This window comes from Mastigoproctus giganteus, chromosome 6 (assembly GCF_048544385.1).
Source record: "Mastigoproctus giganteus isolate SK-2022 chromosome 6, ASM4854438v1, whole genome shotgun sequence".
NCBI lineage: Eukaryota > Metazoa > Arthropoda > Arachnida > Uropygi > Thelyphonidae > Mastigoproctus > Mastigoproctus giganteus.
Genome location: NC_143580.1, coordinates 66,278,589 through 66,393,794, shown reverse-complemented (window position 1 = coordinate 66,393,794; position 115,206 = coordinate 66,278,589). Strand labels below are relative to the sequence as shown.

The following is a 115,206-nucleotide window of genomic DNA, read 5'->3' as shown; positions in this document are numbered from 1 at the left end:
ATCAAATCTGAATTTGTCAATTTCTACAACATGTACTCTATGAACCTTGCTATTGATACTGAAAGGGCTTATTTTGTAGCACTGCTACAGTTGTAAGTATGCATAATTACCCAGCACACAACTGTTTCAGGGCACTGCTGCAAACTCCAAAACCTCAGGCTGTCTCCAGACTTCATGGAATATTTGTAAGTGCTCTTCATGTCCATCGGAACAAAATGTAGCAAGATTTGTCACTCCATAGAATGCTTTGATATTTTTCATGGACTTTAGGAATGGCTTTACTCTGGTTTGGCATAAGCTGTGATGATTGTTTGTTGGAGAGTTGCCTTGCTGTGGAGCTCATAATAATTTTGAGCTCCACTGAGGGAATGGGGCAGTGCAGGGAAACTTTCCCTGTGCTGCCCTATACCCTCGATTTGGGAGTCAGTTCTATTGCTTTGCCTTACCAGTTCTTGAAAATCAATATTGAAAATGCCATATAACGATTTTTGTTCTATTTTTAATATCAAACCAGCTTTCCTGTTTAACAGGACTTTCTCTCAACATTAAAAGTAAGTAATTCAATTTTCGTTTCTGGTACAGGAAATTTGTCAAATTTTAATTTTAGTCATTAGTGAGTAGTGAAATTTTGGGATAGAATTTGTAATAACTGGATAGTTTTCATAACAAGTTAGGAAGAAAGTCATTTTGACTGCAAGCACTGGTTGGACTTGCAGGAATTGGCTCACTCCAACTGGGAGACTTAAGCTCACAGTCATGGATTTTTCATAGCTAGACTTGGACAACTGTCACTGAAAATACACTTGTATCTATTTGGGATACAGATTTTAGCCATCTCATGCTTGACTATGTTGCATACCTTGATTTCAGGCAACTTATGCAGTGCAACCATCCAGCCTTTTCACTCTGATCAAGACAAAGGTCTCCAGTGCCTTCTTACAGATCACTTCAAACTGTTAAACATGTCTGAGCAGTGAATGATGCTTGATATGTTGTCCAAGTTCTGTGACTGAGGAGTTGGTTGTTGGCATATATTGCACACTTGTTTAATTGGATTTAAGTCTGGTAATTGTACTGTCCACGGCAGTTGGAAATTTAATTTAAAAGATTCCTTCATTACGATGTGCAGTGTCATGCGCGAAAAATCTGCCAACCATACTGAAAATGTTGCACGGAGTCGAGAATTTACGGTACCTACCCTATCAAAAACATGAGGGTAAGAATGTTTGATCGTTATTCAGTTTCTATTAAGTATCCCTTTCTGTGATGTTGGAAGGATGGTACCACATTCCTAGTCTCCAGATCAGATAGGACAAACCCATTTGTCAGGGCTCCAAGTCATGTTTTTGGCACATGTTTTGACTGGCTCTGATGGTTTGGGTTTAATTAATGGGATACAAACCACTGCATAGAGTCCACTTGAACTGAGTTTTGATGCAGTCTGGTAAAATGATTTCACCTGTGGCTGCAGCAACCTCAACAGACAAGATTGCATGACCAAGCCAACATGCTACCTTTGCCTGTGACTGCCCAACTTCAAGTCATTAAACGGCCTGCCACCTTGAGTACTGGAGATGCTATCCCACTGAGCAAGCCAAAAAACGAAAATAAATGTGGTTGCAACCCATTTTTATATGCATGATGTGTGGCTCTAAGGTGGTAGCTCGGTTTCTATTGGATACTGAAAATTTGCATGCCAGAATGCCTATCATGAAATATTTGCCTTGGCAAAACACTTCACGAAATAATCAAACCATTTTGGATCTGCTTAGGGTGCTATGCTATCTTAGTACTTCATATTTGCTTGTTCCATAAGTACAAGAAAATACATTTGTGTTAGGATAAATGCTAAAAGTATAAAATAAGTACATATACACTTGTGTGTATACTGTGATGCTAGAAGCAGTAAATGAATATGAAGTATTGGTTAAGCCAGAGAGACATCACAGATGAAAAATTTGAGGAGAGCTGCTAAGCTTCTTGTACCTACAAGTGATATACAGATTAGACCTGAGGGAATATCAGATGAATTGATGCAACTAGTGGCAGAGAAGAAAAATTGTGCAGGCCTCAAAGGAAGGTCTCAAATTGGCATGGACTGCCAATTAGTTCTGAATGTTTTCAGATGGCAGCATAATGTAGTTTGTCACTTTGATTGTAGTGCCATAACCTACTAGTTTATGTACTTAAAATGGCATCGACTTACCAGGAATATGTTACATGTTTTCTGCATCTCACTGAAAAAACACATTGAAATCCATCAAGTGTGTCGTGTAGGCCTTAATGGGTTGGAAAAATAGTTTACGGCTGGGTAAGTATGTTTTGTGAAAGGGGTACTACGAGAATGAAAGTCGTTAAACTAGTCGTTTGCAGGCCAACATCTGCAAAGTTGAGGAAATGGTTTTGTGTGCCAGATCAACAAGGGATGAATTTGCAACAGCTATGGCCATTTCTGTTGAATCCATGAAGATCTCAATGTCAAGATGGCTGAGACGGGCTCCACTCTTCAATCCAGAAGTGAAATGACAGTCTGCCCAATGGAGGCACACTTTGGAACCACTGCTCAAAAAGTTCACTGTTGCTGCAAGTGCAGAGAAAATGGTGGTTGCAATTTTCTGGGATATTGATGGAATAATCCTTACACATTGCCTAGCCAATGGCACTACAGTAACAGGAAGCTTATGAAGATGTTCCGAATAAAGTTCCTCCCAGAATTTCAACCCCCCCTGTCAACTATACAATCATTTGTTTCCATCAGGACAATGCACATTTCCCTACCCATTGATAGGAAAATGTGCAAAAAAATTTTTTTTAAAAAATAGAGGTTACCCCCCCCCCCCCAATACTCACCTGACCTTGCACTTAATAACTTTTGTTTGTATCCAACTCATGGCAGAGATATATCCTCTATCTCTGTATTGTGTACTTTTATGACACATAAATTTGGAGATCTTATAGTTGAATGCACTTCTGGAGATACAAAAATCTACATAGGTATCAACTAACAATAAAATCAAAGGCAGATTAGTAGAAGTATCTGACAGAAAAGGAAAGTAGCAAGGGCTTCTTAACTAACCTAAATACTAGAAGGGAATTGGTCCACTTGATATAACTTGTTAACTAACAAAGTGAATAGATATTTTGCAACAAATTCATGGATGAAGAATTTTTTAGGGATGGGATGTCAAAAGTATACAACTGACAGTAAAGGGGAGGCGATATTATTGAAGCTAAACGAAATAAATCACCTGGAGTGCATACGCTTTATCCAATTATACGAGGAATCGTTTACTTTGCAGACTGGTGTAAGATCTTATCATAATTACTGTGTTGGTATCCACAGAAATCTGGATTTTTCCTCAAAATACTATCCCTTGAACTTTACACACTTTCTCCACAGGCGTACACATTTCTTGTAAACCATTTTTCGAAAGATTGCCTGTACAATATTAGAATGGTGCCTGGCATTGTCTCGCTGTTCAATCTACGTTCGACATGATACTTGCTTCAAAACGATTGTCAGTGACATGCGACTAAAAAACCTCTTCACGCAACACTACCTCAAGTACCGTAATGCGCACACTGTTCAGCAGCGATCAAGGAGAGCGCCTCTAGTGGCAGTTATGGAAAGTTTGCTCGGTAAACAATTTTGCAGCAGTCCGCGAATTAAATGATCACCTATCGTATTCAAGGAGGGAACCAAACCCGTGGTCATAATTATAAGAGCAGCTTTGGCAGGGGCTTTCCTAGGGTATGTGGGGCCAATTAAAATTTGACGCTTCCCTGAAACATGTTTCAGATTTCCAGACGCCCCTTGAGCATTGGCGCTCGCGTGCAGTGCACCCTTTTCACCCTCGGGACGGCTCCTGACCTTTGGATTCAGGAAGACGTTTCTGCTGCCCGGAGACGTACGAACCATCATTAATTCGCAAAGGAAATTAGAGTGAAATGAGTAATTAGCCTTGTTCCAGGAGTCACTACTTAAAGAAGTAATGCAGAACAATCTGGAGAGGAAGAAATTTATACAGCAGTCACAATGGATTTGTCAAGGGGAAATGTTATTTGACCAATCTGTATACTATGATGCAGCAACAAAAATTGGATGCAAAAAATAATTCTGACAGTACGTACTTTAAAGCTTATTTGTTAGTGCAGTTACCTAGGGTTGCGTGCTGCGCCCATGGAACCTTGAAATTTAATTTATTGCAAATTTCATACAAGGTTGTAAGAAACTTTCAATAAATTAAATGAACTGGAATATTAGTTGTCTGAGTAGTTAACGCTGATAGCTTCGATTAATTGAACGGTCAGCTAGATAGTTGTAACATGGAGGGAAATACATAGGATATTTTTAATTAATTTTTATAAATTAAATTTTTTTTTCGAAAATGCTGCAAAAAGCCTGGCTTAGTTGCATTTCAATATATTCGCTAACGTCACTTTGAAAATCTAGAATTCTAAAGAAGAGCAATTAAGAAAGCATTTAGCAGATGTCTCTGAAAAGTCTTCCTTTTAAAATTGAGTCAAATCTGTGACAATGCTAAACAAGCATAAAAGATTTCGTATGAGGATAAATGTGTTCAATTTCTAATAACGATCACTGGCTTTATATCGCCAAGAACAAAAAATTGACTTCCCTCCGTATATCTCCTATGGAATGTAATCTAAGTTGTAGAATGTATTAATATTAAAAATTGAGCCACAGCAAAAACGTATTAAAAATAATACGTTATTTTTGTTCGTGTTATGTAAAAATACGTTCGCCAACGTATTTTTACATAACATTAAACGTAATTTTAACTGCGACTTGTCATTTGCTTTCCGTTTTTGCTCTGTGGCACCAATTTTTAATATGAATCCAGAGCACAAGCCTTTTTGCTTATGTGTAAATATGTTGCCAACAAGCTTTTATTGCTATGTCCTCTGTTGAACTAGAAGAATAAAGTTTTTATTGAAACTTCCGTGTATTGTACTTTCTTTAGAGCGATTCAACATTCAGAACATGAACATTAAACTTAATACTCGAAAGTGGAACGCTTAATTAATGTCTTCTGCTACCGGCAGAACAAATCATTTAAGTAAAAGTTAATTATTCAAGAACGGTGAGATACTCCAACTTCCAAGAACACTATAAACAAAAGCAAAGACAAATTACTTAAAATACACAAACTCGAATACTCTTGCGTTGCCTGCAATTATACCGCTTATTTTCCTTCTATAATCCAGACCCTCGTAAAGACGTTCGTTGTGTTCTCTCGACAATCAGCGTCTACTGCATTACGTCACAAATCATGTTTACATTGCGTGGATAATTTGGAATAGTAACTTTTTTTTTAAAAGAGGAATGGTTCATATGCATAAACAGCATCGCGTTCGATTCACAGCAAACAAAATTCGATACCATTCTTTCAATTATCACTCAAGGAAACAAATTCAATAAATTTGTTTAACAACTTAAGAATACGAATATTTTGTAATCGCTAAACAAAATGCAAATTTTTTGAATAAGTTTTAGTCACTAACATTTGGAAGGTTAAGTCAGTTTACAACTGTGTAGAGAACTACAATTTAAAATAACCTAACTTTTAGCAGCAAACATTTACTTCCTAATAGGCATCAGCAACAGTAATGTGCTGAACTCTGCATAAGTGGTTAATGCCGCTGCGCTGACTGCTACTTGAAAAGATAAGCATTGAAATTAGTCTTAAACGTTAATCGTCTTTTGTAAACGCATATGTCCGTACTTTTTACGGACATATGCGTTTAAATAAAAAAAAAAAATACAGGGATCGAAACAACAATTACATTAGGGTCACTCGGAAGGTTATTCATATACCCGTGTGTATTGTGCGATATGCCTGTTTTGCTGGATGAAAAACCCAAGTTGATCATCAATGCATGCGAGAACAGCGTTCCTGAAAATCCTCGCATAAACGAAATCACAATTTCTTAAATAGGAAAAATTCAACTGCATTCCCGCCCCAAAACGGAAGTGTTCCCAGTCCATTTTCAACACAGTTCAAGAATACACTTAAGAACAGTCATATGTCCAAGAATACACAAGCAATTGCAAGTTCTGATAAGCTGTTTGGTAGTTACAAGGTCATAAGTAATTTGCTGTTAGTGTGAAACTTTTAGTGAGTTGCTTAATGAAAGATTCAAAGACAGGACTATTTTTTTTATTTGATACTGTTCGAAGTGCTATCTCTATAGCACTGTGAGAGAAATGTTAAAAGTTTACAGAAATGTGTTTGTAGAAAACTAAGTTGCACAGTCCCATTAAAGAAGGCCAAAAATCTGGCCACAACGACTTATAAGGTGGCTTCTGAGAGTACTTCTACGAATGGATTCATAGATGGCAGAAGTGTGTAGATTTCGAAAAGGAGAGATTTGAGCGAAGAAGATTAAAATTAAGGTGGGTCTGTCCCGATAATTAAATGATAGACCTGCATATTTACCTGAAAATAGTATTTACCGACGTGTACCTATGCGTTTATTTTATACGTGTGAGAAGTTTCCTGTATGTACACGAGATACATGTGCGAGGGATTCTTCGTTATCTTTGTGTATTCTAAATCAATCCTTAAATTTACACGGTGATAAACTTTAATATAGCAAACCACCTTAATGGACTCCCTGAATTAAAGTTACATCAGATGATCAACAAAATAACTGAGACAATTTGTCTGCATATGAACAGTTTTAACGAAAGACTCAATCTTACGGATCAATGCAGTCAACTGGCACGCGTATCTAAACTTATGTATATAAATTGGGATAAAAACTTCCTTTTGTTTCAAAATTGTACGGTCGTTAAAATAGTAAGGAGAACTGATAACGGATTGCCGAAGCGTCACCTTTTTAACTCAAGGTTTCCATACATAAACATCTGTATGGTCTATATAATGTCAAAATTATTTTTTCATCCAATTCCTCTTGTTACTGCCTTATAGTACCCAATCAGATCGGTCGATTGTCCCTTGACATTCATTTTGTGATTGCGGTATAACTATACTTCTGTCCAGATTGACTGTATTACTTTAATGAGTGACTCAATTATTTTCCCTCAAACAGAAATCACGTTAACAGGTCTGTAATTACTCATATTATCCTTTGATCCTCTTTGTGAATTGAGGATACATTTGCTCATATCCAGTATACAGGGGCCTTCCCTTAATCCAAAGATGCTCTCATAATTATGGCTAACGATTTGTTTTCCTACCTTAACATAATTTGATAGATCCCATCCATTCCAGGTGCCCTGTTTAAGTTTAGCTTCAATAATTTCTCCTCCACTCCTCTCAGTTACCACAAAATCATTTAGCTAACTGATAGAGACTGAAAAACATGTGCTTGGATTCATCAACAATCAAAGGTCTGTGACATCATTGAAAGAACAAAGTGCTTAAAATGAAAATGGGCGAGTCACATATCAAGACGAACTGACGATAGTTGGACCAAACAAATTTTGGAATGGATTACCACATGACTGTATTTGCTGGTGTACAACAGAAAGCACAAGACTGCAGTTGCTGGAAACTTCTTGTTGAGGAGGTCTCCATCCTGCAGTGGATCGACAAGAACTGATGAAGACGATTCTATTCTCAAAATGTTTAAAATTTGTTCCATGAGTTGTTAATACCATGAGCAGTGATTGTTAATACTTGTACTTTCTATAAGCAGCAAAATAAAATTTATAAAAAAAATGCAACATTTACTTTGGTAAATGTCATCATTTTTCAGAAATTAAAAAAAAAAAAAATTGAAAAAGCTGATCTAATATATTTTTTATTCATCATTATTTTAGATTATAACTATCAGTCACAGAGAACTAGGTTTACTCCTGGTGATCGGTTATGGGAAGGTGGTAGTCCATACCAGTGGAGAAACCCAAATCAGTTTTTAACTGACAAAAAAAGTAACTCTCAGCTTTAATAACACCTTAGCTGCAAACGTTGGCAAGAACAGGTTTGCTTCATTAGCCCAGCAGGATTTACTACGTAAAGATAGCAGTACAAATGTGTAAGTTAGTAAATTGCAAGTAATTTTTAATTAATAAGCTATTCATTTCATAAAAAGTTCACATTAAATCTTTACAGATATTCATGCGAGGATTTAAATTTTTTGCACAGTATTCTAAATAAAAATTGAAATTTGAGATGTATTAAAAATTCAATTACTGTTTTAGTTAATTCTGCTGGGTAATTTGTTTCGTTTTTATTGATATTTTGATTCTGATATTTATTTTTTTTTTTCAAGTGCAGAGAATAGTAATGAGCACGTGTTTCTGAAAGCCTAAACATTGATAAATATTTTATACACTGGTGTTCAAAATTTAAGGACCAGTCAGGTTTTCACTTGTAGCTTCTCATAGTAGTGGCCTGGATATGGGAAAAGCATACCAAAGGAACCTCGTGAGGTACAGAAATGATGAAGGATACAACGCCGACACCACAACGGAAACAAAACGGTACAGACGGACTTTATTCAAAAATGGCAACGTAGCACTGGCTGCCATGATACAGATGCATCACTGCCAAAGATGGAACAAAGGGAAAAGGTGGTCCTCAGTAGGAGATATGGCCACCCATAATGTCGATGCAGGTTTTGTTGCACCGCCTGTTCATATTTAGAACAATGTTGTTGATAAATTCTTTCTGTAACGTCATCCATTCCTCTGTCAGCGCCATCTTCAGCTGGTGAACCTTTTCTGGCGGGCGTGAATGTGCCGCTAAGCGTCTCCCCCAGAGCGTACCATATGTGTTCGATGGGATTTAGACCGATGGAACGGGCAGGCCAATCCATACGAACAATGTCCTCACTTTCCAAAAGCATATCAACAGCTGCAGTGTGATACGGTGTGGCGTTATTATTATTATTAGCCATATGGTGCAAGGAAGCCTGAGGCTTATGCTGCACCAGCCAAAAAAAATTCCAAAATTTCCCTGACAGAGAGAGAGAGCGAGTAAGAGTGTCAAAAGTAGAAAGGAATCACCAAGAAAGAGAAAAATGATGATATCCAGCTCAGGACCCTGGGTGTGCCAAGCCCATACTCACCAGATGTGAGTCCCAGGGGTAAATCATCCATAAACACGAACTCGGGTCCAAGGGCACCTCGGAACAGATGTACATGGGGAAGGATTACCTCAATACAGTATCGTGCACCGGTTACAGTACCGCCTTCCAGTATCTGGAGTTGTGTATGTCCATCCAAGATAACGCCTACCCAGACGAGAACACCTCAACCGCCATATCGATTCCTTTCAGCGATGTTTGCGGGGTGATACCGTCAGCCAACCTCTTGCCAGATTAGCTGACGTCCAGAATCGCTGCTGAGACTGAATCTACTCTCATCAGTAAAGAGTACCTTAAGTAAAGATTTTTTGGTTGTAACCTTCAGAAATAGTGTTGGTCTTTAAGCTTTACACACCAGTGTAATTAATAACAGGTAATATTAGATGCCATAAATAATATAAAATAAAAGTATATATTATTGAAAATTCAGTAATGATATTTACATGGCTACAAGTCAATATATAGGATGCTTCAATTAAAAGGCACTGGGGTTTATTTTTAGGCTGTTTTTATCTAGATCATTTTTGTTATTTGCACTGACGTTTTTGAATTTGTTGTTGAAATTGGAGTAAGTGCTATCAGGACCATATTTCATAAGTAAAATGAAAAAATATAATTCAATAATGTCATTCCGATGATTCATTTTTAGATACAGATTTCCAAGATAAATTTTTCTTTAACTTTTTTCTGTTAATAAGTATTATGAAAATAATTTCAAATTTATAGATCATTATTGTTATTATTATTATTAGCCATATGGTGTAAGGAAGCTTGAGGCTTATGCTGCACCAGCCAAAAAAAAAAATCCCCGGGTTATCCTGAGAGAGAGAGAGAGAGAGAGAGAGAGAGAGAGAGAGAGAGAGAGAGAGAGAGAGAGAGAGAGAGAAGCGAATCACCAAGAAAGATAAGAATGATGATATCCAGGACCCTTGGTATGCCAAGCCCAAACTCACTAGATGTGAGCCCCCTGGGTTATTTATAGAAATCTTTGAATTTCTTGAAAAACACAAATTAAATTTAAGGACCATTTTCGTAGTGAGGCCTCGGAATGAATAGTACCTATGGCCTACAAACATCAAAAGATGGCCTAGAGTATTACCATCATAGTTTAAGATTTCTAAATTTTTCCCAATTAACCATTTTTTTTTTTTTTTCCCTCAGCAGAAAAGTTGTTCTCTACCCTTGGTTTAGTCTGTAAACATCATTGATGAACTTCTGAAACTAATGTAAACTGATTTTATTTGAAAGGACAAAAATATAACAATAGATGTGTGATGTTTTCTCTTCGTTAAGCTGTGTGAATTACCTATCTGTATAAAGTAATTTGTTGTTTCCGCATGCTACAAATGTTTTATTCTTAATATTTTTTCCATCAAATAAAATTGGTTTACATTCATTTCAGAGTTCACTGAGTACATTTTTAGATGAAACTAAGGATGGGAGAATAACTTTTTCACTGAAAAAAAAAAGTAGTTAATGAGACAAAATTTAATTTTAGAAATCTTAAAATCGAAATAGTACAAATGTGCTCTGCGTAAAAACATGTGAGTGACTATTATATTTATGGACATGAATTTCGAATTCTGTTGCTAGTTTAGAAAATAATTTATATGCTTCCTGGTATCTTTTTTAGAATTTGTCTATTGGTTACACCCAATAAAAATTATTCTTTTTTGCAAATATCTGTCTTTGTGATTCTTTAGTACTATAGAGAAAAATAATCTTTTAAGTGCTTAATCTTAAATTTTACCTTGGAATAGATTTTACACATCAAGTATATACAGAGGCTTGAGAAAATAACACTATCATTGCAGATAAACTGGATAAGACTTCAAACAAATACACAGCTTAATTTTTCAGCATTTCAAAAACAGGTTTATTTGGAAGAAAAGCTTTAAGAATACAGATAATTTTATTTTCATGTCTGAACAACAGATGGAAACAGCAAGGAATTTTTATCTTTCAGAAAAAAAAAAAGTTTTTTCAACAATATGAACCGATTTTGAAATCGGTTCATATTGTTGGGACCTGCCTCCTCCTGGGTACCGTCACCGAAAATGTCGTTCAAACCCTATTCCATTACTACTCGCCTGACCTCAAAATGAACACGTGTGATGTTTTGGAACGGGAAGTGAGGCGTATGAATGTGTCACCATCATCCGTTCCGACACTGTGGAAAGCCTTTCAGGCAACATGAATTCAGATGCTTACAGACGTCTTCAGACATTTAGTGGAGTCAATGCTAAGGCAAATAGCGGCTGTTATATATGCCAAAGATGGTTCAACGTGGTATTAGGTAGGTGGTCATGATCACTGAGCGTATTTTATCTTTTATGTTTGTTTTGTTCGTTTGTTATTTGGTTTTTTAGGAGCATTAGCAACTAAGGCCATATTTCTCCGGAATATGCGGTGGTCATTCCCTGACCTTTCCGTATCCTCCGTATTTGGTGGTGACGGGCTCGAACCCCGGTCTAATCAAGACGCGTGTGATACGCACTGCTGCTCCTTCCCACCTGGCTACGGAGGCGGCTTTATCTTATAAGGGGGTTTTTCTGCCCATTGTTTCATACGCAGCGGGGGCCTGGTTTCACCGGGCCACGAACATTAAAACGAAAGTAAAATTAGTTTCAATCCAAAGATCAATGCTGCTAAGCCTCCCATCGGGTTTGCCGCATAGTCTCCACGGCTGCGTTACATGTATTGGCTGGCACCCTACTATTGGACTCCATATTATCTTTAGGGAGTTATCCTACAGAATCAAGAAACGCATCTCAATAGCAGGAGTAGAGATCAACTTAAACACAGAAGTTAAACAAGAAAAAACACGCTGTTATAATGAAATGGTAAAATTGTGTCAGACCAGATGGGACACTTCGCCAGTGGGCGCTGTAACCAGGTTTTTCCTTCCACAGGTAATTTTCACTACACTACAGCCAAAGCAACCAATAAGTGGTTCTCCCCAACCCTCCAGTCCTCTTTCATTCTCACTGGGCATAGATCACTAAATAGCAAATTGCACCAGCTAGGACTCCTTGACACAGACCACTGTCACTGCGGATAGGAGGAAAATTGGAGGCATGTTCTCCTCAACTGTGCCCTCTACCAAGAGCAAAGAAACAACCTAGAGAGGGAAATCCCCACCTACAACGAGGAACAACTACACCAATTAATAGACACTCCAAAACAACTGAAGGTATTCCAGGTATTTGATGCAGAAGTAGTTGAGAAGAGGAAGACTTATGCTAACCATTTAAACTACCAGACCCCAGGGACTTTAACTGCCGACTAATGCAAACCAACTAATAGAATCCTCATACTGTTGGACGTGCTACATTTAGTGACTAAAAGACTTTTCCATTCCTTTATTTATTTATTTTCTTTTTGCACTCTACCCTGGCTCCGGAACCACCCTACAGAGCCTGGACAGCAATAGTACCCTACTGCTATTCTTTCCTCTTTCTCTCCGGCGGAGGGTATGGTACCCTCATGTGTGATGGAAACAACTTTTTCACTTTTTTTTTTTTTTTTTTTTAACATTGTTGCTGGCACCCTGGTCATCACTCCTTTTGCTTCCCGGGGTGGGGGGTGCGGGATAAAAATTTTTTTATTTAACTTAATTAATTTATTTATTACTATTATTTATTATTATTATTTATTTTTTTGTGTTTTGCACTGGGCTGGGGCTCCCCAGGGCAGACCAGCAAACCCCCCACCTCTCCCTCCCTCTCTCTTTCATTTATTATTATTTTATTATTATTTTTTTTCTCTCTCTAACAATTATCCTGGATTGGGGTTTCCCTGGGCTGGGGGAGACCTCCTCTCTTCTCCTTCCCCCTCTTTACTTTGCACTTATTTTCTTTTCCCTAGGTATTTTCGTGCCCCGGGCAAAAAGCTTTTTCGGCTCCTCCTTTACTAAGGACATACATATATATATATATTTTTTTTTCATGATTTGTAAAATTTTGTCGTTCCTTAAAGAATTTCGCCCAGGTGCAAGTCCTGCTAGCCCGTCCCTTAATCCGGCACTGTCCCCAGGGAGGAGGGCGAGCAGATAGTAGGGTAGGCCTGCCCATGGCTACGGATGAGTACCTGGAAGCGGTTGTCCAGCCAACAAATATTTTTTTTGTTCTATCACTTTCTCCCATGCGGGAAGAAAAAAATTTTTTCTTTTTTCTTTTACCGTCCTCTTGCACTATCCCGTTCAACCGGCACGGGACTCCGATCCTGTGCGGGATGAAGGTTTTTTTTTTTAACTACATGATACACACTGGCCTTACCTTGACAGTCTGTAAAAACTGAACAGAGCAAAGAGGCGGAGATGAACTTTTGTTCTAGGAGCCACCATTACAAAAACACAAATACACCTTTTATAAGAAAAAAAATTACATTTATGGTCTTTAAATGAAAAATGAAATTTGCTATATTTTTTCATAGGCACAATTATTTTGTTTCTCCTGAACCTCATTGGCAGGTCCTGTTGAATATGACTAATAATTAGGAGTGGAATTATCTGGTGTTTCTTTTTTTTAAATAAACGTGTTTTGATTTCCTATAGTTAACGGTTTCTTATATGTATAAAATATAAGTGAACCCGGATTAAGGTTTTTGCATTCTTAAAGTTGACTGTTAATTTTATTTGAACCAAAAATAAAATTACAGTTCTTATTGTCCACTATTTTATGAAATAATATTAGCTTGGCTAATTCTGGGATGTCTTAGAAGAGAAAGGGCAGTGAGAACTACATCTACCTGGCGTTTATAGATGAGTGTCGGAAATCCCCGGATATTTCTTTTTCAGAGTGCGTTTTTACGATTTTGTATTCTGCAGAAAATTCGTTTTGTCCGATTTTCATCCCATAAAATCTGATCATCTAGTACACACAGGTGTCCCTGCCAATAATATATACAAAAAAAAAAAAAAAAAAAATTACATTTTTACAACATAAATACCATGTTTGCTTTAAAAAGTAAAATAAATGTAATTATTATTATATAAAAAAGGTGGTAATCCTCAACCAATTATGAAAACAAATACAAGGCGTTTATATAGCTTGTGTAAATTGGCAGACCGCCAAAGAATTTTCAAGTAATCTTAACCTAAATGAATAATTAATTTTTTGCATAAAATTACGCTATTTTTGCATTTTTTTCCAAGTTCCCTTGATCTGATATGTGACATTTATCATACGTTATATTAAATGCAACTTTCTTCTTATTCTCTAATAAAAGGAAATAAAATGTCGAAAAGGATCCGGATGTCGACGAGTTACAATTTTGCTAATATGAACCGTGTAGAAAATTATTACTATTATTATTACTAGCCATACAGTGCAAGGAAGCCTGAGGCTTATTCTGCACCAGATAAAAAAAAAAAAAAAAAAAAATGAGAGAGAAAGAGAGAGAGAAGTACAAGGGATTCGATGTTGTTTGTTTTTTAGGAGCATTAGCAACTAAGGCCATATTGCTCCGTGAACATGCGGTGGTCATTCCTGACCTTTCCGCATCCTCCGTATTTGGTGGTGACGGGCTCGAACCCCGGTCTAATCAAGAAGCGTGTGCTACTCACTGCTGCTCCTTCCCACCTGGCTACGGAGGCGCCTCGAAGTACAAGGGAATCACCAAGAAAGAGAAGAATGATGGTATCCAGCTCAGAACCCTGGGTGGGCCAAACCCATACTCACCAGATGTGAGCTCCTGGGGTTAAATTAATTGGTTACTTCGATATGAATGGTACTGATGAATGCGTCACTGATAGGGTAGAAGGTGAACTAATTTCCACCTTGTGTTCTTGCGAAGTTGATTTACCAAGGTACGGCGGCACATTTGCACCAGAGTTCCAAGGCATCGGAACAACGCAATTACGGCGGTCCCGGACACCTGCCGTTTGATTTAGGGTGTCTAGATATGGGTCAGGGTTCCCAGACTACCAAAATTCGACATTGTTTTCATCTTTTACACGAGGAAGATTTTTTACGTTGATGCTATGCTTTAAGGTAGCACAGTGGTCATATCACAGAAAGGTTATATTAGTTGAATTATTATTATATATATATTTTTTATCATTGTGTCCTCATTCCACCACCACATGACAAATTCGCTATTCGAATTGTGCTGAGCGATATTTGAACGACGAACAGGTTCACTGCCTTGAAAGCTTCCACATTTTTGATTTTACATCGGTCGTCTCCAAATAATTTTATTGTTAACAGTGGTTATACTCACATCCTCCCACAATGAATAGAAACATTCTTCTCTTTCTTGGTGATTCCCTTCTACTTCTCTCTCTCTCTCTTAGGGTAACTCGGAATTTTTTTTTTTTGGCTGGTGCATAACCCTCAGGCTTCCTTGCACCATATAGCTAATAATAATAATAATTAAAGGCTTGAGTTAGAATCCGATCAATGACGCAAGTAATTTTTGTGAATTTTTTCGCAGCATAGTCGAGTTAGTCAGTCTCAAGTGAGGTTCGTACGGTTTTTGAAGTGAAACTTCTTTAGGCGCCCCCCAGGCAGTTTTCACATGGGACTAACTTGCGTCCTGAATTGACAAAAATCGCAACGAAAATGCGACACGACACGAAATGTAATACGTAGCAGCTACGCATGACGCAATCAGCCATACAGCACGGCGACAGTGTAACTCGCATGCGTGTCGCTTTTACGTTTTAAATCCCTATAACTCAGGTTCTAGTAGTCCGATTTTAAAAACCAAAATATTACCCCCAGCGGCTCACATCTGGTGAATATTGGCTTGGCACAACCAGGGTCCTGAGTTGGATATCATCATTCTTCTCTTTCTTGATGATTCCTTTTGATTCTCTCTCTCTCTGTATCTCTTTCAGGGTAACTCGAGAATTTTTTTTCGACTGGTGCAGCGTAAGCCTCCGGCTTCCTTGCACCATGTGGCTAATAATAATAATAATAATAATTTTTCTTTGTCATTCTCTACCGTATTTCATAAATTTCGACGGAAAAAAATTTATAATTCAACACGCCAAAGCCTGATAGTGAACATTGTAAGGCGTATTAGAGCATGCAGGGCCGTACAAATGGGGATGTATTGGATGCGCCGAACCAGGGCCCCCGATTTAGGGGGCCGAATCGAGGGAGCCATCAAAGTCTCAAATTAAATAACAGAGGCCACTTATCCCCTTTTGCATCCGGGTCCTCGAGTATCTTTGCACGGCCCTGAGAGCCCGTATATGCGACCACCGAAGTCACTTCCATTGAGTGTAAATTAGAGATCTGTAAACTTCGTAATAAACTTGTAAAACAATTGTAAAATATTAAACCACTGTAACATTGAAATAATAAACTTTTCAAAAGATTCTAAAGAAGTTTCACTTAGCTTCCGCTATGCGTGTTCGGCACACAATTTTTTTTTCTCCCGTAAGCTTGTGTTTCGTCCAGCAAACCGATAGAGAGCATCGACAATTTCAGACAAAATACACTCGGTGATCACTGAATTATGACCACCTACCTAATACTTCGTAGGTCTTCCTTTTGCCCTCAGTACAGCAGCTATCCGATGTGGCATTGATTCAACAAGATGTCGGAAGCCTTAGGGAGGTATAGCCAACTAAGCTGTGTGTAATGCGATCAGCAATGCAGGTATGGAGGCGATTGGTGTATCCAGACGCCTGATATGCCTTTCCATATTGTCCCATAAGTGCTCTATGGGATTGATATCAGAAGAGTTCGGAGACTAATCGATATGCTGGAAATCAGAATTGTGTTCCTCAAACCATTCTTGCACAAGTGCCTGATGGCTCTGCGCATTGTCATCTTGGAAGACACCATCGCCATTCGGGAAAAAGTGTAACATAGCGGGGTGTATACAGTCAGCAAGCAGTTGACGATAGCGGCGACCACTGATACGTTGTTCCACATGCACCAGTGGTCCAAGTTGCTGCCTGTGAGACAGGCCTCACACCATTCAACCGCCTACACTGGCCTGCACTTTTGATACCATGCATGATGGATGAAGAGCCTCATGTTGATGACGCCATATCCGTACACGACCATCCACTGTGTGGAGTAAATAACGTGACTTATTCGACCAGCACACCTTATTCCAGTCTTCTAACGTCCAACTTGCATGCTCTTTGCACCAGGCGAGTCTTTTACGCCGATGAACCTTGGTTAGGAGAGGATGCCGTAGAGGTTGTCTGCTGGTATAGCCCATGCGTGCGACGCCTGGTCATACCAGATAGTGTTCCGGGTTGGCCCATATTGTATCGGGTAGTTAACTTTTCAACAGTGCTGTGCCTGTACGAGTCGTCTGACCCGGCGCTCACCTCTAACATCAACCTTTCGCTGACCTTTGCAGTTTTGCCGTCGGGTCGTTGTTTGACCATTTTGACGCCCGTCTTGGTACAGTTTAACTACGGCGGCTCTCGAACACCCCACCAGTTCAGCCGTTTGGGAAATCGAGGCACCAGCTCGTCAAGCACCCACAATCTGTCGTTTATGAAAGTCCGATAAATCCTTTATTTTACCCATCACGCTCGGAATTTTACTACGTGCTGAACCACTAACACCTTATCTATGCTACATAGGTCGACTAACTCCGCACTCTCGTACGTCACGTGGTCAACGAGTCGCATTCAGTTTTCATAGGGGTTGTCATAATTCAGTGATCACTTAGTCTATATTAACGTGTCATTGCCTTATCTCCCACGTGATCTACAGAAGTGGAAACAGTAATTGTGTTATTTTGTTTGAGGAGACCTTACTGAACTGCTTATACGTGAAAAAAAAAAAACAAAAAAACGGTTGATTGTAAAATTTTTGTTTACATATATAAAAATGCGTTATCTCGAATCCGCGGATGGAAAGGGATTCCTATTCTTGATTACTAAATACCATTTCAATCCATGGATTAAAGCCATAATGTTCATGAGTGCCCGAAACAGAATGGTTGTTTTAATCTCGTTACTACAGTAATTTCCATTATACGTTATACAATTCCATTATACAGTATAATGAAATTTCATTATACCTTATAAATTCATTTATACAATCTTTCCATTATACGTTAATACCTCTTCTTTATCTTCGTCTTCTTCCCACGTTTATATGGGGTCTCAGCATCATTTTCTTTTGTTTTGGCATAGTTTTTTACGGTCGGATGCCCTTCCTGACGCCAACCCTCACCATTTTATCCGGGTTTGGGACCGGCACCTATTGAGGCTGGCTTCCGTTAATATCTCATACTCCAAATTTACTTTTTTTTTTACTCCAAATGCATACAGAGAAATCCTGAGTAGAGGGCGTTTTGAGCATTCTATTGTAGTTTCAGTTTTGGAATTGTGACAGCTTACTAGTAGTGTGTACTTATTTTAGTTACTCGATGAATTGTTATGCTGATGCTGTGGTTTACTTTTTAAAAAATCGCATTTTACTTATTTGAACTATACTTAGAAGTTAAGGTTAAAATGGCAGTCTGCAGATATTTTTTACAGGGAAACTGTCGCTTCGGCGAGAGATGCTGGTACGACCATCCCGAACCTGATAGACAATTTCGAAACGTCCAACAAAATAGTAAGTTTTAAAAACTTACTATTTTGACAGATGAGTATCACCCATCTGTTGAACTGCTACCGCAGATATGAGCACTTCTCGAATTATGTGCAAAATTTCGGAGATATTCCGTAGCCTTTCAAGGAAGGAACAGTAAAATAATAATAAAAAAAAACAAAGGGTCGATTCTGGGATGTGTGGAATATACGACCCCAACCGCCATAATTTGTCAAAAAAAAAAAAAAAAAAAACCCACCGGAAAGTGGTTCATATATTAGAAACGGTTCGTTTATTATTATTAGCCATATGGTGCAAGGAACCCTGAGGCTTATGCTGCATCAGCCAAAAAAAAAATATTCTGAATTAGAGAGAAAATCTTTATTGCAACTAAATGAAACAATGTACATATATAGATTTAAGTGAAGTTGCAATTGTCCCGTCATGGCCAACGGCTCACATCAGAATAGATAACTAGTTAATAGATAATGCACATAGATAATGCTCATATCACAATAGATTATGGATAATGCATGCTGTAAAATTAAAAATGTAAAATGTAAACATGCCATTACACTCCCTCACATTACCCTGAAACATGCCATTACACTTCCTCACATTACCCTGAGAGAGAGAGAGAAAACCAGAGTCATAAGTGGAAAGGAACACCAAGAGAAGAATGATGATATCCAGCTCAGGACCCTGGGTGTGCCAAGCCCATACTCACCAGATTTGAGCCCATTCCTAATAAAAATAAAAACAGTGTTAAACAATAACTTTGCGAATAATTATTGACTAGCTATGACCATATTATAGGAGTGGTGTCTAACAGTGTTTGCATATTTTCCAAAATTATATCTAATGTGTTAACATTTTCACATTAATGAATCTTGTACGGATTAATGAAATTAATTCATACAACAATTTTGTCATGCGACAAAAAAATTTAGTTAATCTTACAAACTGTGCTTTTATAGAATACAAAGGGGTAGAAAAATATATGCTGTATTTTTATACCTTTGTAATACAGTTAATGAGAAAAGTGACATGTAGTTTAGGGAAAATGCATAAAATTAGTTTGACTACATTTCAACATTGCCTCCAAATTTTCAAATGATATCTGGTGTCTATATTTTGATTTCACTGTTTTTGCTGTAGAAATATTTAATTTGCAGAGTCATGATGAACCAAAAATTTAAGACAGATTTGGAATAACTATTTAGAACTGCAAACTCATTTCACTTTAAAATTATATGAGTCCACATAAAACAGGTTTGTTTGTTTATTTATTTATTTATTTATATATATGTACAGACTTCTCACACACAGGGCACACAGATTCTAAATAATGGTGAGAACACTAAGAGTTACAGAAAATGCAAAACAGTAATAAACAATACAAAACTAGCATTAAAATATATACAAAATTTAGTTTAAGAAAACAAAGTAAGGATCAAATTCTTATACATAGATGAATTAAGTGTAAAATCAATGTTGTGATAATTCAATACCTGAAGGAAATGAAACAGAGGACTACAGTAAGTGACGAGTATGAGGAACAGGCAAGGAGAAATTAATTTTTCAACGAGAATTCAAATGAGGTATAGTGAAAAGTATTCGTTCAAGAAGACATGGAGAATCGATAACAAAGTTTATTATATTGTAGACAAAGAGACCCATGGAGTTGTCATCTAGATTGAAGAGAAACGATTCTGAAGCGATCACAAAGAGCTCCATAATTTCGACGGTGAAATGCAATGTGATTTCGATAATAATCAAATTATCGTAGAGGTGCCGCTCCATAAAAAAGGAGCTGTACAAGTGCTTGAGATGGTTAAGAATTGTAGATGCTGAAATGAAATGGATCTTGCATGAATTCAAAAACAGTTCTGCTTTTTTTAAATTTTTTATTATTTTTTTTTGAAATTGGAAAAGTGCTGTTCAGATGGCTGGAGTAAATTTTGCTCTGATTTTAATTAAATTTCAGAACACTCAATAATAAATCATTCAATGAGACAAATATAAAATTTCCTGGAAATCCATCCACTGAGAGTCGAGTTATTACATGCGGCTGTATGGACAAAGAAATAATAATTGCCAGTTTTCTGTTTGTCTGATTTTAATGAGATTTGGTATTACTGTATATTTCACTTTTATCAGAGCTTAAATCTAATACTTCATGCAGATCTGCTCACTGGGAGGCAAGTTATGTTTAGAAAGATGGAAAAAGAAATAATTGCTGGATTTGTATTTGCCCAATATTAAAAATTTGGAATGATTTGACAAATTTTTCAATAAGAACCAAATATATTTTATGAAAATCCATTTATTAGGAGTTAAGGTATTACATGATGGTTGGGCATGTTGAGACAATAGGTACTACTCATAAATACTTGATTTGGTGATGTATAAAATTTCATGAATTCCAAATCAGTGCTTTCCAGAATGTGACATGAGTAAAGATCAAAGGCAACCCTTAATGTGAGTTGATTCATCTAATGCCACTGAAAAATACATAGTGTTATAACTGAACACACAGTTTTTAATATTTTAGTATTAGTAGTAATAATGCAAGAAAGCAAACCAATACAGCACAGCAAAAAAACACTGCCAATATCACCTGTCAATTCAGTCTAGTTCTTCCTTCAGTTTATTCAAACTACCCATTTCCACAACACCAAATGGAAGTTTGTTCCGACAATCAACTACCCACTGACTGAAGACAGGTTTCTGTACATCTATCCTGTGATTATCCTCCCTCAGTATGAATTAAATGTTCTCATATGATTATAATCTGAGCAAGTGGAAGAATCCCATCAGCATCGAGCTTACTAATCCATTTAAAGCCTTAAACATTTCAATCAGATCTCCTTGTGGGTGCATTGTCTGCAAATACCATAATTTGCAGAACTGAAGCTTGTCTTGGTAAGAGGTTCTTTCCTAAAATGGGGCTTCCTTAATTGTAAGCAGTATTCAAGGTGTGGCCTAGCCTTTGTTTTTGTCTCCATTACATTGACTATGGTACTACACAGTTGGTATATTATTCTAGGATTATTGCTACTCATATGCAATACCCTGCATTTGTCAACATTAAACACCTCAATTTACATTCCACTCATCAGCACATCTGCTTAATTATTCAAGACTGTTGCACTAGTAATATTTTGATTGTCATTAATCACCCTGCCAACCTTCATATCATTGTAAGCCAGGACAAGGCACCTCTGTAGCCAGGTGGGCAGACAAGTGTGTGCTACGCACTGCTGCTCTAGGTTTCCCTAGAGCAGCAGTGCGTAGCACACACTTCTTGATTAGACTGGGGTTCAAGTCAGTGACCACCAAATATGGAGGATGTGGAAAGGTCAGGGAATGACCACCGCATATCCCCAGAGCAGTATGGCCTTATTTCCTAATGCTCCTAAAAACCAAATAACAACAACAAGCCAGGACATTAAGTCTGATATCAATATCATTAATAAATATAGAAACTAACAGTGAGCCCAGCAGTACTGTGGGACTCTGCTAGTAACAGTATCAAAAGCTTTTCTGAAACCCAAGTATATGATGTCAAAATTATTTTTTCATCCACTTCCTCTTGTTACTGCCTTATAGTATCCAATCAGATTGGTCGATTGCCCCTTGACAAATTCTTTTTGTGACTGCGTTATAACTATACTCCTGTCCAGATTGCCCTGCATTACTTCTTTAATGAGTGACTCAATTATTTTCCCTAGAACAGAAATCAAGCCAAGAGGTCTGTAATTACTCATATTATCCTTTGATCCTCTTTGAATTGGGGATATGTTTGCTCATATCCAGTCCACAGGGACCTCCCCTTAATCCAAAGATGCTCTCATAATTATGGCTAAAGATTTGCTTCCCTTCCTTAATATAATTTGATAGATCCATCCATTCCAGGTGCCCTGTTTAAGTTTAGCTTCAACGATTTCTCAGTTATCACAAAATCATTTATCTTTCTAACTAAAAAAGACTGAAAAACATGTGCATGGATTCACCAACAAACAAAGGTCTGTGACATCATCGAAAGAACAAAGTGCTTAAAATGGAAATGGGCAGGTCACATATCAAGAAGAACTGATGATAATTGGACCAAATAAATTTTGGAATGGATACCACATGACTTTATTTGCTGTTCTACAACGGCAACAGAAAGCCAAGACTGCAGTTGCTGGAAACTTCTTGTTGAGGAGGCCTTCATCCTGCGGTGGATCGACAAGAGCTGATGATGATTCTATTCTCAAAGTAATGTTTAAAATTTGTTCCATGAGTTGTCTAGTGATTGTTAATACTTGTACCGTCTATAAGCATGAAAATAAAATTAATAAAAATAAATTAAAAAAATGCACGTGAAGAGTTCTCTTAATGATATCTTTAAAGTAAATGTCATCACCATTTTTTTTTTTTTTTTAATTAAAAAAAAAAATTGAAAAAGCTGATCTAATATATTTTTTTGTTCATCATTATTTTAGATTATAACTATCAGTCACCACAGAGAAGTAGGTTTACTTCTGGTGATCAGTCATACGAAGGTGGTAGTCCATACCAGTGGAGAAACCCAAATCAGTTTTCAAGTGACAAAAAAAAAGTAACTTTCAGCTTTAATAATGCGTTAGCTGCAAACGTTGGCAAGAACAGGTTTGCTTCATTAGCCCAGCAGGATTTACCACATAAGGATAGCAGTACAAATGTGTAAGTTAGTAAATTGCAAGTAATTTTTAATTAATAAGCCATTCGTTTTATAAAAATTTAACCAACGTACAAGTTATTGCAAATGCATCATATTTTTGTATAAGTTAGTGCAAATGCATCATATTCAGTCAAAAATTTAACCTTAAATCATTACAGAGATTCATGAGAGGATTAAAATATTTTAGATAGTATTATAAATAAAAGCTGATGTAATTTTTGAGATGTATTAAAAATTCTATTACTGTTTTAGTTAATTCTGCTATGTAATTTGTTTGGATTTTATTTGTATTTTGGTTCCGTTTTTTTTTTTTTTTTTTTTTTCAAGGGCAGAGGATAGTAATGAGCATGTGTTTATGAAAGCCTAAACATTGATAAATATTTTATAATTAATAACATGTAATGTTAGATGCCATAAAAAATATAAAATAAAAGTAAATATTATTGAAATTCCATAATGATATTTACATGGCTGGAAGTCAATATATAGGGTGTTTTAATTAAAAGGCAGTGGGGTTTATTTTTATTATTTTTAGTTTTAGGCTGTTCTAGATCATTTTTGTTATATTTGTATTGACATTTTTGAATTTGTTGTTAAAATTGGAGTAAGTGTTATCAGGATCATCTTTCATAGGAAAATATATAATTCAAATAGTATTCAACAATATCATTCTGATGATATCGTTGAACAAATTTTTAAATGCAGATTTCCAAGATAAATTTTTTCTTCAACTTTTTTCTGTTAATAAGTGTTGTGAAAATAATTTCATATTTATAGAAATGTCTTTGAATTTCTTTAAAAAAAAATTAAATTTAAGGAGCATTTTAGTAGTGAGTCCTCGGAATGAAGAATACCTATGGCCTGCAAACATCAAAAGATGGCCTAGAATATTACCATCAGAATTTAAGATTTCTAAATTTTGCCCAGTTAACCATTTTTTTTTTTTTTTCCTCAATGGAAAAGTTGTTCCCTACCCTTGGGTTAGTCTGTAAACATCATTGGTGAACTTCTGAAACTAATGTAAACTGATTTTATTTGAAAGGACAAAAATATAAAATTGGATGTGTGATGTTAAGCTGTGTTAAATACCTAACCTTAGAAAGTAATTTATGTTGTGTTTCCTTGTGCTACAAATGTTTTATTCTTAATATTATTTTTCATCAAATAAAATTGGTTTATATTCATTTCAGAGTTCACTGAGTACATTTTTAGATGAAACTAAGGATGGGGGAAAAACTTTTTCATTGAGAAAAAAGGAGTTAATGAGACAAAATTTAACTTTAGAAATCTTAAAATCTAAACAGTACATAATCCAGTTTTAACAATGGTGCCTTTTAATTGAAATACCCAGTATAGATGCCAGGGAACCTCTGCTTCAGATTGAAGTAAGCTGCTGCTTCTCATCTGTGAAGTCAGAATCATATAAAGTCCTCTTATGAACCTATCTGGATGTATGTTACTGATCCTTAATGAGCAAACATCAATAAAAACAAATTCAGAGAAAATAACCTCAAGCAATCAGGTTACAGGAGTAATGCCACAATACTATTATATTTTGATAACATCTACCAGTATTTAGAACCAGTAAAACCTCTTTGGACTTTTTATTTTTTCATTTTTAGTTTTAGTTACCTGAAATAAGCACATATACCTTGTGTCTTATGTCTGTGCATTTTGTGGGTGTGTGCAAGCTTTCTGTTCAGAATGCATGTTTGCTAGATAAAAAAAAAAACAAAAAAACTTTTTAATTCCTCGAGAAAAACCAAGCTTCCCTCACCTGAAACCGAATAATTTGGTCATGGTTTGAAAAAAGTTCCTCGTGTCATTGATAGGATTCAAACCCAGCCTTTTTCACATGGTATGAAAAGACAGTGACTTCAACCACTATGCTACCAATCACAGTCTCCATGTACAATGTAAACACGTATTTGTGATTGCTCTTTTTTTAAATAGGGAACACAGTCATTGCTCAACCAAAATACTAGGCAATTATATGCAACCCACCTCAGCCTGTTAACATACTCTTCAGGCATGGAATAATGGTTCAAATACAGAAGCAACTGTGAATGCTGCAGTAGTCTCCTGATTTTACTCTCTGCCATCTGCGGTATCTTAGTTGTCATGAAACATTTCCTCCACCACTCATTTAAAAATTTTCAATTCCCTTTGGTGATTAGAATTTCTAAAGTCCTCATCAGTCGAGGCTGTAATTAGCTGATTTCAGGCACAGGTGGTAGGGTTCCCCCATTTAGTTATTTCAAGTTTTTCAGCTCCTACAATGCTGAAATCAGCCTGTGAACAAACACTTCTATGAATAAATAATACTAGGGATATGAGTGACAAGCTCCAGTGCCATTAAAATAATAATTTAATGGCATTTTAATGGTGTGACGCCTAAGCAGTGGAATAATGCAATCATAGTTTTGCTGCATAAGAAAGGAGATAAATCAGAAATTGGAAATTATAGACCAATTAGCTTGTTATCCCACATCTACAAGTTGTTCACAAGGGTCATTACTAACAGATTAGAAAGAATACTTGATGAGAATCAACCGAAAGAGCAAGCTGGCTTTAGGACAGGATTCTCAACTATGGATCACCTTCACGTAATATCACAGCTAATGGAGAAAGCAAATGAATATAAAACACCATTATGCCTGGCATTTGTGGATTATGAAAAGGCATTTGACTCCATACATCATAAGGCAACATTTTGGGCACTGGAAAGACAAGACATAGACACGCCATATATTATGATTTTGAAGAAAATATATGAGAGTGCTACCTCCTTTATTAGACTAGACAAAGACAGTAGGAAATTTAAAATTGAGAAAGGAGTTCGACAAGGAGACACAATATCTCCGAAGCTGTTTGCTGCTGCCCTTGAGGAAGCTTTCAGAAGATTAGACTGGTCGCAGAAAGGAGTCAATGTGAACGGAGAGTACCTAAACCATTTACGATTTGCAGATGACATTGTGGTCATAAGCCATGATCCCAAAGAATTAGAGGAAAATCTTAATCAGTTATGCACAGTTAGTAAGGATTTTGGGCTAAAGATGAATATGGCTAAAACAAAAGTAATGATGAACAAGTATGCCACAGAAAGGGAAATAATGATTGAAGGAGTAGTAATTGAAAAGGTGGAGTCATATACTTATCTGGGACAAGTTATTAGCTGTAATAATGATAAATGGCTGGAAGTAAAGAGAAGAATAAATTTTGGATGGATAGCATTCAGGAAATATAGTCACATACTGAAGAGCAATATCCCAGTTTGTCTGAAACGTAAAATAATGAACCAATGTATACTCCCCACCATGACTTATGGAAGTGAAACTTGGGCACTCACCAAAAGAATGGAAGAGAAGCAGAGAACTACACAGCGAAGAATGGAACAAATTATATTGGGAATCAGACTGTTAGATAAGAAGAGAAACACATGGATTAGGCAACAAACTCATGTAAAGGACATTCTTATCAAAACTAAAGAACTAAAATGGTCTTGGGCAGGACACATAGCTCGGAGACATGATGACAGATGGACTAAGAAAATAACAGAATGGTACCCAAGAGGAGCTAGAAGAAAACCTGGAAGACAAAGGCGGAGATGGATAGATGAAATTCATGAGTTTTTGGGTAGTAAATGGATGGCCAGTGCTCAAAACAGAAGGAACTGGAAAGTTGCTGGAGAGGCCTTCATCCTGCAGTGGATTGAAAATGGCTGATGATGATGATGGCATTTTAATGACATTAAAATCAGATCACCTCACCGGTGCCTAGTCTCCAGACACTGTAATTTGCAAAACTTTAGCTTTTCTTCGTAAGAGCAACCCTTTGTTTCATTCACTAATCTTGTTGCCCTTCTCTGTACTCGTTTCAGCAGCTCTACATCCTTCTTGAAATGAGGCCTCCAGACCTGTATACAGTACTCAAGGTGTGGCCTGACCATTGCCTTATACAATGGAATAATCACCTCCTTATCCCTGCTAGAAAAATTCCTGTTTATCATTGACAAGACACCATGAGCTACTCTTGCAGCCCATCTGCACTGCTCAGAGAACTTCATATCTGCCTGCACAATTACCCCCAGGTCCTTTTCATTCTCTACCATTGTTAGTGTAGTACCACAGAGTTGATATGTTGCTCTGGGGTTGCGGTTTCCCATATGTAGTACTTTACATTTGTCAATGTTAAACTTCATTTGCCACCTCTCAGCCCATCTGCTCAACTTTTCTAGATCCTGTTGCAGCAGTATACTGCCACAAGTGTCCTTAACAATCCTGCCAACCTTTGTATCGTCTGCAAACATGGACATTAAGCTTGATATACCATCATCAGTATCATTTATAAATACAGAAAACAATAATGGACCCAACACTGAACCGTGAGGGGCTCCACTAATAACATTAGTTCACGATGAGCAGTGTCCATTGATTACTACTCTGTCTTCTCCCCTCAACCATCCCTTTATCCATAGCAGCAATTTGCCTCCAATGGCACACTGCTCCAATTTGTGCAGCAGTCTTCCATGTGCAACAGTATCAAAAGCCTTTCTAAGATCCAAATGTATAATATCAAAGTTATTCCTTGCATCCAGTTCTTTTGTGACTGCATCATAGTATCCAATCAAATTGGTCAGGTAAGACTTTCCCTTAACAAAACCATGCTGTGTCTGAGCTATAACTGAAGTCTTGTCTAGATGATCCTGCAGTGCTTCTTTAATCAGTGCTTCCATTAATTTACCTGGAACAGAAGTTAAACTCACAGGTCTATAATTACTTGTGTCAGCCTTTGATCCTCCTTTGTGAATTGGGGTCATATTTGCACATCTCCAGTCTATGGGTACCTCCCCTGAGTCCAAGGACCCTCTCATAATTATGGCTAAGGGTTTGCTTACTTCCTTTGCTGCCTCCTTAATATATATAACTGGATAGATCCCATCCACCCCAGGTGCCTTTCTTGTGTTTATCTTCACCAATTTCTCCTCCACTTTACTCTCTGTTATTACAAGATTATCTAGCTTACTGCCAGAGTTGAATATACCTCTGGCATTCCCCTCGCTGAATAACTCCTCATGCGTGAATGTCGATGCAAAATATTCATTTAGTTTGTTAGCTACCTGAGCAGGATCATCAACAGTTGAACCATCGATATCAAGTGGACCAATCTGATTCATCTCCTTTCTTCTAGAGTTTACATAAGTAAAGAACTCTTTGCTGTTTTTCTTTGCATCCTTTGCCAAATATTTCTCGTAATCTGCCTTTGCTTGCCTAACCTCCTTTGTAACTTGGTTACAGACCAGCTTATATCTATCATCGGTTTCTGTGTCACATGTTAATTTATATGTATCCCATGCATTTTTCTTCTCTGCCATATGTTAGATGAACTAATGTCTCATTAGTTCATCTAACATCCATTTAGGCCTAAACCTAGAACAATATTTCTTAGTTGGAACAAAAAGCCTAGTAGCTTCGAAGATAAGTTCTTTGAATGCTTCCCATTTTGAATTTGCTGTTAGTAACATCATCAGTTGGTTCCACTGTATAGAATTTAAATACTGTCTCAGACCACTGTAGTCCCCTTTACAAAAGCAAAAACCCTTCCCTTTACCCTTGAAGGTAGTTACATCTTTGAGTAAATCCCACTTCAGCACACTGTGATCACTGCCACCTAGTGGTTCCTTTATCTGCAGATTCTTAATGCATGAAGAATCACTTCTGATAATCAGATCAAGAGTATTACTTCCTCTAGTTGTCTCCCGAACATGCTGATGTAGAAAACAATCATCCAATAAATCCACAAAAGCCTTGCTAGTGTGTGTGAGTGACCAACCCACAAATTCCAGTCAATATCTGGGAAATTAAAATCCCCCATTATAAGACTCTCTGATTTACTGGCCCGCTCTATTTCCCTGTACAGTTTCTTATTATACTCATCAGAGTCATTAGGCCTATAGCACACTCCTACTCTCAATTTTGATCTCCCAATGCTTATGTCACACAAAACTGACTCGACACTGCACTGTCCAGCGATGTCTACTGGCTTCACTTCCTTGGATTTTGTGTTTCTTAACTAATAGCATAACCCCTCCTCCCTTCCTATCCTGTCTATCCTTTCTGTACACATTGTACTCCCCAAATTCCAGTTCTGCATTCCTTATATCTGTGTGACACCACGTCTCTGATATCCCAACAATATCTGCCTTTGATGTTTTGAGCAATACCTCAAATTCATCAAATTTATTTACCAAACTCCTAGCATTGGTGTACACGCAAGTATACATGCACCTGTTCCTATTCTTAGCTACCCTAATACAACCCATGTGTTTACTTGTACCGCAATGACTTCCAGCAGTCTCTGAAATAGCCTGCATCTTGTTTTCCAGGCTGCTGCTCATTCCAATAGAAGCAGTGCAAGAATCAATTTCACCTCTGCCAGTGGCTACTGTTAATATATTAGCCCTTGTATCCCCCCAAGCTAGCAGCTTTCCGACCCATCTAACACTGCCTCGATAGCATCAGCAAATGTTCTTGCACCCTTTCTATTTAAGTGTATCCCATCCCTGTAGAAGCAGTCTCTCCTGTTAACAAGTACAGACCAGGTTGGAAAAAATTCTACCCCTTGAGCCTTGCACAATCTTTCCAGGGCCGAATTGATCGACAAAGCTCTCATCATATACTCCCTCCTATCCTGTCTGATCAGAATTGCAGACACTTTCAAATTCAACTCTAATTCACGGATTTTTTTCAACAGTGACCTGTACTTGTTAAGTAAACAATATTCCATGATAGGGCAGATTTAAGATTTGTACAAAGTAAGCAGTTGTTCAGAAGAAAAGTAATGCTGAGAGCAAAAAGAAAACCCAGTTTTTTGGATGCAGAGGAGGTGATATTTATCATGTGCTTATGCCAAGAGAGATTAGAAGTTTGGGTAATTCCTAGTGGAGATATGGGATCTTTTGTACAAATCTGACTATCACTGAAGCTGAGCAAAGGAACAGTAGACTGTTTTTGTGAGAAATAAGACAAGACTAAGTTTCATATAAATTAAAGTTAACTAAGTTTTCTTTTCCCACCCTGAAGAAAAGCAATAATCGTTGATGTCATCACATTTCCACTTTTCATTACTTATTTTGCGTTGCCTCCGTAGCCAGGTGGGCAGGAGCAGCAGTGCGTAGCACACGCTTCTTGGTTAGACTGGGGTTCGAGCCAGTGCTCACCAAATATGGAGGATGTGGAAAGGTCAGGGAATGACCACCGCATATCCCCGGAGCAATATAGTCTTAGTTGCTAATGCTCCTAAAAACCAAATAACAAATAACTTATTTTGCTTCATGCAGATAGTCCAGTTATTGCAGAAGGTCACTCTGTTAAATAGTGTGCTAAGAGCACACTATTTAACAGAGGCACATGACCCATGCAAAATGGGCCATGTGCCAAAAGTCTTTCACCTCCATTCACTCTTTTCTGTAACTTATATTAGTTCGGACTGGGGCAGCTGATCTGCTTACATTGAACTGCTTTGAAAAGAGGAATTGTAGGATTTTCATTTTCACTTCCTTTTCAAAAATTTTTTACACGAGAAACAGTTTCTTTTCCTTGACCGTGTAAAACTTTATTTTTAACTTTCAGTGTAACTACCTTTTTATTGATTTTAGCTTTGAAATAGTCACATTTTCAGCTAACAAAGAATTCCACTATAAAAATATTACTAAACATTCCATATTACACATCACTCTTTCGGAATGATTGAGATTGGACTATAGACTATTCTGATTGGATGAACTTCTGTGTACCTTTGTTTCACTGCTGAGATAGTTGCCACTCACTATGTATATTTCTAAGCATATTTTGTATTATGTTTTGACCACTCCACCATGAGACATAGTAACAGGTGCATTTTGTCCATAGCACCTCTTGTGACATTAAATTTCTGTATTAACAACATAAGGTACTATTATTAAAATTATTAAAATTTCTAACATTAGAAATTTTAATAACTCGTTAATTTATGCATTTCAATAAAAGCCCTTTGTTTACACTCCAGTTCCCATAGTGTGCATGCAAAATTCAGTTCTTTTAGGTTTCATGTTCTTGGATTGATTGTTTTGATTTTATTGGTGCATTAGTTACTAAGGCTATAATGTGCCAAGACCAGGTCATGTTCTTGGAGTTAAGGCACTCACTTACACAGTGTTTTATTCTGTATTTGGGAAGGTTTTTTTAGGACTACTTGATTATTATGATATATATCATGTTGCTTGCTATGTCATCATATTCAAGTACAATCCTTAATTTAATGGCTACAACTGATCACAATAAAATGGTCAGCTGTAAGCAGCAGCTAACCATTATATTGAGGATTGTACTTGAATATGATGACACATAGCAAGCAATTTTTATTTCTAATTTACAGTTAAAAACTGTAAATTAGAAATAAAAATTTTATCAGCTTATTCCCATTTTTATAATCAAATTGAACACAATAGTTTTATTAAGGTGGATTAGGTAAGGTTAGGGAAAGTAAGAAACGAGGGCAAGATATTTCTAAATCAGTCATCTTATCATTGTGAAAACTTAGCATAGATTTCTCAAATTTAGTCATGTGATATAGGCTGATACTTGTTGTGGTTTTAGTGGCATGGTGTCCAGTTAAATTAAAAATTGAGAATAGTGAAAAAAAGAGCACTTCGAACTGTGTGGCATTTAATCTGTCTTTAATTTCTTAAAGGGTTACAGATTATTCTCAGTTGTTTTGGGATACTTCTTGTACCACTTCTTTAGTAACTGTAAAGACAGCGGATAAAGACCAAATTGTACAGGGTTCTTTAATTAATTTTGAGCTTACTTACTTACTTATGAGATAAATTGATTAATCTTAACAGATACATTGTTATTAATAGTTTGTTCTAAAGTACTGTTGTTCAAAACAAGTGTTTTAGAACAAATAAAAAAAAATTAAAAATAATAGTAATAAATTCAAAAATGTTCCCCCCCCCACTAACCCTTCTAATATCCTTAAAACCAAGTCCAAAAATTAATTTCTAATCCCTTTCAACCCCTTAACACTATAGCAAGATCCCCACTGTGGGTCTAAAATATGATTGGCTCCAGGAGACCTTAACTTAACCTTGACTGTAGTCTTAGAGTACATAATCATTCATATAAATATAATTTGATAATCATCCTATCTCTTAGTGGATGAAGCTGACAGTGTAATAAGGACAGTAGTTCAGGTATGTTGGTATTATTGTTATTTTTTATTTATTAATATTCGGTCTATGAATCAATTAATTATTAAAATTTGTTTGTTAATTCTCAATGGATCTGTTAATATTAAAAAATTTATCTATTAGTAAGTCAGAATTAAAGAAAGAACTCTGTATAATGTAGATTTTCTGTTATGCTGTCCTTAAAGTCACTGAAGAAGTGGTACAGCAGGTACCACGAAATGCCCGAGAATAATCTGTTGTCCATTAAGAAATTAAAGACAGGTTACACTCTATGCAGGTTGAAGTTTTTTACTATCTTCTAGGCTCACGTTAGCTTTCCTTTGTCATTCTAGACTCATAGCAAGAATACAAAAGTGATAGTTTTACTGCTTTGCTCTACATCTCGATCATATAATGTGGAGGTTAGTTAGTCATTGCCTTTCATTAACAGTGATTGACATTATGATATCTCCTATTTTGGCTAATGCGAAGTGAGTACTCCTGCCTAGAATTGTAAGGTTAAAAAAAAATAATAAACTGCATGTGTACCTGTATGCATGAAAGATATTTTATATATAAACATAAAATCAGAATTGTTTTAAAGTAGAACAGCTAGAACCAAAATCATGAATGATGTAACGTTTAATGCTCATGCCTGCTACCTACTCTACCAAATAAATGTTAGTGACATTAGTGACCTGAAATATTTAGTATGAACGCTGTAATGTTTTATGCACACACCTGTTGCTTCCTCTACTGAATCAACGTTTGGAAGAGGTTAGGCCAATAGCCTAATTACCCATTTGATTGTAGCCTTTTGTTGAATAGTATGATTGCAACAATACAAGTACTTGTATTGTTACAATCTGTATTTTCATTACATTCCATTGTTAGGTGCCTATGTGTTTTCACATGAATAATTTTCTGAATAGTGTAAGGGACTGAATGCTACACTGCTATAACCTTTGTGTGCAGCGTTACCATCTCCCGCTTGTATGTCATTGAGTACGTGAATAAGACTAACTGAGAGATCAGCAGTTTGCAGCGACAGATCATTACGATCATGAACCCAGACTTAGACAGTGTCGAAATCACGAGAAAACTATCCATTGACATGCTCAACGGCATCGAGATCATGAGTTGAGAAGCCTCCTGGTATAATTATATCCTGTATATTTCTCCTAATATACAGGATATAATTGACTTCATTCGTTTCGCTTTGCTCTCATACTTGGTTCAAGGTGCAGCACTGTTAAAGAAAAATTTACATAAAATACCCATGATTATGAACGGCGATTTCAATGTTAACATTGGATTGGGAGAAACTAAACCGTTAATTATTTTCCTGCAAGAAATGTTCGATCTCACAATGAACACTAATCCCTCAGTCTCAACTACAAGATTGGTACATCAGTCAACGCTGTTTTTAAGAGCGTTGTTTGATGTACCAATTTGTTTGATGTATGTTTTAGGATATGTTGCAATTGCAAGTATATATCTCTTCAGTTATCATAAATCCATTGTATCTTGTCTTCCAGCTGAAATTATTGAAATTTGTGAATGATCAATAAAATATTTACAATGCAAAAGCTCTTTTATTTCATAATCAATATATACTTTCCGGAAATAACGTAATTGACATCACTTCCGGAAAGTAACTGAGTTAGTGTCAGACCCTATTTGTAAAGTAACTGATGCTATTTTTGGAAATGTCATTTGACGTCATTTCTGTTTCATAAAATTGTGACAAATTGGTTTTACTGCAGTTCAAAATTTAGTAGGTGCCGGCAAAGATGTTTACACATCAATAGTACATTAAGTGATATTTATGAATCACAAAGAATGATGCACTTTGCTGAGAATCAGGCTATTGCCATTGATTTTCAAGGAGGTAGGAGTGTTTGGCTTTTAGAATGGTTTTGAAAATCTTAACAAAATAACACACTTTAATCCTTTCACGAATATGCATATATGAAACACTACTCCAACACAGTAGCTGAAATCAAATTAAATTTGTTTGCTTTACCACATTTGATTTTCAAGCAGGGAAATCTTTCTGCTCCCTCTGAAAACCATGTACTCAGTTTAATTCTAAAATATAAGTTCAACTCTGAGTTGCTAATAACTTTTTAATTGTACAGAATCATCTGAACAGGTGAATCTGCTATATGTTTAATGTCTGAAATACGACAGGAGAGCTGGTAGGTGTCCTCTGTTAATGAACATATGCCAAGCTATGTACAATGTACTTTGTCCACGTGAATAGCCAAGCCATGTATGGAAGTAAAACCTCTATTTAAACATATATAATAAACTTATGTGCTTTCAACTAAGCCTTAACACTGAATACTCACCCTTGCTTTTCAGTAAGACCAGAATGATCCCTGTGATTGAAAATTTAAAGCAGCAAAGCTTATGAATTTTATTTGATTTCAGCTATTATATTAAAGTATCCCACTGTAGTTCGGTAGTATTGCACTGTATAGGGCAAACACAGCCTAGTTCTAGGGGTTAAAGGTGCAGGTAATGGTTGTTATCTGTTTAATGGAAGCTTTACTTTCGTACATCATTTGGCTATTTACTTAAATTCAATACATCATTCACACTTCAACATATGCTTGCTAATAGTGGCTACCACCAGTACTGGGTCCTGGCAGTTTTGCAGTTTTTAAATGTATAGTGTATTCACCTGTTTGGTGATGCTATACCATTTTGAAAAGATATTAGCAGTTAAGCAGAACCACTTAGTGCTTAACTAGGCCTTGGTCTTTAATATGAGGAATCAACCATCTGATCAAAAATTGAATGCAGTAAAGTGTTAAAATTTTAGATAATACAGCAGTTTTTATATTTACAATAGTTTCAAAAATCAGCATAGAGGGGTACAATACAACCTTTCAAAGATTTGAGATGGTTATGCTTATGAAAACTTAAATTGAAGAAATTCTGCAGAATTTGGATCTAGAATTTGATGAATTGAATCATATAATATCTGTGTAAGTGTAGAAGATGTTGCTACATTGTCAAAAAAAAGAAGGCAATGCAAGTTTTCATTTTATTTTATTTTTTTAAAAGATTTTTAGCATTTTTCATACATTAAAAAAAAAATTGAGTTTGATTTTAATTTTTATTGTAACTTTGCTTTACTGTTTGTTATGTGCATAAAATTATTACATAAAAATTATGTACCTAAAAAGAAAAATTATGTACATAATTTTTCTGTTTTTACAAATCTAAAATTCCTTGGAAAAACTCACTAAAGGTGGCTTGTATACTGTTCAGAAACTCACTCACCAGTGGGCTAATATCAAGTAAAAATAATAATTAATAAAAGTCAAACTCTATATGAAAATGAAAGTTCAGGATGCCAAGTTTTCCAAAGTTTTAAAAGTAGCAGTTCTTTTCATTTATTATCATTAATTTGGATGAATATTATCATTAAATTCTTTTCATTTATCATTTATCATTAATTTGGATGAAAAGACTGGGAATGCTGTTCGGACAGTGTCAGATCTCTTAAAGTCTTCAGATTTTCAATATATAAAAATTCTTTTTTTTTATGAGAACAGTGTGCTGAAGCTTTGGACCGTCTACACCAGTGATTTTCAACCGGGGTGCCGCAACAACATTCCAGGGGTGCCATGGAATTTGGGTTTAAGTTACTTAAACTTATTTTTTTAAAAATCTATGTTTATTTCGTTATAAAAAGGTGTACAGTACTTTTTAATTTTGTGGTGATCTATAATTGATGTTTATTGAGTACCTCTATATAAAGAATAAAATTATATACTATATATATAATTTGTATTATGAAATGTAATTTTTATATTTATATTATTGTAATAAGTATCATATAACATATATATTTTTTAATATTGTTTTAATATTAATATTATATATATATATATATATATATATATAGAGAGAGAGAGAGAGAGAGAGAGAGAGAGAGAGAGAGAGAGAGAATTGGACCTAAAACAGGCAGAAAACTGAGTGGGGGTGCCGCAAAACCAAATAAATTACTTAGGGGTGCCGTTATTAAAAAAAGGTTGAAAACCACTGGTCTACATCTTAGCATCAAACTTAAGTGACCAGGACAACTGACAGAATGAATTATCCCATGAATTTCAAACCAGATTCAGGTCCTGCTACTTAACATGTTTGCTGCCGTTTATATTTTCCAGGGTCATCCCTATGTGCTTTGGGGTGTTTCTCTGGGACAGTGGAACAAGTAGGTAGTGCTTTTTAGTAAGCGCATTTCATCTGTGGAGAGTCATTACTCCAAATAATGCCGGCATCTGTTGTTTGTAGCATTCCTACATCAGCAGATGCATTTGAACAAGATTCAGAATTGGCATCACTTGAATAGAATTCTATTTCAGTATCAGTTGATACTGAAATAGAATTCTGTTGATACTGAAATGGAATTCTATTTCAGTTTCAGTATTGTAAACAGTTGATTTAGTGTCATCAGCTTCAACATGCTGTCCATCCCTGTTCCTTTTCCGTCTTGATGTTCCAGGCTATGGATCCATTATAACAACCCTTTAGGGTAAAATTTTATAGGAAAACAATTTTTACACAAATTTTTATCAGTAGAAACACATTAAAGGTGATGTTTTGTTTTTCACAAACTAAAAAATTAAAATTCAGCAAGCATAATTTTCAAAAAATGTTACCTTTTCTTCTTGTGGAAAATACAGAACTAGATAAAATAATTTCAGCTTAAGCAAAGAACATATGAAATTGTGAACCAGGTATACAGCTTTTATAGCACTCTCTAGACAGTGTGATTGACACAAAGCAAAATCCCAGTCATAATGCTAGCCTACAGTTCAAACAGTGTGTTGATTTTGCTCAGTTATTCATTTTGTGTGCCATTTCTTTTACAGTGCTCATTTATTGACCACAATTGAATGGACCCATATCTTCTTTGAGACACAAAATTGAAATTCATTTGAATGCATTTGGGCAGTGAATATATTAAGATACATTGGAAGGCACTCAAGTGTGCTTGTACATGATTTCCTCCAACATGATTTTCATGTCTTTAGTTTATTGAAAAAAAACTTTTACACTAGGAAAGAAGGAATTTCTTTCTTTTACTTTAATTTTAATTTAATATTTTCAAAGGAAGAATGTCTAGATTATTGGGATACATGACTAAATGAGCCTCAATTACAACTGTAAACATGTTTTCTTTGAATAATTAAAACATTTTTATAGTTAAAGTTGAGTATAGAAAGCTACATAAATTATTTCATTTAACACGTTGACTGCCAAGGCTTATTTGGGTAAACTGGTCCCGACGCAATTTGAGTTAGGCATGTTAAATTATTCAAAAACCCAAATTATAATATATTCATAACCAAAACTCATAAAAAAAACTTATTGTTGTAAAAAAAAAAGCCTCGCGAATTATCTTTTAATTGGTGTATGTAATAGGAAATTCTTCGCGGCAGCCAACTACGAGTTAACTCAATTAAATCATACATGTTGTAACTTGCAGAATTCTCTGAATATGAATCTGTGCTGTGCGTAAATCCACTACAGTGACACAGACTTTGTCATGTATGTTGTATTTAGTACTTTGTTACTTGTTTTTTTTTTTTTTTTTGTTTTTACAAAAAAAACAAAAAAACAAAACAAAACAAAACATGGATAAGAAGAATAGACCACTGACCGAAGAAGAAGAGCTTGAGTTCTATGATAATGTGAGTGACTCGGAATTTGAAGAGCTTTTTGATGAGTTGTATGTTTCTGGTTTATAGATCAAATGCTCTCATATTATTCAGCGCTAAGAAAAACCATCACATGTCTGAAAAAAACTGCATTACCTATTATAGAAATATATATGCATAATGCATACATCCTTTTCTTTCAAGTTACGAGTTTCTCTGAATTTCAGACATTTTATGGTGGAACCGTAACTTGACAGAAAAGTTACATTGAATCTTTGATTGGAGAAAAAATTCTAAACGTTCCAAGAAGATTAGGTCTGAATGTAAAATTCATTATTTAGAATTTCAGTTGGCTATACCACCAACTGAAAAAAAACCACGCCCGACTAAGCCGTGTTGAGTATGTACGAGAAATAAAAAACTCCACGGAATACGCTATTATTGTCCTGTGCACTAAGAGAAGCTAGCTCTTTGTGTGAAGAAAATTTTTTTTTTTTTGTGAATAAATTCTGTTTTCTGACACCGTGGTTGATTTTTCATTCTTATCCCAGAAGCCAACTATCCATTAGTTGCACATATTTGCTATGAATATACTCGTAGTTGTGCAGGCCATACCAGTCCGAGTTAACTCGTAGTCGGCATTCAACGTGTTAAGAATAATCTGTTATGAAAAGCTATATGTAAGTAATTATTTTAAAAAATCTGTTGTAAAATTGTTCTGTGAAAAATTAAATTCCAGTGCTAATCTTATAATTCCAAATAAGATTGCATGTCTACAATTGATAAATATCAATTGTAGACATGTATGCATTGCTATATAAGATTTATTTAGTTTTAATATATGTATTTATTTTTAAGGTGTAATATGTTAAATCCCTTTTCCAGATCATCAATAGGTGAGGATATACTCACATGGAAAAATGGAGGACAGTGGCCATTTTCTTGTTATGGGCCAATCAAGAATAGAGACTGCTTCCCTGGATTTACAGATATTTCACCTGAAGAATTAAGGTGGAATGCATACCAGGCATGGAGTGCTGGCTCTTTTGAGAACTATGTACGAATAAAGTCTTTTGTTAATAAATTTATTGCATTTTTATAACATTTTAATTCATTTTAAAAAAAAAGCTGATAATTCTTAAAATATTTTAAGTGTTTTTAAGTATATTTTAAATGTAAATTTTAAGAGAACTTAAACATAGTGTTATGAAAGCTGCATCCATTGGACGTGACTGCTAAATAATTATTATTTGCCAGATAGAATTTTTTTAGAGTCCTGTTTATAACATATTCAGGAAAACCTTGTTAATACAATATCAGGTTATACAAAGTTCTCATTTTTACAAACTGTCTCATTCCCCTTCAAAAAGGATAGGCATTCTAATGTTAAAAAATTTGTTTAATTTAAAATATTGTTAACACTTATTACAAAGGTAATGTCTGTGCTTTGGATAGTATAGCCATACTTTTTGGTATGGTTTTGTACAAAGTATACCGATCATGCTGCAGTACTTAGCTGTCAAGGTTATTTTGTCATTCAGTTTAGTGTGAAATATGAGGGGAGCTAAAACACAAGTGGAATGTTTAGCACTACAGCTGTGGGCATCAGTGTAATAAAATAAATTAATTTTCTGCTTTATACTCTGGGACAACCACATAAGATCAGAGGAGTTTACACAATATAGAAAGAATACAAGAATATCACTGCATTTTGTAGTCATGTGGGCTTGAACCATGGTCACTCTAGCACTGGGACGTCAAATGTCAAGTTATTCTGAACAAGTGAGATTTCATGTTTTGAACAAATTTTATTTTTTCATGAAGTAAACATCCAGTTTGTGTCAAAAGTGAAATTTACTGCTCTTTGACTTGGATACAAAGCAAAATGAGTTATACTTGGATTCTAAACTTAAAATCATTGAGTAAGTTGATAAGGTGGAATGCATCAAAACAGAAATTGCAAAGCAGTTTAACATTCCTCTACCAGTGTTATCAATGGTATTAAACTGTAAGAAAATGCTTCTGAAGCTGGAATGGTGCTAAAATGAAGAAAACATGCATGTATTGCAAAAGCAAAGGTTAAAGACCTTGAGGAAAGGCTATTGAAATGGTTCTGCTAGATGCAGGATCAAATTTATCACTGTTGAGTCCCCTGCTGAAATAAAACATAAAAGCTGATTGTTTCATTCTGAGCCCTGGTATCAGTGATTTGAAGTATAACAATAGTTGGCTGTAACAAAGTTTTAAAGAGCCAAACAAGTGTCTTCCTTGATATCTGCAGTGAATTTGGAGGGGTTGATAAGGAGAAATTCTAGAGTGGCTGGAGTCTGTGCAGCCAGTTCTTATTGATTAATATGAAAAAAAAAAAAAAGAAGGCATTTTCAACATTGATGAGACAGGAGTGTTTTACAATTTACATCCAAATAAAACACTAGGTGTTCATGTTAAAACTTGCCATGGGGAAAAATTGAGCCAATGGAGGTGACAGTGGCATTGTGTATCAATGCAGATGATACTACAAAGCTTCACCCTCAATCACTGGCAAGTTTTTCAGCCCAGATATTTTAGAGGAGGGACTGCTCTCTTCTGAGTACAAATCATACAAAATGGTTTAGCTTACCACTAAAATTTCTAATGATTGCTGTGCGGCAATCATTAGAATTTAGAATTATTGGGTTGTTAAATATTAGATTGATATATATATATTTTTTTGTCTCCAAATTCTTCGAGTTTCATTCTGCCACTGGATCAAGTTATCATTCCTAACTTAAAGTCTACAGATCTTGCCTCATCCATTATTTGATCAACCACCTTGAAGGTAAAACAGCATTGCCCCATAAATGGAATGTGTTTGATGGCCTTTGAAATATGGTGATTGCTTGGGATGACATTTCTCCTAATGACATAATAAACTGCTTTGCCAAAAGTGGCTTTATCAAGATGGATGTAGAACCCTTTTCCAGAAGATGAAACTTGACCATCAAGTTAATGAATGGGAGGAATTGAGGGGACATATGAACCTCAAAGAAGAATTTCAAGAGTATATTCATGTGGATGACTCTGTTGCCACCACAGCTACACCAGCAGATCTACTAAACACTTAGTACATTCATTAGTGAAGATTATAATAATGTGCATACATTACTTAACAAATTCAACGCTTAAAATGCATTGAATATGATTAAAAATGTACTGGCTAATAGGCAGCATTGAGGTGTTTTGAAAGCATTGAGGTGCTAGTAACTTTTGATCAGATCTATGCTATTGTTTCTGCAGAGATTTGAATTCTGAATCCAAATAGCAATAATTTTTTTTTATCACATATTGTTTCAAAGATATTTGCTGTAATGTGATAATGACTGATGCTGAAGGGTTACTTGTCTGATTGCTGGCATCATAATACACAAGGTTAAATGAAGTGGAATGTGCTGCAATCTGTTATATGTGTATGGTTACAGTGTATGTCTATTAGCATGTACTGCTGAATTGTGTGTTGATTGCTGTTTTTCATTCTGTTATTAACAACACCACTATTGGCTCATTCTATTTCTCTTTATAGCTGTTTGCTATACTCATTGTAGTCATTAGGCCTATAACACAGTCCTACTGTCATTTTTGTTTTTCCAGTGCTTATGTCACACTGTTGCATTGGCTGTCCATTTCAATTGGATGCACTGCCTTAGATTTAATATGCTTCTTAACTAAGAGCATAACCTTCCCTCCCCTTCTTGTCCTGTTTATCCTATCTGTACACATTGTATTGCTCATATTCAAATTCTGCATCCCTTATTGTATGAGTATCACCATGTCTCTGATATCCCTACAGTGTCTGCATTTGGGTCTATAATTTGTCCATACAAAATATTGTTGCTTTGTGTAAGTGGGATGGTTCATGTCAACCCTCCATTCGTTCCAAATGCCTGTCCAGCTCAGCCTTAAATTTATTTAGGCTATTAGCTTCCACAACAAAAGATGGCAGCCTGTTCCACCAATCAACTACCCACTGGCTAAAGGCAAATTTTCGCACATCTATTCTACAACTGTCTTCCCTCTATTTGAATTCATGACCTCTCAGGTTTTTAATCTGAGCAAGTGGAAGAATCCATCAGCACTCAGCTTTGCCCATCCCATTCAAAGCCTTATACACCTCAATGAGATCATCTCACAGGTGCATACTCTCCAGGTGCTGCAATTTGCAGAACTTAAGCCTTTCTTGGTAAGAGCACCACTTTGTTCCCCTCACCAATCTTGTTGCCCTTCTTTGTACTTGTTCTAGTAACTCTACATCCTTCCTAAAATGAGGCCTCCAGACCTGTTTGTTTGTTTTGTTTGTTATTTGGTTTTTAGGAGCGTTAGCAACTAAGGCCATGTTGCTCCAGGGATATGCGATGGTCATTCCCTGACCTTTCTGCAACCTCTGTATTTGGTGATCACGGGCTCGAACCCCGGTCTAATCAAGAAGCGTGTGCTATGCACTGCTGCTCCTGACCACCTGGCTACGGAGGCGCCTCCAGACCTGCACACAGTATTCTAGGTGTGGCCTGACCATTGCCTTTTATAACGGGATAAGAGGCCTCCGTAGCCGAGTGGGCAGGAGCAGGAGTGCAGTAGCACACGCTCTTTGAATAGACCGGGGTTCAAGCCCCTGACTGCTGAATACGGTCGATCTGCCAACCCGCACTGGACCAGCGTGGTAGATTATGGTCCTCCCTCAGCATGAATTGTTCAGGAGGCTTCCATCCTGCAGTGGGTTGATAATGGCTGCACTTTACTTTTTTTTTTAATTACCTCCCTGTCCATGCTAGCAAAATTCCTATATATTATTCACAAGACTCCATGACCTGTCCTGGCAGCCCATCTGCACTGCTCAGCGAACTTCATATTTGACTTCACAATTACCCCCAGGTCTTTTTCATGTTCCACTTCCCTGAGTGTAGTACTACACAGTTGGTAAGTTTCTCTTTGGTTATTGCTACCCACATGCAGTACTTTGCATTTGTCAATGTTAAACTTCAGTTGCCACTTTTCAGCCCATTTGCCCAACTTATCTAGATCCATTTGGAGTAGCATACTGTCGTTAACAACCCTGCCAACCTTTGTATCATCTGCAAACTTGGACATTAAACCTGATATACCTTCATCAATATCATTGATAAATATACAAAACAACAATGGGCCCAACACTGAACATTGGGGGACTCCACTAATAACATTAGTCCACGAAGGGCAGCGTCCATTGATTATCGCTCTCTGTCTTCTCTGAATCAACCATTCTTTTATCCATTGTAGCAACTTGCCCTTAATGCCATACTGCTCCAATTTGTACAGTAGTCTTCCAAGAAATAGTATCAAAACTTTCCAAAAATTCAAGTATATGATATCAAAATTATTTTTGCATCCAGTTCCTTTGTGACCACATCATAGTATCCAATCAAATTTGTCAGACAAGACTTCCCCTTGACAAACCCATGCTGTGTCTGAACTATAAATGCATTGCTTAGCAGCATCATCTTGTTTAGATGATCCTGCATTGCTTCTTTAACCAGTGACTCCATTATTTTCCCTGGAACAGAAGTTAAACTAACAGGTCTGTAATTATTCGTGTCACCCTTTGATCTCCCTTTGTGAATTGGAGACACATTTGTACGTCTACAGTCCATGGAGACCTCTCCTGAGTCCAAGGAAGCTTTCATAATTATGGCTAAGGGTTTGCTTACTTTCTTTGCTGCTTCCTTTAATATAACTGGATCAATCCTATCCACCCTAGGTGCCTTTCTTATGTTCAATTTCAACAATTTCTTCTCTACTTTTCTCTCAGTTATTACAAAATCATTTAGCTTCCTGCCAGAGTTTGATAAGCTCCTAGCCTCCACTTCCCTACAGACTTCCTCATGTGTGAATGTAGATGTGAAATACTCATTCAGTTTGTCAGCTACCTCAGAGGTTCATCAACAATCGAACCATCGATGTCAAGTGGACCAATCTGATTCGTTCCCTTCCTTCTAGAGTTTACATAAGTAAAGAAGTCTTTGCTGTTTTTCTTTGCGCATCCTTTGCCAAAGATTTCTTGTAATTTGCTTTTGCTTGCCTAACCTCCTTTGTGATTTGATTACAAACTAGCTTATATCTACCGTAGTCTTCTGTGTCACCTGAAAATTTGTGCGTGTCCCATGCATTTTTTTTTCTGCCATGAATCTCCTTAATTAATCTGCCATCCACTTAGGCTTAAACCTTGAACAGTATTTCTTATTTGGTATGGAAGGCGTAGTAGGTTCCAAGATTACTTCCTTGAATGCTTCCCATTTAGAATTTGCTGTTGGTAACATTATCAGTTGGTCCCACAGTATAGAACCTAAAACTTTCTGAGACCACCATAGTGACCTTTACGAAAGCAAAAACCTTTCCCTTTACCCCTGATGGTTATTTGGTTTTTTTTTTTTTTTTTAGGAGCATTAGCTTAGTTGCTAATGCTCCTAATTGCTAATGGCCATATTGCTCCGGGGATATGCGGTGGTCATTCCCTGACCTTTCCGCATCCTCCGTATTTGGTGGATCACGGGCTCGAACCCCGGTCTGATCAAGAAGCACCCCTGATGGTAGTTACCTCTTTGAGTAAATCCCACGTCAGCACACTGTGGTCACTGCCATCTAGTGGTTCCTTTATCTGCTGATTCTTAATGCATGAAGAATCACTACTGATAAGTAGATCAAGAGTATTACTCCCTCTAGTTGCCTCCCGAACATGCTGCTGTAGAAAACAATCATCCAATAAATTCACAAAAGCCTTGCTAGTGAGTGAGTGACCAACCTACAAATTTCAGTCAATATCTGGTAAGTGAAAATCCCCAGTTATAAGACAGTCTGATTTACTGGCCACCCTATTTCTCTGTACAGTTGTTCATTGTACTCATCAGAGTCATTAAGCCTAGTCATTAAGTCCTATGCTCAATTTTGCTTTCCGAGTGTTTATATCACATCAGACTGACTGAACATTGCACTGTCCACCCATGTTAGCTGGATGCACTTCCTTAGATTTTGTGTTTCTTAACTAACAGCATAATCTCTCCTCCCTTCCTATCATGCCTAGCCTTTCTGTACACATTGTACTCTCTGAATTCCAATTCTGCATTCCATATATCTGTGTGACACCATGTCTCTGATATCCCAACAATATGTCTTTGATGTCTTGACCAGCACCTCAAATTCATCAAATTTATTTACTAAACTCCCAGCATTGGTGTATGTGGAAGTATACATTCACCCGTTCTTACTCTTAGTTATCCCTACACAGCCCATGTACACTGAGTGGACAGAAATCATGGGATACTTACCTAGTAACAGGTAGGCCCACCTTTTGCCCGGATAAAGGCAGTAACACGGTCCTCTAGCTCACGGAAGTGTTCCACAGGTTTTCCCCTCCATGCTTGCTGCACCGCTGTCCATAATTCTGTCTCATTCTTGGGTGGAGGATCCAAAGCTTGAACGGACATTTTCACAGCATCCCAAATATGCTCCACAGGGTTCATGTCTGGCGAACAGGGAGGCCATTCAATGTTGGTAAAATCTGCAAAATGCTCTTCGAACTATGTTCTAGTCACCAAGGCTCTGCGGGGAGGTGCATTGTGCTGTTGGAATGCTCCATTGCCTTGTGGGTGCATGATAGCCATGAAGGATGGAGATGGTCTGCAAGGATGGACACCTAACCTGGACTGTTCAGAGATGCATCTAGACATACCAGAGGTCCCAACATGTGCCAATTGAACATGCCCCAGACCGTTACCTATCGTCCACCTGCTGGAACAGTTCATTGTTTTTTTTAAGATTTCTCCCTGGTGTTCTTTCCAACAAATATGACTTCACTGATTCAACCAATGGATCAGAACATTATTTCAAATGTCAAGCTGCACTACCTGTCATTTGCCTTTAAGGAACTGGTTACAAGACAGATGGTAAAGATAAGTAGTCAGTCAGGGATTGGTAGAAGGCCTACAGTATTATGGAGGGCATAAGAAATATTGTTGCGGCCTGGGAGGAAGCGATAACCAACTCTATGAAGAGTAGCTGGAAGAAACTGTGATTAGAGGCATGCTACAACTTCAGAGGATTTGAAGAGAATGGAGCAGTGGTTGCCAGTAACACTGTAAAGCTTGCTCTCCAACTAGGAATGGATGAAGTTGACATTGACAATTGTGCAGGTGCTACTCCAGTCACACTGCACAAGCCTCACCAACAAACAGCTGGTAGAGCAGAACAGTAGTGATCTGTCGAGGATGATTCCTGTTCCATCTCAAAATTCCTGTTCACAACAGGAATTTTGAGATGACTTCAAGCTTTTGAGCCCACCATTTAAGCCTTCAAGAAGGAGGATGTGCTATCTGGCCCATCATCCTGTCGGTAATTCCAATCTTCTCTCCCAACATTGCCAAGTTTTCCATGTTCCTGGTTGTGCCATACACTGGCAGGTACGTTAACTTCTGTATTTAATTCTTTTCATTATTATTCATTTGACAGGGCAAAATTTATTTATTGTTATATTTAATGTGTTTATTATTATCCATACTATTTAGTAACCAATTTTGACATTGAAAATGCATCTTCATGGGACTGTGCTATAACAACTCTATATACCATTGATTCAGTTAGTGCACCTGTTTACAAGAATGCATCCCAAGCATTAAATAGGGTACGTGTATTTAAACTTTTCATTTTTTCCAGTTCGCAGGGTCTGTGGAACGCGGTAAGCCTGGTAAGCAGGGCATAGGGGCGCTGACGTTTGGGGGTGCCAAAATTCAAAGTTTTTATTATAATAATATTTAGTAAAAATATCTCAAGGGCCCCAAATACATTTATGCCTAGGGGTGCCAAAAATCTAGGGCCACGTCTGCTGGTTCTGAACTAATCCTTCAGAACCTGAAAATATTCATGTTCGGAATCAATCTAGTCTCTAGTGTCATTGGTGTGTGGAATGAAGTTTTCACACGTTAATGATGCCATAATCAAGGTGTATTTGGTAGTCCACAGATCAAAGAACTGCTGAAAAATTAAATTTTAAAAGTGTGTTAAATTTTTTGGAACTGGAAGTTAGGAAATCCTTCAAGAAAGTTTGTGAACATTTTTTGGGTAACAATGGAGCTGATAACTACGAAATCTTGATTGAGAATTTATTAGAAGCCTACCAAAATCTTATCTTTATTGCAGTATGTTTCTAAAAATAAATACTTTCATTCCCATTTAGGTTTTTTCCCAGGTAACCTTGGTTGACATAAACCTTTATTGAAAGCACTCTTGGACACATTAGCAATGAACACTGAACATTTTCATCAAGATATTAATATTGCTATTGTAGAGAAATGCTATCAGGTTGGCAGATATTGATCAGAAGCTCCCGAGAATTACAAAAGAAAAAACAAAACAAAAAATTATATTTTCATGCTGTTTATTGTAATACTTGTTAAAATTTTAATAAATGCAACCTATATTCTTCTGTTTGTGAGTGCTAGGCAGTATTTGACTTCAAATTTGAATTCAGCTCATCAAAATCCAAGAGTTGTAACACTTCTTCAGGTAACAAAACAACAAAGAGTTAGATTAGCTTGAATTTCTGGTCATTCTGGAATACTGGGAAACAGATGTGCTAATCAAACTGCAAAATATCTGACAAATGTAATCTTTCTTATGCATTAAGTTCCATACAAAGATGTTATCCCTTTTGTTAGAAAAGCCTCTGAAAATATGTGGACCCAATCCTGGCAATCTCAAAAAAATAATTATAACAGATCAAACAACAGCCAAAAATGCTGGAAATCAAGTTTTCAATCAAATAGACACAAAGAGGTTATCCTTGTGGCTTTGTATTGGACGCACATTCAATGCACTCATCTCTTGATAAAGGGTGATTCTCCACAATGTCCTCAGTGTCGTTTCCAACTCACTGTAAAGCATCTAATCTTAGAATGCCCATGTTACTAAACTGCCCCCAATCAGCTTTCAAATCATATGCACACAAAGCATTAACTCTTCACTTATTCTGGGAAACCACTCAGATGTAAATCTCTTTACCTACCTTAAGTTAATAAATCTTACCAACCAAATCTAATTCAACTAGAATCAGTAACAACATAATGGGTAATAGCAAAACTTGAAAAAGTGCAATATAACCTAAGCAGCCTTTGCACCATAAAACTATAAACAACAAAAATGAGATGTACCATATTTCAGGATGGGAAAAAAAAAAAAATCGAAAGCTTAAAAATTTGTCGTCCAGTGTAAGATACAGTGAACAACAACTAGTTCTTTTGAAATAATTTTTGGGGATATTCATTAGAACAAAATTTGGGTGCAGTGGGATGATCATGCAGCTCTGAGAAGTTCATTTTAATGGCATTTTACTCTACTTTCATTATTATTAAGATTCATCTAAAGTTTCTGCCCTTACGTAACATACTTTTTTTGCATTTTATAAAATAAAATTGCAAATATAATATAATATAATATAATTTTAACGAGTTAACTAAGTTAAATGGTATGGCTCAGAATAAAATATGCCTAAGTTTAGCAACCTTGCATTAGCTATTGTTAGTGCCAAGACACCTTAATATGTTATATTAGTCTGTTGGATATATCTGAGGAACGTTGTAAAGTTTATTTACGTTTATGGCTCTGAGTTTTGAGAAAAAGCTTTTATTCTAGAGAATTATTTCGATTAATATGGAGTAGGCTAAGCAAGTGGAACTAGTAGGAAAATTGTACATAAACATTTCCAAGCTGAGTTTAGTAAAGATCTGCTAACCGAGTGAACAGTATTGCTTTTGGTGAAAAAGTTTAGGCAGATGGGTTTAATGTTGAATAGACTGCAGCATGTGGCAAAAAAACTTGGTATGGAAAGAATGTCTTTTCAAAGAATGAGTCATGTGGTTGAGTTACCACTGTGAGTATAGGATTTGCAAAAAAGACATTATTTTGTGCTTGCAATGTTGCAAATGTGTAAGGAAATTAATGAGTATTTTCTCCACAATATTTGGTTTTTTGATGAGTGCTATCTCATGTTGAATGGTTATGTGAACAAGCAAATGACAGCTTCTCAGATTTGAAAGACCAGTTACGCATATGCATTCTCTGCATGGTGACAAAGTAACTGTCTAGTGTGCTATTTTGGGTCATGATCTCATCAGACTTTATTTGTGGAAGGTTAACAGGGAAATCTTGTTACTGTGAACCAAGAAAGACATTACTACGTGATTGTCTTACCCTTTGTTCAAGATCTGCAAAGATTTTGTCATACAAGATGGTGTTTGCCCACACACTACTAGGCAAATGCCTTGCAGTGTGTGGGCAAACACCATCTTCTTGAACAGCATTTTCTGCAGCATGTAATCTTCAGGGCAACAGACTTTCCATTCCCTCTGAACTTGGTTACAGCTGAGAAACTTTGAAGTTTGTTCACCAGCGATGGCCCTCACTTTTGAGAAAAGGCTTTGAACCAAGGAAATTATTTTTGTTCATACAGAAATTATTTTTTGCTCTTACGAATCAGAATAATTATAACCGTCCTGATTGAAACACTGCTTTAGAGAAATGCGAAACTGATTGATTATCAAATTAAAGTAGATTAGGAGAAGTGGGATGGGCTTGCCATTTTTGATGATATTGTCTTTGCCGTGCAGAATGTTTGAGTCAGAACAATTATAACTTTTTCTTAATAATATTACAAAGGAATCTGTGTACAGAGATCCAGTGCCCTGCAACATTATGCAGTCAAAAGACATCAGATGTGTGATCCAGTGATTTTCAGAGGACCACATTAAGAAAATGTTTGATAACCCACGTCACTATTCGTAGCAAATATGCACCACAAATATAGTGGTGCATATTTGCATGTATTTGTTAGAAATTTGTAATGTAATGTGTTCTACTTCAGATAATTCAGAAATAAATAACTCTTCTCTCTTCATTTTTAGTCTACTTTATTCTGGGCCATTCTCCATGATATTCAATTTACAAAACAAATATTTGTATTAAACTGAGACAGTGAATCAGTTCTATTTGAGTATATTAATTTTTTTAATATAGATTCAGCTTGTAAAGCTCAGCCTATCCCAAGTTGAAGAAAGGAGGAACCAGTTATGTAACTCTCCTTCAGAGCTTCAGCAGGTCTTGGTACTATTTCTTTTATACTTTCAGTGTAGAATAGAAAATTTCTTATGTGGATTTTTCACTGTTGAAACATTAAAGAAATGGTTAGAAAATCTATTTTTTTAGGTGGTGGTGTCTCTCGCAGACTATCAGATAATTTTTATATTAAAATAATTATAGTAGATAAAAGATTATTGCTAAGGTTAAGTTGAACACTGAACTAGGAAAAATTTTAAATGACTATCAGTATATTACATCTTGGCGAATTGATTTAACCCTTTTGTGAGTGAATTCCTGGATGCTCATGGTGAATGTGCATGGGGCTGTAGCAGCGAGTTTTCTGAATTCAGGTGGGCAACAGGTAGCTTCTATGGCAGTGTGCTCTGTGGAGTGTTTATTTATGAATTATGAAGTTTTATAAAAATGAACATGTTTTACTTAAAAATTTTTAAATATTAATTTGTTCTTATTTTGAGTTGCTTGTCCAATGAGTTGAGTGCAATTATTTTCAGAAATTAAACCAGAATTTAAAAATTATTCATGGCAAAAAAAAATCACGAAAAAATAAATAAGCTCCTTTTTACTTGTTTTTGATCTGGCAATATTTATTCTCTGCATTTGTTTATGTATCACAGGATTCAGTTGCATCAATGTACAGATCAAAATTCTCAAGTATTTATTCATTTTTGGCCTTTGTATGCTTAAATCATACAACTGACAATAGCAGTTATAAGTTTTCATTTGATTTTCAAAGCCATTTTCTTACTGCCATCTGTTATAAATTGTACCTGCAATTACTTGGAAACACAGATATTATATAATACCTATGAAGATTTCTAAACATTTCTTGCATTAATAGGCACTTTATCTGAAATGACCTTGAAACACATGCACATGCACTTTTGGCCTTAATATTGTTTCAGGTTTGTGCCAGTCTAAATCTTGGCTGCATTTGTCTTTTATTTAAATGTTCTAAATTTTATACAGTGAAACTTCCCTTTAACGGACAGCCATGGGGAACGAAAATGTGTCCATTAGAGAGAAGTGTCCGCTAACAAGAAGTCTGAGGGGGAAAAAAAAAAAAAGAAAAGAAAGAAAGAAAAATCGTTAAACTTTTAATGTAAAATTAAATTAAAATATATACAGATTTTGAACAATATTTTTGTAAATAATATACAATTACATACACAAGAGATAAAGAAAAATCGTTAAACGTTTAATGTAAAATTAAATTAAATTATATACAGATTTTGCACAATATTTTTGTAAATAATATACATACAATTGTGCTATGCATATTATGACTTTATCTTAAGAAAAATACATACAGTAATCACTTATTTTCTTCTGCACCTTCTTCCGGCTGATAATTTTGTTTTCAACATTTGTTTGGAGTGAAGAAACCATCGAAAGTCCTTCAGTATCTTCTTCAGCGGCGAAAAACATTTTTAAACGATTGATTCGTATGAGCGCTTCTTCTATTTTCATCGGTGGTTCGTCGTTAATATGTTCTTTGACAGAATGACCTCCTTCCATTTCTTTATCCTCATGAGGAACTTCTTGAAAAATATCGATGATAATGTCGTTGATATTTTAGCCAGGGTCACTTGTAGCTGAAGTATCGTACATTATCAATAGATGTTGAAGTTCTTGTTCTTCTTGGTGCTCCACATTGCTGTTCACAACTTCAATTTTTGCGTTTGAGAAGCCAGACTTTACAAAACAGTTCATGACAGTTTGTTTTCTAATTGCGTTTACTGAAGAGGAAATCCATTGAATCGCATCTAGGATGCTGATTTTCTTTGCAAGGTCACTCGCACATTTTACATCGTTCATGTTTGCAATGAGATGTCTTAAAACACGTTTTCTGTAGTGAAGTTTAAAATTTTTTATTATCCCTTGATCCAAGGCTGACGCTCTGCAGATGTGTTTGGTGGCAGAAAAACGATTTGAATGTTGGACAATTCAATGTGCGGGTGAGATGTAGCATTATCCATGAGAAGAATAATTTTTCTGTTTTGACGAATCATGTTTTGGTTAAAGTGACTTATCCATTCGCTCATGATATCTCGTGTCATCCACGATTCAACTTTATGCCCTTGAAACAATGAGGATTTTGTGGTTTTCCCATAACAAGTGGTTGTTCAAAGTCTCCCAGCATATTTGTACACAATTGTACAGTCAAGCGTTCCTTAGAAATTTTTCCGCCCTGGCACTTTTCGTTTTTTAGACTCTGTTTTTTCAGGAAGAGCTTTAAAAAACAACCCTGTTTTGTCACAGTTGTAAATATCCTTAGCTTCAAAATCACGACATAAATCTTCCAATTTGACGGTCCACTCTGTTACAACCCCAGTATCAACAGATCCACCTTCACCACTTACGGTTTTCCAAGAAATTTTATGCCGAGTTTTGAACTTGTCTAGCCATCCCACAGAAGCTTTGAACTCATTTACTCCCATAGATTTCACAACCTCCAAAGCCTTTTCCCTAATAATAAGCCCATTAATGGGAATTTTTTTAGCACGTTCGCGACAAAACCACTCATACGTAACATTGTCAATTTGAAGTCCAACAGTTTTTGGGAATGATTTTTGAACCTGATCATTTCCGTGTTGCCAAAATTGTTTGAGCAGTTCATTTTTTTCCTTTAGGATGTCGCTTACCTGCGGCTTCCCGATTTTGAATTTTGCAGCGAGATTGCTAACACTATTTTTTTGCCGATCATACGCATTAATGAGTTGGACTTTATCTTTTAAAGTTAAATGTTTACGAGAAGACATTGTGCACTTCACACGACACTGAAAAAAACTGAAAACTGAAACTGAAAAGACGAAAGGCCGACAAAATCCCCCCCCCCATCTGCACACACTGAATTCATCAGAAGTTTTACATGTGCCTTAAAATTCTTGAAAAAGGGTTTAGAACAGCGACGTAAACCTTGATAAAATTCAGAGAATCGGAAATAGAAAATAAGCACACGATTGAGGCAATACATGGAAGAAAAGTTCCTAGAAAAGGACTGTGAGCTCTCCCGCAGTCCGTTGTGGGGAGATCAAATTAAGTGCTAATCTAAACGAAACAGTGCAGATTGCCTGTCCGCGTCCGTTACAGAGAATGTCCACTAGACAGAAGCTGCAAACACGTTAAAACCAATGGAGGTGAGTTGGGGAATTTGAAAATGTCCGTTGTAGAGAGATGTCCGTTAACGAGAGGTGTCCGTTAGGAGAAGTTTCACTGTATATAATTTCCTTCCACAGTACTTTTTTTATATATATTTTTTTTTTTCACTTCTGCCTTGGTTTGAATACTTTATTTGTTTAATTTATTGATACTTCACTTTTCCATTGTGCCTACCTCCAATTTTACTTTACATATGGCATAATACAGGCTTCTTGTTGTTGGTTTTGTTTATGCAGCCTCTGATGTTTGCCAATATTTCCTTATTGCTTTATTTCTCCAAACCTTTTGTTCTTCTTCAGAGTCTATAATTTTAATGTTTATATGAAATATTTATACGTATGCACGCGCACACACACACACACTTATACATTATTTAATTATAATTTTTATAATGAAAATAATCATACCCATTCTATGAAACACTCTTTTTGTGTACCACACATTCCATAATGGTGTATGCTGTGCTGAAGTTTTTTCAGAAGCATTGATATCACAGTGACATTCAATCTTATCAGTAAATTGCGTACTGCTTTATTATGCTCTTCCTATGAATCATATTATGAATGTCTGCAATGCAGTTTCACTATTTGTCCTTCCATTATTTAACCTGCCTTTTCTTGGGTCTACTCTTAGCATATTCAGTTTCAATAACATTGATTTTCTCTTACTGTAAAATGCACTTGTGTGTGGCTTTTTGCTTATGTTATTATTATTATTATTATTAACAACCATAGTTACTTATTCCATGAAGTAGCCATTGCTGATTTCCAGTTTAGTCTTACTGAATTATTAATATTCAAAATGATTGTTGTTGTTGTTTGGTTTTTAGGAGCATTAGCAACTAAGGCCATATTGCTCCGAGATATGCAGTGGTCATTCCCTGACCTTTCAGCATCCTCCGTATTTGATGATTCAAAATGATTACAGTGAAATCAGACTCCTGGTCATTTACCAACATAAAAAAAATAATATATTTTTTATTTAATATCTTTCTCACTCTAATACTAATGGTCTGTTCTAATTATGTAACAGCTTATGTTCTCAATTGCCTTCAACTCCATCCAATAAAGCCTTTTGGAGATTTCTAAGAATCTTAGTTCAGGAGTTTTTTTTTTTTTTTTTTTTTTAATATGAATAAATAAATACCAATCATCATATTTTCTGTAAAAAATCTTAAGCAATGTTGCTTATATCTGTGCAAAAGTGAGATAAAAAAAAATGATGCAGGGAATATTATAGAAATTTTTTATTTTATGAAAAAAACAATACAGATACTAGAAATTAATTTCATATATACAAGTAATTGAATTGAGAATGAAAAGAAATAAATAAGGAAGATAAACAACATATTAAAGATATCTTGCTAATACTGGTTTGGATTTGAAGTGTAAGTTTTAATCAGATCCTTCTGATTCATCTACAGATCTGTTTCTAAAATTGTGTTATGTATTATGTTATACAATTTTGTTATAAAATCAAGTTATAAAAAAGGTTGCAGGGAATATTACAGAAATTTTTTATTTTACAAAGAAAAAAAAATAGTATAAGTACTAGAAATTAATTTCATATTTACTAATAATTGAATTGAAAATGAAAAGCAATAAATAAGGAGGATTGCTGATACATGGTGATTATACTGGTCAGCATCAATTTCCTTCCTGGAATAATTTTGGCAGATTCTTGTAGGAATTATGTTCAGAAACTCAGATATATGCTTAAAAAGTTTTCATCACTCTCAGTTTTCAAATATCATAGGTTAATAACTGAAAATCAAGACCTATAGTTGGTTTAATCATCTTTTCCATCTATTTTATCTATTTATTTATTTTTTGTTTCTAGAACATTTGAGAGATTTCTAGAGCATTTGAGAGCTTCCTGCAACATTCTAGAATGTTCCAGAACTTTCTAGAATATTGTTACTTGTGGAAAAAAGGTCGGAATGTTTCTGGGAGGTTATAGAACTTTCAACGAAGTTCTCTAGAAACATTGTGAGCCTTCTAGAAACTTCTGTACCGGTATATATACGAGTGAGTTCTGCACCAAGCAAACATTTTCGTATTTCAAAAAGTGCATGTGTTTCAGAGAGCGAGTGATGTACCAAGTGAACAAGTGTTTTAGTAAATTAGTGTTTGTAAACAAGTGTTGTGTGCATAAGTGTAAATCGTAAACTCTGTTTAAATTAAAATAAAAATCTACAGTTCTTAATTGTGTTCTTATATGCACGTACTTCAACTGTACATGAAATATGTCACAGTCTTGCTGAAATAAGCCTGATAGCTTTTGCTGCATTTGTGGAGAAGTGGTATTAAAATTGCAGCAGAAGCCACAACTTGTGAGAAAAGCCTATGAACTCTGTTTTGGATGTAAGGTCCGAGATCAAGGTAAAGTATGGGCTACAAAAATTTCCTGCAGCTCATGTCCAACGACATTAACAGGCTGGCTTCGAGGTAGTCATAAATTGATGCCTTTTGCTGTACTGGTGATATAGCGAGAACCTCAAGACCACATAAATGATTGTTACTTTTGCATGACCAAAATTTCTGGTTTTTCTTGGAAATTCAAGCATAAAGTTGAATATCCCAACATACTTTCGTCTCTGAGGTTGGTTCCTCACCATGATACATTGTCAGTGCCAAAGCCACAAGAAATTTATGGACTTGACTCCGATTCAGGATTGGAAAAGGAGTCTCCAGAAGATGCAGAACCGAGAATGAGTACAGATCCACACTTTTAAACTCTTGATACTGCAAAGCTGCATCTAATCACCCAGGCAGAATTTATTAATTTGTTCAGAGATTTGGACCTCTCCAAAACCAAGGTTCATTTACTAGAATTACAATTTCGGCAGTGGAACCTTCTTGAAAAGGATGTCAAGGTGTCTTTTTATAGGAAGAGGCAATCTAACATAATGCCCTATCACTCCATGGATGGTGCTTTGGTTTATTTTAACGATGTCCAGGAATTAATGAAAGAGTTACATTGGAGCATGACCCCGAGCAGTGGAGTGTTTTCATTGATTCATGCAAGGTCAGTTTGAAAGCAGTTTTACTCCATAATGGAAATAATTATCCATTTGTACCATTGGCCCGTGCAGTTCAAATGAAAGAATGTACGAGAACCTACAGGTTCTTTTGCAAAAAATATGCTATCAAGAATACAAATGGAATATCATGCTGCCCTAAAAGTGGTAACTTTGCTGACTGGATTGTAAGGTGGATATGCTAAATACTGCTGCTTTTTATGCCAGTGGGACAGCTGAGTGAAGAATTGCCACTACAGGGTTAAAAAAATCCCAGACCATTCAGAAACTACACCAGGCCAGAAAAATATAGCACATCCTCCTTTGGTGGATACGTCAAAAATCTACTTACCTCCATTGTGCATCAAGCTAGGTTTGATAAAAATATTTGTGAAAATGATGCACAAAAAGAAGCATTTTCCTGTTTGAGCAAAAGTTTCCTTGAATCAGTGTGGCCAAGATAAAAGAGGGTCCTCAGATCAAATTGATATTCCAAGAAGAGAAATTCAGTTAAAAATTAAATGCTACAGAAATAAGAGCCTGTAAGGCATTCGAAATCTCTGCCCGAACTTTTTAAGCAATATAAAATCACAAAATTACAGTGAAATTATGGATGAGCCAATTTTAGCATGCAGGGATTTGGGATGCAACATGTCATTAAAGCTTCATTTCCTACGTTCCCATTTAGACTTTTTTCCTGAAAACTTGGGATCAGTCTCCAATGAACATGGTGAAAGGATTCACCATGATATTTCTCAAATGGAAAAAAGATATCAGAGAAAATGGAGGCTAAATATGTTGGCAGACTACTGTTGGAATATCGTACAGGAGACACTGGTGGATGATTATAAAAGACAAAAAACAGCAAAATAAGTGTTTTGTTATCAGATAAATATTTCTGTAAATAGAATAAGGTTAATAGACCCATTGTTCAGTATTTAGTACTGTATGTAACATTTTCTTAAAATATATAAAATCTTTTTTACTAGAAACTTAGTTTTTGATTTTAATCTCTTCCCACTTAAAATTGGTGGGTGTTACAGTAATATGGTTGCCATATTTGAATTCAGCAACGTCAAATCTACAAGAATCACCCTGAATTTTAACAGGGAGTGAAAAAATTCTTCTTTGCCAACCAGTGTTATCTTGCTGATGCTGAGTTGGATTTGAAGTGTAATTTAATCAATTCCCTCTGTTTCATCTCCAGGTCTTTTTCTAAAATTATGTTATGTATTATGTTATACAATTATATTATAAAGTCATGTTTGTATTTTTATAAATTTTTAATTTATAGACTTAATAAAAATACTTCTAAAATTACACTTCTACAGAAATAAAATAATATTAAAGTGTTTATACTGATGCAGTGAACACAATGATAAAATCCTGTCGTACTTTGACTCTCATTTTTGAGTAATTTCCAAGGCAAGCGAGAAACAATATCACCTGCTTTATCAGATAAACATAGTAACCGCACTACTAATTTAAAACACAAAGATCATCATCATCATCGTGAACTTGGTCGGGTTTAGGTCTTTTAAGACCTGTTCCGTTGTACCTCTTGGAGGTGGTCTTGTTCTCGCCATTATTGTCTTGGTCGACCAACATCTCTCTCTCTTGCCTGTAGATTTGTAGTTAAAGGCTAATTTTGGGATCCGGTCTGGGTTCATTCTTTCTATGTGGCTGATCCATTTTTCCTGATACCATTTTATGTCATTTACTATGTTATCTACTTTTAATTTCTCTTGGATATCTAAATTTCTTTGGTGGTCTAGTCTTTTTAACCCTAATAATGGTCTTAAAAATCTCATTTGTGCTGCTTCTAGTTTGTGTGCATCTTTCTTATTTATGACCCAAGTCTCACAGCTGTAGAAGAGGGCTGGTTTTGAAGTGATGTTGTGCAGTCGTAATTTTGTTTCAGTTGTCATTTGTATTCCGAAGTGGCGTTTCATCGTTCCATTCATTTTATTATATTTTTGTAGTTTAGTGTGGATGTCTTTCCCTTCATTTGATATTAAATTTCCCAAATAGGTGAAGTCAGATATTTGTTCTATTATTTTATCATCAATAACAATTTTGACTCTTTGTATGTTCTTTCCACATAATCCCATTGATTTTGTTTTTCAGGTGGAGATTTTCACCTCGTACTTTTTACCTATTTTATTAAGTTCATTTGCTGCTATCTGTAGTTCATCTTTGGATTTTGCAATTATAACTTGATCATCAGCATATAATATAGTTTGGATTTTATTCCTGTTGTTCAACTGTATTCCGCTGTTAATTGTTTGTTTCCATTCTTTAAGAATTTTATTGATGTAGATATTAAATAAATTTGGTGATAGTCCGCATCCTTGTTTGACTCCTTTATTGGTGTTAATTGGGTCTGATAGTTTGCCATTAGAAAATTTTATACAGACTTGAGTTTTTATATAGGCTTTGGATCGCTTTCCGGAATTGGGTTGGGATATTTTCTTCGTGTAGAATCTGCCAAAGTTTTTTTTCGGTTTACATTGTCATATGCTTTTTCATAATCAATAAACAGTAGAAATGTTGGTAGATTGAAACACAAAGATAAAAGCAATAATTTTTTGAGCAATAAAAGAGTAATTAGCAGAGAACATAAATGACTTCCACAGAGGAGCTAGTACATGCACATAGTTTAGAACAGCTGCAGTGAGAACCATCTTTAAAATGATTGTGATTAATGTTACCAGTAGCAAGAAAAAAACAATGACTCTTCCTCTAAAATAATAGCATTTTCCTCTATTATTCGTCCCTCTGCTTGAATTTGTGTGGAGCAAACAGGATAAATAAAGATAGCTAAATTATTTCTTTAAATTCCTAGAACTTACAAAAAAAAAAAACTTGGACACTTTTTTTACATTCTGTAGAGTTCAGACTCAATATAAGTTATAGCAGTGTCCACACGATAATTCACGACCACCTTCATTATATAAAATTTGTGCAATGTGGTTAATGAAATGCTTGAGTGACGAACTATACACATCTTGCATGGGCATATGCATAGAACATATGGGTTACTGTTGGAAGGATGGTGAGCACTTCTTGGATCAGGTCATTTCAGGTGATGAGTTGTTGTGTCATCATTGTGTTCCAGAGATTAAATGCATGGGCCAGCAATGAAAGCAAGCATCTCTTCTCCATATAAAAAGATTCACTTTATTCCTGGCTAGGAAGGCTATGTAAACATTCTTTTCTTCAGCCAGAGAACCACTTTTCATTGACTAGCTGCACTGTAATGTTATGATAAATGCTAGGCACAGTTGCACTGATATGACTGGTAAAATGTAATTACCATATTTTTGGACCACTGAAAAAGATTTCATGCAAGAAATCATGACAGATTGTTTTCACCAGCAACCAGTTTAATTGTATTTTATGGATATGTCTTACTCTGTTAAATGGTAGGACAGAGGTCTGAATGCTGAAGATATCCATCCCATCATTTGTTTAAATCTGTGTCTCTCAGGACCAGCAATTCCTGCATTATTTGATTCGTTATTATGCATTAACTGGTCATTGAGTATGACTGCTTCAGATGCAGATAATGGCTTTAAAGGCATAAACATGTAATGAAACAGATAACATGATAACATAGGGGTAGAATTTTTCTCAGCCTGGTCTGTGCTTGTTAACATTAGAGATTGCTTCTACAGGGATGGGATAGACTTAAATAGAAAGGGTGCAAGAATATATGCTGATGCTATCGAGGCAGTGTTAGGTGAGTTGGAAAATTGCTAACTTCGGGGGATACATGGACTAATACATTAACAGCAGCCGCTGGCAGAGGTGAAAGTGATTCTTTCGCTGCTTCTATTGGAATGAGCAGCAGCCTGGAAAACAAGGTGCAGGGGATTTCAGAGACTGCTGGGAGTCATTGCGGAACAAGTAAATACATGGGCTATGTTAAGGTAGCCAAGAATAGGAACGGGTGCATGTATACTTGCATGTACACCAATGCTAGGCGTTTGGTAAATAAATTTGATGAATTTGAGGTGTTGGTCAAAACATCAAAGGCAGATATTGTTGGGATATCAGAGATGTGGTGTCACATAGATATAAGGAATGCAGAACTAGAATTTGGGGAGTACAATGTGTACAGAAAGGATAGGAAGGGAGGAGGGGTTATGCTATTAGTTAAGAAACACAAAAATCCAAGGAAGTACAGCAAGTCGACATGGCTGGACAGTGCAGTGTCGAGTCAGTTTGATGTGACATAAGCACTAGGAAAGCAAAATTGAGAGTAGGAGTGTGCTATAGGCCTAATGACTCTGATGAGTATAATAGGAAACTGTACAGAGAAATAAAGTGGGCCAGTAAATCAGAGTGTCTTATAATGAGGGATTTTCACTTATCAGATATTGACTGAAATTTGTAGATTGGTCACTCACACACACTAGCAAGGTTTTTGTGGGTTTATTGGATGATTGTTTTCTACAGCAGCATGTTCGGAAGGCAACTAGAGGGAGAAATACTCTTGATCTGATTATTAGCAGTGATTCTTCATGCATTAAGAATCTGCAGATAAAGGAACCACAAGGTGGCAGTGATCACAATGTGCTGAAGTTGGATTTACTCAAAGTGGTAACTACCATCAAGGGTAAAGGGAAGGGTTTTTGCTTTTGTAAAGGTGACTACGGTGGTCTGAGACAGTATTTAAATTCTATATGGTGGAACCAACTGATGTTAGCAAATTCAAAATGGGAAGCATTCAAAGAATTAATCTTGGAAGCTACTAGGCTTTTCATACCAACAAAGAAATATTGTTCAAGATTTAGGCCTAAATGGGTGTCAGATGAACTAATTAGACATGTGACAGAGAAGAAAAATGCATGGGATACATATAAATTAACATGTGATACAGAAGCCTATGATAGATATAAGCTGGTCTGTAATCAAGTTACAAAGGAGGTTAGGCAGGTGAAGGCAGATTACGAGAAATCTTTGGCAAAGGATGCAAAAAAAAACAGCAAGGATTTCTTTACTTATATAAACTCTAAAAGGAAGGGGATGAATCTGATTGGTCCACTTGATATCGATGGTTCGACTGTTGATGATCCTGCTCAGGTAGCTAACAAACTAAATGAATATTTTGCATCGACATTCACACATGAGGAGTTATTTAGAGAGGGGAATGGCAGAGGTGTATTCAACTCTGGCAGTAAGCTAGATAATCTTGTAATAACTGAGAGTAAAGTGGAGGAGAAATTGTTGAAGATAAACACAAAGGCACCTGGGGTGGATGGAATCTATCCAGTTATATTAAAGGAAGTGGTGGCAAAGGAAGTAAACAAGCCTTAGCCATAATTATGAGAGCTTCCCTGGACTCAGGGGAGGTAACCATGGACTGGAGATGTGCAAATATGACCCCAATTCAGAAAGGAGGATCAAAGGCTGACACAAGTAATTATAGACCTGTGAGTTTAACTTCTGTTCCAGGAAAATTAATGGAGGCACTGGTTAAAGAAGCATTGCAGGATCATCTAGACAAGACTTCAGTTATAGCTCGGACACAGCATGGGTTTGTTAAGGTGAAGTCTGGTCTGACTAATTTGATTGGATACTATGATGTAGTCACAAAGGAACTGGATGCAAAGAATAACTTTGATATCATATATTTGGATCTTAGAAAAGCCTTTGATACTGTTGCACATGGAAGACTGCTGCACAAATTGGAGCAGTTTGGCATTGGAGGCAAATTGCTGCTATGGATAAAGGGATGGTGAGTGGGAGAAGACAGAGTGGTAATCATTGGACACTGCTGTTCGTGGACTAATGTTATTAGTGGAGTCCCTCGGGCTTCAGTGTTGGGTCCATTGTTGTTTTCTGTATTTATAAATGATATTGATGATGGTATATCAGGCTTAATGTTGAAGTTTGCAGATGATACAAAGGTTGGCAGGGTTGTTAATGACACTAATGACAGTACACTGCTGGAACAGGATCTAGAACAGTTGAGCAGATGGGCTGAGAGTTGGCAAATGAAGTTTAACATTGACAAATGTAAAGTACTACATATGGGAAGCAGTAATCCCAGAGTAACATATCAACTCTGTGGTAACACTCTGACAGTGGTAGAGAATGAAAATGGCCTGGGATTAATTGTGCAGGCAGATGTAGTTTTCTGAGCAGTGCAGACGGTCTGCAAGAGTAGCTCATGGTGTCTTGTCAATGATATACAGGAATTTTTCTAGCAGGTATAAGGAAGTGATTATCCCCTTGTATAAGGCTATGGTCAGACCACATCTTGAGTACTGTATACAGGTCTGGAGGCCTCATTTTAAGAAGGATGTAGAGCTGTTGGAAAGAGTATAAAGAACGGCAACAAGATTAGTGAATGGAACAAAGGGTTGCTCTTACGAAGAAGGCTTAAGTTTTGCAAATTACAGAACAAGGCGACTAGGCACCTGCAAGATGATCCGATTGAGGTGTATAAAGCCTTGAATGTTTTGGTCAAGCTCAATGCTGATGAGATTCTTCCTCTTGCTCAGAATAATCGCCTGAGAGGGCATAAATTCAAATTGAGGAAAGACGGTTGTAGGATAGATGTGCGGAAGTTTGCCTTTAGCCAGCGGGTGGTTGATTGCTGGAACCAGCTTCCATCTGTCGTACAAGTTTATAGCTTGAATAACTTGACAAACATTTGGAGTGAGTGGATGAGTGAAATAAGGGGTTTTTTTTTTTGGCTGATGCTATATAAGCTTGCTTTCTTGCATCATGTGCCTTTGCTAATAAGACATGTGGCAGAGAAGAAAAATACATGGGATACATATGAATTAACAGGTGACACGAAAGCCTACGATAGATATAAGCTGGTCTGTAACCAAGTCACAAGAGATTAGGCAGGCCAAGGCAGATTACGAGAAATCCTTGGCAAAGGATGCAAAGAAAAACAGCAAAGAGTTCTTTATTTATGTAAACTCTAGAAGGAAGGGGATGAATCAGATTGGTCCACTTGATGTTGATGATCCTGCTCAGGTAGCTAACAAACTAAATGAGTATTTTCCATCTACATTCACACATGAGGAGTTATTCAAGGAGGAGAGTGCCAGATATTTATCAAACTCTAACAGGGAGATAAATGATTTTGTCAAAACTGAGAGCAAAGTGGAGGAGAAATTGTTCAAATTAAACAAAGGAAAGGCACTTGGGGTGGATGGGATCTATCCAGTTATATTAAAGAATTCATCAAAGGAAGTAAGCAAACCCTTAGCCATAATAATGAGAACTTCCTTGGACTCAGGGGGAAAGTACCCATAGACTGGAGATGTGCAAATGTGACCCCAATTCACAAAGGAGGATCAAAGGGTGACACAAGTAATTACAGACCTGTTAGTGTAACTTCTGTTCCAGAGAAATTAACAGAGGCACTGGTTAAAGAAGCACTTTATTCATCTTAGAGAAATTTAGCATATGAGAATGTGGGACAAAATGAATTTATATATAAATGAAATAATTTTGTGAACAAAGTAATCATATTCCACTACCTTGTATTGTGTTTCTTTGATTACTTTCAAAGATGTTTACTTCCTGTGGTCCACAAGAATTATCAGACAATAGTAAATTTCTTGGACAGTGAAATTCAAAATATATTACATGAGAGGTGTTTTGGTAGTACTTTAATTATATTTTGCTTACAACATTTAGTCTAAAAGCAGAATTCCAAAAGAACTAATTTCTTGGATTTTTGTATTGTTCTGTTTGTTGTGGGAAAGATATAGTGTGTCTGCTTGTGGCAAGAGATAAAATATCAGAGATCATTTAATGGCTCTGAACGTTCCAAAGGAATGTATATTAAGGTAAGAGATACAAATTAGTATATAATTTATTAATATTTTTTAATCAGATTGTACACAAAGCCATTAAATGTTTTACCTATATGCAGAGAAGTGTTATTTCATTCTTCTAAAGGAATGTATCGTTATCCATGCCGAAACTAACATTAAATAGACAAATAGAAGATGTGGTTGCAAGTTGTGAATTTTGTAATGTTAAGAAATTGTCACAAGTTTGAACTTAGGTGAGCATGTTTGGAATTTTGTCTAGACATGAAAAGAGGAAATTTATATTGTAAACTTGGCCAGTCAGCTTTAATATGGAAAATTGATTCAAGGATCCTGGAATAGATCATGTCCATACTAGTTCGGTATCTTTAAAGGTGTCTTTAAAGTCATTTCTTTGTCTTGAGAACATTCCCACACGAATACTAATCCCTGAAGCATTTTATAAGCACAATTTTACGAGTTATATAAGATAGTAAAGTTTTTTACTGACTTTTGATAATGGTCTTGTTGTACTCGCTTACAAATAATAAAATTAGCAAGTTGGCATACACACATAAGAATATGCTTTGTTTCAGTAATGTTCTTCCAAGTACATTAAGCAGAAGCAGAAGTTAGTTCTTCTGTATGTAGAAGAATTATATTCTGCTAAAGATGTATGTAGCATCCTTCATCAAAAAAAAAAAAAAAAATATTAACTAAAAATAAAATGTCTCTAATTTTCTGTATCTCTTTGAATCATCTCATTCGTGGGGATATAGAAAACTAAGCTAAAATGAAACACGAAACATTTATACTTGTACTATTATAATTTTAAGGCTGGAAATTAGTGAAGGGACTAATATGCAGTTGAACTTGGTTATAAAGAGTACGGAAATAACGAGATCATGGCTGTAAAGAGCAAAAAGCGATAATGATTTTAATTTACGCATATTCCCATACAATCATTCACTGTTATAACGAGCATGCTACACAGATATACAAAACAAATTTTTGTAACTATGCAAACATTCTTAATTGCTCGGGTAGTCGAAAAAACCCAATTCTTGGAATAGACAAAAATGAATAGGACGACTTAGCTTTATGACCACCTGCATTGGATTAGTGACTGGTTTAGGACCTTGTTCTCCGTGGACGGGGGCTATACAATACTGCATTGCCGTTCCGCTTGTTGCATTACCCTATTTACAGATTGTCTTGTATTCATTGAACCATAAATTTATTTCGGGACTTCTAACAACGTTGTATGCATTTCGGGACTTCTAAGAGCTTTGTATGAATTTCAGAATTTCTAAAAACTTTGTATGCAGATAACATTATAATTTTAAAGTAAAATCAGTTAGAAACGAACCCTTCCTTCGGAAACACATCTACTAAAAAAAGGAAAGTCTCTCTTGATTCGCGAAAAAGTGGAAATTATTTGTGAGTTAGAATGTGGTGCAAAAAATGTTTAAGTGTGTAAAAAGTTTTCTTTGTCATCTTCAAGTGTATCAACATTGTGGAAGAATAAAGATGTTTGCATATTGGCACTGGAAAAGAACATAACCAAAAAAAAAAAAAAAAAAAAAATTAGAAAGTGTGAGGTTAAAACTTTGAAGAAGCATTGCTTCAATGGTTCACCACACAGAGAAGTGCTGGATTTTCAATAGATGGTCCGATCTTGAAGGCTCAAGCGGAAAAATTTGCTAAACAATTTGGATGCAATGATTATGTATGTAATAGAGGTTGGCTAGATCGATTTAAAAGCCGACATGACATTGTTTATGCAAAAGTTAGTGGAGAACCTCGATCTGCAGATCCAGTAATGGCAAATGAATGGATTGACCGTGTTTGGGCGGTGCATCCGTAGCCAGGCGGGCAGGAGCAGCAGTGCATAGCACATGCTTCTTGATTGGACCAGGGTTCAAGCCTGTGACCACCAAATACAGAGGATGCGGAAAGGTCAGGGAATGACCACTGCATATCCCCGGAGCAATATGGCCTTAGTTGCTAATGCTCCTAAAAAAAAAAAAAACCAACCAACCAACCAAACCAACTGTGTTTGGGCAGAAACTGGGAAAGATTTCAATGACAAAGACATCTACAGCAGTTGTGCTACTGGAAAAAAAAGGATCCAGAAAACTCGGGTAGATGTGCTGAAAAGTGGCAACTGAAGTTTAACATTGACAAATGCAAAGTACTGCATATGGGTAGAAGTAATCCCAGCGGAACATACCAAATGTATGGTACTACGCTTATGGTGGTAGAAAATGAAAATGACCTGGGAGTGTTTGTGCAGTCAGATATGAAGTTTTCTGAGCAATGCAGACAGGCTGCCAGAGCAGGTCATAGGGTATTGTCGATGATATACAGGAATTTTGCTAGCAGGGAAAAGGTTATTATCCCTTTGTATAAGGCAATGGTCAGGCCACGCCTTGAGTACTGCATACAGGTCTGGAGGCCTCATTTTAGGAAGGATGTAGAGCTGCTTGAGTGTGTACAGAGAAGGGCAACAAGATTGGTGAGGGCAATGAAGGGATCGTCTTACCAAGAAAGGATTAAGTTCTGCAAATTGCAGCTGCTAGAGACTAGTCACCTACGAGGTGATCTGATTGAGGTGTATTAGGCTTCGAATGGGTTGAGCATGCTGAATTCTGATGGAATTTTTCCGCTTGCTCAGATTACGAACCTAAGGGGGCATAAATTCAAAATGAGGAAAGATAGTTGTAGAATAGATGTGCGAAAATTTGCCTTTAGCCAGCGGGTGGTTAATTGCTGCAACAAACTTCCATCTCTCTTTGTGGAAGTTGGTAGCTTAAATAAATTAGGGAGGAACTGAACAAACTTTTGGAGGGAATAGTTGTGTGAAATTGTGTTTTTCTTTTTTTTTTTTTTTGGCTGATGCTAAATAAGCTCATACACTTGCTTTCTTGCAACACATGCCCCTATTACTACTACTACAATGTTGACGAAATGACTTTTTTATAATTTGACACCTGACAATACTGTACATTTAAATTCAAATAGGAAAAATGTGTTGGTGGAAAAAAAATCAAATGCACAAATATGACAGTATACACAAATATGACTGATAAAAAAAAAACTGTTTGTTATCGGAAAATCGTTAAAACCTCAATTTAAAAAATGTAAGGAAACTTCCTGTAGATTACACTGCAAACAAGAAAGCTTGGATGACTTCGGATATTTTTTGGCAATATGCAAATGATTGGAATAAGGAGCTATTCAAAAAGAAGAAAAATATTTTATTGTTAGCTGATAACTATCCTGCACATCCCCAGATTCAAAATTTGTCCAACATTAAGCTAGTGTTTCTGCCTCCCAATGCGACATCAATTTTACAACCAATGGACATAAGTGTAATCAAGAGTTTGAAAGGATTTTATAAAAGATTTCTAGTTCTACATCTGATCAGCCAAAGAGAACAGAAACTTAACGAGTCTATATCGATATTGGATGCTATAAATGTATTAAATTATGCGTGGAACAACGTTACTCGACAACCATATTGAATTGTTACAAGAAATCGAAATTAAATTCAAATGAAATTTCAATTGTAGATGAAAAAGATGGAAACAAAGAAAACAACTTAATATTATCTGAATGGTTGCTATGTAATGACGTAGGTTTTAATACAGATAACATCACTGAATTTGTACGAGTTGATGACAACATGTAATGGAAGACCACTATAATAATAATGGTCTTCCTACAGAGTGACATTGTAGTTGCTGTGCTCAACAAAGACGATAACGACGATGGTAAAGACGATGATTGTGATGATGATATGATGACAATTGAAAGTGAATCAAAATCAGTGCCGACAATCTCACAAGCTCAAGGTGCAATGGACACATTAGTCAATCTTTTTTTGAAGGAACTGAGGCAAGTAATGAGACTTATAACACGTTGAGTGTTTCATGGGGAAACTTAAGAAATATCAAAGTGAAATCTTTAAAAGAAGCATCAATTTTAAGATTCATAAATAAAGACTAATTGAAATCATGTTTATTATTAAATAGTATTGTTTTTTAATTACAGAGAAATAAATTGTGTTTAGTATTGAGTGTATGGTTTTAAAATTACAGACAGATTGTGTTTAATATTAAGTGTATTGTAGTTTATACAAGCATATTTATACAAATAATATGTAGGTATATACTTATATTATTTTTTTCTCTCTAATATTTCTTTTGTTTTTTGAATCTATCTTTTTATCAAGTAATTGAGAATTTAAAAAAATAGGATGTAGATTTAACTCATCACTGATATAAAGTGTTCATTGTTTAACGGCCCCAGGGGTTTCCCCATCTCTGCTATCACTGATATAGTGAGTAACGGTTATAACGAGGAAATTTTGTCGGTCCCTTGATGCTCGTTATAACCAAGTTCGACTGTATCTTGATTTATGGACTCAAGTGCATTTGACTATTTTGTAAGTAGATTTCCCTGGTTAGTTACATAGTGAATGTATGCAGTTGTATTTTTTCCAGGAAAGATTAGAACAGGGGCATTTAGCTGATTCTGGTATGAATATTGAGAGGTTTCCTGCTTCTTCCATGCTTTCAGATCATTTTACAGGTATTTATTTATTTTTTTTAATGGCAATGGCCATTAAATGAATGAGGTGAATTATATTTATAAGTCTGTTTTTTTTACTTTATGTACCCTTGTTTACATTCAGAATTTTCCCCATTATATTTTACCACTTTTTTAAAAAGAAAATTAGGGTAAATCACTTTCTTACAGGCGCCTCCGTAGCCAGGTGGGAAGGAGCAGCAGTGCTTAGCACACGCTTCTTGATTAGACCGGGGTTCGAGCCCGTCACCACCAAATACGGAAGATGCGGAAAGGTCAGGGAATGACCACTGCATATCCCGGAGCAATATGGCCTTAGTTGCTAATGCTCCTAAAACACCAAATAACAACAACAAATAACAACTTTCTTACATAATTAATATATTACATAATTTGTTTAGGGCAATAGCCTCAGGTCACGAAGAAATTAACTAATGTATAGGTTTGTGCTATGGCATCATGTTTATATGTAGCCAACTACCAAGTAGTTACAAATTGGAATCATTTAAGTATATCTCATATTGTGTATGCCTTCACAACGATTTGCCATGATATTGCACTACCTCGAGTAAGTAACGTTTCACCAATAGAGAAGATTATCCGCTGAGAATAAGTAACATTGGTCTTCTGTCATTCGTTTTGTTATGTTGGAAGTTTCTCCAATGCATTTGAAAGTGAAATATAAACCTTTGGTTATTCTCAAGTGTAAAATTTTCATCACCATGTATAGAATATGATGCAGCATTACTCCTCAGCGATCTTTTCGTCTTATTTCGCTAGTTGCCATCATAAACAAAGTAACATGTAATCCATCTTTAAATTTACGCGGGAGACCTAAGTATATTGCAGGAAACGACAGTTCCTCAGCATGCATATTGTAAATTATCGACATCGGTTGATTGTGTTGCCCAGGAGCAATTGCAAGATATTTGTCTTCATTCCAAAGTAAAGTGTGTTGCTGTGCCATAAGTAATTCGATGTCACTTTCAGACGACGCAATCCTCTCTACATTGTCTACTTGTTCACTATTGGTAACTCTTGATGAAACTAGCAAGCAACTGGCAATCGACTGAGATGTTATAACGTATGTACAGAGGAGTGTTGATTAAATACCTTAGCCACAATTTGACTGTTTCTTTTCTCACATATCCTTGCAAGTAAGTCAAGTTATGAATCAAAATGCTTCTTGATGTGAACGTTGAATGCATAATCGTCATCTAAAGCACGAGGAAACTCTCAAACCATATTATTCATGTCGACTGGAACATTTATGACTTGTCCGACAGTACCATAACTGCCAGTTTCATATCGCAAATGTCGAATCTGCATGAATCGCAATCTAGCTGAAACCAATTGTTCACTTATACAATCTATACAATCGAGCGGTGATAAATTCAATGGAAATGGATGATAAACGATGCCGTTGGACTTGGATAACGATGGTACATTTCCCAATTCTAAGCTTGTGAAGCATGTATTGCAAAGCATAAATAATGCCATGTTCTTTGCTTCTGGAAATTCATCTTCAAGAATTTGTATATGGTTTGGCTTTGGTAATCATTAGCATTAGTAGAGGCATATGATGCAAGAAAGCAAGCTTATGCAGCATCAGCCAAAAAAAAAAAAAAAAAACTCTCCCATTTCACCCCTCCATTCGATCCAAATACCTGTCCAGCTCAGCCTTAAATTTATTTAGGCTATCAACTTCCTAGGCTATTAAATTCACAACAAAGGATGGAAGTCTCCAACCAACTACCAACTGGCTATGGTTTTGCACAACATGGTTTTGCTCTAACACGATTGATATATTGTAGCAATCCTCGCACAACATGGTTAGAAAATTTCGATAAACCTTGCATAACAGGGTATTTTTGAACTTTTGTTCTGGGGAAACCCTGCTGTTATGTTGGATGTCATTTTTCAACATTTCCACTCTTTTTGAATCCCCACTGTTGACTCGCTAGTCAAAAAAAAATTGAGAAATCACTGTATTTTATTTTGTTGGGAAATTTCTGTGTTGTGTTCTGTGCTATTGAACTTGTAGAAAAATCTAGATTTCAAAGTTTTATTATTATTGAATAGCATAATCATCCATGGATATTTCAAAGACTGCTGGGAATCATTGGGGTACAAGTAAACACATGGGTTGTGTTAGGGTAGCTAAGAAAAAGAACAGGTGCATGTATACTTGCGTGTACACCAATGCTAGGAGTTTAGTAAATAAATTTGATGAATTTGAGGTATTGCTCAAAACATCAAAGGCAGATATTGTGGGGATTTCAGAGACGTGGTGTCACACAGATATAAGGAATGCAGAACTGGAATTTGGGGAGTACAATGTCTACAGAAAGGATAGACAGAATAGGAAGGGAGGAGGGGTTATGCTATTAGTTAAAAAACACATAAAATCCAAGGAAGTGAAGCCAGTCGACATCGCTGGACAGTGCAGTGTCGAGTCAGTTTGGTGTGACATAAGCATTGGGAGATCAAAATTGAGAGTAGGAGTGTGCTATAGGCCTAATGACTCTGATGAGTATAATAAGAAACTGTTCGGAGAAATAGAGTGGGCCAGTAAATCACAGAGTCTTATAATGGGGGATTTTAATTTCCCAGATATTGACTGGAATTTGGGGGCTGGTCACTCACACAGTAGCAAGGCTTTTGTGGATTTATTGGATGATTGTTTTCTACGTCAGCATGTTCGGGAGGCAACTAGAGGGAGTAATACTCTTGATTTGATTATCAGTAGTGATTCTTCATGCATTAAGAATCTGCAGATAAAAGAACCACTAGGTGGCAGTGATCACAGTGTTCTGAAGTGGGAGTTACTCAAAGAGGTAACTACCATTAGGGGTAAAGGGAAGGGTATTGCTTTCGAAAAGGCGACTACAATGGACTGAGACAGTATTTAAATTCTATACAGTGGGATCAACTGATGATATTGCCAAGAGCAAATTCAAAATGGGAAGCATTCAAAGAACTTATCTTGGAAGCTACTAGGCTTTACATACCAACTAAGAAATATTGTTCAAGGTTTAGGCCTAAATGGATGTCAGATGAACTAATGAGGCATATGGCAGAGAAGAAAAATGCATGGGATACATACAAATTAACACGTGACACAGACGCCTATGATAGATACAAGTTGATCTGTAACCAAGTTACAAAGGAGGTTAGGCAGGCGAAGGCAGATTACGAGAGATCCTTGGCAAGCGATGCGAAGAAAAACAGCAAAGAGTTCTTTACTTATGTAAACTCTAGAAGGAAGGGGATGAATCAGATTGGTCCACTTGATATCGATGGGTCAACTGTTGATGACCCTGCTCAGGTAGCTAACAAACTAAATGAATATTTTGCATCGACATTCACACATGAGGAGTTATTCAGCGAGGGGAATGCCAGAGGTGTATTCAACTCTAGCAGTAAGCTAGAGAATCTTGTAATAACTGAGAGCAAAGTGGAGGAGAAATTGTTGAAGATAAACACAAGAAAGGCACCTGGGGTGGATGGGATCTATCCAGTTATATTAAAGGAGGCAGCAAAGGAAGTAAGCAAACCCTTAGCCATAATTATGAGAGCTTCCTTGGACTCAGGGGAGGTACCCATGGACTAGAGATGTGCAAATGTGACCCCAATTCACAAAGGAGGATCAAAGGCTGACACAAGTAATTATAGACCTGTGAGTTTAACTTCTGTTCCCGGAAAATTAATGGAGGCACTGGTTAAAGAAGCACTGCAGGATCATCTAGACAAGACTTCAGTTATAGCTAGGACACAGCATGGTTTTGTTAAGGGGAAGTCTTGCCTGACCAATTTGATTGGATACTATGATGCAGTCACAAAAGAACTGGATGCAGGGAATAACTTTGATATTATATACTTGGATCTTAGAAAGGCTTTTGATACTGTTGCACATGGAAGACTGCTGCACAAATTGGAGCAGTGTGGCATTGGAGGCAAATTGCTGCTATGGATAAAGGGATGGTTGAGTGGGAGAAGACAGAGAGTGGCAATCAATGGACACTGCTCTTCGTGGACTAATGTTATTAGTGGTAGAAGTTCCTCAGGGTTCAGTGTTGGGTCCATTGTTGTTTTCTGTATTTACAAATGCTGATGGTATATCAAGCTTAATGTCCAAGTTTGCAGACGATACGAAGGTTGGCAGGGTTGTCAAGGACACGACTGATACTATGCTGCTGCAACAGGATTTGGAAAGGTTGAGCAGATGGGCTTTGAGGTGGCAAATGAAGTTTAACATTGACAAATGTAAAGTACTACATATGGGAAACAGCAACCCCAGAGCAACGTATCAACTCTGTGGTACTACACTGACAGTGGTAGAGAATGAAAGGGACCTGGGGGTGGTTGTGCAGGCAGATATGAAGTTCTCTGAGCAGTGCAGACGGGCTGCAAGAGTAGCTCATGGTGTATTGTCAATGATATATAGGAATTTTTCTAGCAGGGATAAGGAGGTGATTATTCCCTTGTATAAGGCAATGGTCAGGCCACACCTAGAGTACTGTATACAGGCCTGGAGGCCTCATTTCAAGAAGGTTGTAGAGCTGCTGGAACGAGTACAGAGAAGGGCAACAAGAGTAGTGAATGGGACAAAGGGGTGCTCTTACGAAGAAAGGCTTAAGTTTTGCGAATTACAGTGTCTGGAAACTAGGCACCAGCGAGGTGATCTGATAGAGGTGTACAAAGCCTTGAATGGTTTGAGCATGCTCAATGCTGATGGGATTCTTCCTCTTGCTCAGAATAATCACCTGAGAGGGCATAAATTCAAATTGAGGAAAGACAGATGTAGGATAGATGTGCGGAAATTTGCCTTTAGCCAGCGGGTGGTTGGTAGGTGGAACAGACTTCCATCCCTTGTCGTGGAAGTTGATAGCCTAAATAAGTTTAAGGCTCAGCTGGACAGGTATTTCGAACGAACAGAGGGGTGAAGTGGAAGTGGTTATTTTTTATTTATTTATGTTACTTTTTTTTTCTTTTTTTTTTTTTGGCTGATGCTGCATAAGCTTGCTTTCTTGCATCAAATGCCTCTACTAATGCTAATGCTAATGTACACCAGGCCATCCAAACGTTGAAGTTATGTTCCTGCTGCCACAGTTGTACTGGGTTAATACAATTTCTTTCATTCAGCTGTTAGATGAAGGCATTAGATCCACCTTTAAAACTCATTACAGCAGAATATTGTTATAATGGATTTTGGAAAAAATTGATTTCAAATCTATTGAAGTAATGGAGGCATGGAAACATTTCTCAATTGTGGACTGTATCAGAGTCATAGCTTTATCGCTGAAAGAAGTAAAACCGTCAACATTAAATGCATGTGGAAAAATGTACTGTCAGAGTCAGTTCATTCAGGAAATATGATCGAACGGGTAGAAAATGGAATCTGTGCGATAGTTGAACTTGCTGCATCGGTAGGAGTGGAAGGTTTTGATGATATGACTGATGAAGCCCTTGTGGGTAGCATAGTTCATAGAATCGCCCTCCTCCTCACATTGGGTGGAAAAGACCCAAGTTCAAATCCCGTTGATGAAGGGGGAATTTTTATGGGTCTTTTTCACAATATGGCTGAGTTAGTCGGGCTCATTCCAGGGTAGCATGGTTTTTTCCTCCCGGAAACTCGAGTTTTTTGTCCAGCAAAACAGAAAATCAACCTCAGGACACATCTAATTTATAGACAATATACACAGAGTAACATGGCCTTAGTCACCTATGCTCCTAAAAAATAAAAAAAAAGATATGATTACTGAAGATGTTCAAGAATTACTGGTAGAAGTGGCCGGTGTAGCAGGTTTGGTGGAAATGGCATCGGAGGTAGAATCAGATCAATTCAGATGATGATAGCGCAGATGAAAATTCTAAACTTCCAAATTTTACACTAAAAAGCATACAGGAAGGCATAAAGTTAGCTGAGCAATTAGAATCTTATTTTTTGAATGCAGATTCTTGATTGAAAGGAGCCCAAAGTTCAAAAGGGAGCTTCAAAAATGCTTAGTTCCATAGATGAAATTCACAAAGATTTATCAAGCAAAAGCAAACAAACCCAGATTACTGATTTTTTAAAGAGAGCAGAAGATACACATTTTGTTAACGAGAGCAGAAGTTCACATTTTGTTAACGAAATAGTGTATTTTTGTTAGCTTTTGGAATGTAACCCCCCCTTTTGTACTTTTTCTTAGTTCTGTATAACATGGTTTTGCACAACACAACATTTTATTGGAACCTAATAACCATGTTATACAAGGGTTACCTGTATTTAAATAAATCCCACATTAACTCTTCAGCAGTCACGAACAGGATTGGTCTGCGTAGAGGCAGACCCTATGTGCACTTAGAAGGGCACATAGTTGACCCCATGTGCATACATTTGAAACGTCAGTAAAAATAATTCAAAATTGTTTAACTTTTTTGATGCCACCTTTATTTTCAGTCTATTCTGAACACAACTGTGAAAAATTAATTTATCAATTTTTTATATTAAAAACATATTTTTAATTAATTTGCAAAATTAAAACTCCCATAGGCCTGTTGGTGGGCAAAATGCATATTGAAAAACCTACATGCTTTAATGAACATGTGCAATTGGACCCAGCCTCTCAATAACAGGAGTGCCCACTTCATGAAATGTGAATACTGGGTACTGCCACATTATTCATATGTAGTATATCATGCTGGATTATTGGACTTCTGTCGTAATTGTAATTTTAAATAATTTAAAAAATTCAAAAAAATTATAATCAAATAAATATAATTAGATATATAGGAGACTTGATATTTGCCAGATTAAGGTTTGTGGTTTCACGTTTTCACAGTTCACATCTGAAAATCTCACTCTGCAGAATGGTGCTGCATTCACATCATGATCGTTGTAGTTAGGGTATGCAGCAATTTGTACCATATTTCAATAATTTGTTACCTGTGATTTATTCCAAAGTCTTCTGGAAATTACAAGAGCTTTACTAAACATCTGAATTATAAATAGCCTAAAATTAATAATGCTAATTATTAATTTTAGGCTATTAAGTGGGAGTCTTTTTCCCATGCACACCTCTCACTAATAATCAGTGGTATTAATTTTATGTTATTCGTAATTCAGATGTTTAGAAAAGTGCTTGGAATAAATCAAAAGTGAGAAATTATTATAACTTTCAACCAAGGTTCTGAATATTTTGGTTCATTTTTAGTTACATAGTTTCTTAAAATCATAATTTATTTTCTGGTTGCATCTTGCTGTGTTAAGGTAGCCATAACTTCTAGTGAAATTTTCAGGTTTGTTACCTTTCGTTATCTGTACCCAATGTACATGCTTTCTACATACTTTAAGGGAATTTAGCTTGATGACTTGCTTGCAATGTATTAGTTTTATCACTATTTTTATTCAGCTATTGATTTCCTCTTAATTTATTGACAAATGAAATATTGTCTTAGGGGCTAGTTAGTATTCACGGTGTTTCATGAAATGGTGGCTGTGCTTTCAGAATCAATTCAAGGCCTGAAAACAATGGAAGTTTATATAAACATGCGTCTAATTCTGAATGGTTACTGAACTAAGGCTGTTAGAATAAAAAAAAAAAAAGAAAAAGGAAAAAAGAAAAGTAATTTCATTGGTAAATAATAATAAAAAAAATTAAGAATAAGCAAAGTTGTACATGTTATAAATAAACATTTTATGAGGTATGTGTTTTCTTATTTATTGCTTTTTAACATTGAAAACCCAATAGCAATTTTCTGAGATTCAAACATTTATATCTCCACAACTGTTTAGAATCAAGCACATGTTTATATAAACTTTTTTCATTGTTTTCAGGTCCTGGATTAATTCTGAAAGTACTGCCTACAGGTTATGAAACACCCTGTGTAATGTATCAGAACAGGTATAGCTGTAAAATTTACTAATTCCTTTTACAGGTGTACAGAAATCATTTAATCAAGGGAGTGAGTCAAAAAGTGCCAGCTCATTCAGTTTTACATTACCTCAATTTCCACAGCCAAGTATTGACAAAGATTCTGCCACATTTCTCAAACCACAAATTCACTCTTCTGCAAACAACTTTTCATTTACTGCAGCTTTGGAACAATCTAAAAGCAACTCTAATCCAGTATTTTTACCGAAAAATGATGCCTTAAATGTTAATGTGAGCTTTGGCTTAAATCAACAGACAGTTGGTAATGCTAATGTCCATATCCCAAGAAATGGATCTATGGATGTATCAACTCCAACATTTCCAACAGTTAGTAAAGACTCTATGAAGCCTGGTATGAATGGAGATACATACATTTTAATACAAGACCTTACAGAGGAGGAGAAGAAACAGTTTATGTCTGAAACTTTTACATTGGGAATGATCCCTACCGTTCCTCCACCAGTGGAGTTGTGTCATTGAGTTTTATGAAAATCTCTAACATCTTGTTTCTGTATATATATATTGTAATCTTTATGTTTATTTATGTGATGCAATTAAATTATCGATTTTATTTGTTAAAATTGTTTATTTATAAATTTTTGGATAAAATTATGGCTTTATTATGGCTTACATATTATAAAAATAATATGTAAACTGCAATTAGAAAATAACATAGCAGTTTATACGTATCAGTTTATATATACATATTTTAGGGATCACTTTTTAATATTTTATTTTTCTCGTTTTGAGTTTGCAAGTCAGGTACTAGAAGATAATTATTTCTTTCACGTTACTAATATGTTAATGAGCTTTAATATCACAAAAGTATCTACACCTGTATATAAAGAAATAAAATCCATGTAAATTTTATTTTTTTTGGAGCCATTTGAAATTCAGCACCATTTTGGGATCCTATGGAGTGTTATTAACATGAAAACTTTTAAAATAGAGATATAAATTTTGTCTTTCCTTCCATCCCTTTTGTAGGCTTGGATTTCTCAATAAACAAAACAGGCATTTGTCTGGGTTAAGTACAAGAAAATTTGAAGTGCAGAAAAGTGCTGTTCACAACCCACATGCTGAAATATAATACATCCCATTTTTTAAAACAATACATCTTAAATATTAATATATATACTGAAGAAATAAAATTTCTTCAGTACATATAAACTGTAGAAATAACCCTACCCTCCCTGGCATATGTGCTAAATGCCTGTATTTCAAAGTCTTGTTTACATAACTGCTGCACTGTTGTTTAGCACAGGGATTTTGATCAGTGGGTTTTAATTCCATCTTGATGGAAGGAACTTTTATTAGTTTCTTCATAATGTGACTGATTTAGCTGTTCTCTGGCATAGGTTGTGTGGTTTTATCTCTTGGAAACTGGATAATTTTCCAATGAACAGGCAAGCCAATGCTATTTACAGACACAATATATTGATGCCTTAAAGCCTTAGTTGCCTTGGTGCTTAACACGCTATGCATTGGCATAGTATTGTCAAGAGATTTGACAATGGGTTTTAGTTCAAATTTCCATCAATCAAAATGCTGACTATTCAACATGTTGACATTCTGTAACAGGTTACAATGGCAACTAATAGTGAAAACATGTGCATTTTAAAAGTGTTATTCCCAATTAGGTCAAAAAACCTTCCCACAAAAGAGTATTTTTCTCTTTAGAAAGACTTGCTATTGTGAATAATGACCAAAACTTTAATGTATCTCAATTGAGTATTATTAAATATGTCATTAATATGTCATTTGTTGCTGCTACTGCATGTTCCAATAGAAACACTGCTTATAACTTACACCTCTGCTTTTGGCTGCTATAAATCTGTTAGTCTGTGTATCCCCCATGATGCAGTTTTTCAACCCACCTATACATTAAAATGATTTTTCTCGTAGTGATATTTATTCAGCCAATGGAAGAAGAGGGATGCAGGTTATGTGGTAATACATAAATACTAAAATACATAACAGAAGCTTACTTTACTGTTGTGAAACAAGCTTCTGTTTTAGAGTGATCATGCTTGATAAACCTCGTGCACACTTTGTTTATCTAGAATGCCCACGCAGTACCATTCTTGATTTCCATATGTAATGTCTTTATGTATTCATAGCTGAAAGAAGAGACACCACAATGTCCAAAGCTTCTGTATTTTATTTTATTAAAAGAAGTGAGCACAGAGAGCAAGGGATGAAGCCCACTAGTATGTCATTAATAATAATAATATTTCATCAATAATAATAAATATTTCATTAATTATGTCATATGCTTATTAATTGCTTGAGTACCATCTTCCTGGTATATATATACCAGGAAGATGACTATGTATTTCAGTGACTATATTGGTTTTGTAGGTACACTTCTCTTCTGTGGAGTGAAGCCATTATAGTTTTCTATTCCCTTTATTTTATGATTTCCTATGTTTCATAATAACTGTAGTAGCATATCTGTGTGGTCGGAGTAGGTTACTATTTTGAATTTGTGTCAGGGCAACTTGATTTAGTCCCTTTTTTTCCATGTAGCAGCAGATTGTTGCTGCTACTGCATGTTCCAATAGAAACACTGCTTATAACTTACACCTCTGCTTGTGGCTGCTATAAATCTGTTAGTCTGTGTATCCCCATGATGCAGTTTTTCAACCCACCTAACACTCCCTCAATAGCATCAGCAGATATTCATGTGTCCCTTCCATTTAAGTATTTCCTATCCCTGCGCAGTCCCTCCAGGATAGAACTGATTGACAAGCCTCTCATTTAGTCTCTCTTATTGTATCTAGGCAGAATTGCAGATATTTCCAGTTTCAATCTTAACTTGTGACTTTCTCAATGTTGCCTTGTACTTGATGAGTAAATCTTCTGATCTTTTAATAATATCATTAGTACCAATGTCAACAGTATCACCTCTTGTGCCATTAGATCTCATTCTCACAAAAAACAGTCTAGTCATCGCTAGATTAGGCTTACAGTGCCAAAGCAACCTCTTTCATCAGATAGCCCTATCAAGTAACTATCAGATATTTGATATGCTTTTATAAGGAACGTGATATCACTAAAGTCTTTAGAAACTCTTAAAGGAAGGGAAGTTTTTTTCAAAATTTGTGTTAAACTTTGTTTTAATTTCTTAATTATTTTTTAAATTAATTTTATTACTGTAATTAATTTGCGTTAAATTTATTTTCATTTATTTGCTGGAGAGTGTCATTAGGAAGTGTTATACGTATCATATTGAGGTAAATTTCTCTTATTCTTCTACAAATATTGAAATACAATGTAGGATGTATTGAGCATCATAGCGCTGTCTTATACTAAAGAAACTCTTAATGAACTCCAGTATTTTTGAGGCCCTGCCCGCTATGATGTTCATGTTTTCTATAGAAACCTTGACTTGTGTTAGTTAATTCCAAGCGAGTGATATCTTCGATTCTAATAAATTGGTGTTTGGATATAGTATAGTAGTTAGGCCTTATTTTATTTAATGATCTGTATATGAAATTATACATTTGTCTGCATTAAGTATAAGGCTATTTCCCCTCAGCTAGTAATTGATGATTTAAGTCATCCTCCAATTCATAACATTCTTGAATGGCAGAAATGGCCTTGTCATCAACATAGGCTATAATAGAATAACTTATTTGATATAAATATACAGTTCTGAATGTCATAAAAATTCTAAACAGTAGAAGGCCCAGAGCAGAACTCTGTGGAACTATCCTTGCTATGGAAAATAAATTGTATCTTTAATTAATTTTCGCTCTAGCAGTTCTATTGTTTGTTCCAGTGTTACAGTGTTTGAGAATGAATTGATTGTGTGATACAATATCAAAGCCTTTAGAAATGTCTAAGTATGCCACATCCAGTTATTAAGATGCATGCCCGACTTAAATAGCATGGTATGTTCCACGTTTTAGAGATTGTTTTTTGGGGATCTGCCTGTAATGACACCATAGCGTATAATTCTTAGTCTCTTTTGTTAGGCCAGTTCTAGATTGGTTCCTACCTTTACAGCTTAAAAAAAACAAGAAATTGAAAATATCCAAAAAAGAGCAATGCAATAAGTGTTTCAAAAGTGGATTAGAATATAATGAGAAATTACCAAGAGTGATGTACACCGATGAGCCAAAACATTATTTCCACCTACCTAATATGATGTTGGTCCTCCACGTGCAGCCAAAACAGCTCATACCCGGCAAGGCATGAATGCTACAAGATTTCTAAATGCGTCTTCTGGTATCTCGTACCAACACGTAACCAGCAGATCCTTTAACTCCTGTAAGGTCCGTGGTTGAGATGCCGCAGATCAGGGTTGCTGTTCCAATACAAACCACAGATGCTCGGGTTTGATGTCTGGGGAATTTGGAGGCTAGGGCAATACCTGGAAGTCTTCCTCATGTTGCGTGAACCAGTCTCGAACAATCCGGGTGGTGTGGGATGGTGCAACATCCTGCTGAAAGATGGCACTGCTAGCGAGGAAGACCGTTGCCATGAAAGGGTGTACCTGGTCAACAATGATATTTAGGTAGGTTGTAGACATCAGTGCCCGGCACATGGATGACTGGACCCAGGGTATCCCAGCAGAACATCGCCCAAAGCACGACACCACTGGCTTGTTTTCGTCCCACGGTGCATCCAGGCACTATTACTTCCCCGGGTAAACAACGCACACATACCTGGCTGTCCACACGGTGCAACAGGAAATGTGATTCGTCGGACCAGGCGACCTTCTTACAATCACTCGAGGTCCAGTTTCAATGCTCGTGTGCCCATTGTAGCCCTGTTGCCGGTGAACTGTGGTTAGCAGGGCACTCGGAGCGGCCTGCATCTATGCAGTCCCATTTTCAGCAGGGCTTGATGTACTGTTATGACACATTACTCCCATCACCAGCATTCCAATTACCGGTGAGTTGTGCCACAGTCGCCCTTCTGTTGCCACTTACCATCTACGAAAGCCTTCGAGCATCGATAAGCCGTGATCGTCCAACACCTCGCCAGCGGTTCCGCCTCCTCGGACAACTTTTGGTAGGTACTAACCACTGTTGACCATGAGAACCCCACCAGACGTGCCGTTTTGGATATGGTCTGACCCAGACGTCTGGCCATTACAATTTGGCCTTTGTCAGACTCACTTAAGTCCACTGCCTTTTCCATCTGAAGAACAAGAGTAACACATTATCGGAGCTCAGTGTCAGGTGTTTTTTATACTGTGTCCGACCCATGCATGTGCCCTAGTTCACCTGCAGTTGTTTTGATTTGCATAACGACTCGCTGGTCATAATTTTTTGGCTCATCAGTGTATACTCTTTGGACTTGAAACGCTGAAAGAAATATGCCAGCCGATCTACTTCTGTTTATCCAGCAGCTGGTAATAGTGTTAGGGTCAGATGCCACCTGTGGTTTCCCACATTTGTGCCGCATGTACACTGTGAAGAAATACGGTACTATAAATGCCAGGCAAGAGTGAGTTGAATGTGTAGTATTATGTTGGGTTCTGCTATGTTCTGGCATTTGGCCGCTGGGACCCCACATTGTCTGCACACACTGCTAGGAGGTAGCCAGGTAGCCCATTATTGTCTGGCTTGTCTCTGCCAGGTTCAACTGAGCTTCCTGGATGGAGGCAAATGAAATAAGTAAAAGAAAAAAAAAAGTTAAATCAAATAAAAAAATAAAATTTAAAAAATTAAAAAATAATTATAAAAATAAGGCTCAACTGGATGATGGTTAAGGCTGAATGATGAATATTAAATGTCAAGGCTCAGAAGTTTTGGAGTTATAGATTAAGGAATCCTCAAAGAAACAATGGAAATGAATCCATCAGGTGAGTGGACCAAGAAGCTAATGGTCTCTGTCATGACGAGTTCAGAATTTCCCTTGAAGGGAGTTGTCCAGGTCTTGATGTTTCCAAAGTTGAAATTGATTGATGTCATAATCCAAATTGTTGCTCCTCAACCCACATACTGGTTTTAGGTGTCAGTTTGTGTCTTGTTAACTAGGTGGTAAAGTAAAGTGTTAGTTGTCTGATGGCACCAGGAGTTTCCCTCATCTCCGCGTTGTATTCTTTGTATGTGTGACAGAACTCCGGAGGCCAGAGATTTAAAAAGTGTGTAGAGAGTGGTTTGTTGTGTAGAGTTATGTTCTGTTGTTTCTCTGACCATTTAGCCATTGGGACCCCTCCGTTTCCCACATTTTTCCACGAGGAGGCAGGTCGGGCACCCAGCACAAGTATTCTGGCAGACTCACCTAATTTCCGGGGATTTCGGTGGCAAGGCCTCTGTATTAAAAAAAAAAAGTGGTGAACACAAGAATTTGGAAAGGCCGAAAGAGGTTTACAAGAAAGTGCTGAATTTAAACATTGATTAGAATTTGATGGCATTGTTAGGGGCCCCACTCTAACTAAACTGACCGTACTTGGTCAGTTTAGTTAGAGTGGGGAGGGCGACTGAAGAAGGGGGTGACAGGTAGAAGGATGGGGATGATAGAATAGGCATTCCCAAAGATGGGATGAGCTCCACCAGGCAAAGTATAGGAGAGGAGACAGACCTGTCTCTTCCCTTTCCTGCCTGAGGATGGGGTCTACGTAATGGATACATTGTCTATCGCACTTGCTTTGGTGCTTGATGTTAGTATCTAATTTCCAGCTAATTTTGATCATTGTACGCCAGAAGATGAATCAACAACAGTGGACTCTATAGGTGTAAAACTTATGTTTGAGAGGGAGTTTGCACCAGATCTGCGGTATTTACCTAGGCCTTTCTAGGGCACTTCTGAACTATTTCCCCCCTCCCCATGACCAGCGTGGAGAGACCAGAATTTCTAGTGAAAATTGTGACTGCACTACTAATCGTGGACCTGTGGCCTGTGGTGCTTCACACTTCCTGAAACCTGCTATAAACTGGAGAATACTTAAAACCCCTATAGTACGGAATCCCGTTTATCAGGAGATTTTCATTGGACAATACACTGACAGGACTGAGGAACAGGAAAAATCCAGACAGGGAGCAATATGGAAAAGAAAGCGGAAAAGACACAATGCAGAGGTAAAATAGAGAAATGCAAAGTAATAGCAAACTCAAAGACTCCCAGGAGACAGGAAAGGGAATGGAAGAACAGAGACAAGGGGAAAAGGAGAGGCAAGGAGAAAAGCCAGCCCCTCTCAACCCTACCTTGCCACAGGGGACAGTCCTGGAGAAAATGCTTGCAATAAGGACAGCCTTTGAAACGATTATAAAATATAGCACCTGAATCTCGGCCACCCTTAGAGCTGACATAATTTTCCAATGGACTTAAATGGAGACGATACTGCTCCAAACCAATGTGGAGCATCAGAAGGCAGTGGAAGTCCTAGAGGCATACAAAGCAGATGGAGGCAACCAAATGCTACAGCATTCCCCATCATATGCAAGCGTGCTGAGGAATCCGCCCTCTGACAATGGGGAAACAAACCGCGATTTAAACCAGAAGAAAAAGACGACACTAAAACCTCCGAACTTGGTAATTCTCCGTCCCACAGATGAAGAAAATCATTCTAGTGAAGAAATTAAAGAGTCGTGGAAAACATGAAAAGTGACTTTTAAAACAACAGGATAAAGTCAATATGAAAAACCTGTAACCCGGGAACACTGATAGAGACCGAAACCAAAGAGGAAGCGGACCACATAATTACCAATAGCAAAATAACCTCTCTTGGACTTAGAGCGGAAGCCCCAAGAAGGAAGGGCCCAGCGATATTATTTGAGGTGAACCATGAACTGCAACCTGAACAACTTTCAGGAAGAATCTACGACACAAACTGCCTGAACAGGAACCAGCCAACCTAATAACTCCCAAATACAAGATAAGATAAAAAAACGGAAATGACAACAACTGGACAGTCCAGTTAACACCATATGCGTGGCAAGTTATTAAGTCACAGCAGACTTTGTGGAGTGGAGCAGCATACAGTTCAGGGAGCATGTGGCAATACCGAAATGCTTCAGATGTTGCAAGTATGGCCACACCACTGACACCTGCATCCAAAAGGAATCGATTTGTGGCCACTGCTCAGATAAAGGACACGAACATAGAAACTGTCCAAACAAAGCCAGTGAACCCATATGTGCTAATTGCAAGAGCTTGAAGCTAGAGCATACGCATTCCATACGGGATCCAGAATGCCCAACCTACCTAAAAGCCAAAGGATTATATCAAGCAACAATCGACTATGGGGACTCTAATTAAAAGATTCAATTCCACAGTACTTAGACTACACCAACTCAGTGCCCAAAGAGCCCGAGCAGTGGTGGAGCAGGTGAGACAAAAGGTGGAAGAAGACAATGCGGATGTTATCGTGGTCATGGAACCATACACCCACCAAAACAAGTGAGAGGATATCTCTTTGCTACAAAGTTGTACAAAGCATGGAAGATATGCCCTGGTCAGCGATTTTAGTGAGAAACAGAACTCAGTCACCAAAATCACCGAGCTGTGCACTCCTTTGGCAACATGTGCTCAACTCATGTCCTCAGTGGGAACCATATATATCATAGCATTATACCACAGGCCAGGTGCAGAGATAGACACTGCCCTCGTTACCTGGAAAATCTGACAACTTTGTCTGGGCAGAGAATCATAGTGGGTGCTGATGTGAACTGTAGGTCACAAGTCTGGCACAATACAACACCTGAACGCAGAGGAAGCAGAAACGGCCAGAAAATGGAAGACTTTCTAGCCAATTCAACATTTACAGTAAAGAATCAGCCATTTTGCCTACCAACATACAGTAAGTAAACCTGGGGAGCAACAATTGACATTACACTAGCAACAAGAAACCTAGAGAAATATGTGACTGACTGGACTGTCCAAAATGAATGGACAACCTCGGACCACAGAACTATAACTTATAGTATCAGAAGAAATCTTGCAAGAGTGCCAACTGCAAAGTGTCCAGAAAGCCAACTGGGATTAATACAAGAACAACCTCCGCATACAAGAACAGCACCACATCGATATTCAAACAACTAAACAATGAGGGATGGAAAACCCTGACCAAATGCAAAGGAAGGTGACTAAAATAATTACCACAGCGACAGAGACCTTCATGAAAAGAAAAATCGCCTTGGTAGGAGCAACGCCCTCCATAGAATGAAGAAATTAGTCCAGGAAAAAAGAAAGCAATTCCAGAGAGCTCGAAGGACCTGGCTGCCGGAGGAAGTGATGGTACTGTAAAATCAATACAGACAAATCCGAAACCTATACATAGACAAGATCAAGAAAATCAAAAAAGAATTTTGGGAAAAATTGGTCCAAACAACTGGTAATGAAAACCCCTGGGGAGTGGTGTATAGGATCACAAACAAGCTCCCCAAGGGGGAAACAGTAATGGCAACCAAAACTCCCCAAGGCACCATTACCACGACCTGGGAGAAATCTGTAGGAAACAAACTCGTTACCATTTTCCAGGAAGCACCCGACCAGTTGACATTGGAACAAAGAGATGTACGCCAAGGCAATGAACAATACGAAAGTAATCAGACAGAACCCCCATTTACAATGGATGAAATGCAGGAGGCAGTGCAAAGAACCAAGAACAAGAAATGCCCAGGCCCGGACCAAATTGAACTGGAAATGGCAAAAAGGCCATTGAATTCGTACCAGATCTTCTGCTCCGCCCCTTCAATACTTGCCTGGCACAGGGCCAATTTACAGTCCACTGGAAAATTGCAACACTGAAACTAATCATCAAAAGCCCAACCAAACCCCCAGAATTACCAAATTCTTACAGACCTGTACCACTGCTATCCATGCTCAGTAAGATCATGGAAAGAATGCTACACAAAAGAATCAACATTAACGCAATGCCAACCTCAACACACCCAAACAGTACGGCTTCACTTCCGGAATGTCGACGGTTGAAGCAATCCGAAATCTGCTCTGCAAGGTAAGTCAGTGCACCAAAAAATATTTCATGGCCATCACAATTGACTTTGCTGGGACGTTCGACACACTATGGTGGCCGAGCGTCCTCGCAAGGCTCAGAGCGGCGCGAATTCCTCAAAACCTTTTCAATTTTTTAAGATCATACCTACAAAATAGAAAAGTCCAGATTGTTGCTCCTTATGCCAGCACCTGTAGAATGGTCAGCAGGGGACTGCCCCCAGGGTTCTGTTCTGGGGCCGCTCCTGTGGAACATTCGTTTCGACGATTTCCTTTCCTCGGTGATGTCGATGCCCAGGCCTTCGCAGACGATCTAATCCTGACGACTGCAGCGGACTCGAGAGCCTGCCTGGAGACCCAAGCTAATTGGGCACTTCAGACACTTCAAGGTTGGGCAAATACTCATACTCTTAGAATTGCGCCAGAGAAAACTAATTCTATCTTACTTTGGGGTACCTTGGACCTGAGAAGGCCTCCACAGATCAAAGTTGCAGGAACTACAATCAAACTGTCCAAACAACTCAAATACTTGGGTATAATACTGAATAGCAACTTATCTTTCACTCCCCATATTTAAAACAGAAAATAAGAAGATATACGGGAATAATTGCAAGAGTAACACGCAGGGACTGGGAGCTCAACAGGAGAACCCTATCCCTCTATTACCAAACGCTTTTCACACCAGTCATAACCTACGGAGCCCCTGCCTGGTTCTTGAAGGCAGGAACCGCGGTTAACAGACGACTACTAGAGACAACCCAAAGAAACATCCTCCTCACGATCTCCAGGGCAAGCAGCACAACAAACACTGCAGCTCTTCAAGTCCTGATGGGGGGCTCTCCCGCTGGACCTTGAGGTGCTCCAATGTGGACTGGTGTACCACCTTTCACGGAAAATTCCCATAACAACGAATGGATACAGAATGGATATGACTAAGGAATATAAAAAGGAAAAAGCAAGAATATCTGATCATCTGAAGCAACAGTGGCAGACTAGGTGGAGCGAGACAAGTAAAGGCGAGATCACCCATAAATTCATATACAATGTCACAAAACTATATCCAAAGGCTCCAGAATGGCTTTGCCCAGGACAACACAACCTTCCTCCTCACAGGACATGGACCTTTTAAAGATAAGCTCCACAGTATTGGTATTATTGAGGAACGTCACTGCCCATGTGGCGAGATAGAAATCTGGAAGCACGTTATCCATAAGTGCGAATTATATGAAGACCTAAGAGGAGAACTCATCACGAGAATAAGATAACTCCCACAAACCAAGAATATCGCCTACTTGACTCCAAAGAGAAATTTGCTTCCCTCAGCAAATTTGCGCAGGCATTATTCAGTAGACGAAACACAATGATAGCAATTTACGAAGGAACACACTAAGAGACAAACATCAGATGTGGTGTTGCAACACCGATAGGACTTGAGATGGGTGATCCCCTAATGATAGCAATCCAACAAGGAATATGCTAAACAGACAAACCTGAGGTGAGATGACCTGACACCCGAATAAGACTGGAAGACTAATGATTCCCCATTCCTCAAAGGCAGCGAATCAACTAGGAATCCTTTAAAGAGACACATCAGTTCTGACGAATAGCGATATGGCGAACTGGGCTGGATACTCTTGTCTCAGCCTGGGTTCTTCCCCCCTCCCTGTCAGGGGGGGTGACGGCCGTGCTGTTTCCTCCCCCTCCTGCCGCCCCACTTTTCCCTCTGGCAGGGCATGGGCATGTCCTGCTGCCCTCTGGAGGCCATCTTCCCTGTCGGCCTCCTCCTTCTGCTTTCCATCCCCAAGTCTTCTGCCTCCCCACCCACTACTTTCTCCTTAAACAGAGTAAATTTCTTTCCCCACAGGCCCAAATTTAAATACACCAAAAGTACTGCCCGACCTATTAGGCCTTTATAACAAGTTTTTAGCGAATAACTCCACGCACAGCTAAAATCAACAACCACATTTTGAAGAAACCGCGATCTATTTTTTATTTATTATTTTTTTTAAAATCAGATCCTAGCCACTGAAATCTCAGGAAAGTAGGTGGCAGGACCGCCCAGAGTACTTTTCAAAATACTGGTAACACCCGGCTTGGCCTCCCCGTTGGTGGGGTATGGTAACGTCGGGTCCCATCTGGGACCCGGCGGCTAACAGGCCGGAAGAACAAGGGGCACAACACACTACACAGCAGAAATCCCACACACTTTTCAAATCTTTGGCTTGTCCGATACAATGAACACAGGCGGATACCGGAGAAACCAGGATTGACAACCACCAGCACAGCTCAGCTGTTGCCATTAGGCCTCCCAAGCCACACTCCCTTGCGTGATCCTTTGCCTCCACTTCCCAGGCAGGAGGGAAGGGTAACCCCTGGTCTCCTCCCCTTGCCGCCCCTCTTTTTTCACTCTGGTGGGGCATGTACCTGCTCCACTGACTTGGTGTCATCTTCTCTATGGACTCCGTATCTCTATATTTTCCCCCCAGTCTTCAGTCTTCCTCCCCTTCTCTAACTTACAACTAGCGTCCGAATCAACTCCAAATTGCTTGAGCCCTACACCCAAAAACTTAATGACATCAAATCGCCCAACTAGTACTCCTTTTGTTTTGGCTGACCCCTATCTATAGCTGTTTTTTTTTCTTCTTTCTTTTTTTAGGTCTATGCCACTGAAACACAGGAAATTAGGTGGCAGGACCTGCCAGAGTAAATAACTATGATACTGGTGTACTAGTCTGCCTCCACGGGACGGAGTGGGGCAACGTTGGATCCCATTAGGGGCCCAGCGTCTAAATGACCAGAGGAATAATGATACACGACACTACACATATACAAAATCCATACACTTTTAAAACTCTGGCATTGACAGTGTTCTGTTTCACACCCACAATGTATAGTACACGGAGACGGGGGAAACCCCTGGTGCCGTTTGACACTAAACACACTCTACACTCTACTACCTCCCCCATTTTCTTGGCCCTGTTTACAGATATTATCTAATAGTCTAAGGTGCTCATGCGCCTACAACCAACTGTCGAGTTTTTCTGCCGACAAAATGGGTGTTAGTTCATTCTAGGCTTAATTATATTTATTGAAGTCAGCGTATTTAAGTTTTCATAAAAATGGTCTGCATTTTGTAGTTACTAATAAAAGTTAGTTCAATGTATACAACTGAGTGGTGAAAGTTATTTATTGTGGCTCATTTCTTTCATTTACAGTAATAGCAAAATGTAATGCTTGCAAGTTATAATTTTGCAGGCTTTGGAAGGAGTTGGATATTAACTTTTGAAGGATTTTGCTTGTCGCTTATTCCTGGTTCATTGGTTTGAATTGACTGTCTTATCCCTGTGCCGTCATCGTAATAATCCACAATACGCCGACGACCATTATGATAGTTGATGACATATCTTCCTTTTATTACTCCACTTTCATCTCGTTCCTCTTCACGTGTTGTGTTACCCCCAACGTGTTTAATAGTATATGCAAACTTGTATGGGAGCGGTATTTCTGTTGTCGTCGTCGTTGATGGTGTTTGGAGCTGTAAAAAAAAATTCATTACTTTTAATTTCAGGAATTTTTTGTTGTTGTTTTCTAGAAATTTATTATTTACACACATGCAAACAGTAGACTTATAAAATCATTAAAAAACACACTTCGACTTACGATATTAAAAATAAAAGCGTTTTAATATCATAATTCAGGGGTGGGCAACTTCCGGCATGTGGAAGTGCGTAATCTGGCCAGTGGTTATTTTCGAAATATATATACCAGGTTTGGCCAACCTGCGGGCCACATGCGGCCCCCACATTATTTTTTTGCGGCCCGACAGATGATTTTTATGCTACTGACTATGTCAGTGGGAAATCATCCACTAGTGCACTAGGCACAATAAAAATATACTAGACCAGCTGTACTTTTCGAATCCCCATCACTCATTCCCTTCTTCGAACCAGGCGACCTGGTATCTTTTGAAATGGATAAAAAGATTAACAAATGGTTTTTTTCCGGAGATGGAGACATCTTACCTTCTTACTGGACATGGTTCCTTCAATTTAAAATTGAATTATTTTGTCCTGGTAGCGGATCTGCATTGCTTCTGTTCATGTGAACAGTCTTGGAGTCACGTTTTACATGATTGTTTAATTTATGAGCAATATAGAATACGTTTAAAACATGTTATATCCTTCCTCACGTAAAGCAACTCTTTCTTCGTGGCGTCAACTGCACGTAACCCGCTGGCGCCTCCGTAGCCAGGTGGGAAGGAGCAGCAGTGCATAGCATACTCTTCTTGATTAGACCGGGGTTCGAGCCCGTCGCCACCAAATATGGAGGATGCGGAAAGGTCAGGGAATGACCACCGCATATCCCGGAGCAATATGGCCTTAGTTGCTAATGCTCCTAAAAACCAAAACAACAACAACAACAACGTAACCCGCCATCCTGACGCAAGCAAGGAAAGGCTGCAACTCTTGCAGAGCGTGCTTATATATCTGAAAGTAACAGCCGATGCAATATTACGTTATCACCTAAGCGTGTCAATCTTATCTGATGCAATCTGTAAGAAATATTGCCATATACTTACGTTATTCGGACGACAATTACAATTTTAAGCGGTGATGCACTTTCTTTGAACACCACTATTCACAAGTAAAAAAATCACAGATAACAGAAACGGTAACTTAACACAATAATAATTAAATAATATTTAAATCACAAATAAGGTAAAATTTCACACAAGAATCGATGATATAAACCATAAATATAATTTACATATCAGATTAAGGCATAACCGTATTAAAATTACCTTTACCACTTCGGTGGTTCGTAAATATACGAATTTAACTTATAGACTGATCTTATGGTAGGTACATTCATATCTTCTATTCCTCTTTCTCTTTCATTTTTTTTTTTTTTTACCAACACCACTTTTATTTTTCTTTCTTAACCAGCGCCACTGGGTTTTTTTTCCTTTTTTCTCCTCTTTTTTTTTTTTTTTTTTATTTCTGGAATGGGTCCTCGGAGGATCCTGGCATGTCTTCTGGCAACACTAGGTGCGTCACAGTCTCTTTTGAGACTACGTGTTGTACTGGGACTGGCCCACCTTTCCGTGGTGTGGACGAATAGCCAGAATCATCTCTCCTTGTGACTGATGCTTCTGGGTAGACAAATGGCCAGAACACAACAACAGAACATGCAACTATTCACACAGACAAACATCACACATTTCTGGCCCTTTTACAGTGATTCTGTTCTTTGCAGAGACACGAGGCGGAGTTGAACAAGCGTTCCAGGTGCCGCCCTTTACATATACATATGTCTACATGAAGTGTTTAAGACTTTATATGGATTGAGTAAACTAGATGCTGGTGACAGCATTACTCTTTCTTGGATGACCCACACACACACACACACAATGAGACATTCATATTGGAAAAGAATGGTTAAATTTGCTTTCTGCCAGAGAGTAATTGATTATTGAAAGAAACTTCCATCTGGTATTGTGGAAGTGGGTATTTTGAATAAATTTAAAAAAGGATTGGAAAAAATGTTAGAAGGGATAGGCAAATGAAGTGGACAGTTTTTATTTATTTTTTATATTTTGTTTGGCTGTACTGTACAAGCTTACTTCTTTTCATCAACATTTTGCCACTACTAATACTGATACTAGATTTTTGAAAAGTATTTGTAAAGCTTTCACAGGGTTAAAAAGAATTCGTACAAGAATATTTTTTCTCATGAATAAAATTTACCTTTTCGTCTGCATTGCCAAGCGATATCAGTGTCACGACGGCCAACAGATATAACTGAAAAATAAAAAATTAAAATTTAGTTTTACTATCATTATCTCAATTCATTTTTAAGCCTTCAAAGATTCATATAATATTATTACAGTAATTTTAATGAAAGTTAATTGAGCGAAAAAATAATGTATTTTTTCAATTAACCTTAGTTAAGTTTCATAGAAGGTATCGTTCCCTCACTAAGAATGAGTATAAATTGTGATAATTTAAATATAAAATTATGTACAACCTTTAAATTTTAAACGGACTAGGAAATGGTAAGCTAGAGAAACTGTTTTCCTGTAGGTGCCACTTGATCATGTACTCTTCTGCCTTATTAAGCTGCTAAACAGTAAGCATATGAAGGAAGAATCAGTAAGTGACAAACAATTGTAACTCGATAAAAATTAAAGAAACGATTGCGAGTTTCTAGCAATAGGCGATAGAATATTCGGTTAAAATTTAGTATATGGTGCTGCATCCCATGAATCACTGCGACAACAAATGATGGGCAGGTCTAGCACCTCCCGCTATTATGTATTGTATAGGACTATAGGTTATTAACGAACCAGCGGGGAGTGATTAACCGTACAAGGCGGCGACATTAGGTTAGTGTTTTTTTTTTTTTTTTTGTATTTTCCGATTACACAAGTGTGGTATTCTCAATATACTTTTATTTTGGGCTAGTTAAAAAAAGGTCAAGTTAGTTAACGCCACCAATTCGGGACGAATTCAAGCGAAAAACGGTGTCTATAATCTTCAGTATTCGGTACTGTATACTAAAGATTACGAACACCGTTAATCGATTGAATTCGTCCCGAATTAGTGGCGTGACCTAACCTTTTTCACTATCTAACCTAACCTTTTTCACTATCCAAAAATGAGTCTATTAAAAAACCGCACTTCTTTCGCTTGAATAATCCAATGCCAAAGGAGGCAAACGTACGGCAATTGTTAGTGTACTAAAACCAAAGGTAACTTTTGCCGGGCCGTATATCGTATTCCTGATAGCTGTAGTCATTTGAAAAACGGCATTCGCTCTAATGCGAAATCACACTGATTAGCAGCCACTGAAAGCAACCGGTAGGCGGAGCTAGATCTGCCAATTCTTGTTTTCGTGAAGATTAATGGGATGCAGCACCATATTCTAAAGTTTAATCGAATATTCCACAATGGTATTCAAACGTGCAGGAACGAAATGTTGGCCCATCTCAAAAAAGTGGTCAAGGCTGTGCCATCAGAAGGGAAGGTAATGGTGACTGTTTTTTGCGATTGTCATGGCGTTCTTTTAGAGCATTTTCAAAAAGAAAAATTTCTAAAGGCTTAGATCGTGAATAGTGCATCGTATCACACACTTCTGAAAGAACTTAGAGATTCAATTCCCAGTCAACTTAGGGACTCAGTTCACAGAAAACGGCCTGAGATATTGGGATGTAGAGTACTTGTTGTTGCAAGGTGGTTGCCAGCGATGCAGCTCAAGGGACCATTAATAATTTTGGGCAGGAACTCCTTAATCTTGCTCTCTACAGATCCTGATCTCGCTGTTAGTAATTTCTGTTTATTTGGTTTACTTAAACATGAGGTTGATTGCGCACTTATTTTTTGATGATGCGAGTGTTGGAAATGGTGTACGTCGCTAGTTATACTAATAATTCAGTAATTCTACATTGGGTTTTATGTGATTATATTAAATGTGAGTTGCCACGAAAGTGAGTCGAACGCCCCGGCGAAGTCGACCAGAATGGCGATGAAGTATTTCTTGGCACATTGTTGTGCCTCAGTCTGAAGTTTCTGGATGGCTTCAACGGTTGACAGACCAGGCCTGAACCCGAACTGATTAGGGTTTGTGAGGTTTGTTGCAGTGTAGTGGGCTAGTATTCTGCTGTGAAGAAACCTTTTGTACAATTTACTTAGAGTTGAGAGAAGGGCTATAGGACGGTATGAGTCTGGTTGGTCAGGTTGCTTAGCAGGATTTTTTAAGATCAGCTTCAGGTTGGCTGTCTTCCAGTGTGTTGGATATTTCCCTGCTTGTAGGCAGATGTTAAAGAGATAGAGGAGGAGTTCAGGCTAATATTCCACAGTCTTTTTGAGTATCTCTGGTTCTATCAAGTCTGGGCCAGGGCATCTTTTATTCCTAATTTTCAGTGCTGCAGCCCGTAGTTCATCCATAGGCAAAGGATGCTCCTGCCGTTGCGTTGTGTAAGTTTGATTTGCATCACATATTTCCTGCTGCTTAGGCAGAATTAGTGTAGGTGGTTCCTGGAATATTACATTTATAATATTGGTGGTGGTGGACTCCCTACATGTCTTCGTTATTGTGCCTTGCGGCGTCTTTGTGGCATTGTTCACTTCCCCCCTAGGGAACTTATTTGTGGTGATTTTGTATACCAACACAAAGCTAATGTGATCATTACTAACACATAGCTAATGTGATTTTTAAATTTTTAGCTCCATTAGCGACGGAAATAGAGGGGAGGACACGAAAATTATTCGCATTTTCCTATCTGGCGCCGCCATTTTTAATTTGAAAAATATTTTAAAATTACATTTTAAACCTACTCGTTGAGCACTTTCCAACGATGTATAATATAGGTTGTCGACAACATTTTTTAGCTATAGGTTGTCGACAACATTTTTTCGTCTCCCACATTTTAACTCCCATTTCTCAGACAAGAGAAATTTTTGTCAACAACGATCAATATGCCGTTATCTTGACTCACATGATGTACAAACCCATGCAAAATTTCTAAGTCAATAGGTTGAGTGATTCCAGAGATACAATGCTGTAACAGACGGACGTACAGACAGATAACCGAGTGACATTATATGGGTCCTTCGTTAGACTACGGACCCTAAAAATGCAACTGATAAAAACTGGAAAGGAACAGAGAAAGAAATAACTGTACCATTACAGTTTCTGTTAGTTGTATACTTGCGCTGCCATTTTTTAATTATTGTTATTTTAATTAATTAATGTAATTTACTTTGATTAGTGTAATTTGTAATCGGTGCTCATACTAATTTTTTAATTAGTGTGGGGACCGTTTACAAATTACATAAAGCAAGTTTTTAAACTTTTCGAGTATTTCCCCTCTACATTTCACGATAACAGCTTTGATTCATCCTTTCCTTTATTACATAACGAAATGCTGCACTTCAGTTGACGGTGTTAATTTTTTTTTTAAACAGTTACATAACAGTCGTTAGATCACCTCTCCCTCCTACCCATAATGCATTATATTTCATTTTTCCCCCCTTGAAATCAGTAATTTGTGAACGGCCCCTTAGGGAAAAAATAATAATAATAAAAAGAAGAAGAAGAATACCTATTCCAAAAGCCGCTTTATCTATTCTACAATATTTTATTTTTAGTGTAGTTTTGCATTATTCCCAGCACACAACCATTTTTTACAGAACGAAGAAATTACACTACGTCATGGCCACGTCACGCAAACAAATAAAACTTTAGCGTTAGTATATTTTGTTTTATCACATTATCTATAGCTTATTACTTACAGTTTTCATCATTCTAAAGTGAATTTCTGAGCCTGGATTTTATCACTAATATATAACAAATCACCGTGTTCTTCAACAGCTACTGTCAGCCAGTTCTTGCAGTACTTTCCACAGTTTGCAGTAAAGTTTGTATTGAAAATCCACCTATCTGTCGGTATCCTCAAGATGTGGCCTTGTCCTGCTTTGAAAAGTGCCCTTGGCTAACTGGAATAAAAGGTTAAACAGTCGCTTGATTTTTACTAGTTAACTTTTCTTTAACAACTATTTCCTTAATAAATATTTTGCTCAAAGTAAAATAGGAATTATTCGTGTTTGTTCAACAGGAATAATGAAAAGTTTCCAACCCATTCCTGCAGAGATGTAAAATCGAATTAGAAAGTAGAAAAATAAACTTTTGATATCGTGATGAATAAAACTGCAGATCAGAAAAATAAATATTAGTTTTATTTATTTTTATATAAATAAAAAAAAAAAAAAAACATTACTTTAGCCGATATCTGACTGAATCGATGCTAATGATGCTTCCATAATTATGACCAGAAGACAAGTGCTATTATTTTAATAAAAATCAAAAGGCATAAAACGTATTGGTGGTCGATTTAAAATTTGTTCATTTGAAAGATAGTCTGTACTTCGGAAAGATTAACCTTCATCTGCTGGCATGGTGTCTGGCAAATGCCACTTTTAAACTTTTTCGGTTACTTTTTAAAATTTGGAAATAAAATCAAATCCTCCGATGTACCGTTTCACCGCCAGTATTCTCTAAATGGTTTCTGTTTTCACTTCAATATATGTGTACTATGAATTACGAGGTATAAAATTTTTTGGCGTTTAATAGACGCCAGGTTTGGACTAATCAAAAGTGTGTACCTTTCTTGTAGGCAACACCGATTCCACATGGTGTTTTTGAGACGCCAGCTAGAGATGTATACTGGTGTGCAAAACTTAAGGACTAACACTATTTCTAAAGGTTACAACCACAAAATCTTTACTTAAGGTACTCTTTACTGATGAGAGTAGATTCAGTCTCAGCAGCGATTGTGGACGTCAACTAATCTGGCGAGAGGTTGGCACACGTTATCACTCCGCAAACATCACTGAAAGGGATCGATATGGCGGTCGAGGCGTTCTTGTCTGGGGAGGCGTTATCTTGGATGGACGTACACAACTCCAGATACTGGAAGGCGGTTCTGTAGTCGGTGCACGCTACTCTACTGAGGTAATCCCCATGTGCGTCTGTTCCGAGGTGCCATTGGCCCCGAGTTCGTGTTTATGGATGATAACGCCACACCCCATCGCACTGCAGCTGTTGATATGCTTTTGGAAAGTGAGCACATTGTTCGTATGGATTGGCCTGCCCGTTCCCGCGATCTAAATACCATCGAACACATATGTGACGCTCTGGGGAGACGCCTAGCGGCACGTCCACACCCACGAGAAAATGTTCACCAGCTGAAGATGGCGCTGACAGAGGAATGGATGATGTTACCGCAAGGACATCAACAACATTGTTCTATGGACAGGCGGTGCAAAGCCTGCAACGACATTATGGGTGGCCATATCTCCTCCTGAGGACCACCTCTTCCCTTTGTTCCATCTTTGGCAGTGATGCATCTGTATCATGGCAGCCAGTGCTATGTTGCCATTTTTGAATAAAGTCCGTCTGTACCGTTTTGTTTCCGTTGTTGTGTCGGCGTTGTTTCCTTCATCATTTCTGTAACTCACGAGGTTCCTTTGGTATACTTTTCCCATATCCAGCGGCGCCTCCGTAGCCAGGTGGGAAGGAGCAGCAGCAGCAGTGCGTAGCACATGCTTCTTGATTAGACCGGGGTTCGAGCCCGTCACCACCAAATACGGAGGATGCGGAAAGGTCAAGGAATGACCACCGCATATCCCGGAGCAATATGGCTTTAGTTGCTAATGCTCCTAAAAAAAAACCAACCAAACCAACCAATCCCATATCCAGGCCACTACTATGAGAACTACAGGTGAAAACCTGACTGGTCCTTAAATTTTACACACCAGTGTATAATGTTGCCGTAATGCTTTGATTTCGCGAGCTAAAAGCAAACAACTGAGAAAAATACTACAGACGTTCGCTTTATGTCTATCAGACGGCAGGTGAGCTTCAGTTTGGGTTCAATATGGGGAGGGTTAGTGACCTTTAAAATTCTAAAAGAATACAATAAAAACTGTAGTTATTATTATTATTATTATTTATTTCTATTACTTATTCTCGTTCGATATCTTTAAATTGGGTTTATCAAATCATAATTAAAAGATCACGGTTTTCAATTTAGTAAAAAAGCTAAAAATTTATTTTTCATAATTAAAACAAAACAGGATGGATTAAATAGACGCCATGCAAATGTCTTGGTTACATTTGAGGGTGCGAGTGTGTGATGGTTAGGAACCGCTGTTCTCAACATCCTTAATAAAATATGTTAAGCTGTTTTCTTACTCATGTCAATTACTACAATTTATCTGTAGAATTGTGTCTTATCCAAGGAGGGGAAGAAACAGTGACCCACGAGGGCACACCAAGTCCTCTTCGTGACAAGCTGACATCTAAGAGGCCTGAGAACTGTTTCCTGAAAACACAATTTATGTTCTGAAAAGTCCAACTAACTGTGAACTTACGTGCACAAAGAGAGGTTACATGAAACCTCCCTCCTAAATACTACTCAAAGGTTTCTTCTCTGAGATTATATATGGATTTTTAGTTAACCTATTAGTCATTAACAACTTTAAATAGAGACGTCCACAGCACTTATTTTGTCAGTTAACCGGTATTATAAAAACTCTCATTGCCTGCCAGCAGGATTACTGGCAGTTACTATTAATATACACTGCCCTAGCATTAATATCCGCACACCCCTCCATGGATGGAGAAACAGGTCCTATGCATGCAACACGTCACAGAACCCGTTATAAATGTGCACACTGGGCTTCGAACAAACAATTGCAAAAGTGGGCATGCAAAATGACACGTACAACAGAATTACCTCACCAGTTCAACAGAATTGATCATCTCAACAAATGCTAGATGCTGATTAACATGGTGTAAGGAGCGCGAATCCTGGACTGTAGAGCCGCGGATAGACGAGTTGAGTTCGCACTCTACCAGTCTGATGGCCGTTCCTGGGTGTGGCGAATGCCAGGGGAACATTGTATCTTCCCAACAATGAAGTTTGGTGGAAGCAGTGTCATGGTATAGCGCTGCTTTCATGGTTTGGCTTGGGGCCATTAGTCTTTATCGACAAAACCATGAATGCTGTGCAATACCAGGACAGCCTGGACAATTATGCTCTTACAACATTATCGCAATACTTTGGGGAAGGCCCACACATGTATCATCAAGACAATGCGCCATTCAAGTACCACCTTTGAAGCGAAAGTAATCATACATACAGCGAATAATTTGGGCAACTAAGATGAGCAGTGTTTGAATCAAGTAATAACTGGGAATATGTCAGAAAAAATACACGGGGTTTGGCAGACTGTAAGTGGGAATGGATATCATTGAGATTGGATCTGAGACCACGTATATTTGCGAAACGAAGGAGGAAGTGTTTTGGAGCTTTAGACCTTTTCGCAGATAAGTTATTTTTTATTATTATTATTAGCCATATGGTGCAAGGAAGCCTGAGACTTTTGCTGCACCAGCCAAAAAAAAAAAAAAAAAAAAAAAAATTCTGAGTTACTTTGAGATAGGGAACAAGAGTCTGAAGTAGGAGGGAATCACGAAGGAAGAGAAGAATGATGATATCCAGCTCAGGACCCTGTGTGTGCCAAGCCCATACTCACCAGATGTGAGCCCCTGGGGTAACTTTTTGTTTTATTAGTCTGACAATTCATGATGTATTCAGTAATAAGCAAAGGTGGGGAGGACATGCTGTATGAAATTATAAAAAAAAAATTGGATATTTCATACACGGCATAACGTGGCCTCGACAATGCTACCCGCATACATACTACTCAGACTCACTCCAGTCATCATCTGGCAGAGCAGAGGCAGCGAAAGTATACACTGACTGATCCGGAATTTCCTAGAGAGTTACCGATAGTTTCGGTCCGGTTGACTATTTAGCGGCCGGCCTGCGAACACTGTATTAGAGCTGTACCCTCAAAATGTAAGGAAGATTGGATCTCGCCGTGATGTCCATCATAACTTGAAAATACGTCAATCATACTGCATGATATGTGATGGGGGGAGGGTTGCAGGAACTTTGTTCTGAAGACAACACTTCAAGCTTCCAATAAACACAGTGGTGGTATTGCGCCGGTTCATCCTATATTAACATAAGGGTTAATCCGTGACTGCTAAATACGATTAACTATTCATTAGTTATTTAAATTTCTATGATTTGGTGATTGTACTAGAGTATAAACAAGAATGTGAACGTATAATAAAGACAATAAATCATCCCGCATTCCAAAGTTTGGTGGTACACTGAGTTATCTCATCTGTTTACATAAAAGCAACGCTTGCATGCCATTTGGAAAATTTTCCGGAACGCCTTCGACTTGACCTCTTTCTCTCTCGTGAGAGAAGGAGAAAACCAGCTGCCCTTAAGAATCATCTGGCCTTCACGTTAAGAATTGGTAGGCCTTTTTATAGTACAAAGGTCCCATTAAACACTATTCTGTGGATCTGGAGAAATAGTCAGGCACGTCTCTCGCCTTGAAAACTAACCTGACTCTTTAAATACTCCAGAAATCCCAAACATTTCTCATCCTACAAATGCAAGATATTGCAAATGGGCAGCAGTAATTCCAGATTAATGTATCAATTGTGTGGCACTACACGTTTGGGGGGTAGAAAATGAAAATACCTGGGAGTAATTGTGCAGTCAGTTATGAAGTTCTCTGAGCAGTACAGGCAGGCTGTGAGCACAGCTCATGAGATTTTGTCAATGATATTCAGGAACTTTGCTAGCAGGGATAAGGAGGTGATTATTTCTTTGTACAAAGCCATGGTTAGGCTGCATCTTGAGTACTGAATACAGGTCTGCAGGTCTCCTTTTAGGAAGGATGTAGAATACTGGAACGGATGCAGAGAATGGCAACGAGATTTGTCAGGGGAACAAAAAAATGATTTTACCAAAAAAAAAAGAAAAAAAAAAAAAAAAAAAAGGCTTCAGTTCTGCAAATTGCGCCGTCTAGAGACTACGCGCCTGCGAGGTGATCTGTGAGGGATTGAGCAAGCTCAATGCTGATGGCATTCTTCATCTTCTCAGATTACACACGTGAGGGGGGAGGGCATAAATTCATATTGAGGACGGATGGTTGAAGGCTAGTTGTGCAGAGGTTTGCATTCAGCCAGCAGGTAGTTGATTGTTGAACAAACTTCCATCTGTTATTGTGAAAGTGAGTAGTTTGAATAAGTTCAAGGAAGAACTAGATAAATTATTGCAGGGGATCGACAGGCGATGCGGAAAGTTTTTTTTTTGGCTGATGCTTTATATATTTGTTTTCTTGCATCATTTGCCACTACTAATACTATTAAGTATACTTCAAAGCATCTTGTGAGCGAGAACAGCGTTTCCTTGTTGTTTTATGTAGTCAGTTGTGACTCATTAAATTGAGTCTCTATTCCACTTTTAACGAACAGAGACGAAATAAAAAAGATGTAAAGCAACAGCTTATTCATGTTTATTGATGTGCCGAAGTTTTTATTCAATAGAAGGAACAAATTCTTTTCAGTTTGAATATTATGGTCACAATATAAAAAACAAAAAAAAAAAAACCCTTTGGAGAATGTTAAAATTAACCTTAAAGGTTTTTCTTTTCCTGCTAAGACCATCGTGGGTCGGTCGTAGAGACCCTGGATAATCAGTCGCCGGACAATGAAGAGTCTTCTATAACTGCCTTGTACTTTTATACAACTGTTCAACATAATTGTAAGAGAAGTGTATAATCTGTATATTTATTATTAACATGTAAAATATAGTTATTCTGTACTAATATAGCAGTTGCATATATGATATTGCATTACATTTCCCTGCTTGCATAAATTGGACTTGTACCTCTTAATGTACACATGGGTTATTCCTAAATTGAATATCACAAGAAAAGAAGGGAGGGGGGGGGTAGATAAAATGTTGCAATCTGTTTCGAATGAGGGGAGGGAGGTCCTACGAGTATTACATGACAATGTTTTCGAAAAAAAATGTAAATAAATACTTGTGTATTTTATTTCGGTAATAATGGGAAGCGGCAAAAAAAAGCTAGTGTTACGAAGTATTACAGAGGATGGGCTCAAAAATTGCATTACGTAATTTTTAAATGGTTCCATATTTAATTTTCTTGATTAACACCGACAGTGCAACTAAAAATGTTAATACTTTTTTTTATTTCCCAATCCCTAGCTATTCACATATAATTTCTTTTATTTGAGGAGTCTTAGTTCCCTTCTTTCATTCGAATTCTCGCACGTCCATTCTCTTCCCGGCAGGCTCATAGTTGACGTCTTTGCTTTGGCTTGTTTTGATCCATGTTAATTTGGTATGGTGCGTAGTTGGACTAGTAACGAATAAACATTAATTTTTTTTAAAAAAAAGTGCCAAAAAGACACATAACTTGCTACAAGAAGTTTACGATGATGAAACTTTAACGTGTTTTCATGTTCTTGAACGTATGGACGTTTTCGCGATGGAAGGGGACTGTATTTGAGGTAACCCAGCTTATCTGCATTTCCGTTGCATGTTCTAATGAACACATAAATAGGGTACAGGAAGTTTTGCGACGTACTCGCTAAGTAACAGCTATGATATTAACAGATGAGTTAAACAGCAGAAACTGTCATTTAACCTGACTGAGGATTTGTCAAAAAAAGTCGTGTGCGAGGTTTTTTCTATATAGTTTGACACCAGGAGAAAAGGACTCTAGGTCTCGATTACAAAGTTCGCTTAGTAACATTCTCATTACTTCAATTATTGCTAGAGATGAAGTTTGGTGCGTTCAGTGTGATCCCTCAAAGAAGATACAGTCGTGACCAGACGGGGAATCCTATCACCCTCGAAAAAAAGTTCTTGTTCAGAAGTCGAAAGTGAAATCCCCGTTGTGGAAGGGATTGCGTATAAGGAGTTTCTTCCTGCAGGTGTAATTGTTAATCAAGACTTCTACAAGAGTGTTTCACCGGGTTCGTTCACGAATGTTTATCACCGCTGCCCTGTGATGTAGGAATCCGATAATTGGTTCTTCTTGCATGATAACTGCCTGTTCAAGTTCAATCTGTTCAAGTTATTGTATTGCTTCATCCATCGGACTTTCTTCTGTTTCCATGGCTTAACAGAGCATTGGAAATTCTAAAGCTGTTAAGACATTCCACTGATTGAAGTAACTGTGACAGAGTGAACGAGCGAAATTCCCAAAAATGGCTTCCAAAATCGTTTCAGCAACTTCCACCGACATTAGAAACGTCAAATTCATGTCGAGGGAGACTCTCGAAGACAAAAGCCGCCATTAGTTAGTAAGTACATTCCGTGATTTAAAAAAAAATTAAGGTCAATCAGAACTTTTGCGACAAAAGGGTGTAATGAAAAGTTAGGTTACGTTACATTATATTTATTAGCTAAAACTACTTGTTGGCTAGAGCAAGTTGGATTATGTTTTAAGAAGAATAATTTTTGTTTCAAAATTTCTGATAAAAGGTAATCTGACTTCACCTGAGACTAAGATTAAAATTGTAAGTGTACAGTGTGTTTGTTTGTGTGTGTATAAATATATATATATGTATGTATGCACGCGTATATTAGAGGTATTCATTTTGTTTACGATTTGATTGGTATGTTTCCTTGAATATCTGCCAGACTATTTCTGTCATTTAGCGAGGTATCAGTGTCGGTAATACACTGTTAGCAAAAAGCGAACATTAGTAGCAATGAAAAATTTTTTAACAAGTAGAATTTAAGAAGTTTATGAAAACCGCTGTCGAGTTTAAGGGTAAAAGTTTTGAAAATAAATTCAAGAGCAAGTGACAGATACTGGAAACAAAAGAATACAGAAAAACTGAACTAAATCTAGTAACTTAAATCCGACAACTTTTGCCAGTACAATAATTTCGGAATGGTAGGTTGAATCTCCTAGTAGTGGACAAATTATTGTGGTCATGTTGAAACAACAGTGGGCAGCATAGGGCATTTCGATTGATATTCCATTAATTTCTTATTAATGTTTTTATTTCAGTGGTCTACTTTTAAATAATCCAAATACTGAAAGAGTTTCGTAGTACCATAGCCTCAACCTAGTAAAGATTTCACTTAACGAAAAGGTTAGTGCAAACTATTATACACCATCTGGCGTCTCTCATATTGTGGAGTTATACTTGATTACTGGGTTGTCACTGTTGCAATACCAGTGTACTTACCCACTCACCGACGATAGGCCAAATAGCCTTGAAACGGCCGTCTGGTTGGTATCCACCGAGAATAAGTAATAATAGTCTTCTCCATTGGTGAAGCGTTACTTATTCCGTAGTGCAAAATCAGGTAACTCGTTGTGAAGGTATTCCCAATATGAGATATGATAAAACCAATTTGGTAATACACTTACGAAAAAACATGATGCAATTGCACTACTTTTCGTTAAATAATCCACATACTTCTTATATGCATCTGGTGTTATACATTGGTGTTATGATAACATTTATCTGGGTCATGTAAAATGGAATTTATTTCGAAAGGAATAATTTCTTATACTTCTCATACGCTCCCGCGTATGAGAAGTCTTTTTGACACGATAGTCTCAAAAAGAGAAAAAAAGATGCTTGCATTAGGCATTCAAAAATTTTCTGTCAGTTATTCTAACAGTGAGAACTTCTTACGAAAAAAGAAAATTAACATTTTGTTTTGTTTGTTCATTCTAGTCGGCCATCCTGACGATAAGGATTTGTAATTCTTAATGTAGCCATTAAAATTGTCTGTGTATCCAATCCGAGGCAAACTATCATACCTCCAGTGGGACCAGACGTCTGGTTTAGTATGGTTAGTAAAAATTAGGTGGGCCGTTTGGCAGCCTGCCGTAGGAGGGACTTAGAATTTATAGCTTCACCTCTGGTATCCAACTTAGTGTCTACTGTGCTAATTTTTAAGTTAAAGAACTTGTCAGACTGTGTTGTATTGTTATTTTACCTAAAATATCATGCAGTCTGTACCATTTTATAGCTATTACAAAAAGAGAGCATCAAATATTTCTTTTTATTTGGTGGAATGCCTAATCGCAGTGCATTTGTATGACAGAGAATACGTGAAGGAATAAAATTTATCAAAATGTAGTTGCCTTGATGGTAAAGTTGAATGTTCACTTTCATGATTATAAATATGTGGTATCATCTGAAAGAATGGACTGTTTAAAATTGGCATTGTTCAAGATGACCCTAAAAATTGTCGATGGAACTCAAGTGCGTCTACTACTGTTTTTCCGCCTCACTGCTAAATGGATTGCAACAATACTCAGCAGATGCTGAGTATTGTTGTTTAACCCCTGGCTTTTAGCCGTGAAGGGTATTGTGTACGGCATGTGCGTTTTGTATGCAATAAAGAGTTCTTCTTTTTCTACCATCTTGCAAATTTAGTCCCTGCAAGAATGAGTTATACAGAATGGGACAATTTGAAGAGTCATCTGGGGACAATCTAAATGGATTCATATGTTTCCCCCCTCACACAATGAGCTTATGGCTGGCTATACAGCTACGTAGATCCATTTTCTTTCGTGTTATGTTGGTGGAAATGGTTTTTTGAAGTCCGGCGTTGAAGATTTTGGTGATTTCCTGCAATACTACCTATCTATTTTTGGGTACATACAAAGTGATGCATTTGCGGTGTCGGTGATACCTTCTTCTGGCTGGGAGTGTTCTCGTTGCGTTTTTTTCCTTCCCTCTCCACACTACCAGTAATTTAAACTCTTCGGTACTGTCACCTTTAATACATGGATAAATAGCGATGCTACTGCACGATCATCTATAATGACGCTTGTCCTTCTTATGGAACCTATCTTATCACTTGGCCCAGCACCTCAAAAGCTATTTCATTTGTTTATGTTTGAAGGCGTGCGGATATCGCATGCTGGATTCTCTAATAAATTGGTAGGATCATGTATATAATCAAAGATGCAACGAGTTAAATTTCGTGGCTTTGGATTTCTAAGATGGGTCGTATTTTCGTCTTATAAGTCTGGTCGTCCTACCACTGCAATGCTGCGCGGGAGGAGTAGGCTAGAAATAAGTACTGACCAAAAACTTAACCATTAAATGAAATATGAATAAAAAATAAATTAAGGTTTTTTTTTTTTTTTTTTTTTTTTTATATTTAAAAAGATTACTTATCTAATACTTTGAGTCATCATCTCCACCAGTATGCAAAGTGTTTGAGTGCGCCACCTTTGTATTTCGAAGTAATACTCAGTTTTTAATGTTTTCATTAATTTATTGAAACAGTAAGCCGATCATGAAACGTTGGCTCAGCTGTTCATGTAAACCAGTCAAACCTGAATTAATTAAGATATTGCATGTATTCAAAATTTGGTGAAGAAAAAATTTATTCCCACATGCACAAACTTGCGAAATATCCTGTCGGCGCACATGTTTTGGGTACAGATAAATTAGAGCACAATAATCAGTGATAGCACGCGTGGCTAAAATTAATGATCATATTAAATAAGTGAAATAAATGGAACTGTGATAACGATATCATAAAATGTAATATATGCATTGTAAAATAAAGCCAAATTCATTTTAGTTGCGAAACCTACCTATGAAATTACGACGGTTGATTGCTGCAGGAAATTACTTAGAGGGCGTTGCCAATATATTTTTAGATTAATCTATTATTATATAACTTCTAGTGAAATGTGATCAATATACAGGGTGTTTCAGTTAAACGTTTCAGAACTTCTAAGAGGGGTAGGGTACATCCTGACAACTCGAAATCATATAGCAATGTGGGGTCGGAAATGCTTTCCTGAAGCGGTGTTGTACACAGAAGCACCATAAAAAGAAAAGAGACCGTAAGTGAGAAATCGTTTTAATAATACATGAAAAGAAGCAAAAGGTACATGGATTAAAGTAAGTGTTCGAAGTTTCTTCCACGGGCTACAATGCACGCCTCACATCTCCGACGCATGGACATCCGAACATTCTGGAATACTCCAGGCGAATTTCGAATTTCTTCGGCAGCTACTGCGATTCTTGCAACCAGCTCCTCAGCATTGTCAACAGGGGTGTCATAAACTAGCGATTTCATATGACCCCAGAAATAAAAATCAAGACATGATAGGTCGGGTGACCGAGCAGGCCAACGCACGGGACCACCACGTCCGATCCACTGTTGACCAAATGTGACATCCAGGTAGTTACGAACATCTCCGCTATAATGGGCAGGGGCTCCATCGTGTTGGAACCACATTGTCTGTTGCGTCGATGCAGAAATCTGTTCATCTCTCAAAAGTTGTGGCAATACTTGCTGCAGAAAGATCAAGTAGATAGGTCCGGTTAGACGACACGGTTACAGGTAAGGTCCGATGAGGTGATCTCCCATAATACCGGCCCATACATTGACCGAAAATCGAATCTGTGCTGCACGACGTCGCACGACGACTTCTGTGTACAACACCGCTTCAGGAAAGCATTTCCGACCCCACATTGCTATATGATTTCGAGTTGTCAGGATGTACCCTACCCCTCTTAGAAGTTCTGAAACGTTTAACTGAAACACCCTGTATAGTTTACTTCGCCTTCAAAAACATAGTACGAATCTTTTTTTGTCAACTCTCAGAGCGGAAACGGGTTTTTCTAGAGGTAAACAAACGTCTTCAGTAACTGCGTATTGACCATGTTTGAAGAAGCTTCAGGAATCACTTATTACGAAAGTGCTAATTCTGTATAACCTGATCAGCTGGAGGCTTCAGGTGACCCAGAAATGGATGTGATCAGATAAGTTTTTTTTATATCTTTTAGGAAACAAAATAGACGTAGAATACAAATTCTTACGTTGGTTATCATACTCAATTCACATCGTGGTTATTTGATTTTGCTGTTACTTGATTAATATGATTAACATACACCTATACATTTATTATTAGCCATATGGCGCAAGGAAGCCTGAGGCTTATACTGCACCAGCTAAAAAAAAAAAAAATTCCTGCATTACCCGAGAGAGAGAGAGAGAGAGTGAGTGAGTGTGTCAGAAGTAGAAGGAAATCACCAAGAAAGCAAGAAAGAGAAGAATGATGATATCCAGCCCGGTACCCTGGGTTTGCCAAGCCCATACTCACCATATGTGAGCTCCTGGGGATAATAAGAGTAGTACCAACTTTCTTCCCTGTAGTCATTGTCATTAATAATAAATAATTATTACTGTAACAGTAAAATTAATATTAAATGTTCATTGTATGTGAGAATTGGGGGCGTACTTTGAGTACAAAATGCCTCATACGGACTCTGTTGCCGACCGGACTAGCCGGGTGGGTAAAGTGCCTGTCTGGCAACCCACAGGTCGCGGGTTCGATTCCCGCCTCGGGCTTGGATCAAAGTACTGCAAAAAACCTTGGGAGGTGCATTATGGTCACAGAAGCCTATGCGCCAACAACTACCAAAAAAAAAAAAAAAAAAAACTGACTCTGTTGCTTTTAAAAACAGCTAAAGTTTTACAGAGTAGATTTTCTGTCTTCCGGTGCGCATGACACGACATTTGTTGTGTGGAAACTGGCCAAAACGAAACGGAAGTACTCAATTTTAACAAAATCGTAACATTTTTTTCTTAAAACGTAAGGTCAGTATTCTTTTTTAAAACATTAATTGATAGCACCTTATATTGTAATTTGTGTAATACATGTGTAGTGAAGATTCCAGCTAATTATAAACACGGCAGAATTTTCCTTCTTTTTTTATTTTTTTAAGAAAATAGTGGGAAGCTCATATTGCTTCGTGGGGCAGGGCAAAATCCACGGAAACACTCCTAGAGTCTAGACTCCCCGGACAACTATCACTGGAAGAAATTCGGACCCTGAACACGGAGTTTTTTTTCGCGATCCAAATAATAGTTTTCAAGATGGAATTTTCCGATGTTAAGCCAAAGGGAGGGGAAACAGGGAAATCAAAAGTTCAGTAATTTCTGAACGAAAAACACTGCTGTCCGTTGGGGCAGGAACTCTCTCCAAGGTACACGGTGGAACCCACCTCAGATAAAAAGATTTGTACACGGTGAACTAAGATGACTCTCTGATGTCCTGTTATGGCGGCGTGGTGACCTTGACCATTGACAAAGACGCCGTAGTGGACATAGTGTGTTTGTTAAGCGGTTCCTGTTGTTTCCCACATATCCGCTTTAAGTACGCTCTGTGATGCTATTCAACTTTGCAAGGCCAGTCGGTTTGGGTAGTGTGATTTATGAGACAGACGCTAGATAAATAATGCAAAAATGTTCCGAAATACCCTTAAATAAATAACTTTTTTTTACCAAGGAATTACTTGTTATAACAATTTAGTTGATACCAAACTTTAGCACTAACTTTATCCATTAAAATAAGACACCGATAAGGGCGCGAAAAATAACGTGGTCAGCATGATGAATAGCAGCCATAATGATGATTATTATTAGCCATATGGTGCAAGGAAGCCTGAGGCTTATGCTGCACCAGCCAAAAAAAAAAAAAAAAAAGAAATTCCGTTACCCAGAGAGAGAGAGAGAGAGAGAGAGAAGAATGATGATATCCAGCTCAGGACCCTTAGTGTGCCAAGCCCATACTCACCAGATGGTCAGCCCCTGAGGTGGAATGACTTTAGTTAGGCGGTTTGAGGTGGAGAGAGTTGTTTTCCTCTTAGTCACTGAAGGTTTTTCAGCCGCACAAGATGCAACTGAATCCATGTCTGTACAGACATAACCCCAGGGGCTCACATCTTTGGTGTACGGGCTTGGCACACCCAGGGTCCTGAACTGGATATCATCATTCTTCTCTTTCTTGGTGATTCTACTTCTGACTCTTTTTTTTTCTCTCTCACTCTCTCTCTCAGGGTAATTCAGAAATTTTTTTTTTGACTGGTGCAGCATAAGCCTCAGGCTTCCTTGCACCATATAGCTAATAATAAACATCAGAGACGTACAGTTGATGGTTGCCACTGAAACTATCAACCGTACATATTTCATTGCTATTCTTTGATTGCTCTGAGTTTGATTACTTTGATTGCAATTAAACGAAATTTTCCTGCATTACTGCAACTCCTAAAAAAAAAAAAAAAAAAAAAAAACCCACCCCAGTCGCTCATGTTTTCAATCACTAACTAAAAAGTGATTAATTTTCACCTTGTTAGAGAAAGGATTTTATGTAGTTGGTATGATATTTTCACAATAGATGGCAGCACTAAACAGAATGAATTCATTTAAGTCCAATATACAAATTTAATGGAATTGTTCACAAAATGTGAACCAAACGTATAGCATAGCTATGTGAAGAGTGTGCTACTCATTGGGTATTATCTCCTGTTCTATCAAATTAATTCACTACATTTTGTAGCTCTCCTAACCATATGGAACTTTGTTTCCTTGAATCTCGAATTTCTCCAGTCTTTTTATTCTAAGTTGATGAAGAGTAAAATTATTTCTCCCTTAGGGCTAACAGTTTTAAATGTTTAGGCCAGCCATTTGTATATAATACACATTGCCTAGCCACTTTATTAGGACCATGAACTAATAGCGTGAAAAACTGTGGTCAGCCTGCGTCACTGCTACGTACCATCTGGAGGCAAGATATGTTGGGGTGATACGAGGAATATTGGGCCATTCATGGAGTAGTACTGTTCTGGATTATTAATTTATTAACCACTGGCGGAATCAAAATACACATTTTGCCATTGCAACAGAATTCTGTGTGGGTCGCTTTCCATAGTGATTGGAATTATTTAATTTCCACCTGGTAATCCGTTGTTTTTGTTTGCACTAGTTCCTAGTAAATAAAATACTTTCATCAATACGTTCACGTGGTAATAAAGTGTTTAATCTTGATTTAGTCATTTCTGATGAAGCCACGTATGTTTTCCTCACCTTTATTTTATTTAAGACTATTATACATTATTAAAACTGCTCTTGAATATGTTTATTCACGATATTGGAGGCTACTTTCTCATCTCCGAAGGAAAATCGCATATCATTCTAAAAGACTCTACCAGGAATAGTTTGTGACATTAACCAGAATTTAATGAGTTAATTTTTTAAATAGAAACTTTGTGCAAACTCATCGAGTAATTGATGCATTTAACTCGCATTGTAAATCAAAATATAATAAGGACACCGATAACTGTTGACCCAGTAGTGTAATGAATGTTTCATGTGAATTTTCGTTACTTCGAGGATACACAAATTCAAACAGGGAAATTACTGATTAAATAAACTGTCAATGTTAAACTGGAACCTTATTTTTGAACTGGATAAAAAATATTACAGACGATCAGAATTATGATCAGAAGATCATAATTCAGTTAAAATAAAATTACTACTTTACATATTTGTTGGGTACTAATAGTGCTAATTCTTTAACATTTAACGCATTTTCAAATGTATCTTTGAATATATAGTAGACTTTCAAGAACATTTATTATAAAATTAAATCATTCTCCCCTGAAATCCCTAGCTCAGGATTGGGCCATTATTGGGCCAAATCGAAATAAATAAATTTTCTGTTTATACTCCGGGACGACCAAACAGTCAGAGGAGTTAACAAGGTAGACAGAATACAAGAAACAGCACCGTATTCAGCAGTCACGGGCTTGAACCCCGGTCACTCAAGGCACGTGTACTTATGCACCCGCGCGCCTGACCACTAGGCTACGGCGGCCCTTTGAGATTAAGGGCCCTTTGAGATTAAGAAACGAGTACTACTTCAACGCAGGTTAATCAAAATTTGAAATTAAATCAAATGAAAGTAAATTAAACATCATTAACGCTTCTCTGCATTGTTTTTCAGTCGACCGTCTAGGGACACTGTTGTCCCCCGTTGCATTTGTCAACGTAGTGAACCTAAAGTAACTAAAATCGCTTTTAATCAGATCTTTTAGAGTATTTGCTGAATCAAAGCTGGAATGATAGTTGTAGAGTGAATGAATATTAGATAGGTTTATTCCGTCAGATTTTTCCTCAGGAAGTCGTGAAGGTTCTGAAGCGTAGGCTGTGGAGAAGCATAGGGTATATGACGGGGAATTCACTTCAAGTCCTGATGTCTGGAAGCTCGGGTGAGGTTAGTTTTGTTGATAAGGGTTTTGAAAGTGATGAGTTATGTTACTGAGTCGATCCCTGTCTGGAGGAACAAATGTGTAATCATTTGACGAGCCAGTGTTTTATGGCCCGTTGTTCTGGTTTGGAGGCTTCTAATTGTGGCGAGCCGCAGAGACCAAAAATCTGCTGTACGCTATATGACAAGTTCAGCAATGGTACGGATGTATTTTGAAGTTGTCTATCACATGGAGATGGATTTTCCCTGCCACCCAAGATCACACATCTTGTTGTGAAAGCAGTTTGTTGTTCCATCCTGCTGTAATATGCATGCAGCGTGTCTCCCTCTATTCCCACCCCCATTGGTACACAATAATTGTCCAACGACAAAGAATGTGGGAATTTGCTTTCCGATTATGTGGAGAGAGGAAGAGAACCGCCGATTACATGGCGAACGGGACCAAAACCAGGGAAACAAAACACGAAACTGTAACATTTCACTACTTACATTAAATGCGACAACTGTTCTTGTAATCTCTTTATTCATATTATTTGTTGCTAACCGCTTTCTTATATCAATAAGCAAAAGACTAATAAGGTATCGTTATCAGTGAGTTTCAGAAATCAGTTAATACTCTTAATTCGATATTAATTTTTGGCTTTTTACTTTGCTTCTCATGATAATGGCTATGATAAGATTTCGATCAATTTTCCTGTCATATCACAGTTGACCCTAATTACTTATTCTAATCCCTCCTTTAGCCTATTATAATAAGGGCTGACTAAGGAATAATACGGGGCAGGAAGTAAATTTTCGAAATAAGCACAGCAGCAGCGTACTCAGTACTCGTACTATCGTAGCGGCCTCCATCTTAAAACAGCCAACACGTAAATCACTTCATGTTAAACACGGTGACCTCAGAAGAGCGGCAGTGTCAATCATCTTTCCTTGTACTCAACTCAGTCAGTCATTAATTAATGACTGACTGAGTTGAGTACAATCATTAATTAATGTTGGTAGCCGCCTACCTCTACTAAATCATTGTCATCTTTGTACCCGACTCCCCTTATAGGCATTTAACACACGTGGATAGAATAACTCTTTGGCACTTATAATATTCATCACGTCGTACATTAATTAACATTTACTTCCACCTTTTTATTTCCTTTTTGTATTTTTTTTTATTTCTAATCATAAATATTCCTCTAAATATTTTCTGAATTTTTGATATTAAAATCAAAACGTGACTATTTCTTTCAAAAAATAGTTATCGATTTACATTTTACGGAATGAAACGAAGACAGAATCAATAAAAAATAGTTTAGATATTTCAAATTTTATGAATAAATATTAACCTTTCTACCCTTTCTCAACCCTCAAAATGCGTTGAGAAAGGGTAGCACACTAAAAGTTTTTAATATGGATTGTTAGACACTCCAATAGAAAATCAACTCTGAATATATTATAATTACTCGCAAGTGGATGGAGATATGAAATAAGTGTCTTCAAGGAACCAACGTGTAAGAACAATATGGGATACTTCTGGCACATCTCTGTGTGAGATGAGAAATTCAATCTAGGACTAATGCGGCTCTTCTGGCCACTTCAGATGCAAATAGGGTATTGAAAATAACAATAGCGATATAAATAGTCTGAGAATTCGTTTTGTGTGGTATTAGGAATATTATACTACTGTTTCGTGTGTGTATATATATAGAGAGAGAATCTTTATTGCCCTTCACGGCCAAAAAGCCAGGGGTTTACAGCCTCCCGAAACTTCCTGGAAAATTGGACAATTATTTACAAAAAAAAGGTATTTTACAAACGAAAACATTTTAATACAAAGGAGAGAACTCCTTACGAGAGTTAAGTCTGATTGAGCTGGCTTAACATCGAGATAAGAGCACCAGCTCAATCAGACAGGAACAGATGCAAGGTACACATCAAGTCATTGCTGATTAGTCCTACTAGTCATAATTTTTTTCCGGTAAGTCGGGTCAACAGCGAATTTGTTCAGGTCGGCGTCAAGTGCCTGGGTTTGCTGAGCATATGTTACTTAAAGCTAAAAAAATACAATTTCCCAATATAAAAATTCACCAAAAGTAAGTACATTTTAAGTATTAGTAAATTGATAAAAATATAAAAGGAAAAATCTTATTTTTATATTGAGTGAGGGTTCAGGAATTCCTGGAGGAATGGGAAAATGCCGAAAATTCCCCCTACTAATTTCATGGTTCGATTTGCCTTGGCGGTAATCCAAAAAACTGAACCCTCCACAAATTTCTTTCATAGGCTAAATGTGACAAGGCTTTCTCCACACTAGATCTTATACAAGATATCATAGATACTCAGTGGAATTGAAATATGGACTGTGTTTGCAGTTTAGTGAAGAAGTTGAGTACTGTTTAATTCCAAGCTGTGCCCCAGTCACTGGGGTACAAAAGTGTCCCTAAACAATCATGACAGAAGAAAAAAAAAATAGTGTTACGTTATTTTTTTAATCTACAGTATGTTTTCCAGTTGAAGTCATTGACGGTCTTCACCACACAGCTAGACGTATTGTTCTGATGGAAGATTGTCTGCCCTCAGGGCTGCTCTACTGAAAACTTCCATTAGAGCAGCGATGGATACAAAATTCTTCTAGGAATTGGTGCTGAAAAGACTCGCAGGGAACTGGGTTTTAATAAAAATTTCTCTTAACGAGATCACGCCACCACAGCGTCTGAGAGGGTAGACCAGGCTCTGTTCTTAAATACAAAACAACGAAAGACTCATGCAAGACTATCTAGTGAAACAATGCTTGTCACCCCACAACTCTAAAGCCTAATGGTAAAGAGTGGCTCTCTCTGCATATCAGGAAAAATAGTGCTTAGCTTTGAAGAGATTGGATAGTTCGCGTTTCCCATGAAGAAGCCCCTTCCACGATTATGTGGAATTGAGTTCATTATAGCAAACTGGTATGGGAAGCAATAAAACTG

The 115,206-nt window shown here is 37.2% G+C and overlaps 2 protein-coding genes across 2 annotated transcripts; one reads left to right on the top strand and one right to left on the bottom strand.

Moving 5' to 3' along the window:
* Window positions 1-18,414: 18,414 nt before the first annotated feature.
* LOC150084386 (nucleoporin NUP42-like) lies at window positions 18,415-77,300 on the top strand. Its single transcript, XM_090376210.1, has 6 exons — window positions 18,415-18,617; window positions 23,084-23,303; window positions 39,079-39,250; window positions 50,263-50,349; window positions 68,817-68,904; window positions 76,825-77,300. Exons 1-6 carry the CDS (start codon window positions 18,512-18,514, stop codon window positions 77,298-77,300), a joined length of 1,149 nt encoding a protein of 382 aa, XP_090232336.1. The 5' UTR covers window positions 18,415-18,511.
* A 12,601-nt stretch (window positions 77,301-89,901) lies between these two features.
* Window positions 89,902-106,868, bottom strand: LOC150084385 (cuticle protein 14-like). The gene is made up of 4 exons (XM_090375198.1): window positions 106,778-106,868; window positions 96,026-96,229; window positions 92,480-92,533; window positions 89,902-90,267 (listed from the first exon to the last, which is right to left on the bottom strand). Exons 2-4 carry the CDS (start codon window positions 96,035-96,037, stop codon window positions 89,974-89,976), a joined length of 360 nt encoding a protein of 119 aa, XP_090231324.1. The 5' UTR covers window positions 96,038-96,229; window positions 106,778-106,868; the 3' UTR covers window positions 89,902-89,973.
* Window positions 106,869-115,206: the final 8,338 nt, after the last annotated feature.

Excerpts from the sequence above, each read along its gene's own strand:
- LOC150084386 (XM_090376210.1), top strand. The coding sequence starts at position 18,512 with ATGGCAGTCTGCAGATATTTTTTACAGGGAAACTGTCGCTTCGGCGAG. Across the intron at positions 18,618-23,083 it reads TCGAAACGTCCAACAAAATA|ATTATAACTATCAGTCACCA; the intron begins GTAAGTTTTAAA and ends TCATTATTTTAG. Across the intron at positions 39,251-50,262 it reads CTGGCTCTTTTGAGAACTAT|ATTCAGCTTGTAAAGCTCAG; the intron begins GTACGAATAAAG and ends TTTTTAATATAG.
- LOC150084385 (XM_090375198.1), bottom strand. Across the intron at positions 90,268-92,479 it reads TTGGCAATGCAGACGAAAAG|CTCCAAACACCATCAACGAC; the intron begins GTAAATTTTATT and ends TTTTTTTTACAG.